At 40.7% G+C, this 142,587-nt stretch overlaps 8 protein-coding genes across 10 annotated transcripts; 5 read left to right on the forward strand and 3 right to left on the reverse strand.

Annotated features, from left to right (window-relative positions):
- Positions 1-11,449: 11,449 nt before the first annotated feature.
- CAPS2 (calcyphosine 2) lies at positions 11,450-43,521 on the reverse strand. Of its 2 annotated transcripts, XM_032196953.1 has the most exons (19): positions 43,458-43,521; positions 42,825-42,934; positions 40,696-40,742; positions 39,556-39,601; positions 39,320-39,439; positions 38,316-38,348; positions 35,372-35,545; positions 31,863-31,985; positions 28,156-28,223; positions 26,025-26,144; positions 24,816-24,890; positions 23,886-23,981; positions 23,683-23,776; positions 21,495-21,610; positions 17,452-17,522; positions 15,747-15,901; positions 15,079-15,198; positions 13,889-13,985; positions 11,450-12,216 (listed from the first exon to the last, which is right to left on the reverse strand). In XM_032196953.1, the coding sequence occupies exons 2-19, from the start codon at positions 42,903-42,905 to the stop codon at positions 12,041-12,043; spliced, it is 1,812 nt and encodes a 603-aa protein (XP_032052844.1). In that variant the 5' UTR covers positions 42,906-42,934; positions 43,458-43,521; the 3' UTR covers positions 11,450-12,040. The 2 variants fall into 2 exon arrangements, with proteins under 2 accessions (XP_032052844.1, XP_032052851.1); XM_032196960.1 differs by lacking the exons at positions 39,556-39,601; positions 43,458-43,521 and having other exon boundaries at positions 42,825-42,836.
- Positions 43,522-44,240: 719 nt separating this feature from the next.
- CCDC107 (coiled-coil domain containing 107) lies at positions 44,241-51,127 on the reverse strand. Its single transcript, XM_032207673.1, has 6 exons — positions 50,944-51,127; positions 49,968-50,173; positions 48,878-48,944; positions 47,546-47,636; positions 45,904-46,013; positions 44,241-45,303 (listed from the first exon to the last, which is right to left on the reverse strand). Exons 1-6 carry the CDS (start codon positions 51,107-51,109, stop codon positions 45,032-45,034), a joined length of 912 nt encoding a protein of 303 aa, XP_032063564.1. The 5' UTR covers positions 51,110-51,127; the 3' UTR covers positions 44,241-45,031.
- Positions 51,128-51,333: 206 nt separating this feature from the next.
- Positions 51,334-58,158, forward strand: LOC116501882 (GLIPR1-like protein 1). Its single transcript, XM_032207504.1, has 6 exons — positions 51,334-51,507; positions 52,840-53,085; positions 55,468-55,571; positions 56,505-56,590; positions 57,318-57,344; positions 57,440-58,158. The coding sequence occupies exons 1-6, from the start codon at positions 51,334-51,336 to the stop codon at positions 57,592-57,594; spliced, it is 792 nt and encodes a 263-aa protein (XP_032063395.1). The 3' UTR covers positions 57,595-58,158.
- A 5,003-nt stretch (positions 58,159-63,161) lies between these two features.
- LOC116501886 (glioma pathogenesis-related protein 1-like) lies at positions 63,162-70,148 on the forward strand. Its single transcript, XM_032207513.1, has 9 exons — positions 63,162-63,222; positions 63,936-64,087; positions 65,996-66,241; positions 66,650-66,762; positions 67,976-68,058; positions 69,316-69,342; positions 69,429-69,461; positions 69,534-69,602; positions 70,135-70,148. Exons 1-9 carry the CDS (start codon positions 63,162-63,164, stop codon positions 70,146-70,148), a joined length of 798 nt encoding a protein of 265 aa, XP_032063404.1.
- Positions 70,149-71,792: 1,644 nt separating this feature from the next.
- LOC116498721 (glioma pathogenesis-related protein 1-like) lies at positions 71,793-78,647 on the forward strand. The gene is made up of 6 exons (XM_032203087.1): positions 71,793-72,036; positions 75,439-75,684; positions 76,477-76,586; positions 77,623-77,705; positions 78,320-78,346; positions 78,430-78,647. The coding sequence occupies exons 1-6, from the start codon at positions 71,857-71,859 to the stop codon at positions 78,579-78,581; spliced, it is 798 nt and encodes a 265-aa protein (XP_032058978.1). The 5' UTR covers positions 71,793-71,856; the 3' UTR covers positions 78,582-78,647.
- An 827-nt stretch (positions 78,648-79,474) lies between these two features.
- On the forward strand, positions 79,475-87,137 carry LOC116501889 (glioma pathogenesis-related protein 1-like). Its single transcript, XM_032207519.1, has 7 exons — positions 79,475-79,535; positions 80,250-80,401; positions 83,831-84,076; positions 84,869-84,978; positions 86,015-86,097; positions 86,810-86,836; positions 86,920-87,137. The coding sequence occupies exons 1-7, from the start codon at positions 79,475-79,477 to the stop codon at positions 87,069-87,071; spliced, it is 831 nt and encodes a 276-aa protein (XP_032063410.1). The 3' UTR covers positions 87,072-87,137.
- An 827-nt stretch (positions 87,138-87,964) lies between these two features.
- Positions 87,965-95,676, forward strand: LOC116501896 (glioma pathogenesis-related protein 1-like). The gene is made up of 7 exons (XM_032207527.1): positions 87,965-88,025; positions 88,739-88,890; positions 92,365-92,610; positions 93,403-93,512; positions 94,549-94,631; positions 95,349-95,375; positions 95,459-95,676. Exons 1-7 carry the CDS (start codon positions 87,965-87,967, stop codon positions 95,608-95,610), a joined length of 831 nt encoding a protein of 276 aa, XP_032063418.1. The 3' UTR covers positions 95,611-95,676.
- A 5,551-nt stretch (positions 95,677-101,227) lies between these two features.
- KRR1 (KRR1 small subunit processome component homolog) lies at positions 101,228-106,851 on the reverse strand. 2 transcript variants are annotated; one of them, XM_032207902.1, is made up of 10 exons: positions 106,774-106,851; positions 106,294-106,469; positions 105,652-105,786; positions 105,299-105,424; positions 105,120-105,203; positions 104,326-104,382; positions 103,826-103,996; positions 103,582-103,659; positions 103,372-103,465; positions 101,228-101,862 (listed from the first exon to the last, which is right to left on the reverse strand). In XM_032207902.1, exons 1-10 carry the CDS (start codon positions 106,835-106,837, stop codon positions 101,720-101,722), a joined length of 1,128 nt encoding a protein of 375 aa, XP_032063793.1. In that variant the 5' UTR covers positions 106,838-106,851; the 3' UTR covers positions 101,228-101,719. The 2 variants fall into 2 exon arrangements, with proteins under 2 accessions (XP_032063793.1, XP_032063792.1); XM_032207901.1 differs by having other exon boundaries at positions 106,294-106,472.
- Positions 106,852-142,587: the final 35,736 nt, after the last annotated feature.

The raw sequence follows: 142,587 nt of genomic DNA on the forward strand, positions 1-142,587 counted from the left end.
AACTGTGCCAGGACTTCCCCCTGAACTACCACTGTCTGCCCAAATCCCACATCCATGGTCACGTTACAGGACACGCACTCCCCTCCACGAATAAACAACCAACCACCACAAACCAAAGACTAGCAAGGATGGCATCTCATAATCAAAACTTTACAGTCATACCCCATAATGCATATGTCATGAAAAGGCCTGTAAGTTTATGCTTCAGACTTCTTAAACGCAGGGTAGTTTTGTGGATTTTTTGTTTCAATGTTTTTATATTATTATTATTATTATTATTATTATTATTCCACAGAGAAGAAGAAGCTACAAAAATCATTTTTCTGATTGGTAAGAAAAAGAGTGGTCTCTCCGGTAATGTAATAGTCCCTCAGTCAAGTCAAAATGTCCATATTCTACAGCATGTCTGTTTCTAAACATAACACTATTAATTTCTCTGTTGCTCTTCCTTGTATTTTCAGCATGTGGCAGATTTCTCAATGAAGGATGAAATTATGTCAGACACTGACTTTTCAGAGCCAAAATTTTCTAGACTGATATAATGGAATAAGAAGATAATATTCTACATCGGCAATAATAGTAACATTTATGAATTAATTTCACACCCCACAAGACACTGACCTGAATTTTGGCACCTCTCAGTTTCCAATAAAAGTGGAAATGTATGAAACATATGTAAGAAAGAAATGTGCCTCCTGAGTTAGGTGTACCATGAAATATATCTGCAAATAGGGGGACAATAAGTATAAACTCTCAAATATTTTCATGTAAAAGTTCAGTGGAAACATTTCTGTAGCTCAGAATTCGGAATTTCATTTGAAGAACAGAGTGACGCTAAGTAATATACAACCAATTTTCCCTGCTTGATAGGTGTTATGAAAGGAAAGGTCCTATGTTATTGTTTTAACTGACAAAGCAATAAAATTAGCTGTGAAGACTGCCATCCCAAAGCCAAATGAGCATTTTAGTTACTAGTAGTGATCGTCATTCATGCAAGCTTGAGTGCTGCAAAGCAAAGTCATTGAATTACCAGCTGTCTAACAATAAAAGAGTAAATGGAAGGAAGGCAAAGGCAGGGAAAAAAGAAAAAAAAAAAAAAAAAGACACATGGAAAAGAAAAACAGATTTGAGGGCAAATAGAGCGTACCCCTGTTACAGCTATGCTCTGAACCACCTTCTGGAGGAGCTCTGGTGCCCAAGAAGGTCAACCTGCCCAGCTACCTTCTGGAGGAGGACGTGAGGTAGAAGCCACCACTTCCTATTTTTCATACGATGTTGTAATTGGGAAACAAAGAAATCAATTTTATAATTGAGAGTTATAATGAAGACAGTGCAACACAGCCAAAATACAATCAATTTATATCCGTTTAGTTGATGATTAAATAAATGAACTAATTATTTTAAATATTCACCATCATTAACATTTTATTAAGCTTCTCCTTGTTTCTTTTACTTATTTTTCTATTTTCCCTTATTATTTATAATCATCTCTACTATTTGCAATTACATATACTAATTCATTCCAGATCTTGCAGAATGTGACAGCCGTGTTATACTCGAGTATACTGCTGATAAGTCAGAATCACTATTCAGAATTTAGGGGGAGGAAGAGGGACAAGCTTAGGTTAAGTGAATGTCTGTGAAACAACAATTAGAAAGCCATGAGGTAATTAAAGTCCACAAGGAAACAAAGCCAACAGGAAGTTGTCATCATTTTTACATTATGTTTATTAAGGAAAGAAAAAGCTAGAGGACCCAGGCTGGGGTCTGCTGAGAAGCCACGTGACACATTGGAAAAATGGGTGAGCACTAATTGCATTGCCTAGTTAGCAATGCACAGCACAGCCTATGCTCCCTGGAGGTGGGGAGTAATGTCTACAGTTTTCCATACATTAAGGTAGGCTTCAGATTTCTCCTATCAGAAGAAAGGGGTGTTGGGAAGCAATGTGGTCTTGCGCAGTTCCAGCTGCAGCCGCATGTTTCTCATGGGGCTCCTGGCACAGCTCTGAGCCACATGGCTGTGTTGTCCCTCAGAAGTACTCCTCTTCTCTTCTGATGTAGTTTGAGACCCTGGAGCACACCAGCCTGCACGTCCTCATCCTCTTCTCAGTTCTGCAGTCCTTCCACAGGAGATCCAAGGATTTCAAAGCCACATCCCTCTTTGTAAGCAAGTGATACCACAAAGCTGCACCATTTCTTTGACCCTTAGAAACCATGACCCTTCACTTTTGATGACAGAGTGGGCACCATTCCTTCAAAGCAGAAGTGGATCCCACATGCCCTTTGCCCAAACGTCACTCATGCCAGAATTCTCTGAAACCCGCTGGCTTTTTCATTCATGCCCTTTGGCTCCCCTTGATTACAAATGTCAGAGATATTAGTAATGCAAGATGGTGGAAAGAAGTATTACTCACCTGTTTCTGCTGTAACTCAAGTAGCTTTGTCAGTGCTGATTCATATTTGTGGGATGCACGTTTTTCTCTGGCAGCATGGGATATTACATTCTGCTCATGAAGGAGGCATTGCCTGAGGCTCTGTCCATATTTACATCTTTTGGTGACCAAAAGCCGAAATAGCAAGAATGAATTTTTGATCTATCCTGAAATTTTGCTTCAATTCCAGCTAACGGTCAGTGATTTCTCTCATCCATAATCTGTCAGAACACAGTGCCACTTCTGAGGGACTGTCATGGGGCAGGGGGGGGAGGTTGTCTTAGAATGATCTAGTCAAGCATGTAGAGTCCAGAGGGACAAGGAAATGAATACAGCAACTCCAAACTAGTTTCAGCTCTTGGGTACAAGCTTCCATCATTCAAAGGGGGTTTATGATCTCTCCATTTGGAACCAGAAAGCCCAGAGAGACAGGGAAATGCCCAAGCCATGCATCTTCTCCTGCAGTATTGCTAAATGAGCCAACAGAGATATAGTGGCCTCCACTGGGTTTCACTTTTGTTTTCTGGTATGAATGCAAGCTTCATGAAAGATCTGGGAAATGTAAGCATTTCTGCAATTTTCTGTTCTTTACACATCTCATTCTTCTTGACTGAAGCTTTTGAAGAACAGAACAGTAATAAAACTCTGTTATTACGCTTGCATTCAGCATAATGATGGTCTCATCTTGTTGCACATTTTAAGCAGTGCTATGATATAAATAATAATAAAATCACAGTCCCTGGAAGATACAGGCCAGAGAGCTTTCTTCAGCTACAGAAAAGCATGGCCTGAAAGATCTAAATCTGTCTAAACAGAAGAGATACCTTATTATCTATTTTAGTACATCCTCCACAGGAAGGAAAAGAAAAAAAAAATCTATAACATAGTTTGCTCAGCAACATCTGTCATTTTGGTTTCATTGGCAAAGACTGTATGAAGAAACAGCCTATTTGCAGGGATACTCCAGAAGGACCTTCGAGCAACCTAATGAAGAACTTAGAACAATCTTTAGTTTTTAGGTCTGATTTGGATATAATTTGACTCAGACACACACACACACATAACGCCTTAACATAATTTACAAAAATAAACGTATATCTATCATCCAGCACACATACTGCTTACCATCTATCAATACAGAACAGCTATTCTATATTTTTAAAAGAATAGAAACACTTACTAAAATTCTCTAGGAACAGTTTTGTTTCACTGGAAGTTAGCTTTGAGGGAGTCAAACAACCTTCCTTCAGATGCCATCAAAATCACTGGAAACACACTAAAGATCCACCGACATTTTCAGATGTGGCCAGTATTGCTCCACCTAGTTTGTGTGTTCCTTCACAGCTCAACTTGAAACCTACCTCATCTATCATTTTCCTCCTTTCTGACAAACTCCGTTACTTTCATCAATTTTTAGAAAGAGATCATAGTATATCTGTCCCAACAAGGCAAGCGATCCACTTTAACAAGTTGTCTTCCAAAGCTGTGTGCACTGATGATGTTTGAGACATCCCTGAAGAAACAGCCATTTCATTGACCATTTTATCCTGTAGGGATTTTGTAACAATAGCTATCTCATTCTCTACTGTTGATTCAAGAATTAATAATTATATTTTGCAACTTTTTTTTTTCTTCTCATTGCAAGTAGTTATAGTTTACCTGTCAGAAGACAACCCCCTAGAGTGCAAGTGGCAGAAGTCTCATGCAGAATCTCACTGAAATTGATTTTAAATCAGATACCTTAGCTATGCAGGAAGAAAATAGGTTTCTTCCTAGTCTCTGCAGTCTCATAGAGCAGACACAACCTCAGTGTATGCAAGCTTGATTAATTTTGACTGCCTCCATTCAGTTGCAGTCAAGTTTTTCTCTCTGATTTTTTTTTCCATACCACTTTGCAGACAAGATTGCCCAAATCTGGACTGAGCCGTCTACTGCCATGGAAACAGAACAGTATTCTCAAGAGATAAACACTGCATCTCCTCTGCTAGTGCTTCAGCCGTGCTCACAAAAGTTAGAGGTGCCGGCAGAGATTTCTGCTGCAACCTGTAAGCTCGGCCATTACCCTATCTGGCAGGGGAGAGCCAGATGGGAAATGCCACATCCATCATGGGCAGCATCAGCAGCGCTTCCTCCTCAGAGGCAAGGTGCCAGTGAGTCCTGAAGAGCCAGGCAGGGTCGTGCTTGGGCAGAGAAGTCTCGGCAGAAACAGCTAGCTCTCAGTTAGTAGCCCATCCCAGTATGAGGAAAATCGAAGGAAGTTGTGAAGCTGCAGGTTTTCTTGGTCTCTGCCTGTCTTTAAAGAAGTTGCCTTATGTACTTAAGTGCAGAGCAAATTGGTACATTGACTGTTATACTTGGTTGCCAAAGAACGTGCCCCATCCGTGCTGATCTCACAAGTGTTACTGCAGCGTTTGATATCCTTGACAGCTTTTCCCAATCTGTTTTGACCTGCAGAGCTCTCTTTGCTCTATGCCTTCCTTACAGGAAAAAAAGGGGTTGACTTGGAGCCACAGAAGGAAGGTATGGGGCCAGGGGCTGCTGCAGATTCTGGTACCAAGCGGCTCTCCACACCTGATTAGGGCAAAACTGTCACAATAAAGCCAATAGGACACCAGCGCCTTGCCATGAACCTGTCCTGTGCACACATGGGGTGAGTGGAGCACTGATGAGACATCTCCAAACCAGAGGAAAGGGAGCAGCAGGGGCATCAGCGTTCTTGTCCGAGGCCCTGAGTACCTCTTGCAGTAGAAACCAAGAACAGAGACAGTTGCTGGGCCCTGGACTGATGTGACCTGCAAACTACAGGTAGCAGCACCTTCAAAGGTAGGAATACCTTTGCTGCAGTGCCTTAACCCCCCTCCTCCCTGCCCCCAACCTTTAACACATGCAAGCAAAACTGAGCTGAGTGTTATACCCCTCTTAATTTCCCCTCAAGGACACAAGGCCTGCAGCAGCATCGGCTCCCTGGCAGTCTCCGTGCAAGACCTAAGGTGTCAGGTTTACAACCTGCACCATTCTACTTAGCTTGCAGTTTGACAGCCAGCAACACTGGCAAAGAGACAGAAGTCAGCTTGCCATTGCTGTACTGAGCAAAGCTGTTTAGGTATGCAAGGCAGCTAATGGCAAGGCATGCATGAGGAAGTCCCTTACTGCCACTTTGTTCCGCTCATGTTCTCATCTGCTCCTTTTTCCCTCAAGATGGAGGCTGACAAAAACAAACACACACACAATCAACATCTTCTCTACTATACTTATTAGTAAATGTTTACTATCAAAAATGGAAGAAGTGCTCCCGTATCATGTAATAATTCCCCTTTAAAAAGTCAGAAATGTCACATGGAAGAAGATTAAAAGTATCCTACCAAAATAAATAAATTAATAAATTCTAAAGATCATCTCTTTGGGAGTTGCCTAAACAAAGAAAATCATCATCAACATTGTATTTTAAACCCTAGCTGTCTAGAGATTTAGTTTAGTGTTCTGGCTAACCTATGCAGAGAAGATTTGATCTGACTTTAAAATTCTTTTCATTCTACAAAGTATCATTGATATTTGTTAAGCTAGAGGCAAGATAAGATGTTTGTGCTTACATTACACTTCAGCTGCTTCAATCATTAACTTAATATTCCCTGTCTCCAATCTTTTTTCCTCTCCTTTCCCTTCTCCCCTTTTCCAATACAAATGTTACACTTTCTGAGGCAAGGATTGTATCCTGAAGTAATTGTTTGCACAGTGCCCAGCTCAGCTTGTGGCTCAGTTTGTTTTTAGGGGCTTCAAAGCTAGAAAATGTATTAATGAAATAGTAACTGACACATGACGCACCTCAACAAGCTTCCTCATCAAAAGGAGAAGTATGGTGGAAGCCCAAACACAGAGAAATGCTCTAAAAGCAGAGCTGCCATCCTGAGCGTACTTTTAAGCTCCTCCAATGCTGTGATTGAAAGATTGCTACCCTGCTCCGGAAAGGGCAGCTCTGGTTTAAAAGCTAGGAGAATCAGAAAAAGTGAATATTATGCTCATCTGGAGAAAAAAAAATGCCACCAGTTATCAGGCTCATTTACATTTTTTAATAACTCTTTGACTTTGACTTTTAACGTTAATTAATGTTAATTTTGAGAATTGCTTAGGATGTTTCCTGTGTCATCTCCCATCCTACAGCCATCCAGCCCCTTCTTTATGCAAAATGTGTTCAAGAACTCAGATGCATGAAAAGGTCTACAGGCATAGGCTTTCTTAAAGGAAGAGCATCATTGTGCCCTGATTCATCAAAAGCACATCCAGCTTCACAGTGCAGAACTGACAGAGCACACTTCCAGGAGTGCAGAGGCATGTCACCAGCCTCCCTTTACATTTTTGTTAATTTAGGTTACCGAACTGACACGTACCATGCTGATTTTTGTCTGATGCTTCTCAACATTTTGTATCAGGATATTAGGAATTAGCAATTAAAATGGTCTATTTCCCTATGGTTACTTAAAACAACAGTAATATCTAGAAGCTTATTTCTCAAAAGTACATTACACCCACAAAAGCAGAATATTATAACTTGGTTTGAACCGTGCTGTTGTATCAGACACTTCCAAAATGCTGATTTAAAAATAAATAATTAAGTGAAATTGTAGCATTGGTTTGACCTCTGCTACTGTTCCCTTTGGTCTTGAAATACTGAAAAAGGAGAAGAATTCAAGAACATCTATTGCATGAAAACAATGGCAATACTCACAAATGAAACGTGCGGTTAATCACTAACATCTGCAAAGCAAATACTATTGTCAAAGGAAATGACTTCGGGGGAGTAATTTTACCAGCGTGAGTACAGGATCTAATTCATGCCAAGACAAATCATAGGATCTCAGAATTAGTCATAGGAGTCATTAAACGTTCACTCACTTAACACAGGTTGTAAGAAAAGGGAGTATTGCTTAAGATAGATCACCAAACCTGCTATTTTAGCTTCCCCTCATTTTAACTTGCACATTCCAATAATGGCCTGGGATTTCCCCACATGAAGTGTAACTCAGGGTAAAGTAGGTATCACCCACAGCATTCTGATTCCAAATAAAATCCTGTGAGGGCCTGAGTCAAACCTCATAATAACAGCATAAACAGAATTATCAAAATTGGAATGATTAAAAAAAAAAAAAAAAAAAAAGGACACCAGAACAGCAAAAGGTACCCTTGGAACAGAGACATTTGGAACCTAAATTAATCCGTTCCTGCTGAGCTTCACTCCCATCTTACAACTGAAGGGAAGAAGCCGTAACATCCCTGCTTCCTTCCTGCAAGGAGCTCTTTGCTATTCCCTGTTGTTACTCCTACTCCATTGCCCCTAAAAGTGCTAACATTTTATGGTCTTTTGCCTAACTCTTTTCCAAAGTCTCTCAGATTCCCTTCTTCTTCCAGAACCAGGGGTGGAGAGGAATGACAGAAAGAGGTCAAGAGACACAGCCAGCAAAAGATCCAAAAATACTAAACCTCTTTCACGTGAATCCAACTAACCCCATGCAACGATAACATGAATGAGGAGAAATAAGGCCACAAAATATGTACTGGATACTGTAAATTCTGAGTAAATGCAACAGATAACATGTCAATAAGGAATCTGTAATAAAAAGATGGCTTTTTTTTTTTTCTTGAAGGGTATTTTTCCTCTAATATCCATCTTTAAGCCTCTACTTCTCCAGAGTCATAAAGGTATGTAAGAGAAGTGTGAGAGTCACACAACAAAACAACTCCTGGGGTCAACAACTGGCACCTTCTTGCCACATTTCCTTCCTAAGTACTTTCCAGTCCAGGTAATATTTTGAAAAGGTGTCTGTAGAAAGAAATCAAACCTGACTCAGCTTCTCAAAGACGAGAACATTAACAACATGAGAAGCCAGCACAGACCTGTCTCAGACTCTGAATTCATTACTATAAAGGAGAGGAAGGATAGATTATCAGGTGCTAGAGTAATATGTAGAAAAAAAATATTTTCTACTATCTTTTTTTCTGCCACAGAAGGATGCTTGGCTTGTTTTTCTATGGACTTAACTAGACCAACCCACAAGAAATCAGCTCTAGGCTCTCTCTTTTACACTAGATGCAGCATGCTTAAAAACAAGAACTAAGCAGCACCTCTCTACACACATATTTTAGTATTTATTTTTTCCTGTCTCCTAAGACCCATAAAATTTGAGCAGGTGGCAGTGGCTTTTACAGAAGAAAAATGAATTTGTGCATCTGAATCAGTAGCAATACCACCAAGACCATCCCAGGTGAGGATGTCACATACTATATTTCCATTAAGTGACAAAGTGCAGCTTCTGAATATTTGTACCCGTACTTGTGTTTTGATTCTTAAAAATGTTCTTAAACATTCCAGCTAGCATTGCCAGTGCACATTCATTTGATGAAGTGGCCATAGCCCTCAAAAATGAGGAGTTGCACCACTTCATTCATTTCCACTTGTCTTCTGGGAGTACATACATTTATCAGGGCAAAATATTGGCAGTGTAATGCACTTCTGCAGTCCTCAATTACAGCTGATTGCTCAGACTTTTTAGCATAAGTTTAAATTAGGGCTGTCATGAAGACCACTAGTTATATTAAGCACTAACTTTCAGGAAAGAAGGCAGACAACTTCTGTGACTGAGAAAACCCCATCTAAGAACACCCACCCTCTAATTCAGAAAACATAAGCAATTATGAGAAAGGTACTAAATACAGAAAACATTTTGTTTGAACACATTTAAAGGCAGCAAGCCCCAGCAGATACCTCCAGCAAGTTTTAAAGCTACAAAATGTTGATCAAAGAAAAGGCTTTGGGGTTCATCAAATGATTTACAAGTAAATATAAGCAAATCAGAATGCAAACTGAGCATTGAGACCACTGTTACTGAAAAAGAGTCTTTTGACAGCTTTTCTGAATACAGGAACACAGAAATATAGATCACAACAGTTGATTATGGTCATCTCAGAGTACAACCATACAAGCAGATTTCCAGTATATTCAAACAAAAAATTTTACATGTACTAGGTACTCAGAGAAACAACCCATTGGGGTTTAGAGATTTGCATTGATTACTTCCTTACCAAGATTGTCTGCTATGGTGTTTGATTTCCAAAGAGGAACTGTCCAGGCTATGATCTCCAGCATTGTCAGATGCTGGTTTTCACTACTGATAATAAAAAGAATCCCACACCACAGACCCTGGTCTGAATACAGTTTCTGTACTCCTAGTTTTTTCTGCTAACTGCAAGCATGGCATGCCAGCCTTGGTGGAAGTTTGTGTCAGTTCTTTGTCACCATTTTAAGTTTAGAGAACAAATACCATCAGGCAGATAGAAAGTGACTTTTTTAAAGGAACTTTCATGAACTCCATTATAAATTCACCAGAGACATCATAGCTGATGTTTTGAGGCAGCCACTGATGTATAACTGACCTTGTATTTAATAGAAATTTAATACCTACCAGGTTTTAGAGAATTACCAAAGTATGGGCTTGTATTTTTTAGGTAATTTCTGACCTTTAGAATTTATTGTAGATTACCCTATTAAGGATCTATCTTCAGATGAAGAAAAAACTGCATTATTACCAAAGTTATGGAAATATCATTCATGTCTATCCTTCACCTAACCTTAGTGATAAGAACAATAATAACCACTTAATTTGCAGCAGGTATGACCTTTGCAGCTTGTGCTGATAAGAAGACTTACTAAGGAAGCATCCAGTTGTGATCAGTTTTTCTGCTCCATAGGATAATGTGGAATAACCTTCCTAAAAGCATCACCAGGGAGGTTTTCTCGCAAAAAAAAAAATTACATTAATACGTCATTTCCCAATCACTGTCACACTTATGAAGTCGTAACTCAATTTGGTACACTGATAAGTGAACAAGTCTAATAACAGAGTAGGTGATTCTTTAAAAGACTGACAAAAATGCCACTTGATATTTTTCAGTTATTTGAACAGACACATTAACAAAGAGACCATTGTAAAATCTGAGGACACCTTTCTCAGAATCACCAATTCCACAAACACTAATCGACAAAATCTTACCAGAAAGAGACATTCCAGTAGCAACTGGGAATTAAAAAATAAAAAATAATAAAATTTTATGTGCCACATCAGAATTCTTGCTTTAGAATAAGCATTGACAGAATCTGTCTTTCCCTGTAAACCAACACAGACAGACTTCTGCAGCCCCAAACTGAACTGAAAAAAAAAAATCCTCATTTGAGGGTTTAGAGGAGAAATTGCAATTCTAGATACACATGTAGACATGGTACAAACAAAAGATAACAAAGCAATTAGAACAAGAAAGTGCTATATCTAGAATAAACCAGTCAGCCACAGAGGGACCAAAGGCCCTCATTTTAGCATTCATTTTCAGCACTGCACTTAAATTCCTATGAAGCGCAAATTCTGTCCCAGAGGAAGGTTTTAACAATCATGGACTAAATTCAAAACTAGTCAGACATGCATGGAGAAAACTAATATACTTTAATTGCATAGGCTTAAAAAAATCCTGTTCAACATACAGTTAATTTTGAAAGGTATATTGAAACCAAAGGCTATCTACATATATATGTATATATAAAACTAATTAATAATAGATTTTTTATTTCTTAACACAATTAACCTTATAGAATTAACAGGATGTATTACACTGAAAAGTGTAATGGTTGAATATTTGAAGTAGCAAGGCATATTTTAATTTGAAGTTTAATTTTTGTTGAAAAATGTGTTTTTGTAATATATACTTTTCTGTTTCCTACTTTCAGAAAAGACATAAAATTATGTATATCAATGTGACAGACAATATAATTGATTAGTTTAAAAAAAAAAAAATCACAGCAATAGAAAGTAGAGAAGCCAGATATTTAAATATAAATTTGTTTTGAAAACAATTTAGCAAAATAGAGAAAAAGAAGGACACTGAAAAATATATTTGTGCTTGTTAAAGCTGTTGGGATTCAATGCTCATCTGAAAATCCCTGAATAAAAAAAAAAAAAAAAAAGTCAGCAGAGATGGTCTGGATACTAGTTTAAAGGTTAATTGGTGTGACTTTCTCTGCATTTTCAGTACTGCGGTCTTCCTCCAAATTTGATGAGGATGGCCTGCTCTCTCTCAGGCTGACCACCAGCATAAAACATGAGAAACAAAGCAAAGAACGTTATAAGAAAAAGTATGGCATTTTTATAAAAAGAAAAATGAAGAAAAGCTACCACAGATATTTACACCATTTACATCATATCTAAAGCTTTACAAAATCATAAAACTAAAATTTATCTTGCACATAATCTCACACATTTTAGTATTTTAAAATAAGACGGAATTCGAAAAAGACACTTCATTCTAGTATCAAGTTAATGCTGCCTTCTGGTATGGTGAACAGCCAATGAAAATGCATGGACACCATTTATATGGAAAAAGTGCTTAGTACTGCTCAACAGACTGTAAGAAACTTAACTTTTATTATTCTGAAAGCATCTACAATTTTCAGTCCTTTAAATTGATTTAAGACACTAATCGTGAAGTAATGCATGTCACAACTAAACTCTTCCTTGTTTAGTTCACTTCTTGTTCAGAAGGTCTTTCTTTTTCATTTGTCTTCTTCCACTCTAAATTCCCCAAGGGTTCCTTAAGATGTTAACAAAATCATCATCATCCATGATTCCAATACTTAATCCTTCATAGTAATCTTCGAACTCAGAATAGGACACTTCATTGGGATTGCTGCAGGACTCTCCTAATGTTTCTAGAAATGATGCTGTAATTTCTTCTTCTGTAGCTTTGCCTGTGAGTGCATTTTTTTTCCATTAATTACATTTTCAAGACCAGTGAATATATGACAGTTAATATATTTTAGGAAAGAAAATCTAAGATTTTGGCTTGCAAATATTTTTCTTGAACAAATTCAATATTTCACAGGCGGCAATGAAGTCATTTGTTCACTTAACATCAGCTGCAGAAATTACCTTCCTTTAATAGCAAACTATAGCATTAAATATCATTGGAAACATGAGGCCAAAGTCAATTTTAATAGATTATAAGATCAGGAAGATTTTTCTTCAAATGACTGCTAAAACTGAATGGCACATTCCTTAATTAAAATTCTGGTAAATCAGAAGTAAACTTGTGATAAATCATGTGTTTAATGTAATATGAGTTCAAAGCTCTAGGAACAATTTAAGATGCAAGTTTACATTCAAAAATGTTCTGGAATTGACACGTGTGTTCTAGCAACTTAATAAAGATTATACTTTAGTTTACTTTTATTGCATTGAGGAAAAAAATGGAGAAAATATAGCATTACAGCAATGGAAAAAAAATGGAATGTCCAACATCCTTAATCCACAAAATATCCTCACATATATTACTATTAAGGTCACTGGCAAAACAGAAAACATCTTTTCTTCAACTGGTAAAATAGAAAGGTTCGGGACACTAAGGAGACTCACATTAACTAGTTTGGTATCTGGAGATATTATTTTAGAAACAAAGATTTAAACTCTTATCTTTCCAATGGTGGTATTCAAACATTTCTGTGAAGCCTGAAAAATAACGAAGATACCAACATTTTCTCTGTAAAGAATGACAATCCATGTCCCAGAAATAAATTAATAATTTATTCAGAAGGATCCCCAAGTGATGAGTACATCTAGTGTCACTTGAAAGCCTTATAGAAGTTGAGGAAAAACAGTAATATGAAAAGGAGAGTATTCTCTTAATTTAAAATTACTGATATCATAGGGGTTAGTGATTTCTTGCACATAAGAGCCGATATATAACTACTTAAATGTAGTCCTACACAGGTAAGGAAAGGAATCTAACCTATATATATGAAGCATTTGCAGCATGATAGAAAGCAAGCATTAATTTTCAGCCTGGAGAAAAGGAGGCTCAGGGGCAACCTTATCACTCTCTACAGGTACCTCAAAGGAGGCTGTAGAGAGGTGGGGGTTGGTCTGTTCTCCCACGTGCCTGGTGACAGGACGAGGGGGAATGGGCTAAAGTTGCGCCAGTGGAGTTTTAGGTTGGATCTTAGGAAGAACTTCTTTACTGAAAGGGTTGTTAGACATTGGAACAGGCTGCCCAGGGAAGCGGTGGAGTCACCATCCCTGGAGGTCCTTAAAAGACGTTTAGATGTAGAGCTTAGGGATATGGTTTAGTGGGGACTGTTAGCGTTAGGTCAGAGGTTGGACACGATGATCTTGAGGTCTCTTCCAACCTAGAAATTCTGTGATTCTGTAATATTGTGAATAGTAATGAATTCCATTACTATTTATAGCCAAGTTCCAGATAAGGTACATCATAGGTAATCAGAGGGAAAAAAGTTCATGTTAACAGCTGAAATGAAAACAGTTTATATTAGTTTCAGTTTCTGGATCTCATATCTCTACTAACAAGTTCATTGCTTTAATTGTGGATTTTTATTTTTGGTTGTTGTTGTTGTTAATGGTAATTACCTGCCAATACTAGTGGATGTTTCTTTGCACAGTAACATTTTCTGATGTCTACCATAGGAACACTTCCAGTTTTGTTGAAGTCTAGTTTCATGTAAGCCTAAACAAAGAGGAAAAAAAGGCAGAAAAAAATAAAGTCCAAACACACTTAGCTACCTAACACATATTTTCAGATCTCGTTCGATGGATTATTCTGATTTACCTATTTTATTTAAGTAATTTGAATCTACTATCATAGTCGCCAGATACTAGTAAAGGATTCAACATTATGGAATTTCACAATTGTTTTATCTTGACAACTTTTACTTCAAATGTGGTCCACTCACAAACTCAAAAAAAGTAAAAATAAAAAATTGTCTTCTCTCCAAAATTTCTAGCTCATCCTTAGAATCAGCAGTTAAGCTGCTTCCTTTCTGTCTCCTCCAATTACTAAGATTCCGGCATCATTCCAATGTGCCTCTACAGCACTACTAAGAGCAGCTTCACTTTAATTTCAACAGCTTACTCTAATACACATACCACTACATAAGGCTGGGACAGTCAGGTCATCCATGATTAAGAGAACAAAAGCATGTCCCATTTCTTGATCTTTATGATATCCCATCACTATGATACTGGCTGGTTTGTTTCCAGCATGAAATACTGGTTACAGTCACAATACATTGCCAATCCCTTTGTCTTTCCAGTTTCTATATAGACAAATAACAAAGTGACATTTCAAATGTAAAAAACTCTTGCAAATGTAATGCCTCTAATTGTATGTCTCAAAGAGGAGAAGTATTATTGCCTCTATTTTAGACATTGAGAAAAAAAAAAAAAAAACACACACAGTGCATATGGATAACAAATATAGTCATCTGCCAAAATACAGGAAGAGATTTCTGGAAGACAGAGCTTTGCAGTGCCAGATGCCTTACACACTGGAGTAAGCTGTAAGAATAGCATGCATACTCAAACCTAAAATAATAAAGGACTTGTTTCTAGGTTGCTGTTCAAAATTAACTAATTCAACAATGGAACAGCATGCTGTCTTCTAATTTACATTTATTTTAACACACTAATCTGACAGTTTAAAAAGTCAATTACCAGATACAAAATTTAAGAAAAAAAAAATTCAAAATGTAATAAATAACCAACTCCAACCAACAGAAGTTAGACTGCAAAATATCTACACTATCTGCAGTGAAACTTACTTTTCTTACAAATGCTTTCCGATATTCATTCATTTCTCCAACTATGGCACGAACAAATTCTCCATAATCAACTTTATCACTCTTGCTGTCATCAAGAATAAGCCACAAGGATTCAAAGTCCTGTAATTTTAAAATATTTTGCCAAAGTTTTTCACTATGTCATAGAAATAAAAAACAATTGCTACAACAGGAAATTACAATACTGTCACAAAGAACAATGTCCCCATCCAAGCTGACTCAAACACTTCTCAAAATAACCTAAGTCATCATTGGTCACTGATGACCATAATTCACATTATTAACCATTTTGATAACTGTGTGCTTTCCTTGTAACATAATATTTAAAAAGAAGAGCAATTAGTAAATAGTATCCTATAGAATATCTTCAAAAGGTTGAAAAAGAAAACTGGATTGCAATTCCACTTGCCCCTCTTCATAAGACAAGAAGATTGCACTCTTATTTGTTTCTTCATTCAAGAATTTAAATAGGCCTGAATGCAGAAATGCCAATATAACAACACAAGGAAAAAAAATGCAAAAATAGGTATTAAGATGTAGCTTTAAGCAAAGGGGTGATACCATAAATTAAAGTGAGATAAGTATTCACTTACCTAAGTATTAGTATATGAGTATAACCTTATAATTTCAGCCTTATAATTTCAACTTACCCCTTCAGGCACTTCCAGATGGAATACTTTCAGAGCTTCTTTAAAGTCTGCCTGAGAGAGAAAACCATTTCTGTTCTTGTCTATACGTCGGAAATATTTTCCTAGGCCTGTTACAACACGAACTCCTCTTTTACTTAGTGTTTCTCTGAGCATACCTGAGGATTTACAGAAGGAAAGGGCATAACGATTAACTGAAGTTAACCGTATGCTATAGGGCTGTTACAAAAGTAAACAAGACCACAACTGTTTTTCACACTGCTGGTTAAAAGACACATCATCACATCCAGACTCTCATACCTTTGATGACCAGATGAGAGTTCAAAAGAAAATTATCGTTTACTTAACATGTGAATAGAAATCACATAAAGCAGCAGCAACATTTAATAAAACATTAAAAAGATCACAGAAGGAAAGAATGTCTGTTGTGTTCAGATTATGAAACTGCTAACTTCCACTGGAATCAAATACATACACACTATTATTCAATGCCCAAAGCAATTCAGCAACACTACTTTGGTAATACAAACATCCCATTATGGGACACACAGTTACTTTTTTTCAGTACAAACATGTTAAATACACGTGGAAACAAGAACAAATATCAATAATTCTGTAAAATCATTCCAAAATGTTAGGCAAAGAACTGTTTCTATGGTAAAAATGATGGCTTTACCAAAATCTCTGTGCAGCAGTTTCTCTTTAGGGCTGGGAGGGGAGGATGAGGGATGATTTTTTTCCAGTAAAGATCAAACTCAGAAGTACATTGAAATACATCTTGAAGTATATACACTACGCTTTCTTCCAGGGCACACCAGCAAGTCTTAGATATGGTCAGATAATTGAGAAATCAGCTTGTGTGCATTACAGCAGGACCAAAAAAAAAAAAAAAAAAAAAAAAAGAGGTGGAGAACTAGAATATAAAAAAATATATCCCTAATGTGTTATTCCAACAATCTTTCTAAAAGTAAGTGCTCAACTACATTATAGTGATCAGAAAGTGCCTACTGGAAGTGGGTTCAGCTATTAAAAGTTATGCTGGAGATTCTACAAACTAAAAACTGTTCACTTCAACAGTTTTTGTGGTCTACAAGTTGCACAGCAAGTACATAAACATCCTTCTACAGTTTTAAACACAAAGCTATGCTCTTGTCCAAAAGACTACAGGTAGGAAATTGGCAAAATACAATTACATATTCTAGAATATACTATTAAATCGTACTCACATATTTAGTACAGATAACATTGAAGAATATGAAAAAACTACTTTTTAATGGGTAGAAATAATGGCCAAAGAACTATCTAAAGCAGAATTAACTGAATAAATAAGATTGTTTGAATATTTCACCAGTATTTTTTTTTTAATTTGATGGTAATTTAACATAGGATCAGTGTTATGATTTAGCATTCTTTTTTAAGATTTTGTCATCACAGTGATATTTTATCTGTTACATTCACAATTATTGCGTACTGTTTCCATGATCTTTAGCCAGACTGTTTATTTAAAGAAGCAAAGTTAAGAGTAGAAAGTATTCTTATGAACAGTTTATCCCAGTATCAGATTTTAGGAATATTCTGATAAATATCTAACTCTTGGTTAGCTTCATTTATTCAAATAAAATCTTTGAAATGCCACCACTCTTCTTTGTGCTGAGCTATAAAGTCAGATACAGAAATTAAAAATAAGTGTGTTCTGGTAGACACAAACCTTGAATCTTTTTGAAAACTCTGCTGTTATCTTGCTCAGAACATTCTTGCTTGAATTCCTCAGAGGGAGCTCTAAAATAGCAACAATTTAAAGTTGATTAGTGAAAATTATTATTAGTGAAAATGTAATATTACTGAATTCAAAATAGTTGTAGTAAAAAATAAATAAATTTGAACTTTGTATTTAATTCTTATACTACCCTGATAAGCATTGCATCCAAGTTCTTGAGTTTGACGTGGCATACAAAAAATTCCTTGTTGAATAGTTGCAGATATAGAGAAACTCTTGTCTGACACTATTCCATTCGCAGCTCCTCTACCAATTTATAACTCATGCATAATTCCTCCTGTTTGTACAGTCTCCAGAAGCATATCTGGACAGTCCTAATCTTCAGCTCAGACCAGTGGAAAAGTTTGTTAAAGCAGCAACACTTAGTTACCAGGAAAATAACATGAAGTAGCTATAAATCTCTCTTTAAGAGAAAAAAAAAGAAAAGAAAAGAAAAGAAAAGAAAAAAGACTATACAAGTAATGTCTTGAATCTTTATTTTCCTAGCAAAATGTCTAAATTGTAAGACCAACAACTAAATGATTAAAGAAAAATAGTCAGCAAATTTCCACCTGTTTTATGTCTTGCCTCATTTATGATTAATGGAACACATGGGCAAAAAGACTAACATTGTTATTAAGGGCAGAAGAGATTATCTTCCACGATGCAGATCAAGAACAGTATCACTTAGGGAGGCACTGGGGACCAACACAGCAACAAAGGAATACTTCTGCAGAGAAATGGAATTATTTGAAAGATTTCCATCTGACAGTATTCACGTATTTCACACACTATGACCGAGTTCCTTACAGTAAGAACAGGTTCCATATTCTTTCAACCAACAGTATACGACAGTGTATGTCCTGAACCGAGGAAGAATTGCCATGGACATGGTCCATCAAAGGCACCTGAGAGCAGTAAGAGAGAATTCCAGATCTTGTAACTGCAGTGACCGTGCATTCTCCATGCAACCTACAAGCAGCTCCAAAGAGCAATGGCCATAATTTACTAAACAAGGAGATAATGAGAAATTTGCAAGCTAATGGATGGACATTTTTCATAGAAGAAATGGACATAGTATTGATAGAAACTTTGAAGAACCTGAAAAGTTTTCCACCAAAGATTTTAAGGAAGACAAATATGCATGTATGCTAATTATTGTTTAAAAACCTGCTTTCTTTGCTTAGTTCTTGCAGCACTACATAATGTAATCCATTTAAGAGGGCTCTAATAAATAAGTCATGGATTTCTAAAAATGCTCCACAAAAATGCTTGGGGAAAAAAAAAAAAAAAAAAGCAAATGAACAGGACACAATACATGGGAATCACACAAAAAGAGAATTTGTCCCAGTATTCTGATCAGCCTTCTTAAAAGAACACCAGCAAAGTTCAAATCTCCAGGAAAACATGTTTATGGATATTGATGCATTTTTATTTGAATGTTGAATAGATAAACATATACCCTCAGGGAAAATAAAATCTCCCTCAAATCAAGGAATCAATTTCTTGTAATATGTCCAGATAATTAAAAATCTGTAATGACAGATATTAATGACGGAAATGTTAACACCATTCCGAATTACTTTTATATTTTTTTTTCTGTGCTTACACTGCTAACTGTAGGTTATACACATCCAGAAGAAAGAAATGCTTCTAGTTCAGATATGAGTGATAAATTATGAACGGAGGAGCCACCTTGTACTGGGACCAAATAGGAGTCTTAACTACCAAGGTTAAAGCACATAAAGCAAGGTAAAGCACGTAAGTTTTCTGTTGGCAAATGCATAAGCCTTCTCATTTCAAATACAAGCTAACCATTAATAAACACCTTATTGAAAGCACCTTATCTTTCAACAATGTGCTGTTTTGCATCCTCTTCTGAAGAAAACATGATTAGCTACAGGTATTTGACATGGAATCTGACTTAATAAATACTGAGTTTCTGAGGTCATTTGTTTCTATTCTCATTCCTACATGCTAACTATATGTCTGCCAAATGAAAACAATGTAAACTCACAGTAGTTAAAGAAGTTAACTACTAAGAGAACAAACTATGGCAAGGGTTTAGCCCAAAAGCTGGATCAGTGCATCTCAGGTTCCTTCACTAAAACTTATGGTGAAATTCTGTATTGTGTGTTCTCAGAAGGGCTTCCCAGTAATCCCAATCAGAAGTAAGTATGAAGCTTGATAGAAAAAATACTGTGGAAGAACCTACTGGAAGATTTAAAAAAAAAAAAAAAAAAAAAAAAAAAAGTGCTGTAGTTATCTTTTAATTACAGTAGGAAAACAGATGTAAAAACTACTGCCAACTTCAAACTACTTGTTCACCAGTGCCTTGCCATGAAGGACTACTCCTTATTTTGGAGGCCGAAGACTTACCTCTCTGCTATTAAGAATTTTCACTCCAGTTTGGTTACCTCCCATTATGAAGTCCGTATGAACTTGTCCATATCAAACTACCTAAACTGTAAAGGCAACCATCTACAGAAGACAACATACATGTACTCTCACTAAAACAAACATAAAACACAAAAGATTCATAGCTTGTGGCAGAAGGGCATAGCTGCTCCTGAAAATCTGCAACAGACCTTTTTGACTCTACCCACCTGAGTGGGTACATTAATCTGGATAAAAGGACTCAGATCATGAGTTTTCCACCAGAGAAGACCGAGTTACAGTTCAATAACACCCCCACCCAGACACAGCGTTCAGAAGAATTAGACAGACTTCGATTTACTACCTGAAAAAAAAGGCACACCTCAGGTTAAGAGTGTATAAAAAAGAAGTAGCAAAAAAGAAGTACCAGAAAAAAAGTAGCAGAAAATATGAATTTAAAACCCAATGAACAGGTCTTCATTCTCAGCCTTTCAGAAACAACACTGGATCGCCTCCAAATTCCATAGGTAGAAAATTATCAACAAATGAAAAAAAAAAAAATACCAAAATGATATGCTTCTAAGATGTAAAATATCCTACATAAGCCAACCAATATTAAACTATTTTATTTCATGAAGACCCTGCAGAGGGAACAGTTAGCATCATACAGCTATATGTTTCTACAACCAACTAAATTTGAATTTACAGTTTTATGGACTGTTAGCTCACTAGGGCCTCTTTGCAGAGCTTTCAGTGTAAAGGGACCTTAAAGTGAATATTACCGTAACTGAGAATAAGCTTCATATATCTCAACACTTGCAAAAAGAAAAATAATGGTTAGTTAAGATGTTCTGACGAAAGTAGTTTTTAGATACTAAATATATTTGAGTCTGTTACTGTTGGTCGTAGTCAAGAAGAGATTGTAGTACCAATCTTTTATAGATTGTAGATTTACAAGGAGAGGCTGTGAGAACTGAGAATATTTAGCCTGGAGAATGCTCAGGGTGATCTTACTGATGTGTATCAATACCTGACTGGAGGGAATACAGCAAGTGGATGAGAAAATAAACGTGTTGAGAAATAAGATGCCCAAATGCCTGCAGTCTACAATGTGTAGCAGTATCTCAAAGACTGAAGAAAGAGCGCATACAAAAAGGAAGTAAGGAAGATGGGGAAAAAAAAAAAAAAAAAGAAACCATCAATCCCTCTCCTGACTGTGTTCAAACACTTGTATTGGCATAACTGATATAAGCAGTTAATATAAGCTTCACAAAAGATTCAATAATAATGTTGATCACAAAAAAATTATTTTTCCTCTGAACATAGTACATTAGTTCATCGCATCAGAAAAGTTTCAGAATATGGTTTGTGTTAAAAAGACTTCAAACAAAGCAAGTAAGATAGCTTCGTATTTAATTAATTCTTTTTTTTTTCAAGTTACTCCTTATCATTCTAGGAAGTTATTGAATTATAGAACATCCACTCAAATCTATTACTAATTTCTCCTAACAACAGCCTAAATACAGATTTTTTAACAGTATAAATAACATGTTAGAAGCTCTTATAAAAAATATTTTTTGCTTAAGGAAGACTAATTTGAAAAAGTTAGCTGCACTTACTTGAGAAAATCCATAGCTGTTTCATCAATATTTATCACACGAAGGGTGAGGACTGGGTTCTGCTTAACACTTTCTGGAAGATTATGATCAACACTTCGGAAAGTTAGGTTAGCTCCCTGTTGGCAAAACATAGAATGGTTTACAAACAGGTCACATAGTTTGTAGCATATGTTCTGCAAGACTTTCAGAAGTATGATCATTAAAGTCTTGCTATGAAGCGATGGAAAAAGTGTAACTAAGGTCAGTTAACCTTATTAACGGAGCTTTTCTAATACTAAATAAAAACAAACAGACTTCAAAATAAAACTTTATCTTCTACGTGGAGGTTTGTCTAGTAAGAGCATCTACTCTACCCTAATTCACAATTGAGTAATGTGATACTATAGATTGTTGTTCCCTCAGCCAGGCTCTACTTTTGTATTTTTCTTATCCCTTCATTCTTATGGAATCCCAAACTCACTGGACCACAGAACAGAGGATCACAGAAGGTGCCACAATGATTCTCTGAGAGCCAGGTTTTCAGACTATAAGAAACCCTCTACAGTTACACTCAATAACCTACGATCATATTTAATATAAACAAACAACCAAAAGGTAGACATCCCAAAGTTCAAATAATCCTTGCAATGCTTAAATATGTAGTTATTCTTTAAAATTATTGTATTTCAGTAATAAATATTGAATAAAAACACACTAACAGTAGTAAAAAGTTCTATTCAGTACTGTCCCTTCTGAGTATTAAAATTCCTCTTCCCTCCAAGCTAGGGACAGGGGACATAGCTTCTTTAACTTTGGAAAATATGTGAGGTAACTGGTTTGTGAGACAGAGAGGAAGGAAAAAAAAAAAAAGAAGAAAAAAAAAAAAAAAAAGAACATTGTGAAGAATCAAAAAAGCAGTAGCTCTAACTATAATATCCATGCAGGCTTGGATTCTAAAGATTCCAACACCCAAAGTAGGAAGATATTGCTGCTGTGCAAGTGTGTCAATCACTTGGACTTTGTGAAAGATTTGTGTATCTTAATGTCATCCGAGAAACTGAGCTTGAAGATATGGATATTCACAAATATGACATCATTCCAAAGAGATAATGGACTCCGGGACAGTATATTTTGTGGATGTCTTTAAGACACACCTTTATTTAATACACATTCCCATAATTCCATTTGCAGGTTGCAAAGATACAAATGACAACCAAAAAAAAATTTCTAAAAAAAAAAAAAAAAAAAAAAAAAAGCTTCAATCTCCATACCACAAACAAAGTCATCTATTTCATTTTGGAAACTCCTATATGGCAGCTACATGTAAACTGCTAGGGTTAATCAAGTACTTACAAAAGGGTTACAAAATGCTAAAAGCTGATGTTGCCTTTATTTACCTTCATTCAAATGCATGTTGCCTTCATTCAAATGCATTGGTTGCTCTAAACTTAAGATTTACAGGAGTATGCAGCAAAAACATCCTGTATTTCAAAATTTATGAATATTTATGAAAATGCCTATATTTAAAAACAATGAACACTTCACCAAGTACAGATGTACAGCAGCACAGAAGACACAATATGATCCATAGTCAACAATCAGGTTATCTGGTGTATCAAGTCTACCATAGTTTCAAATGTTCGGTTAAGTAGAAACTTGACTATACATGCTACTTATTCAAATGATGTTTCAAACAATCACCTTTTTAAAGAAAAGAAACAAAACAAAACAAAACAAAAAATTGTAACAAAAGCTCTCTCTATAAAGCTGGTGGTAAATATTTTCAAACTTTTAAGTTAAAACCAATTCCCTCATGCTTAAAAAAATATTCAGTCAATGCCTTCATCAAAATCATCAGCAAACCTCACAAAGATCATTACTTTTTTAAGAAGTACTGAGGTCTTCTACTTCAGAGCTCTCCTTCCCAAATAGTTCATTTTAGCTACAAAAAGGTCTACATTGTCTGCAGTCTCGTGCCCTCTAGTGGAAAATCTACAAACTGAAGCCAAAAGTGGAATCCCTAAATCATGGGACAGCAAAATAGTCCAGACTCCTGAAAAACTTAGTTTAACAACATTACTGAAGGGAAGACCAGAAGTCTTCCCCTAAATGCTAGATAACAATTTTCAGTTTGAATATCTAAATATTATATCTAAATATTATTTTCAAATCACCAATAAAACTGCCTTGCATTCAGTAGAATACTTACAATATAGAAGTCACTAAGATCATAAGCTTTTCCCTTCTTTTGTCCTCGCTGATGATGATAAATTCCCTTCTGAATGAAAGGCAAGGCATTTGTTCTGTGAAATAATTCAAAACTAATCTTAAAACAATTACACTTATTTATGTTTGATAAGTACAGTGAAAGATGTTTTACAATTTATTTTTTTTTAAAGTAACTTAACCTACCTGTTTTTTCCAAACTGCCGGAATTCATACACAGTAAGGGATTGGTCATATGCAAAAAAGAATCCAATCAACTCTCTACAGGCATCACGACCATTTCTAAAAGGAAAATTGAAAAGCACCTTTATGTTTTTGCATCTACACAAACCTTATTCAACCTAAACACAAATAACACTTCTATTTTGAAATATGCATTTTATATCCAATCTTGCGTATTGCACAATCTTTATCTTTGAAAGAGCCATCTATTTTCACTAAACCATTCTGGAATCCATCTTCTGGATTTGGGAACACATCTTAATGCAATATTCTGTTCCATAACATTAAGAACGTCTTTCAAAGCTTCATGTTTTAGTATGCCAATATAATTTTCATTCGCTAAAGGATGATGTAAATCTGGACTACTGCATTCTTTATGGTAGATGAAGCTATGGGGCTGAATCCTTGACTATGTCTATACAGCCCGCTGCTCCAGAGCTGAAGAATATGTTTATGTCACCACTACTCAATTCAGAACAAAGATGCCCTCAGCTTGTAAGCTTAGTATGTAAGGAGCTACAAAAAAGACAAAGCCATCCTTTCAATCCACAATGGTTGCCACACACTAAGAAAAGGCTAAAAGAATTTACAACTAAGTGACACGTAATGGTGAAGAGCACTCTTTTACATCCCTGTGCCAATTGTCCTGCACAGAGCTATGACTGACATGATGGTAACATTACTTATGTATCTTAATGCTGTATAACGGGACAGTAAACCCACTGTATCAGCCATGTCAGGTGTATTATATGCTCTCTACCTGCATAGCATATACTTTTTTTCTACACATGTAACAGAGAAGGAAAAATTCAGTGCAATTAAATATTTCAACGAGGTAACAACTATCATTCATAAATTCATAGAATTAAAAAGCTTTACAGAATGTGTGATTACCTTGATATAATCCTACTATCAAAGCGTAGCTTGTTAGAGAGAACGCTTTCAGTCAATCCTGATTTGGTCCTTATTCTGTGAAAATAATGCAGCATATTAATGATATCTATATGCTCACAAAGCAATGGTGCATATGAAAATAACCATTTCAAAACAGAAAAAAAATGTAAAATACGGTATCCTTGGCAACTGGCTGAGGATATGGTTCTTGTAGTTGAATTAGAAAGCAACTCTGAGTTGCAATGTGGAAAGCACACTGTAATTACATCATATGAGATTACATCTACAGAAAGCATAGACATGAATGGGATATTTTGTTTATATGCACTTATGTCAAGAATTAAACCTCTACCAACCATCATGCTTACACCACTCAATCAATTTTCTTGCAAAATACCCATGTGGGGGCTTCTTTCCTCACTTAGATACTTTATATTGATTATAACTAGTTCCCAAAACAGAGATTTGTTCATGTGATGAGTATAGCAGATTGAGACTGAAAGATTGTTCTTGAAACAGTTTTTTTTTTTTGCCATTTTTTTCTTTTAAATAAAATGATGATGTTTGTTGAAAAAGACTTCAGAAGATCATGTTAAAACATACAAAGCAGGGATATTTGCCTGCATGTTGAGAAAGATTAACATAATAAAAACAGGAACTGCAGAATCATGTTGTTTTCAGCATGCATTGCTGAAAATCAAAATATTTTCTCATTTTTTCTTAAGCTGTTGGAGTTACTGTTTTAACGCTCACAGTTCAGAAATTACATTTAAATGCCAATTTTTCAGCAGAAATCAAAACATGAAGGAAAAGTATGATTATATTGTTAAGATCTACATAAGCATTTATAGATGTATATTTATGTAATTTTAAGCACCTCAGGATGAGAATCTCTAAAAGCATACATCAGCATTGCAAGGATTCAACCAACTCAGACTGAGAAAATCCTGTGATAAACAGTATCAGTATGAGCTTAAGATGGTTCTTCCATGTTTTATAAATACTATGAATCATTATACACAGAGAATCCACAAATAGGTCCCACTAGGCAATTATAGAAACGGGGGAGGCAAACAATAAGACCCCAGATGAAGTTGTTTGTTCCAAGTGAGGAATAAAACACCTGGAAAGGCAAAGAGAGACTGCAGAGCCCAAAATAACAACAACAAAAAAAATATTTCTAAAGAATGACCACTAGAGAAAACTTACTTTGTTTCATGCAGTGTTCTTTTTCTAAAACGCATGGGTGTGTTCCCAAGTCCCAGAAGTCCATGAGCTTCCTTGGAAACATCAGCACGTGTGGATTGTTCTGGGTCACTTAAAACAGCTCTGACCAAAAAGAACAGGGAGAAGCTCCCTGACTAACACTAAGTTTAAATTTCAGTTCTAACATATTCTTACTCAAGGAAGAAAAACAAACAAAATAAATAAATAAAAATGCCATGTGAATAATGCAATAATAACACGTTGAAGTTAGCCATTACACCTGCATAAATTTGAGGGAGGGTTTCTTGTTTATTTGGTTGGTTGTTCTTTTAGGTTTTGTTTGTGGTTTTTTTTTGTTTGTTTTTTTTTTTTTGTTTTGTTTTGTTTTGTTTTGTTTTGTTTTTGTTTTTTGTTTTTACAAGTTCTGAAATCCATTACTCTAAATCAAATACATGAAAGAACAGTCTGGTAGTGCACTACTATGTAATAACTTTGCAGATAGGCAAATTATTTTAAGTATATTTTCTTACAGTTATGGAAGTGATATTAAAATATCAAGATATTAAACTGATTATTAAGATAATCAGCTGATTAACTGTATCAGTTTAATCTTAGTATCTTCGTATCAGTTTAACAAATAAACAAAAGAGAAGACCCCTTAAAATACATGCTATTGAAATAATTAATAATCAGAAGGAAAAAACAATTCTGCATAGCTAATGTAAATTTATAAACTTTCTCTCTGATCTGTGCAGATCCAACTTTGCACACATTAGTTATAATAATTTAACTGCAAGATTGGTTCTATTAAAACAATCAAAAAACCTTTTGTGTTTCCATTAATAGATTTTCCATGTGACAGTTTCGAACTAATCTTTCCCGATTAACATCCTGCTATCTGATACCAATTTGTTTGGCAGTACTGGCACAGTTATATTTGGAAAATAAACAGAGAAATTTTTGCAATTAAAAGTTCTTCTTGATGCAGCTGCAGCACTACTGGATATTGTTTTGACTTTGTCAACAGAGCAGGAGATGCATGGATACATGCAAAAATAAGGAGAAGCAGCTGAAGAAGGTTAAGAATGGAATGACCATCTATGATCCAAGATGCATAAAACCAATCCAACACCAGCAGCACTGAAACACTTCAACACAACTAGCATCATTTTAACACAATCTCTGTAATCATCAGCTCTAACTACATCATTGTAAAGATATGATATGGGACAAGCATTTCTTAGTTGTTGTTTGCTTTGTTTTAATCGGTGATTTCTGTACTTAAAGATACATTTGGCTTTCTGGGCTGCAATCACACATCGCTGGCTCATGTCGAGCTTCTCATCAACCGACACCCCCAGGTCCTTCTCCTCAGGGCTGCTCTCAATTCGTTCTCTGCCCAGCCTACATTTATGCTTGGGATTGCCCTGACCCAGATGCAGGACCTTGCACTTGGCTTTGTTCAGAACAAGTTTATGGGAACAATAATAAGAAAAATAATTTTAATATACTCATCTTTACCTATTAATTACTTTTTTTTTTCTCCTCCTTAACCTACGATGGGATCTTTGTACATAGAAACAATGCTATCTTGGAGGTAAAGGCATAGCAATGAAGTTAGGAGAGCTTTCCTGTACAACCTAGATCAACTTGATTAATCTGCTCCTTTTTTTTTCCTTCCTGATTAACACTCATATAATAACTCCTTTACTTCAGAGAGATGTTGTGTCAATATGTGTCAATATAAAGGAATTTTAGTAAAGGTGACAGCCTTAGAACAGGAAATAAATACTAAAGATACGTAATTTGTAACAACAGGTATCCATATATTTTGCAGATGTAAAAGAAGGTTATTTCTGAAAAGTACTGTTACTGTAAAACCCACAAATTAGATTCAGATGTAAAATCAACACTTCTTGTCAGATGAAAAATGAAATTAAACATAGCACTTGAAAGTGATTTTAGATTAAAAAGGTTTTTCACTTAAAGGGATTTTAGAAATAGCACTATTTAAGACTACATAAGAGTTACAATGAGGTCATCAAAACATCTTCCAAGCAAGAGAAGTCAAACACTCTCTGACCTAAATTCTTCTGTAGGGAACACTGTAGTTTAACATTGTAAATTCACTTACCTGGATAACTGATCCACCATCACTTGTTCTACCACAGCCTGTTTTCTCCGCTCTGCAGCAACATCCTCCTGTAAAGAAAAACTGACTGAGAGAAAATGAAATTTAACAAGCACATCAAATACTAAAAGAGCTCTTAGGACAGTGTACAGAGATCACAATCTTACAAATGTCACAATTAATTTGGAATTTTCAAGGGTTTTCTTCATCTTTTCAATTAGAGTCCTATTTGCATGACAAATAATATTCTCTGCTACACACTCAACTTGTCTATGCATATTAGATGTCAATAAATATGAGATTTCTAATATTTCTGCTGACAGATTTCCTTATCTTTTATTTCCAATAAATTTTCTAAGTACGTTAGAGCCTGAGGAATTTCACACTATTCCAAGTACCATGGTTGACACAGATTCCCATTGAAAGAATGAGACTCCAGCAATAGTTGGTAAAAAATAAATAAATAAATAAATAAATAAATAAATAAATAAAAGGAAAAGTTTATTAATGTTAAAAGTTTAGTCTCGGCTCTCAGTTTCTATTTGCTGCATGCCAGAATAATGTTCTACTGAAACAGACCAACCGGAAAACCCTTTCCTTATAAAAGAGAGATCATCCTAAGGGGGCAGGAGATTTAACAGGATCTTACTGCCATTTTTGCTTTAGAGTAACAGCCAAGCATAACTTTGTGCCGTTCACTGTAAAGTGCTTGGTATCATTGGGATCATCATTGGTTTCATAGACAGAAAACCCAAGGCACAAGAGGATGCCGAAGGTCAGAACAGAGGCCACTGGCAACCATTATGCCCCACCATCTCACTTCATCTTCCAAATCTCCAAACTTTTTCACCACACTTACATTTCCGTTTTCTTCCCCCAACTTTATTTTTGAGAAAATAGAGGTTGTTTCCGAGGGGTTTAGACAACCTCTTTGATGACTTGTTAGCTATTCTGAATCTGAAGAATTAAGATATTTTTATGGTTATTTTTTTCCCCCACATAGATTATCACACACCAACCAAATTCTAGATACACCAAGTCTTCCCATGGCTGAAGAAGAATTAAAAGTTGGTTCCGAAACAGAAGGTAACTAATGGATAATCCATAAATCCCCAGAGATGCTATGGGTATTGTTCACAAATCTTCAGGTAAATACTGATTAGCATTAGCCCAAAACAATGAAAAATTTAACATCAGACCAAATGGTGTTTACACTGATTTTAAGCCTTAAAAGATTTCTAAATTGTAGCAGATTGGGGACTTTTTATTTTGCTTTCATATTTCATTTTTGCATCTAACTAACAGATCTACTGGTATTCCAAACTACTGAGTCTCTGACATTAAGAAGCATTATGTAAAGGAAGACACACTGATAATGCACAGCAGTGTTTCTTAAAACTCAACGTATTCCAAGGATTGCTCTTATAGATCTAAAACAGCTAGCATGATAAAAAACTGATTTTGAAAATTCAACTTTATACTTTGTATTTCAGTTGAATACTAGAAGGTCACTAAATGTACTCTCAGAAGAAAATCTTCCATTCACCTCTTGGACAAAATCTCTACTATGAATTTATATAACTGCTGAGGTAGACATTGAGCTTACAGCAACTCTCGATGGTTAATAAGATGCAACTCTTGTCCACAAAAGAATTATTTATAGAAAACAAACCTTCCAAAAAAATATTTTTTATCATATATAGTGTTCTTTAGCTATCATACATTTACTGCAATCCATCTTGGATAAGACAATTCTCAACCCAAGCTAAAGAAAATTTAAAAGAAAATCTGTTTTAATGTTAGAGGTTTTAGCAATGATTATGGTAAAAGGAAATGTTAAAAATATTGTCATCTTAAGCAAAATTTTAAAGCAATTTAAAATCAAATGCACATAATTGAGACAACATATATCCATTTGCATTATTATAATAAGGAGTAGTTACGTCTGATTTTTCCATTATTCCTACTTTTGTCAGAATCTTGAACCTGAGAGAACCCTAGAGAGGCTCCTAGAAAGAGAGAGACAGCCTGTGCAACTATGAGTGCTCATCAGTAACAGAAGGATTTCTAAAGGTCCCTGTGACATGTTGCTGAGACACCTGCTGGCTTCCTTTTAAAACATGCCAGCTGCAGTGTACCTGTCATTTGTGGTTGGGCACTGCTCCTTTTCTCAGTCTTTTCACAGTATTTGATTTAGCATTAAGTAGTTACTCTAATGATACTTCAAAACAGTTTGCCCCACTAGCCTCACCCAACAATACAGATCTTTAAAATAATTCTAAAAATAATGAACAGGAAGCTCTTCATAAGACTACTTTCCAAAAAAGATTTTCTGATCGTGAAAACGATCAGTAGCCTCAATAGTGCAACATTCACTTATTAAGCAAATAATTAGATTTTATATGAGACAAGTCCCACTTTAACGAGATTAGAAATCAAATAGATGTTTGCAAGGTGAACTTCAGTGCATAATGATGAGCAAACAAAATAAATGAAAACTTATTTACTTTTATAGTCTCATAAAATTTGTTATGGCTTAGTATTCCATCAGAATGTTAGAATGCTAACTCTGCTCAGCAATACGTACAAAATTCACTTATGAAAGACATCACTCTGCATATGCAAATAGTGAAACACAGAGTACCAAGTCTCAAGGTTCTTCATCACTGTAAATAATCCCAAAATCAAGATTTAGCCTTAAATGTACAATACTCCTTTTGCACAGTCCTAAAGAGAGTAAAAATCTGTCTGTATGTAAGAAATTAAAGAAACTTACTGGGTATAAGTAAGTTTATTATAGTGAAGCCATGCCTGTTTCCACTCTGGGGGCCTCTCTCTCCCCCAGAATCAATAGGATAAGAGGAAACCGGAGGGGAACTAACAGAGCATTGGAGATGAAGCAATTGAAAGGAGAGGCTAAAGGAGTTTGGCTTTGTTTACTTTGCAGAGGAAGCAGCTATAAAGTGTTCTAAAAGCTTCCTAAAACCAAAAGACAGTTACAAAGGGTTTTTTGTTGTTGTTTATTTTTTACTTTTGCAACAGTGGCCAACATTATAAAAGGAGGTCAATGTCACAAATGGAGCCATGGGAGGCTTGGTAAGGGTAATAGGAAGAACATCTTCACAAGGAGAGTAACACAGCAAAGGAATATGTTGCTTAGAAAAGCTGTAGAACTCCATCCTTGGATCTTGAAGATTCAGCCAAAGCCATAGCTGACCTGACCTAATACTAGCAGCAGAGCCCATATTGCTTATGAAGCGGGGTCTCATCACATACTCCATTTCAAGAGATAATGACGGAAAACAGCTTATTTACGCTAGAAACTAGTCAGAGTAAAAGCTGATGCAATCATGAAATCCATGAATTGTGGAATGCAGGCTCAGGTACGAGCTACAGACAAGAAGAAATAGAACAGGATGGTCAGGTTCACATGAGTCACTCAGTTGATCTGCTTAACTGTATTTATTTATATTTAATTTGCATTCTTATTTATACATATTACTGCATAAAATACAAGCATTGCAAATAAGATTAAAAAATTGCTCACTGGATTGCTCAGTTCAACTCCCACTAAAATAGATGTTCAAACCCCCATGGTTGCAATTACAGACTAGGACCAAATCATCAAAAGTCTAACTTCCATTGAACATCTGGGAAGTCATTCTGCAAGTCTAGACAGTTAACAGCCTAATACCAGCTAAAACACTTACAGCTTCTGATTTTCTCACACCATGCTGCATATTGTAGGGCTTGCTTGTGTAGCATTGTTGCAGAAGAGCTTTCTCATCAAGAGCTGTAAGATCGTCCTTGTGCCCAACTTTGAGCTGTGTACCCTATACAAAAACACATTATTTTCAGAAATCAAGTTTAATTATTAAAAACAATTTTCCTCAATGATTTATTAAAAAGGGTTTTTTATTTGAAAAAGTCTTTCTCCTTCTTCATGCTAATTAGAAAAAGTAAAGACATTTTAAGCCAAGATTTCTATGAAAATTGAACTTATAAATCTTGCTCTCAAGTCTTGCCTTAAAGCTTTTGAGCCCTTAACAACAACTATCAACCATATTAAAAAATAAATAAATAAATAATCAGAAGTACCTTGGTCCAAAGTACCAATGCTTTGTGAAAAACCATTAGCCAGTCATAGATGGTAGACTGTTAGTCCCTCACTCAAGAAAAGAGCTCATTCTTTCTCTGTTGCATTCAAGAACAGCCAAGAGAAAGCAGCAGATTTGCCATCACATGCAAAGTTCACCATCACAAAAGTGCCATTTCTTGACCAGCAAAGAAGTTAAATAAAGGCTGGATAAGGAACAGCTGAAGTATATTGCTGAACTGGGTCTAAGAGACTTGTAAATCAGTCTGAATATATTACAGAAGTATTTCCCACATGGGGGATATGAAGCAAGGAGACTGTATGAACAAAGGAGACTGCATTTACAGAAGCTGGGAAGGAGGAAACATGGGACACAAATCAGTAATGTAGGTTTCATTACCTATTCTGCTCTAGGAGCAGCTTCTTTTCAGAGAAGTTATTGTAAGTCCCACAAATCAGATGATAAATATCTTGAAATCTATTGAAATTTATTATTTAATCAGATAGTGATAATGTCAAGCAGAATAGTCTTTGTTAGATATATTAAAATCTGTCACAAAAACTGACATACACAGCTTCTAGCACTTAGCATGCATCTTTCTGGAAACCAAAAGCACTAGGAATGCACCAATTCTGCCTTTTCTCTCGCAGTTTATGCTTGTGTTGTGGTTTTACCCTGCTGGGCAGCTGAACTCTACCACAACCATTCTCTCACTCACCCTCCCCAAAGGAAAAGGGAGAGAAAATATGATGGATAGGGATGAGATGTTAGGGCTGATAAATTAGGCTGATAAATTAGGCTGAAGGGTTGAGAAGAGGTCAGAATATTACTCAACAATTATCATCATGAGCAAAACAAGACTCGGCACAGGGAGACAAACATAATTTATTGTTTACCACTAGCAGGCTAGCACAGTGAGAAACTAAAAGCAAACTAAAAATCCCTTCCTGCCATTCACCCTCTTCTAACCCCTCCCCCTGAACAGTGCAGGGGAACAGGGACTAGGGGCTGTGGTCAGTCCGTAACACTGTCTCCGCTGCTTCTTCATGGTCGCTCTTCAAGCACTGTTTCCACACAACTCCATCCCACGGGGTCCATCTCCCAGGAGCAAACTGTTCCAGCACAGGTCCCCCATGGGTGGGCGGCAGCTCCCCCCAGACCCCCTGCTCCTGCGTGGGCTCCTCTCCACGGGCTGCAGCTCCGGCCCGGGGCCTGCTCCTGTGGGGGCTCTCCATGGGCCGCAGCCTCCTCCAGGCCACATCCACCTGCTCCACCGGGGGCTCCTCCACCCATGGGGGGGCTGCAGTGTGGAGATCTGCTCCCTGTGGGACCCATGGGCTGCAGGGGGGACAGCATGCTCCACCAGGGGCCTCTCCCTGCACAGGCTGCAGGGGAAATGCTGCTGCGTGCTTGGAGCACCTCCTGCCCTCCTGCTGCACTGACCGTGGAGGCTGCAGGGCTGCTTCTCACTCCTCTCTCCCCAAGGCTGTTGTGCAGTTGTTTGTTTTTTTTTTTTTTTACCCCTTTCTTAACTGTGCTCTCCCAGAGGCCCAACCAGCATCACTCCATGGCTTGGCTCTGGCCAGTGGCGGGACCCTTTTGGAGCTGGCTCTGATCTGACATGGGGCAGCTCCTGGGATGTGCTCACAGAGGCCACTCCTGCAGCCCCCTACTATGTAAATCCAATACAGTTTGCTACCTATTTATTCAGTTTCAGACTAACTTGACTACTCCTGTAAATACCCTTCTGATGGGCTTGCAGTACAACACATAAAGGATTCACATCTTGGAAAACATGGCATGATTGTGTCAGATCAGTGCATAAGAGTGAAAACATTAAAAGCAAAAGTAAAACTACAACAAAACACCAAAAATGGCATTCTTCACTGCCATGAAACAAACATAAACTTAAGAAGACAACAGAATTGTTTCCTTCACTCAGTTCTTTTACCTGTAGAATCTTATACTTCTACATTCTCCAAATTTTATCCAAGTTTTAGAAGAGTGGCTCTAATGGGACAACATCCCTTTAGAAGTATAAATAATATGTGCAAAAGAGACCTCAGCCCACACAGCCATAAATCTTTGTCTTCTGTAAAAGTGTCCCTCTTTATTACACTGAGCATTAAGCAAGTAAATAAGTAATCTTGTTGCCATTTATCATAAACCTTTTATCTGAAAAGCAATATATACAGTATGTGCTTAAGGAAGCTCAGCATCTGCATATTTTGCCTTTCATTAAGATCCCTAAGTGGTCATCCACCCTCAGCACAGTCTAGCATTTGACCAGTCCTCACAGATGTTGCTCACTTTTGTTTCCTGTTCCTTGCTAGAAACCTTTTCTCTTTGACCTCTTTATACCTGAAATGACATTTTGCTCCGTGCAGACAATTTTCTCTACTCTCTCTTCCAGAACAGGTCAGTTTTTCCCATCTTTGTTTTCACATTTTTCCTCCACTGATATTCCCTTGTTTGCACCTTAGTCTTAATTTAAAAATAAACAAAAAAAAAATGGAAGAATCAATACAGCTTGCAGTCCAACTTTGCAGACTAGCTGTACTGGATCTTAAGAAAGGCCAAAGCAAAAAGTACAGATATTATCTTCCATTATTTTAAAAATTCTTTCAATTTTCAGTGCTAGTAGCTTTCAAAGGTACAGACCACATATTTCACCCCTTCTTTTCTAAATCTTAGGTACAATCATAATTTAACATAATATTAAAAAATAAATAAGATGGAACGCATCTCTGTATTTGGAAATAACATTTTATCAAGTGCTTTTTACTCTCATCGTCTTCAGCAGAAAACTTATTCCTATCAATTACGCTAATATTGACACTTATGATAGATGTACACTATAAGGGCAAATGTTACATCTCTTACCAGAAAACAAAAGCATACTTTTGTTTCTCAGAGCACCAGTTTCATGTTCTAGAGGAACTGAAGCAAACTTTCTTATTTTATATCCTACTCAACATTAAATGTTGAAACCATACAGGGTTCTTTACAATAAATGCATGAAAGGAGTTATTTACACGCACATGCAAGTCACTCTACACACTGTAATGAAACACCCACTCAAATTTACTACTTAAAAATGCAATTTTTACTTTGCCAGCTACCTTTATTGAAGTTTCTGGACACTGTTGGGGGCCTTTTTTCTTTTCTGCAATTCTCTCAGAATACTGCTTATATTCTTCCTTCACATCTGCTTCATACTGACGATACTTCAATTTATATTTGTCTGTTGGGGATGGCAGATCTTCCGGTATTATCTTCTGCTCTAAAACAGAATGCTAGAGCAAAGAACAATCGATATAAATGCCTTAGTTGATACACTGAAGGAGAACACCATTTTTATAATTCATATACACTAAAACTTATGAAACTACTTGACAACTATGCTTCATATTAAGGAAAAAATGCAAATATGACGGCACATTCAGGCTTCATTTTCATGGAGTTCTTCATGTTCTTTTTTTTTTTTTTTTTTTTTGGGGGGGGGTGTAATCTAAGTAGTACACAGCCAAATAACTTTACACAAGGTCAAGACCCTGTGGTGCTGTCCTACCAGACAATGTTACAGATGACTAAAACAGGAATTCTGACATTTGATTTTGGATGGCTGAAAATGGGCTGATGAGTTTTTTTTTCCAGTCACAGTTTCTAATAAGTTTGGATGGCAGATGAGTATTAGTCCCTACATTACCTTCCTTACAACACCAGTCAGAAAGGCTGTGAAGCCAACTAAGTACCTTCCTAACTTTATGTTCCTTCCAGTGCTCTATGCAGTGGAGGCTGATCAGTAGGAACAACAGCAATGTGAGAAGCCCAGAACTCCATTCTTCTTTCTCTCCCCAGATAACACTTTCAATGTTTACGTGACATCCCTTCAATGCTAACAAAAATAAGATGGCCTTATCTAGCATCTCTGCTTGGCACATCTCATCTTGAAGCAGCAGTGAACAGTCCTGTACTAGAAAATCATTTTTCAAAAAAAAAAAACAGAAGATCTATATTCTTGAAAGGGCAGCCTTCTCTTTCAAAAGAGGATCTACATCCCTTCACTGGTTAATTCCTGAATGATAAGACAATATTCAAATTATTCCTCCAAAAGTGACCTATTTTGGGAAGATTTACTTACGTAGTCTGTTATCAAGGAAGTCGGAATATATCTTACTAAAGAAAACTCACTCAGGGCCCAGAAGCAAGCAACGCAGAAATAAAGACCACTCAGAGGAATATATTAAAACATTTCAGAAAATCTTCTCCCCAAAAGTAAAAGTCAAGTCAAGTCAAAAAAAAAAAAAAAGAGAGACAAGAGAGATGGCAAAAAGAGGGTAAATGAACAGAAGATGCATTACTGCAAATTTAGCACTAAAGTATTTAAAACATAATGAAGGCAGGAAGGAAGTAGACGAGTTAAAGGAAAGCAGAGAACAGAAGACCTTGAAACAGTCAAAGCCTTAACAACCTTTTGTTAACACTCCTGCATCTAGACAGATTTATATGTATGAACTTAATATTTAAAAAAAAAAAAAAAAAGGTATAACAAGATGTGAAATTATAGGCATCCAGAGCTGAGAAGAGTATACCTACTCAAATACATACACACTGCACTTATAATGCCATGCAGAGGAAAATTAGCCATCTGTGGTTAAACATCTACAGTTGCATCTTAAGATGTGTATAAATACCTACATTGGGTATGTAGATATTCTGAGAACTACTGCACTACTAGTCCAGTACTCTGAGGTTGTACAATCCATACAGACAGCCTAAATTAATGAACGTGAGTTGGTATGTTCTCATTATGTTGGAACTCTAAGAAACAATAAAACTGTTATGCTTCTGGTAGTATGAAGAAGTTTAAACAATACAAATGAACAGGTGAGAAGCTGCAGCAAAGTGATTATTTATGTTCAAATCACCTTTTCAGAAAACTACTTCTATTTGTCCTTGTGATGGATGTTTTGTACTTTTCTGGTTTTATTCACAATTTTACTAATTACTTTTTGTAACACTGGAAGAAGTGAAGCAACCTGAAGGAGGGAAAGAAAAAAAAAAAAAGAGGACACCATGCCTTCCCTGGAGGAGATACCAAGACTGATCAGGAAGGAGACTCTTAGGAGACACTTCTACAGAGTACAAGGTGTGGAGGACAGGGATGCATGGCAGCACACATTCAGATCAGAGGCTATAGCTCATACAGAGAAACTGCAAGGATCAGGTCGTTTGCATTCAGCAGGGGTAAGGAAACCTCTTTCCCCCCACCTCTGAGTATGCAGCAACTCAGAAAGTCTTTGACTTTACAGCATCCATGTGTAGATGCAAGACACAATGTGCAGGGATTAAGCACATTAAGCACAAAAACTTAATTCTTCGCTATTCTACCTCATTGCTCTACGTTTTCTCTATTTAAAAAAAAAATAAATACTTCAGTTTTTATTTAAATACATTTTATTCTGTTTCAAGCTGAGAAAACATTTGGGCTTATAGGGAAACATATAAAAGTTTGATCCTGTCACGTTCACCTTAATAGCTCTAGCTGGTTCGTAGTCCTGCCATAAAGGTCAATATATTATTTGCTTCAAGGGGTACAGATGATATGTAATTGTATTTATAATTGTTTTCCCTCTGGCAACACTACTGTTCTAGACAAACTCATTCAGTATTTCTTAGGTTTACTTAATTATTTTTTTTTGAAATAATGTAATCCTAAGCATTGTATTTTCCAATTCTTCCATCAATTAGAAACATTGATAAATTAGGATATTTCCTGCATCCTAACCAAATAAAAATGTATGGTAACATGTTAAAAATATTATGACTATGACAGAAAATTATGTTGGCAGTACTATCTAAAATTTTTAAACTAATTCAGGAATATCTGATCTCTCAAATTAAAAAGTCAGATTAAAACAGACAGATTAAAAAGTCTCTTAAATGAACTAGTTCCTCTTACACAAAAGAAGATAAAACATATTTCACTTTGAGACCATATACCACCGTACTCTGCTATTCAGTTGCTAATTTTGTCAGTGTATATTTTTTCAGCTACTTTACCTCTGTTTTCTTCTGACAAGGCCTTCTAGAAATCTGTTTAAAAGAGCAATTAAATAGTAATTAGCAAAATCTCCTCTGTGTGAATAGACAAATAAAAAATTGTCAAATTCCTTTTTTCCAAACTTAATTCAGACATAAAAGTTCAAAGGAAAACTCTTCTTACATTCAGGGAACAATTGTAATAACCAAGTAATTAAATTTATTCTTAAATTTATTATACTGGATACTGAATCCTGAACAGTGCTATAAATCTATAAATCAGAATATTAATATCTGGACTACTGATTTCCCTTACAAAGTATCTAAGCCTGGTGGCAATTAAGTTTCTTAGTCATCCAGGAAAAAAAATGTTGGTATGCGTTCAAGAAATTTTAACAATAAAACTCTTAATATGTTGTATTAACATAAATATGTTAAACATAATTCCAAACATAATTCCGAAGTCAAAATCACAGTTGTGTTTTAAGGACAAGAGACTAAACAAAACTCTGAAGTTAAATGCAACCATTCTTAGAGTTTCCTTTTCATCAAAAGTAACTATTCTTCTACAAAATTGATACTCACTTAGTATCTTAGCAAACTTAGTTTTATTTTCTTCAATTGTATGTTTAATGACCACGATTGATCTTTATTATTTTTGTAAGTTACACTTTGTTTAGAAAGTGGGGAACTTTTGTTTACCTATCTTAAAAGTATTAAGTTTTTCAGTTGCTTTGACAAATAGTAAATAAAGTTAGTTATTAAAATATTCCTTAAAATTGAGTACAATGCAAAGAATGAATGCATCTACCAATGAAGAAGAGTAAAGAAACTGAACTTTTGAAATATTCTAGAGGCTTCTCAGTAAAAAGTATTTTGCCAAAACCATTTTGAACCAATAGCATTAGATGAGAATTTAATCAAAAAAAAAAAAAAAGAGGAACTTTTATGATAACGCTAAGGATACTTTTCTAAATTACTACTAAAGGGAAAAATTTTGAAAAGATTTGTAGTGACAGACCTACCTGTTGAGATGGGAGATGCTGCGCAGGTGGCATTTGTAATGATGTTCTCCAATCTGGAGATGAATCTAGAGGGCAAGTATGAGGATAATCCCTACTGTACGGTATGTAAGAGTTCCCATCCTAAAATTAAAAAGGATAGTAATCATAATTGTTTTATATTCAGTGTCATATTTTTATAAACTCCTGCAACACATGAACTCTGAAAACTATTCAAGACAAAACTGATTTATAATTACCTCTTCATCAGAATCTCCCAGCCTCCTTAGATCTAGGCATGGCACCCTGCAGGAAGTTAAAATCATTTTAAGAGCTGTATGTTCTCTTATTTTTCAATTACAGTAAAAGCAAGTAAAAGCTTGCTTTTACTGTAATTGAAAAATAAGAGAAGCTGCCTACTAGTTATTATATCATGTACATTATTATAGTTGTTATATTATATATATGTATTAGCTCCTTCACAAAAGTTTCCCTACTCTGAACAGGGTTTCATTACAACTGGAAACAGCCTACTTTGGAAATGCCTATTAGTCCCTCTTACAACACCTCAGGAACTGGACACTGAGCTTTTCCTTTTTCCCAGCTGCTGAGTACACCAGCAGCATGACCCTTCTTCACTCGCAGCCTCAGACAGTCCTGCAAAGCCATCCTGGCTCCTCTTCACTCCCCACCAGGAGCTGCTGCAACAAAATCATAAATCAAGAAATCCTTATCCCTGTCTTCCACGGCAGGTCTGTGGCAACATCCCTCTATAATTAGTCACCAGAGAGCCAACAGCGAAGAAATAGCTCCTTGGGATGCAAACCTTTCAAATTATTTGGACAAGATTAATACAGTGGAAGCCAACTATGCAGTGAAGTAAACTATACTTCAGTATTTCATTTTGCTTAAAGAAATGAAAACATCTCCAAATTATTAATGCATCTCTGAGCCTTATGTCTTCACTTTAGCTATACTCTGGAGCACCACAACTACATTTATTTTTGCATTTTACTGCCAGTATTTCCAAACAAACCTTTTATAACAAGATTGCTTCTTCAAATAAAAGAGCTCTTTAATTCCCAGTCATTTTTTTTATTACAGAATGACTGACAATGTGTAGAAATTGAACTTCTTTGAGGAAGATATGAACAATCCAAGGTCACGGTGACACATACTTGCAAAATAATGTAGAAAGATATACTGGCTTTAAGGCACTTCACTAACATAAATGCATAATCAAGAACTTTAAATAATAATTAATAGAGAACAAACATAAGATGATAAATTTCATGCAACAGTAATTTACACACCAATACATGCATATGCAGGATGCTAATAATGCAATTAAAAAAGTCAGATGAAAACTAGAGGCGGACTTAAACTAGAAGCAGACTTACTCTGGTGGGCGAGGACCACGAGAAGCCCGTGTATCTGGTCTCCACCCCTAAAATGACGCAGTATTATTACATGCTGACAAGGATCAGGATTAAAATACATAGCTCTCTCTTTCAGCTTCCCTTGGAATATTCAGAAACATTGCCTCAAAATATCTATCCTTGATGCCACTGAGATGCCACTAAGGAAAGTGCAAAACAAAAAATTTACAATGAAAGTTGATTGTTACAGATCATGAGACAAGAAGACTCAATATTCATCAAGACAAAAATTTCTAGTCATTAAGAATCCAGATACTGTCTGTGCCAGCTATCAACAATACATTAAAAATAATTCGTGTTCTTGGGATTTTGATTGTATAATCACTTTTCACCAGGTCATGTGGTCCTAATTGGTTTATGGGCTGGCTGAGGGGTTGTTTAAGAAATGTCCCAACCAAAACCACAATACAGACGATCAGCTGGCTCACACGGTGGTAGCGCAGACCCCAAAACTGCACAGGTATTTGGTATAGCTCTATCTTCTCAGCTTTAGTGCAACAGCACATGATGGTGCCTAGGCAGCTTCTGTACTCACACTGCTAATTTTGCATGACTGACATGGATCTTCAAACTCAACTAGGCAAGAACATGGGGAGAGGAAGACTCGAGTCAAAGCTTCATCTCCCTCACTATTGCATTTCTGAAAACAGCCAACAGCAAATCCCTAGAGATGACTGTATGACCTATGACCGGAGTTAGCATATTATAACCATTCCCCCAACTAGCTTTCCAGTCAGGAAAGAAACTGTGCTTTGTGCATGTCCTGCTAGCATCTTGGTTTTTAACTTTTTTTTTTTTTTTTAACAGCACAGAGATCTCAAGATGACAGTCTGAACTGCGCAGACATCCTGTTTCCAGCTGCGGCCTAATACCTTTCATGATTTGAGAGCTGCCAGAGTACTCTAACTGCTTTCTTCCCCACAAATCCTTGTAGCATATTCCTGAAAAGAAACAGGTTCAGAGCTGAGCAACACCACCCCCTTGTGCCTTCAGAGAAGGGTATTCAGAAGAAGCATCTCTTCAGGCAGGTTGCAAATAATAAGCAGCACCACCATGTGGTCAAATATGTGAAAAGCTTTTAAGAGATAAGTGCAATTTACTCTTATTCCTTAGACTAAACTAACCAAAGTCTTGCTTTCTATGCATACACAGCGCACCAAGTCACATGTATTTTTTCAATGCATTAAATCACAAGTACACATTTTTCTTAATTTTTTTTCAACTGCCTTAAGGAAAAGAACACACTATATTCTCGATTTTAATGTTAATATTTTAGTCTTTGTAAATTCCTCTCCTGGAAGTCATCAAATCAGGAAGAAAGCAAACAAAATCATCCTGAAGACTGTCCATATTTACTAGGTGAAGGACATAGTGCTTGCAGGCTGAGGGAATATTACAGAAGTTTATTTCATGGGCATAAACAATTCAGTGTCTGTGGGAAAAAAACAATTGTTATAAAAATATTAATATTTACCTTAGCTATAATAAAACCAATGGCTCTCATAATCCAAGGTCATATTTGCACTAACCAGGCTTTCAAAAGGTAGTCTGAGTTTTTGCTACAGTAATCTTGTGGGTGTTGTCTGCCTATCTTATCTCAAAATGTTGGCTGTTACCTGAAAAAAGAATCCCTTTCGTAATGAGTGATGAGCACTGCAATTTATTTCACACCGTGACAGTTTGAAATGATGCCTTCTGAAATTATGTTTTGGGGGTTGCTTTACTTTGTTACGTTTTTGTTTTCCAAAAAAGCAATCACACCTGTTGCTAGTTTCAGCACAAAAAGTCTCTATTGAAAACCCTAGTTTGTTCTTGAGTTACCTGCATCCTACCTATGTATGCAGAAGATTGGTTATTTTAGGACGTCTGTTTCTTTTTGCAATCCTTTCCTTTATTTGAGAAACTGTCATACTGATTTGTCATACTAAACTATCACCTTCTGACAAAAGTAATTTTTCTAAAAGTTTCCTTCTTTACAGAATTTCTTAAAAAGCCTTGAACTAGAAACACATGACTGTAACCACGATTAAAGTTTTGTAAAAGATTCAAAGTAGGGATGGAGAACAACCACAAGCCTTCCATTAACATACTTGACTATGTTTTTTTCCCCTCGATGACAGCTGAGCCTGCCGTCGAGGGGATGCAGCAACTCCTTCAACTTTCAGCTCCATTCAAACTGAATAGCAGCCTTCAGAATAAACTAGAAAACAGAAAAGAGTATTAGAAATTTGCATGCTTTCAATGGGAGTACTTCTGTAAATAAAAAATTGTTTTAGAAAGAACGTTTCCATCGCTGATAATTTGGGTATTTTCATCAGCAAGCTCCCAAACGTTGCTAGGTTCCCTTTTTCACTACTCCTTAAGTTCAGTTTTTCCTTGCAAACGCTTTACCAGATTCCTCGTCCAATTTACCTCTTTGTCTCAAGTCCTACCCCCTTTCCCATGTGCTTCTTTGGGCACCTCCCGTTGCAGCGTTAGGGTTTGTTACCCCTCGGGAAGGCGAAGCCGTGTTACCGCCCTGCCCCAGGTGCTGCGGGCAGGCCCCGCTGGCACCCAGCCACCCCACACCGACATTTTTCCCCGGTGCTCTCCCCAGCAGGGCTGCGTTTCCCTCCACCCCGCCGGCTGAGGCACCCAAAGCCCGTCGTTTTCCAATCGCCATTAACAAAGGCTGGCCCCGTTGCTACCCACTGCGGGGCACTCAGCTCCCCAGCACCCGTTACCAGGCAGGCAGGCAGCCGAGCCGAGGGGAGGGGAGGGCAGCCCGGCCGGGCGCACGGCCCCTCTCCTCCCGCACCCCCCGGGCTGAGGGCGGCCCCGCTCCCGGCCGTTCCCCTGCGGGCGGAGGGCGGCCCCGCGCCTGCGCCCCGACCGGCGGCGAAGCTCGGTGCCGGCCGCCCGGCCCGGAGGGCTGTTTGCCTGGGGTGCTTCCAAACCGAGGCAAAAGCTGTCGTTTATTGCAAAGCTAGTGACTGCGGTGGAGATGTATGGCTGGAGGCTATTAATTTCAAACCCCTGGTTTGTTTTCAGAAGCAAAGATACTCTGTTTCTACGCAGAAATGAACAATTCCGTCAGTTTCAGTGAGTGGAACACCAGCAGTGTTGGTCCCTTTCACTAAAGCGGGCTTCCTCCACAGAAACAAATCCATTTTATTTTCCTTAAAAAAAAAGTGGAAAAAGTTAAGGAATTATACCGTAGTACTTAAAAGCTACGCATTTAAAAACAAACAACAACAACAAAACAGCATTCCACAGTCAAGCCTACCTCTTTAGTAATTCCTGGCATTGAAGGGTGGCAGTTTCATAGGCACATGGGCTAAGTGAACACAAAAATAATAGAAAATAACTAAGGTCTGGACAGAACTGACTGTTGCAAAGGAAAAAAAAATGCTTTTCTAAACACTGACCTAAAAATGCCACCATCAAGCTAACATAACTCCACCCCCCCCCCCCCCAAAAAAAAAAAAAAAAAAAAAAAAAAACACCCAAGCCCGAAAGTTCTTGAATGGTATGTAGTAATACATCTATTGGTACTGTCATAACAAAAATGTATTACAATGAAGCAGAAGGCCAGATTCTACAGTGTTAAAACAAATATGAATCAGGGACACTAGTGCTAATGGGTATCAGCAATTACTAGGCAGCTGCCAAGTTTTACCACCGATGGCTGGGGAATAAAGAAAATTATCCAGTGTAATGCTGTAATGTAAGGTTTCAATTGACGTACAAAACTATACATCATTCCTGAGGAGACAGACAAATGAGAATTATTTTAACAGTATTTGTGGCTGAATTTCTCTCTGAAGAAAGAAACTTCTCTATGAACACATTAAGTCTTAATGTGTACTGGTTTTCATTCCTCCCCACCCCCAGAAGTTTTCCAAAAAGAGCTGAATTCAACAGTGCATGCTCTTTAATAAACTCAAGTCACAGTTCAAGTGGTACTAAACTCACTAGTTATAAAACATTTACGAAGCACCTATTCTTTCGTCTAAATTACAAGATATTCCAACATTTTAGTGAAGCATCAGATATAATTACAGTGCATTATATACAGAGTACAGAAATATTTTCATAGGAAAAAATAAATAGAAAAAATACGTAAACATCCTCAGTGAAACTTTGCTGCCATTGATGACACTTAGAGAACCATCACAGACAAGAATACAGGCAGCTTTCACCCCTCTTTTTAAAGCATATAGCAGTGCATGGAGCTTCATTGGAAACAGTTTAAAGTGCATACAACATTGTGGAAAAACAAAATCATTAGCTTTTGTAAATTTTATACATGCAGATTTCATTCATATCTATTACGTCTCCTCAATCCCATCTCTGATTCTATGACGTTTTTGTTGATCATTTCTTGGTCTTCTACCACATCTGGCTCAAACCGGTGTACTTCACACTCATCATATAATTCATGCTCTTCTATTTTGTAATCATCATCAACATCCTCCTGAAAATCTTCATTACCATCATCTTCTCTGTCATCTAGTTCTTTCTCTTGAGGATGTTCCGCAAATGACTGAATGAGATCTTCAAGTTTCTCATTACAAATGTGGTTGACATCTTAAAATGCACAAAAAAAGGTTTCAATTACTGGACAGATTCCAAGTTTCAGAGGCAGCTTAGAAGCAGCATATACGTTTTCTGTTTTTCTCTCTTTTTTAATAACTCAGCTAATGCAGAAATTCCCCAAATTTCTAACGAACCATTCTTAACATTGAAGATTTCTCTTGGACTCTATTCATCTTTTGGAAGCCTCCAGAGGAAACAAATAGACAATTTACTGTTCAACGCAATCATGCAAGTATTGCCCACAGCCCCAGAGGTCCCCATTTGGGAATCCTCAGAGTGGAGTTAGACCAGTAGTAACAGACTGCTCAGGAACTCACATTCAAGAAGCATGTTTTAACAAAATGTGACTGCTATTTGACCTAGTTCAATGTACTTTAGCGCTTATTCTTACAAAACAAACAAACAAAAACAATACATCAGGACGTGGTATCAGATATACTTCAATCAGGAAGAAAGATATACCTCAGGAATAAATTAATTCCATGCACACTTAACCAAAGATACAGGAGCTGAACATTATTACAGAAAGATCTGTTTATTCTTTTAAAATATAAACTACTTGGGTACCTATACTACTGAAAATTCAAGTACCTGTCATCTTGTTTTCTGATTTATCCAATCCACTTTCTTTCATCAGTCGTCTAATTGATTGGATCTGTGTCATTATTTCATCTTTCTGCTCGCAAGCTAAAGCATTGACACTGGAAAAGAGAGATGTCAACAGCTGAAAGATTACCTTGGAAGTGAGTGTTTTATAACAATATGTAGGATTGCAGTATTTCTTTTAGTAGATATATGCCATACTTAGCAAACACTTTTAGGTCAACAAGAATGTCTCCCATGAAGTTGAGAGATCTTGACATATTAGAGGGCAGGGCAATCACCAACTGTGTGAAGTTTAACAGGAGAATGTGCCAGAATCTGCCCTGGGACAGGGCAATTCTGTATATACATGTATGTACAGTCTGGGAGATGAGAGGCTGAAAAGCAGCCTCGTGGAAGCGATCTGGTGGCCAGTGATAGGGTCCTAAGGAACGGCATGAATCTGCATCAGGAGAGGTTCAGTTTGGATGTCAGGGAAAGGTTTTTTACTGAGAGGGTTGTCGGGCACTGGGACAGGTTCCCCAGGGAAGTGGTCATGGCACTGGGCCTGCCAGAGTCCAAGCAGCATTTGGACAACGCTCTCAGACACATGGTATTGATTTATAGGTAGTCCTGTGTAGAACAAGGAGTTGGGCTCAAAGACCCTTGTGCGTCCCTTCCAACTCAGAATATTCTGTGATTCTATGATCACACACACCTACTGAGTAATTTAGTTGCTGAATTCAAATGCTGAAGCTCCAATGGCTACTAAGGTGTAGCAATGACTACAGAAAGCAACAACCACCCAAGTGATTCTATTTTTAGGATGACAATGCCTAACATAGAGCTACTGAGTTCACAGGCTTTTCTCACTTTGTTTACTCTCTCTCCTCTCCTCCCCATCACTGCTAGAAATTTCTTAAGCAAATTGGCCAGTGAGTTTACTGTTTAATAGTCGCAGCACATAGTGAGTTCAGAAGTACACTTAAGGAACAATCATGAAATTCTGCATGTTTTAAACTAGGCTTCATGAAAGCTGTCAGTCTACGCCAAATATACAGCATGGATACTTTTATTTGTGGTACATGTGTAAGGCCCTACCTTCTTAAGCAAAGAACATCTTTAAAACTACAAGGAGGTAATATTACTTATTCCCTTGTTTTTATACTACTACAGACTAGTTATAGTTCCCTAAAGCACACACACTCATTTATCAGGTTCCTTTCAAAACACAGAAATAAGCAGCTATACACTGATAACCAGTTTCATCTTCTAATATTGAAGACATTCATTTTGCTACCAGAAATCTAATCCTCACAAGGCTTTTCAAATGATGCTGAGCTTATTTTTCCAGTATTATTCTCCTCAGTCCACATTAAAGTTTAACTTGTTAAGCCACAGTAACTTGATCGTCGTAAGTCTGAGCTTTTGCATTTATGTTGGTAAACAAGAGAGGAGATGTCTCTAGAAAACGCCCTAAATGGCAGACGAGGTACCACCTGTAAAAGGCTACAGAAATAGTAAGCAATTAAATGGTTGCTAAACAATGTTCTCTATCTATAAGAAACTTTTTTTGAACTTTTTGTTAACATTTTGGAAAATTTCAATTTACAGACAACAATACTAACTAAAATGTTTTCAAATCACTCACCAGTTTGACAGTGGATCCAACTGAGTCAATAAAGAATTTAACATTTTCTCTGTCTGTGCTAGGTGCTGCTCCAGTTCTAAAAGCTGATGTTCTAGCAAAAGAAAAAAAAAAAAAGGAGGGAGGGAGGGGCAAGGCGAATGCTCTATGTTATGAAATTTATTTACAATACTGAAAGGATATTACTTTATAACAATGGTTGGACAGATTCAAAATACAGGATTTTTTTTTTCCTCTATAGAAGTCTAGAATGTGGAAAGGAGGTTGTAGCTTTAAAAACAGAAGCTTTACAATGTATAACTGAAATACTTCTCATCTGGTAATGCCTCTAGTAGTGTCTAACAGTATATGCTGGTAGACACTGAGACTGTGACTGTCACCTTCCCAGCCTCTGAAACTGTGCAGCTCCAAGACTTCCTGAGCCAACAGTAGTGCCTTCATACACTGTCATTAATTTGCTTACTCACACCTTGCAACTACATTCAATGCTTCAGGCACTACAGTTGAGAGGAGTAACTCTTTCTAAAATACTATTAAACTTGGGAAGAAACAAAAATGCAATACATAAGAGTGGTAAGTAAGCAGTGTAACAGACCACTGCTGAAACCAATTACAGATCTGATGTACAGGGACACCAAAAGAGGCTGATACATTGTTTAATTAACTGTCTATAAGAGGGCCAAAAAGAAGTATGAGAATAACAGAACTTCTGTGTGCCCTAACTTTTTCTCCAAAGGAAAGCCCACTTCTTGGCACGTCCAAAATAGTCTAAATCTGACAGCCAAGAGTACTCTGTATCATGAAGAAAAAGATACCATCATTTATTTATTTTCTTACTTTGACACCTCTATAAACCTCTCATGGTTTTGACAAGTCTCTAATTTGGCCCAGAAATACAACAGTCTGTATCAAATTGTCTATACTGTTCTGTTATCAATACAGTTCAATTCTAAAGCTATTTAATGTATTCTAGGTCAATATCCTATTAATTTTAAAGAATATTATATCCTATTTAAACAACCTATTCTATTGAAGAAAAATTCAATCAGGTCTCAAGTGACAAAAACGCCACACATTACAAGGTAGAGAACCTTTACAAGGTTACAAGGTATTACTGTATCTCTTCTAAAGAATACTACCATCTGGAGTTTGCAAACAAACCTAATGAGCGTTTGAAATATACAGAATAAAGTGGATTTTTTAGGTTCCTAATAGCACTTAAGTAACTGTAAAGACTGTTCCTGTTCAGATACACTGCATTAATTAAAATACGTAGCTTTGTTTCAGTATGATATACACATCTGGTGAATGTTTCCATACTAAATGGTATCTTACCGGTTTCCTTTGCTTTGTCTTCCGTGCTTTTTTCCTTCTTAGCGAGATTTTCTTCATGTGCCTTCATCTTCAATAAATAAAATTGTGTTAAAGGCTGCATTAACTATTCTGATATTAAAAATAAAAATACATTTACAAATTCAGTGACAGCAAATAGCAACCATAAACATTTGCACTCGATTAATGAAACTATTTCTGCTATGCCTTCTTGCAATAGTAAAGTAACACTTCTGATTTCAAACAACAACAATATAACAAAGAAAAGTTATAAAGGAAGCAGTTGCTTCTTCATCTCCAGTTTTCAAAAATGAACTGAAGGAACCTTCTAGGTTATTGGATCTAATCTCCTACCATTAATTAGGAGATAAAACTCTTCTTCTTAAACTAATAAAGCCGTTATTATAAAAATACTTATTTTTCTGTTCCACAAGCATAAGTGTACAGAGTTTTAATATACAAAATACAGTTTTTAATGATGTTAAATTTTATATACAACCTAATTACATTGATTATTAAAACCAAACTATTCAACCTTTATCTTCATCTTACTAAGCAGCTGTATTCCTCTTGCACAGGAGATGATATAAAACTGACTATGGACATGAAGATACTGTCTCTCCTGCTTCTCATGTTTAACCTTGACTTTTATTTATTCCCCTCTTTCCTCCCTTAAAAGAGGGGCTGGCAGTGTGTGTGTGTGCCTAGGCTGCTCATTATTCTACCCAATTGCTACCCTAAGGCTATTATTCTACAGGAATCACCTCCTTCCCGTACTTGAGGTCATTCTCAAATACAAAAAAGAAGTGAAACACTAATGAGACTTCAGTTACAGCCTCGGGTAACAGCACTGTTTGCATTCTCAGATTCTTATTTGAGACTGGGGGAGAAGCATAAGATTCTCATTAAGTGTCTGAAAATATGTAAGTCAGAAGCCTTCTTCAGCAGGAAGAATCATATATGCTACAATTTTAACTGTGGTTTACATTCAAATTCAAACCGAGCACAAAATGTCATTCAGACAGCCATGCTTGGCGGGGAGCAAGTATTACATTTCCTTCTAATTTCAATAACTGAATGCTTTAAGGCTTACCTTTAGGAATTTGTATGCTGCAAACACTCCCACTCCAAGAGCATACAAAGGCATAAGGGTGAACGCTAAGTCTCTACCATTTCCTCTTGTCCTCTCACTCTTTATCTGTTTTTCCATTGCATTTCTCATCTGCTGAATACTCTGGTAGTTATGACCCTCGGAATTTCCTGGATTCAGGTGAACTTGATGAACTGCCTGAGGGCTACCTTAAAAATTGAAATGAGAGAAAGAAGACAAAATAAAAAAGTGAAATCGAAGGTGTAATTAGTTTCACAACTGGAATTTCCCCTCCCACTTTGTTCTTCGCTCCTCTAAATGGTGTGGTCAGCCCTACATCAAAATAAAGTTACCTACAGTACTCTTCTGTATACAGAATGTAAAGTTAAGTCTAGGTAGAAAAGACTCTCAAATTAAGTTTCTATCTTACTTTAACATACAATTTTTCAATAAATAAATAAGTAAACAGTTGAAATACACATGCTGTGTTGTTGCTTTGGTTGTTTGAGCAATAAATTCAGTGTTATGCACCTACCCCCACAGTCTGTACTTCTGCAAATCAAACATTCAGCCAGATAATTATGCAACAGCAAACAGCAGCCCGGCCCATTCAGTGATACTTTTCCTAAAGAAAGGATCCTGGGCTCCTCTCAATACCTTACTTGACAGATTTGGTAAGAGCCGGTGCCAGCGCGTCCCACCTGGTGTCCTGGCTGAAGTTCCAACCCAGTCCCTAACCTGTCAGCGCCGCAGCCACCGGCAACACCACGCCACCTACCCACTCACTGCAGCTGCCATACATATATCCAATATATATATGTATTCCAGTGACTGAGCAACATCAATAAATCGATGCTCTAAGACCCAAGAGCCGCCTCACGACCACCCCCCCCCACCCACCCACCCTCCGCCCGCCATTTCGCGGCGGCTCCCTCCGGGCTTCCCCGGGCAGAGCCGGCCAGGCGGCTGCCCGCGGTACCTCCGTGCTGCGCCCGGGGATCGTGAGGGCCGGGGCCGGCCCTGGGGCCCCGCGGAGCCCTGCCGGCCCTGCCGCCGCCTCCCCCGAGCATCCTGGGCGCGGCGAGGAGCGCGCAGAGCACCAGCACCGCCGACACCACCGCCTGCTGCAGCACCGACAGCGCCATGGCCGCGGCCGCGCCGCCTCCCTGGCGCCGGAGGAGCTGCGAGCCGCCGGCCGGCCCCACACCGCCCCCCGGCGGGCTCGGAGCGGCTGCCGGCTCCCCGCACCGCCCCGAGGGAGCGGGGGCAGCTGCGGGGCTCGGCGAGGCTCCGGAGGGATTGGGCGGGTGAGGTCGTGAAGGTTCTGGAAAGGGCTCGGGGCGCGGAGCGTTGGGGCGGCTGCGGAGCCATGGGGCCGGGGCTGTGGGCGGCGGTGCTGGCCCTGGGGCTGGTGCTGGAGGCGGCGTGGGCTCAGCCCATCTTCCCCAGCATCAGCAACAGGGCTTTCATCAGGGAGTGCGTGAGGGTCCACAACGAGTTCCGCCGCCAGGTCGTGCCCGCCGCCAGCAACATGCGGCAAATGGTAGGGAAGGGCCCCGGGCAGGCGGGGCTGGCGTTCAGCCGCCGCCTCGCTTCGTCGGGGAGAAGGGTTTGGAGGAGGCTGGAGTAGGGTGGGAGCTGCATGGGCAGTGCCTGGCGGCGAGGGAGAGCCTCGGCCTCTCCTACTGGAGCGCGTTGCGCTGGGGCAGGGTGAAGCAGAACCGAAGGTGCTGGAAGTGGGAGGGTTTGGTGGTTAGGGCAGTTCTGTGCAGCAAGAAGAGGTAAATGTGGTAAACTGTGTGACAGCTCGAGGGGTACTGTTCGAGGAAGGCTTGGGAAGAGGTGCTGGTGGCAGATAATATCTTTGCAGGCATGGGTGTGAAGCCAGAATGGCAGCTAGGGAGGATATAACCCTGGAGGTCAAGAGGCTGGTTAAAGACACTGTGCTTAGTGTTCAGGAATAGGAAAACCAGAAAAAAAAAAGATGAAAAAATAAATAAATAAGGATTTGGAAACATTGTTAGAAAAAGCAACAGACCTTAGGAAGAAAACCATATTGGCAACCACGTGGAGATGAAGAGTGAACCAAAACGTATGTATAAAGCCCAGCCTAGGCATTGAAACCCAAGATCTTTTATATAAGACATAAAACTATGTACTTTAAGGATAGAGGAAACCTGCTGAAAAACGGTCATGAGTGGAGCACAAATAAAAAGGGTGTTTGTTAAATAATCAGAAGTTATGTTATAGACTGGTGATAGACTGCAAAGAAATAATAACTAGCAGAAAGAATTATTGGCCAAACAAGCATTTATTTTATGACACTAACTTTGTAAAGTGCTCTTATGTGTATTTAAAACATTACTGTAGGATAGGTAAGTATTTGTTGCTGAAGAATCTCTTAAAAATACATCTAATATTTTTTCCATCTGAATCTAGAGGAGGTGTCCATTTTTTACTTTAACTTTTATGTAAATAATGGAAATCCTGAATGACCTGTTCAATAGGAAAAAATACCCCAAAAGTTTCATGCTTACTGACTAATTTCTTACCTGAAGATAAAAGTGCATTCCAAACATCTTTTTTGGTGCTAGCAAGTGCATGTACAAAGTTAATTTTCAACAGTGAAGGGAAAAAAATCCTAATGTAATACATTCCTATTTCTCTGCTGCCATAGGAAACATCAAAATAAAACATGGGTATATGCCTTAAACAAGCAAAAGCGTTGTTGATGTAACTCCAATATATAATGTCTGTCATTGGTATATCATGATCTGTATGTGCCTACTTTATCACCTGACTGGTTTTATCTGACTGTTTGAGATTCTCCTGTAACTTGACATTGCACAACTATTTCTACTTTAATGTTTTGCAGAGCTGGGATGCAGCTTTGGCAAGGACGGCCAGGGCATGGGCAAATAAATGCGTTTTTAAAAGTAACACGTATTTAAGTAAGAGATATCAGTGTCATCCTACTTTTGAATCTGTTGGAGAGAATATTTGGATTGGAAGTTATCAAATATTTGATGTTCAGACTGCCGTTAGCGCATGGTATAAGCATAACATATTCTACAATTTCTCACTGCACACATGTATTAAGAAATGCAATCATTACATTCAGGTAAGAATCATTTTCAGTAAAATGCTATGAGCAGTTCTTGTATAGTACCTACCGGATAAATCAGAGACACTAACTAATACAGAATTGTGTATGGGGTTTATAGTGACTGGCAGCTTACTGTCTTCTTTGCCAATCTCAAGGAGTGGCAATAGTGCAAGCTACCCCTACACTGGTCTACTCTCTTTTATATAAAATCCTGTAATAATAATCTATAATTCTTTCCTGTAGGATTGTTGTCACTGAAAGCCTCACTACTCATTTAATTGTATCAGTACTATGTGAACTCTATAAAATAATTGCTCCAAGTTCTCCAACTGCATACCCGCACGCTTCTTAATTCTGTACATTTGGAGTTGCTGTTAGAAGTAAATACAGTAATTGCAGAATGCTTTTGAGAATTCTCTAACAGAAAAGTTAACATGAGAAAATTGTATCCTCTACACATCTAGTAAGAAAGGAAGACCAAAAAACAGAGCATCCGCAACAAAAGAGGCAATTTGCAATACATTTCTGTCAGTGGTAATTCCAACAAACTTAATTCTGTTAAGAAAATAGTGCTTTTCTTTGAACACTTAATATTTTAAATGGATTTATTTATTGCTGTATTTTAAAAAACAAGCATTTGAAAACAAACTAGTATAAGTTATGACCAAACATAGAATAAAATAGTTCAGTTAGAAGATCCCTTCAAAGATCATTTAGTACAATTGCATAACCTCTTCAGGGCTGTGAAAAAGTTACTGAAAACATTATCCAAATGCCTCTGGAACACCAACAGGCATGGGGCATCAACCATCTCACTAGGAAGCCTGTTCCAGTGTTGGATCACCCTCACAGTAAAGAAGTTTTTCCTTGTCCAATCTGAACCTCCCCTGCTGCAGCTTCGTGCCGTTCCGACATGCTCTGCCATCAGTTACAAGGGAGAATAGACTGGCAGTTCCCTCCCTCATTAAGAAGTTGTAGGGAGTTGTAATGTGAGAGTTTAGATGTTTTGTTCTGCCTTCTACATTCTTCTACATATTCAAAAGCGAGGCTGGAGAACTTGCATTTTGCTTTCTGTTGAGCAGTAAATCTCTAGAAGATTACAACTACCATTTAAAAATCTGTTGTTTGATCTTTTCCTACAGAGAATTTTGGAGGCTTTTGCATGTTTTTCTTGGAGTGATACTGGACTCTAAGCTTTCTTTCCCCCAATTCAGGTTGTTTGCTTCTTGCTTGTTCTACATGGTTAAGTCCAAACAAAATAGTCATGCCTTTCAGGCAGGAATATGAAGGAAACTAATCACTGGGAAAAAAAAAAAAAAAAAAGCAAATTACATGGGTAAAACACCAGTGAATGTGTAAAAGTACACATTTCTTAAAAGTCAATGAGCAAAGACCCTGCATGATCCAGGGGCCACCATGGTCTTGGAAGGTTTGGACAAAGAATTGAAAATGGATACAATTTACAAATCATAAACAGATAGGCTTTGTAGACGTGCTGAGAGAACCATGATCCAGAAATCTCAAAGCAGCAGAAATGTGCAAAATGCAGACTGTTACACCAAGGGCCCTGAAACGCTGTCCGTAATCTTGGACTCAGGTAGTTTCACATTAAACACTTAAGTCCTTTTCTGAGAAAGATTAGGTCTTCTTAACATAACCACTTCTAGCCGTTAACACTGACAAGATGGAACTTCAGGGGACATTCATTTTGGGGGATGTTCATTTTGTCAGTCTGAGGCCTGCACTATCAGAAAGTGATAGTAAACCACTCTGTCTTTGCTTTCCAGAAGTAAAAACAAAGATTATCCAGATGTTCTAGGTATATAGTTAAAAGTTCTTCACTGAATTCAGTGCAGTTTGGTTAGTCATATGCAGGAAGAATCTCCCAAGAAAAGGCAGAGGATGCTCAAATTGGAAGTGACAGTAAACCATCTTCACTTCAGTAGGGCAGATAACGCTGTTTAGTCTGAATTGTGCAGTGCTAAAGCTTTCAGACTTGTAGTTACCATTTACTTGTAGACCATTTCCAGCACACATGAGAAGCCCTTCTTGCAGTCCCAAGTTATGAGTGCTTAAAGCTCCTATGTAAAGGAGCTATCAGGAAGTTGCCCCCTAATTTCTTTGGAACACAGGGACCGTGAAGTCAGTGATGCTTACTGAGATCGTTCTATAGAAGATTCTGGAAACTTGCAGCATAGATCACATAATCTTGAGGTGTGAAAATTTTAAAGTTCATCTTAAGATGCTTTCCTACCAGCATTTTTTTTTTATGAGAAAACAGATGTTGCAAAATGAGGGTAATATGTATGGTCTCTTAAAACAACTTGATATTTCCTAGATATTCAACTAGGTTGCTATCGAGTGTAGTTTTTAATTTATTTTTAAACTTTTTTTTAGGTTGTTTGGGACAAGTCATACAAACTAGGCTGTGCTGTTGTTTTTTGTGAGGAAGTTGGAGGAATAAGAAATGCAGCAAATTTTATTTGCAACTATGGACCAGCGTGAGTCTCTGTTTTAAATATTGAGAAAATGAAAGTAATTGTAAAAAAGTTCACTGAAAGTAAAATGGGGTTTTCATTTATTGTTACCCTCGTAAATACCATCAGAGAGAGTGATGGTTGTCTGATTTAGTTATGAAGAGAGCCATGACTGCTAGAACATGTATTTGCTTGTTTTTTCTAATCTGTTAACTTTACTGATAAAGTCATTCTGTGCTGATCTTAAGCAAATCCCAAACACTGGCTTGTGCTCCACTTCATTGATTTTTTTTTTTTTTACTACGAACCAGAAGGAATGAGAAAGTTGCTGCAAGCAACTGGAATTGGAGCTGAAATTACCTCTTGCAGTTCTGTACTCTTTTTATGCAGTTGGCTTTTTATGCTGTTTCAGCTTTTTTTTTTTTTTGTATCTTCAGAAATGAGTTGATAACAGCCCAGTTGTTAGATCTGTTGCTTTTTCTTTCTGTGTAAATGAGAAAAATAAAATTATACTACCATTTCTTTCAAATTTAATAGCTGTAATTGTACCAAGTATTGTTTAGGCATTAGAAAACACTAAAAGATCAATGAAAGAAATTGCTGACTGAAACTGAAACACTAACTCATTTTACAGTTAAATCAATACTCTGAGGAAAAAAAAAAAAAAAAATCCAGCCAGTACTGTTCCTAAAGCAGTAGGAGCTTGAAAATACAGATTTCAGTATTTCAATAAATTTCAGTAAAAAGTCTGAAAGAAAAATAGTATCTTTTTAAGACTCTCTTCTTCTACATGGACAGAACAATGACAATGAAAAGAAAGATTTCAAAATTATTCCAAGGTTTTTAATGAATTGTGAGCAGCATATTGTGTTTTCAGTGTATTTACTTCAACACATGATTTACTTAAAAATATATGAGGCAACCCGTCGCATAGAAACTTTTATTTTTCTTTTGTAGTGGTAATTTTCTAAGAAGACCATATAAAGAAGGAGTACCATGTAGTCGATGTTCAAAAGGGGACATCTGTAGATATAAATTGTGTAGTAAGTAAAAGCAAATGCAAAATATAATATGTAAAGGAAAAAATAGAACCACCTACTTAATAAAGACTTGCAAACTGTGGTTTGCTCCTTGCTGGTGCTCTGGCAGGTCCAATTTGCAGGTAATTGTAAACAACTCCTAAGGCCATTTATATTCAGGGAACAAATACATTGTTCACGATACTGAATTTGAATAATTATTAGTGATAATTATCAAGTGTCCATTTGATTATAGACAGGCATAACTCATGATTGCAGTTAAGTGTATTACTTTGCACTCTGATACTTTGCTGACTTCATTAGCCATACCAAAGAAATCAGCATCTACATACTTTTTCAAGTAGTATTTAGCAGATACTCTTGAACAGTCTAATGGGTTTCAGAGACTGCAAAGTTACTAATCAGTTGTATTAAAACTAAAATATGGAGATTGCAGTTAAAGGGACTGTATGGGGCTTTATTTTCATTTTTATATGGGGCTTTTACCTATCAATGTTATTATTACAAGCAATAATATCTTTATGAAGTATTTCAAAGTATTGCTGTTTCAGTTTTATCAAAACATTTTGGCTCTTTTATTTTTAAGGTTTATTGGTGCAAATTCTCAGGTTTGTCAAATTCTCTTTATTGTAAATCTGATTGGTTAGTTTTAACTAACTAGTAAAAATTTAAGGAGAGAAATACTGGCTGTCTGGTACAACTGTTTCTTTTTTTTTTCTCCTTTTCCCAGAAAATGCAGAACGTGATAAAATTATCTGTACGTATTACAATTTCACACGACTGTATATATTCCTTATTTGCTATAAATGTATGTATTCCCAACAAAACTTACATTTATATGTTTATTTATAGATTACTCAAGATGGCATCCGCCTTGGGAGTTCAGAATTGTATGTGATGAGGCTTGTATCACGCTTATAGTTTCAAGAGCATTGTTGGTGTTTCTTGGTTTATTAATTGCTTTTTTAATCAAAAAGCATTTTCCAGACATGGATATGTCCATATAACTGTATTTGAAATACATACTATGTTCTGAAGATAATCTCTAATGAATTAAGCAAAAACCTTTTTGCCATAACTTTAAAGACAACTTCCTTTTCAAGTAATTTTGTTACTACTTTATGCTGTTTATAAAAAGATAACATGCTATAAAACTGAACATACTTGTAGGTAAGACCCGTGCTGGGAAAACATTAAGCTAAAGATGGCATCTGATAAGATCTGAAGTATTGTTTTTAATTACCAAATTTACATATTCAACTGAATTTAATTACCACATTTGCATAGTATATTCCTGGAATTCAAGGAGAAAATTACTTATCAGTTAAATAACTGTTACGATTCATCCTAAGCCAATATTTGAAGTGACAATTGCTGAATTTGGATGCTGACAGGAAGTACATCATATTATGTACTCAGTCCTATTTACTAGAGTGACAGAATGTTCCAACTAAAATATATAAAGTAAAAAGGTTCTGTAGAAGCAGTTCTTTAGAAATCTTGATGTTTAACAAGTTAGTACAATTTGGTTTTTATTCAGTAATGTATTTATTGTTCCTCCTTCAAAATAAAATGCCAAACCTTGTGTTTCATTTGTAAACTTTTTATTTTCTTTGTTTTAACCTGTACTGTTATTTATGCATAAAGTATTTCCTGTTCTGTAAGTGTTCTAAAATTTTAATAATAAATTTTCTGTTATTTTTTTCTGGAAACCTGCTTAAGTCCTTTTATTCAACACAGATTTTATTCTTCTATATCTAAGAGAGCAAGTCTTTAATTCATATGCTTTAATTTCACTTTCTCTTAAAAACAAATTATATTTACACAAGGATCCAAAGCTGGTTTTGTTACCAGTTTAATAAAGTAGATTTTCTTAATTGTATCAGTTTTATCTAATAAATGCTAAAATAACTGTTAAAATACATTATTATTGGGTAATGTTTCACCGTTATTATAAAACAACAAAAAAAAAAAAAGTCAAATTCTGCTATTTTCTTACTGTTCGGAACTCAATCTGAACTTAAAGGAATCTTCCATGAGTTTGTCTTTTGGAACAAATTTGTTTTATATTTCCTTTCTTTGTGTCTATGATAGACAACTCAGATCTAAAACATTACAGATTTAAATCATCAACTGCACTGGTATTTTCCACTGATTGCATAAAAAAATAAAATATTATAAAAGAGTCTCAAAGAAAATAAGCTAGACTTCTGTTGTAGATTAATTTAATCAGACATGATAGCTTTTTCTTCAGTTGGTTTTCTATTCTAAAATTACTCAAACACAGAGCAGACTTTAAATATATTAGCCTTTTATTTAAAATTTGGATTACATTCTCAAATCTAGGAGTCTAATACCTAAGACCATAAATAGGCAACTCCTTCATACAAAATTGCACAGTATGAAAGTTCCTGAGCAGCAGCTCTTCCCAGTGCTTTAGCTGAAAGTTAGGTCTCTGAAGACAAAATCTTCATTTAGATGGCTTCTTATGGTTGTAAAGCTTAATTTCGAACGTTGTAAGGAAAAAGATTGCTTAGTACCTGCAATATAAAATTTTGTGCATGGATGACCTAATTTTCTATTATACTTTGCTACCGAGAAGAGTTAGAATAACTATAGTCTCAGTATTGTGAGGCACTGGAATGATATATCTACACACTGACAGGCTGTTACCATCCTCAGTGATGGTTCTTGTGTCCACACAAAAAATACTTTGCTCCGTTCCCTAATTTGCCTAATACCCTAATGTCTTTGGGAGGAAGTCTAGGTGTGGCTGAGAAGGTAGTTCATTCCAAATAACATTTTTCTAAAAACAGCGTGGAGGTGGACTGTAATGGCTTTCTGTATCCTCTGTCAGGAGATTCCTGAGTATTTTTCAGTAATATTCCAATAGTATTATAGTGGTTCTTGAATATACACATTTTCATGCTACTGCCATGCACCAACTATTTCAGGTGTTATCCTAAGAAAATGGATGTACAATGGACAGCAGAAAAGCCTTATTTTTTTGAATCTTCTCATTTAGCACCTTGAAATTAAAAATAAAGAGATAACCAGAGATGCAGCACAGCTAGGCATACACATGTACTCTGCAACAAGCTTCCTGTATCTATGTTGTTGAGATCATTCAAAATCCCTCATTGTGCACAACCCAGTGGAGCTTCAGCTCCATGAAGGAATGACAGGAGCACAGAGAGGTTGAGGTTAGAAGGCACCTCTGGAGGCCACCTTGTCCATGCCCTTGCTCAAGCAGGGATACCTAGGTTGCCCAGAACCATGCCCAGATGACTTTTGATATCTCCAAGGAGGAAGACTTCACAACTGCTTTCAGCAGCCTGTGACAATGCTCAGGCAACCTCACAAGACAAAAGTCCATCCTGATGTTTAGGTGTAGTCTCCAGTGTTTCAATTTCTGTCCATTGCCCCTTGTCCTGTCACTGGGCACCACTTGTCACTCAATACTTGTCACTCAGGAGACCACTGTCTTCCCCAGCATTATCACTGCCTATTTGTCGTGACTTTGGTTTTCAGCAGGCCTATCACCAAAGGGAGGAGACAGCCTTTGGCGGATGTATCACACATCCCTTATTCTTTGGTTGGAAGGAGGGTGTGAAACAGGCTGGGCTTGAAGACCAAAGAAGATGTGATAAAGGGCCATCTTTACTGGCAGGAGGTAGGCACCACAAGGTTAAGAACAACTAGCAACCTCTTGTACTTTGGTCCATATGGCATCCCCGTAGACTGTTCAGAGAGGTCAGCAAGCTGCGCATTACAGTTCTGCTCAGTTAGGCTATGGGGCGTAGTTGCAGTAAGCAGCACTGTACAAAGTGGCCTAACCAAAACAACAGTAAAACAGCCTGCAGTCCAACCACACTCATGGCCTCCCTTGTTAATTCTAAGATTGTTTATACCCTCATTACTACCAAAATAATTGCATAAATACATAAATAAATAATGTTTATATCCATTATGTTTCTACTTCTTACTATGTTTCTATTCTTCTATTTTTGTTTCTATTCTTATGTTTCTAGCCATTTTAAAATGAAAGGTGCAAAGTGAGAAAGGGGAACCTAACCATGGGATCTTTTTTTTCAAATAATTGGGCTGTACAGCTTCCTGCCCATGCCACACTCATTGTGCTAAATCTCACTTGAGATTTATGCAGGGACAGGCAATGTTTGTATTGTCCAGACAAATACTGTGTGGATATCCAAATCACAAGGCTTCATTTTCATCTGGTTTATGAGAAAGGCTGATTAATGCTGGTGAAAGATTATAATTCTTTTTATGAAAACATCACTTCTAGATGCTTATGGGCAGACAGCACTTCTACTTTAATTAGATGTAATCACTAGATGGAGCCAGAGTCATCTTCTCCAAGAAAGCATCTTCCAGGAGTTTATACTCGATGATCCTTCCAACTCAGGATATTTTATGATTCTGTGATCTTACAACCCGGACTATCCTGCATATATCAAATTTTTCTGCTTCAAAAAAGTCTCAGTTTTCAGTCTCCAAGCAGAACATTTCTGCTGCACAAATATAAAACTGCTAGATCACTGGATTGCTAAATTAATGGCGCAGTTTTACTACATTGCTAATAATTTTTGTATGAATTGCTTGTCAATGTAATATAGTCATGTTTTTACATAAAGTCCATCTGAGCAAAAGCTTCAGATTCTTACAGATTTCCTGTGCCTTTTCAGATAATAACTGTCAGTAAACTGAAGTCAGTTGGGCCTGGCTTAGCAAAGAGGCAAGATAACTTCTAAGGGACAAGTAGGTGATGAGCCTTCATCGATGTTCAGTTTAGAAGGAGGGGAGGGGAGCACTGACCATAATGGTGAGGCCCCATCACTCTTGCCAATGCCTACACCCCATTTCTGGGACAGAGCAAGACAGCAGATGAGAATAGAAACTCTGCTAGATAAGTGACCTTGGCACTGGTAGCGGTACACCAGGTGCCAATTGCAACAGGCTGCAGGGGAACTGCTGCTGCCTGCCTGGAGCACCTCCTGCCCTCCTGCTGCACTGACCCTGGGGGCTGCAGGGCTGCTTCTCACACCTCTCTCCCAGCTTTGTTGTTGTTGTTTTTGTTTTTGTTGTTTTTTCCTTTCTTCAATCTGCCCTCACAGAGGCACAAACAACATCACGTATTGGCTCGTCTCTGGCCAGCATCGGGCCCCTTATCTAGTATGGGGCAGCTTCTGGATTCTTCTCACAGAAGCCACCCCTACGGACCCTTGCTACCAAAACCTTGCCACATAAACCCACTACACTGTGATCTTTCTGGGAGAGTTTCAAAGCACTGGAAACTATTGTAAAACAAAATGGGAAGCAAGGACAAATCTTGTCCTGATCCCGCTCTGTCCAAGTCTATTGTGCCTCTGAGGGCTGCAACCATCCCCTACCACCAATGTCACCCACTAAACCATGTCCCTAAGCACCACATCCAACCTTTCCTTGAACACCCCCAGGGACGGTGACTCCACCACCTCCCTGGGCAACCTGTCCCAATGCCTGACTGCTCTTTCTGAGCAGAAATGTCTCCTCATTTCCAACCTGAACCTCCCCTGGTGCACCTTGAGGCCATTCCCTCTAGTCCTATCACTAGTTATCTGTGAGAAGACGAAGACCCCCAGCTCCCAACACCTTCTTCTCAGGTAGATGTAGAGAGCAATAAGGCCTCCCCTGAGCATCCTCTTTTCCAGACAAAACAACCCCAGTTCCCTCAGCCGCTCCTCACAGGACTTGTGTTCACCAGCTTCATAGCCCTTCTCTGGACATGCTCCAGGGCCTCGACATCCTTCTTGTATTGAGGGGTCCAAAACTGAGCACAGTACTCGAGGTGTGGCCTCATCAGAGCTGAGTACATGTACAAGGGGATGATCATTTCCCTGATCCTGCTGTTTACACTATTGCTGATACAAGCCAAGATGCCATTGGCCTTCTTGGCTACCTGGGCACACTGCTCGCTCCGGTTCAGGTAAGTATCGACCAACACCCCAGATTCTTTTCCTATGCACAGCTTTCAAGCAACTCTGCCCCAAGCCTGTAGTGCTACATGGGGTTGTTGTGACCAAAGTGCAGGACCCAGCACTTAGTGGTGCTGAACCTCATCCCATTGGTCTCTGCTGTGAGGGCCCCTCTGTAAGGGCTGTGGTAAGCCTGTCAAACAAAAATAATTGTAGGTCCCCTTTTTGTTTCTCTCCCAAAAGATCCAAAACCTCAGAAGGTGCCCACACTGTTGCCTCTTGCAGCTGGTCCTACCTTCATGAAATCGGACAAATCATGGCAGGCATAAGGGGAGGAGGCTGCAGAGAATTAGTAATGCATTAACATCCATACACATTCACAGAGATAAATATTTAATTGCATGACTCCCATTAAGGGGATAGATAGATATAAATGTTGGGGGGCTACAGGTTTGAAAAAAAAATAAAATTAAATTAACCAGCTTGTAGAACAGCTGGTGAGAATACAAATCCCAGCACTGCCCATCCTACTGCCCCAGAAAGGGGTCAGGCTTGGAACTTTACCTCAGGAGTGGTAATCCTACAGCTTCTCTCCTCACATGAGCACAGAAAGCTCTTCCAAGAACTTCAGCCTATTAGATAAACAGGTGGCTAGTGAAGGTGAGAATCAACACCCTCATTTATGCTTGGGATTTCAATGTCATACTTTTGCTAAACACCAAATTAGAAGCTTAGAAGGTTCCACAGCAAGCTGCTGCTTAGGAACAATTTTTATTGATTGATTGTTTGTTTGTTTTTGTCCTGGCGGGGACACAAAATTTAATATATGCAGTTCTGCTAATTCCATTTATTCCTAGAGTAACTCTGAAATGGAAGAAAGATTCTACAAAATAATTGCAGTTGACTTGGCACAACTAAGCTGCACAGTAGGAAAAGCACCTGAACAGCAGATCTGTATTGTGTCACAGCTACAATTTTTATGGTTGACAGAGGTTGTAGCAAAGTTGCTGCGCAGCACCTCTTCAGATAAGACCTGCAGCCACAGAATGGCTTGGCATTCAACCAGGATGGAAGGCATTCAAAGAAAAGGCAGACATTTAAGTGTGGCAGTACCCCTTGGCAATATGCGTGGCAGATGCGTGTTCCTCAGCTTACCCTCAGACAGCCAGCGGTGATGTCAGATGGTTCTGTACCTTGTGAAGCAATTCCACTTCCTGTTGCTCTGACACTTTGAAGAGCTTCCACACCCAGAGGACTACAGAGAAACTGCTTAGCAGCATTATCTCCACCTAAGGGATATTTCTTTTAAAAACTTAAGAAAAAATACCGAGAGCATTGAAGAATTATGAAAATCACATCTTTTTTTTCTGCAGTGCTCTTACTGGATCTCTTTGCCTGCTGTCGTGTGTATGCACAAAATCCCTTGCTTGACATTGAAGATGCAGAGTTCATTAAAGACTGTGTGAGTGCTCACAACAACTTTCGATCCAAAACGAATCCACCAGCCAGCAATATGTTTCGCATGGTAAGGAGGAGTTTGTGATTGCTTTGAAAATTAACATAGATGGTGCTGCTGAGTTAGCCCACCTTACTCTCCAGTTGCTCTGTGTTTTCCTTTCTGTTTCTGTCAATGATTTTGGTACTATATCTGATAGTTCTTTGTAGGAAATAAAAAAGCAATTAATTTTCACAGTACTGTTCTGTCTTATTAATTGGAAGAGGATTCATTGTCTGGGGACAGGTTGCAGCTCTAAACTTCAGCCATAGCAAAGGACTGTGTTACAAAAAAATATACGTAATGTTCAGTTCTCAGCGTTTCAATTATCCTTTTCAAAGAGGGACAGTAATCTTCCTTATGTTAGTCCAGCTTTCATACAGGGAAGCTGCTTGGCATTAGAAAGCTCCTGAAAGGCAACATGGCTTATTGAAAATCTAGCACCTCACCTTGTGTCTTCCAATCTAGAATCCGTATTGAAGAAAGGGGGTTGCCCCTTTAGACACCCGTATAGACACCTCATCTTCCTTTGCTGTGCTGTTTGGAGAGTAGGGATACCAGTAGCTGGGCTGGAAAACAGATCTTCCCATAAACATAATGGATACCAGAGCAGGCCATGGATAGGTCTCAGCTTGCTCAATGGAGTACATAAGGAATAGGTAGAGAGATAGCTGGGGGAGGCAAACCCAGTCACTTTACAACATTACTTTGAACCCTCCAGCAGTGCCGCTTAGCTGAAAAGGAAGTTAGATGCACAACTGCAGCCTGATATAAGTTCTGTGAAAGGAAGTTCAGATAACGATGTAAAAGTCAGACTACTCAAAATGTTAATTTATTGGCATTTTGTTAAAAAATAAAATAAAATAAAATAAAATAAAATGTTTGCGTTAGAATGCTAGAAAACAGGAGTGAATTTAGCTGCTCAGACCAAAGATCGTGCAGTCCTGGAAGGAAAAATATACAGAAACTCTTGAATGAGAGGTGCTACGTTTTATTTAAAGGCTTGTGATGGGTTTTTCTTGCATGACTTTTTTTCAGCCTATGCAAGCTTCTATCACCCTTAATATCTTGTAGCAAAATTGCAGTCTTAACTACATGATATGTAAAAATCTCCTTGCATTTGATTTGGTCTTGCTAATTGCTAGCTTCCTTTGATAGTCTCTGATCCTTGTGCTGGAAAGAGCAAGTAATCATTGCTTATTTGCATACTTCACAAGACATTCAGCTGTCTCCGCAGAAAGCTACAGAGCATCCGTAGTATTTGACAATCCCCCATATTCTCTGTGCCCTTGCCAGTTCTAGTGTCCCTTTTTAAGACGAGGCACTGCACACAGTATTTAACAGGACTTCTTCAGTGGTGAACTTATATATTTGGGTTCATTCTCCAGTCCCTCTTGAGGAATTTCTAATACTTTATTTGCCTTTTATACTACTGCTAAGCATAGATTTACAAGCAGTAAGAGTCAGCTCCAAATCTGTCATGAATACTAAGTCAAAATTATTTTTCCTCCTCATGTGCCTTTACTTGTAATTTTGTATACTGAATTTGACCTGCTATTTTATTGCCGAGTTATCCAGCAGCATAAAATCTTTCTGTAAGTCTCACAAACCAGTCTCTTCATGGACCAGGCAGCTTAAACACTGCTGTCCGGCTCTAAGTATTGTAAAAAGTCAGATACCACAGGAGAGGGATAGATACTACATGTCTAGCAATATCTGAGGGAGAAAGACGAAGAAAAAATTTGTTGTGGGAGTTGAAAAGACAGGGAAAGAAACTGAATGCAGTTCAGTGGAGTCAGGGGAAAAGAAATCTTTGCAATCTTCTGTTTAAAACTGTTTGAATCCAACTAAGTCACTGCAATGCAGTGTTATTATGTTTTTTTTGTGTGTTTGTTTTCAGAGTTATTATGCCTAGTATGTTTTCTTTCCTTTGTACAGTCCTGGGACCCTGCTTTAGCTAAGTCTGCCAAAGCATGGGCAAAGAAGTGCAAGTTTCGGCACAACAGCTACCTTAAAATACCACAGCAGATGCACCCCACCTTTACTTTTGTAGGAGAAAACATCTGGACTGGCACAGCCTCCATCTTTTCTGTGCATGCAGCTCTGAATGACTGGTTTAATGAATTCAAAAGCTACGATTTCAACACCCGTAGCTGTACTAGAATATGTGGTCACTATACACAGGTGAGTTTTTTCTCTGTCTAGTTGTTTATAAGTGTAATGGTTTCGGAGAAAAAATACAGGCTTAGCCCTGCAGTTTACTGCTGGATGAGATTGGAACTATATTCTGAGCTGCAGGGGAGTCTGAGCCCTCTGTTCACTAATGGTTGAAAAGGATTATCCCCCTAACAATGTCATGTTTCCAAGGGAGCCAGGTAATAAGTGCAAAACCACCTAATGGTCTCAAGTCAGACTCTGCTCAAGTCAGGTCTCTGCTGTACTTTGAGCAGTTGATGTTGCTCCTGTATTGTCTGTTTTAAGCTGCCACAAGATCCTTCAGTTCAGCCACTAGTTCCTTCTGATTCAATACTGTGAATTCTGGTTGTTTTTTGAGTCCTTCAGGTGCATCACATATTTCACTTTGCCTTTCAGGTTGTTTGGGCAACAAGTTACAAAGTTGGCTGTGCAGTTCACTTCTGTGATACAGTAGAAAATTTTCAAGGACTCTATAGTGCAGCGCATTTTGTTTGTAACTATGGGCCAGCGTAAGTCAATTATGGCATTTGGGGTTTCATTTTTCTGCTTTTTAACTAACCTATAACTGACCTGGTATCAGATGTTACTAATGGCAGGAGCAGTTGTAACAAATTTCTGAAGAAGCTATGTCCACATGTTAGTGGGTCCCCTGTCTGTTTATAAGGTGCTGGGCAGAGTCTGGGCTGCAGAAAATCCCTTTCTAACAAAGCAGGTGAGCAGGCTCAGGCTGAGGGCACTCACCATCAGCAAGATAAAATTGCCAGATAAAATTGCCAGATAAAATTGCCAGATAAAATCTGTTTTGAGTTCAGTCTCTGCAGGAATAGTAGGAACGGTGCAATTGAATTAATTGCAGAAGTAATTGCACGTCAAGTACTGTGTTCAGTTTTGGCCCTTCACTACAAGTAAGATACTGAGTTTCTGGAATGTGTTTGGGGAAGAGCTGGTGAAGGGGCTGGAGAACAAGACTCATGAGGAGCAGCTGAGGGAGCTGGCATTTTTAGTTTGGAGAAGAGGAGGCTGAGGGGAGACCTTATCTCTCCCTACAACTACCTGGAAGGAGGCTGCAGCAAGGAGCGTCAGTCTCATTTCTCAGGTGACAAGTGACAGGATGTGAGGAAATGATCTTAAGTTGCACCATGGGGAGGTTTAGACTAAGGACCAGGAATACTTTCTTCATGGAAAGGATGGCTAGGTACTGAAACACGCTCCCTAGGGGAGTATCCCTGGTAGAATCCCTGTCCATGGAGGTGTTTAAGAGAAATGTGGATGTGGTGGCACTAAAGCACAAGATTTAGTAGTGGACTTGGTAGTGTTAGGTTGATGGTTGGAGTAGACGGGTTTAAGGGACTCTTCCAACCTAAGTGATACTATGAAAAAAAGAAGACAATCCTCTAGTTTATTCCATGCCCTGTGATTTCTGGACATACATTTTACAGATTAATTTAAAGTATGTGTGGGTAAAGAGGGGCTAGAGGCAGATTCCTGTATAGTTAGTCTGAATAGTACAGTATTACCCAAGAAGCCTCCCCATGTCAGTGAAAGATTTAGTCTGATCCAAGAGGAATTTCAAATAATGATAATGATCATTTATTTGCATAAAATTATTTTTCCCTGATAATAGGTTACAATGGCAAATTATTCTAGCAATATGATGAAACCATGTATTTAAATTATTTTCCAAAGACAGAGTTAACAAAGTATTGCTCTTCTGCTCTGCAGGGGGAATTACCCAACAAAACCTTATGAAGAGGGACCACCATGCAGTAGATGCAGTAATGACAAGTGTATGGACAAGCTCTGTGGTAAGACTGAAGTGATCTGCTGTGACGAGCTAAAAGCATCACAATTATCAGTGGAAATACAGCAGAGGAGAAATGTGCTAAATGCATAGCGAGTCTGTAGCCCACCACAGACCAACGGGACTAAGCCCTGGTTAAAATAGTATAAGAAGGAATTGATTGGGATATTTTGTTATTTAAAGCTCCCAGGGATAGAAAACAGAGTTTCCAAAGAAGAGAAATATCAGACTATTTTTTGTCTTTTAACTGACCAAGAAATCAAATCTAAAATATCCCTCACAAATATTCCCATCTGTTTTTGTTTTGTTTTGTTTTTCTACAAGAAATAGTGTGTTTAACTTCTGCTTTCCTGCTTGTTTAATATTTTATATCACATTTTGCAAAAAAATATATAGTTTGGAACCAATCAGGCTGTATTGAAAAACACACTTACTTCTACAGTTTTCTGAAATACCACAGTGAAAGCTTGTTTTTCCACGTTTGCACCTGTGGACTTTTGTTCTTACACCTAGTTCCAGATTTGTCAGAAACAGTGTTTTAAATAATCAGAGAGTAAAAAGCATGCAACGATGTCTTAAATATGACTTTTGTACAGAGGTTTAATAGAGATGTTCTCTACCAGCCAGGCACTAGATAGCTTCAGCTGTAGAAATAATTGAGCATTTGGTATTCTTATTTCCTTCTGTGACATCCTGGCTGACTCATCTCGAAGTCACAAGTTGATGAACCACAGAAAAACTAGAAGCATCACAATGACTAGGGGGAGGGAGAGGAGGAAGAGAGCTTTTTAAGAGCTAGATCCTAGAACCAGTTTTACCATATTCTCCTATAGGACAAATCACAATGTCAGTAGGGGCACATGTGCAATCCTGCAAATGCATCAAAGCTCTTAGTAAAGATCTGTTTTTTTCTGACAAATTCTGTAGTTAGATTTGTCTGTCTCTAACTATATAAATTTGATTTGTGTATCAATTTAAAATAAATTTCAAGTCTCATTTTTATTTACTTCCCTCCTCCCCGTGCCACCAATACTTCCCATTGCAGCTGCTTCTCTTCTGCTTCTCCTCCTGCTCAACAAAAAGCACTAACCCCACCTCAGTGGGGAGCCCCCTTGCTGACTGAGTTGCCCCCTGCCAGACGCTTGCAACACCGACAGCACTGCTGCCATCAGCCAGGCAGCAGCACTGGCATGCCTTTTTATGCTAAGAAACATCACTGAGTGACGGTCACATTTATGTCCTTTTTCTCATCTCTCCACAGTAAATGCAGAACGTGAGAAGCTGATAAGTACGTATCCAATTCTCTTCGTTGCTTTCCTATGAGTGTGGCTAAGCTGGACAGGTTCTAACACCTCTTTCTTTGCTGTTTTTAAGGTTATGACAACTGGTATCCAGACTGGGACACGCAGCCCCGGCCACCACCGCGACCCCGTCCCCCCGGGCCTCCAGCCCACACCCCCCCAGCTGGGCAGCCACGTTCCTCTTGCGACAGCTACTGTCTTAGTGTCTTGATTTTAAGGCTGCTGTTTTTGGTACTGAGCGCTGCAGGTACTCTTTTAATACAGCAGAGGTTTCCACACACATTTATATATGAGTAATGATCATTTAAGATACTGATAGTGATCACACCACTATATCTTTGTCAGAGAATTGCACACATTTAAAAAAAAAAAAAACACTCCATTATTTCTCCATTATATTTCTGATGTTTACCCACCATAGAAAGATCTTCCTCTGCATTCAGGGAAAGAATTAAGTGGCAGCGCATAGAGTTATTGTAATTTATTATCATGGCTTCTATTTCTGTAAGAGCTTCTTAACTGTGGCTCAGGTATAGATTGCGGGAGGCACCATGCTGCCTCCAGCATATACAACACACTGTTGTATATATCAACAAGCCTTCTGGAAACCTGGAGCATCACAAAGACTTGTCTGAAGGGGCACTCTGGATCCAAAAGAAGCAATAACTCATTTCCATTAACTTTGAATTATCCATATACGACACTACATAAGTCTCCACTATCTACGACATAATTTGTCGTAGATAGTGGAGACTTAACTGTATGCATTCCTTTTTAAGAGCAGGAAGAATAAAGCTCGTCCTTTATTACACTTAGCCTGTGTGTGTTACTCTCCATTAAAGCTGTGCTATTGGTGGTTGTACTATTCTGTACTATCCAAGTGCTTGTCATATTTCTTGTCATATTTCCTGCACAATGTGCTCTAGGTGATCCTGTTTGGGGGGAGGGCAGACTAGATGATCTCTGTGATTCTATGATACACAGCAAAATTTCACAATGCAAGAAAACTCATAGTTAATTTCACCACTGTCAGTTCTTGTCTGCCGCCATCTGTTATACTAAGAGATAAGTAATGTTTTAAATTAATGGCTTTAAATAAAGATCTGAAGAATAAACATATATACATCTAGTTACTAAGGAATAAATAGTTTGATTAACAAAATAGTGTTCTCAAAATTATGCATCAAGACCTTAAAAAACAACAGAAGCAACAAACATCAGCAACAACACAATTATTGTGTTTGCCTTTAACAGACAGGACCTGAACTGTCAGAAGGGATATTGGACATCACATAACAACATGCTCAGCAATAAAAGCAGTAGAGGAAGAAGGGGGCAGAAGTGGCTTCCAAAGTGGCCACTGCTTTTCCCCCTTCCTTCCACACCTGCTGAGCTGTCTTTATCCTGACCCATGAGTTTTTTCACTTTTGTTCTTCCTGCTTTCTCCTCCTGTCCTGCTGGGGACAGGGAGTGAGCAAGTGGCTACCTGGGTGCTTGGCTGCTGGCCGGGGTCAACCCACCTCTCACCTCAACCCACCTTCTGCTGTCAGACGTGGTCTGCAGGGGAGCTCTGAGCACCATGTTTCATTCACATGATTCCCTCAGGAGGCCTTTTTGCCTGTAAGCAGCCTTGGGACCACAGGAGAAAGCCTGAACTTGATGGAGAGGCAATAGTTAAAGGCAACGTGAGGAAAGGGTGGTGAGTCTGGGCAGGGAGTGTTGGGCAGATGTGCCTGGGACTTCAACTCCTTCCTCCTGGCTGTGAAGCCTGGTGTGGGTGCTGGGCACCAGGCACGAGGCAGCATCAAGCTTCATGGCACCCAACTCTGCCTGGTGCTCAGGTCACGGGGAGTGATTAAAGAATTACTAATGCCTGGAAAGAAAAATGGGTAGCAACATGTACCACGAATGTGTGGTCACAGGAGAATCCCATCAGCAAGTGCAGCATGTTTAGGTTGTTGTTCTCAACCAAACTTACCCCTCCAACAAATCAATGTACAACCACAATGATTGCTCACGCTAGAGTAAAACTCACAGTTCACATCAATTATTTTTCATTGCATTTTGGCTCAGAGGAGCAGCCTTAACAGCAGTGCTGTTTTAATGAAAAACAGAAAAATTATCCAAAACTTTACTGCAACATGTTTTGATTGCTGTGGGTGGGAGGAAAGGGCCAAAACCCCAAACAATGAAAAACCAAAAGTTAGGAGAGAAGAAGCTTGCTCAACACAATTAAAGAAAAAGAAATTGAAAAGGAAAAAGAGAGAGAGAGACAAAGCCTCTACAGCTCTGATGCGAACTTGCAGCTTAATTTCCTTATTCTCTTAGCAACGCTCTGAAATATGACTCATTTCCTGTGACAAATGCCATATTCAATTACCATGGCTAAGATAAGTCCAGCCCACAAGCCTTCGAAGCAAAACGCTGCCAGTGGAGCCAAACCCACTTTATTCAGCTGAACTATTCTGCTCTTAAAGCTGGAAGACCAGAGGCTGAGAATCATGATGAGCAGATTTTTCACTTGCGTGCTGGCTTTACTGCGTTTCTGCCTTTCTGCTGGCTCCTATACACCACAGACATTGCCTGATATTGGAGATGCTGAGTTTATTGAGAAATGTGTGACAGAGCATAACAAATTCCGGTCTGAAGTGAGCCCACCAGCCAGCGACATGCTGTACATGGTAAGGGGATCTTCACTGCTTACATGCAAGCGGGCAGCACTGATCATTGTGGTTTTTGCAGTTCTTAAAGATGATTTCTGTAATCAAATGTTAAAAAAAAAAAAAAAAAAAAAAAAAAAAAAAAGGGGGAGAGCGGGTGAAAATTTATCCTGGAGTCATAGTAGCAATTCCTTTTTACAGCAGATAAGGCTCTGATTATCAGATGGCTTTATACGGTTGGGTACGTGTATAGTTTTGCCTGGCTCAGTTTCTTTATCTGAAACTCGAGATTTCAACCCCCAACCTGGTGCTGTAGCTGGTGCTGTGAAAAGCCTCCTCATTCCAAGGCATCGCAGCCCGGGGTGTGATTTATGTGCAGACCTCAGCACAACCTTTCATACTAGAGTTGGCGAGGGTGGAGAACATTGCCAAAAGGCTTTGAAGAGCTCTGATTTAGCTTTCTCTGCAAATCTCTCACGGCCTGAGCCAGCAGAGAGCTATTAGCAGTGGTTCCTAGGCACCGGGCTGTAGAGGAAGCCAAAACAAATGCAACAAGTGCGGCAGCACTGGGGGCTGAAGGCATCAGGTCCTGCACCACAGTGCCTGTCTCTGCAGTCATCAATGCAAAAGATAATCTGTCATGATTCAAAACATAGCCCAGCCTCTGCAAGTAGCCACCTCATGTTTAAGATGGTCTGTGGCACTTGGGAAGCTGTAAATGCATGCACAAGGTTGGCTTATGGGTTGTGAAGCTCATCTCTGCCTGATCTGGGAGGGATTGTTCAATTCCAGAAGCTTGGGAGCTGCCTCTTGTAACAGCCACCTCCTTTTGTGCTTTGGTTGGGTAATGCTTGAAACCTTTAATGCTAAAGGTTTCTTCTTGGGATAACGTGCAGAGGTCTTTCACCTGGACCATAATGATTGCCCTAATGCTGGCCTTTCCTCTTGCTTCCTTCTCATCATCCCACATGGCCACCACCAGAAGAGGACATAACCCCATTCACAGTCAGCAACACCTAAAACAAAGTTCAAAACCAGCTCCATTTACATTTCTAGCTCTCAAACACCAGAAAAGAAGTGCCTGTTAGGGGGGTGTAGGCAAGCAGCTAGCAAGCTGCTGACAGGAAACAATTTAGTTTCTCTTCTGCTGTGTTTTTTATTTCAGATTTCTTTAGTGGGGCATTAGGAAACCTCTCCAGTGTTGGCCCCAGATTTCCAGTGAACATTGCTTTATCTTTTTGAAAAGTAGATCTGAAATTTGTGGAAAAAAAGAGCGAATAAACAAATAAGAGTCATTACAAATAAAAGAAGAAGTAAAATCATGGTAGCTTTCATTTAAAGCACTGAAAAAAAAATCCAAAACACCACCACCAACAAAAACAGTCTTGAGTATGACCTCTCACAGGAATAATTTTACGTGGAGAAAGCAGTAAAATGTATGATCAAATCTTTTATGAAATTAAAAGTATTGAAAACCATATGTATATTAATTTTTTAACCAACTAAAGCACTTCAAAAAAGAGGAAAAGAAGATGACTTGTTTTCAAGATAACGAGAAAAAAGAAACTTCTGTTTCCTGTAGATAACTGTTCACCTAGATACGTAAAAGTGAAGAATATGAACTCAAGGCATTTCCACCTTCTAGAAAAAATATTTTTTAAAAAGAAAATACTAGACAGAAACTCCTTTAAGTACAAGTGACAAAGCCCCAACAGCTACAGTAGTAACACAGCTGTTAAAAATAATGATCTACTTTTTTTATTTTTTTTTCAACCAGACAAATGTGAACCCTTCTTCCCATTCACCCTTCACAGTCCCCCAAAGTACTGTCTAGGTCTGTTCCAAACTAGCAGAAAGATCCTCACTGCTTTTATCAAGGCTTTCACAGCAGTGACTGCTCCTGAATCACTTTTCACCAGTCATACAATCAGTTTTCCTTCCCTAAATCAATGAAAAACTCATCTGAGTTACAAAACTAAAACTGAAAAATGGTTCCTGAAAAAACACCCACCTCCAATTACTATTTTCCCAAACAGCAGAGATATTTATAGGCAAACCTCCCTTTCCTGTGCTTTTTTACTCATGCACTTGATTGCAATCTTTTTGGGTAAATGTGGTTTTGTAAGCAAACTATGATTAAAACTACACTTAAACTAAAGACCATTCCAGATTATAAATCTCTGCCCATTGCTTTTTCAGCCAGATGAAGCATTTGTACAAAAAAGGAAAAGTACCTTTACACTGAGCTGTTATTATTAACACTGCTACAGGATGAAGGAGAAAATAAGGGTGCAGACTCTTAAGCAGAATCTGAAAAACAAGACTGCAGAGCACTAAGATCCACCAATCACTGTCACACAGCTTTCATTGTGGTCTTCTTCTTGTGAGCTCACAGCACTGCCAGAATGTAAACTGCAGCCTCTGTCTTGACTTGCAGAAATGCTAGGAGTGGAAGACAACTTGTGAACAACACCAGATTTTGTTCATCCTATTTAAAAGCTATCATCTAAGGAATTATCAGCTATTCACTTCAATTAAGACCCTCTGCCCCCAGCCTTACCTTTCATATTCCATATCCTGTGTTTCTAGGCAAATTACTTGTGTGTTAGTTTTGTAGGAAAACTCCCACCCCAAATGCTTGCCACAGGGAGAAATGGAAGACATGGGTTAGAAAATAATTGCAAATCTCTGCAGATCTGTTTTCATGTGATCTTACAAATTTTTATTACTTACTAAGAGCATAAACTTTACACATATTATTTCAGTACATATATATCATCAATACCAAAAAGCTATATTATGTAAAACAGACAAAAAATCTAAGAACCTCCAAGTCCTTTTCCTCTATCACCATTAATGATACATTCAAAACAGCTTCTCTAGTGGTTCTGTAATTTGCAGAAGTAACTGAGAGATTTTAATCCATACATAGAAGGACAAATTAGGAATTTTCAGTACAAAAAAAAGCTACAGGCACACAGAGGTGGCACTGCGTTTCTAGCAGGCACAGCACTGTGTTTGCTTAATCAGGTTGAGTGCACAAGAAAACCCAGAGGAATCTGGCTACACCTCCGATGCAAACAAAAGATATTTATATAATCCAATGGTTTAAATAACAGCTCTCTGTAGGATTGAATAGCAAGCGCATGAGTGACTCCACAAATACAAATTCAGCGCTAACATTTGAAGCATCAACTATGATTGCCCACTACCCCAAAATCTTCCCTACATTTAACAAGTGACAAAATTCCCAGTAGACACAAACCTACAAGCCAATTTATCATGCAGAATTGTCTCAGCAGAAGCAAAAACCAGACTAGCCCAGGGCATATACACTTCTGAGTCCCAGCTGCTTCAGAAGCTGCTCCGCATTACCGCATTGCTTAAGTACCCAAGCCATTTTCTCTTGTCTTTATCTTGCAGACTTGGGATCCAGATTTGGCAAAGACTGCGAAAGCTTGGGCGAAGAGATGCCAGTTTAAACATAACACGTACCTCAGAGAGCCAGGGCAGACTCACCCCAGGTTTACCTCAGTTGGAGAAAACATCTGGACTGGCTCGCTCTCATTATTTTCTGTGAACAGAGCCATCATCTCCTGGTACAATGAGGTCAAAGACTACAGTTATACTGCCAATAGTTGTAGAAGAGTGTGCGGCCATTACACACAGGTAGGCATGGAACTTCTCCACCTGAACCAAGAACCAGCCTTGCCACTGGGACACAGGAATTCTAGATTTCTGTCCAAGATTCAACAAACCAAGTGCGGTAGTGATTTTTTGTGCCTGTATGCATGAGATGTTCTTACATCCCCACTTTATAAAGGAAAAGAGTCCTTTTTTTTTTACATCCCCCAGTTGTGTTTTGTTTCCAGGAAGAAAGCCGGACAGCCATCAAATGACCGGGTTTAGCCAAGCAGTAGCCTAAAATCAGGAAGCGGCAGTGGCTGTGGGCTGCAGTATGTGGTGGGATGAGGTCCCCCCTCTGTCAGACAGCCTCTGTGTGGCACTACGAGCTGTGCCAAAGGCTGATGAAATGCCCCCGCATCAGGCTGGGACACATGGGGCACTTCTGCTACAGCTGAGTGCTGCCAACACGTACGGAGATGGCTGCAGCTCCTGCAAGCATCACTTTTCCTAACCTTCTTTTTCCTAACCAGTATTCCCAAGGAGAAAGGACAAAGAGAGGAACGGGAGGGCTACTGCCACGCAACCCTGCAATTGTTAACCTTGGTTATCAGACAGCAGGGCTGCTCACAAACGGGCCTCTAGGGGTTGGATTTTGATCTGAGGCTGCTCAATACTTTCCAGGGAGATAAACTACTGCTCTCCTCTGCAAAGTTTGCCCAAGGAGCACTCCTCAGCCCACTTGCTGTACGACACAGAGGAGGGCAGGGCTTTTCCCTCATGCTTCAGGTGTTAAAGCAGATATTCGTTCACTGGCGTTCATGTTTGTCTTTTCAGATCGTTTGGGCTCGAAGCTACAAGGTTGGCTGTGCTGTCCACTTCTGTCCCACGGTGCAGTACTTCTCGGGAACCAATGCAGCACACTTCATCTGCAACTACGGGCCGGCGTAAGCTTTTCCATGACAAATATTTCACAGGGATTGGGTCCTGCCCCTTCTTCCTTCCCACAATGTGCAGCTTGATCAGATCAGCCCGTTTTTCACGTGTTTATGGGTCCCCGAAACAGAGAAAGATCCACACCTCTATCCAAGCAGCCTTTTTTCACTAAACAGGGGCTGTGTGTTGTAGCCAAAAAGCAGTGGCACTGATAGAAAGGGTAAAATGTAAGATACTGAAATGAGCATACTTAAGCGATCAATTGAAAACTATTTCCTTGCTCCTCAGTGCCAACGTGGCCGCAGACAGTTGCCAAGGTACAGACCCAGAGTCTAAAAATATTTACACATTTGCCTGCAGAATTAAACTTTCAGGTCAATGGTTTGGGTAAAAGTTTGCAGTGCTTGCAGCTGCAGCCTGAGCTTTATCAGACTTGGATTCACATAGCTGGGGCTGCTCAAGGCAAAAGTTTATCCAGAGGTCCTTCATATGCGTATTGGCTACAAACGGGATGGATGCTTTCTACCTTTTCCCAGCTAATCAATGCCAGCATCTAATTTCCACTAGAGATGGCTTTGGAGCTGGGTGAGCACACTGCAAATAGGCTAAGAAATGGGCCTGCTAAGGCCTGCTAAGAAATGGGGCCGTGTCACATCCAGCACTGCCTGCATCCTGCACATCCTGCCCTGGGCACACAGGGACATGGAGGCTCTGAAAATGCCTGCCGAGCCTCAGCTCCCAGCATGTGAAGACAGGATCCTGCCTAGGTCCTGAGCTGCCCAGCCCTACTGGGTCAGAGCATGAAGGTCACTGCCAGAGCACGAAGGCCCTGCCATGGGTGCTGGCAGCCTGGCCACATCTGCAGGGAATTTGGGTACATCTAGGGGTGGGGGGGAGTGGGGTGGTCAGGGAGGGCAGCCCAAAAAACTGTTCCCCATCAACGCAGGTGAAGCAAAACCCATGCTCAAAGGCAAATGAGCAGGAGGAATTGGCATCCTGCTAATGGCAGGTTCAGAGCAGTGTTACTAGTGTTACTTTCCTTCACAGAGGGAATTATGGCTGGCACCCCTACGAGACGGGAGCAGCATGCAGCAAATGCAAGGGCGATCAGTGTGCCAACAACCTGTGTCGTAAGTAGAAAACCCACCCTCCTCCACAGGCACACGCAGAAAGAGCACACAAGACTCTGGCAGAAGGCATACTGTTGTCCCAAACACAGTATGAAAAAAAAAAAAAAGTGCAATCAGAAGCCACCATAGCAGTGATGCTTAGGGATATTAAAGGTGTTAAAACACCAGCATCGCAAGAAGGAGAGGGGATTCCTGATGGATGGGATAGTTTGACATCAGCTACAGACTGCGGTTCTTAAATACTGGGGAAAATAAATAAATAAATAAATAAATAAATAAATAAAATAAACAGTAAGGACAACAACAGGCATATTGGCAGCAGGACGTACCCCACACATGTGATATAATTGTACCTGAGAGGTGAGTCCTCTCTATGCCAGCCACTATCAGGGGGCAGTCAGTAAGATGTGACCAAGCTCTCTGCAGCAAATCCCCAAGAGCCGCTGCAGGGCTCTCCTGAAGTCAACAGGTTCATGTTTCTGGTAAGAAATGTAGCTCCCATTGCTGTATTTCTTCTCTGCCCATTGTCAGGCTCATAGTTAATTCTCTTTTGTTTAGATCAAATTATTCACAATGTCTAAGCCTGCTTATATTCACTTCTTTTCTCTCTCCAGGAAACCCAGAGCGTGACAAAGTCATTAGTAAGTACCACAGATGTTTCTGCTTCAATGTGTTGCCCTCAGCGCAGTTACACCTAAAACCCGGTGATCTGTTTTCTTTCCAGGTGATTCCAAGTGGTATCCAGCCTGGGACAGACCTGCCTGTGATGAGTACTGCATTTCTGTGGTTGTTTTGAGGCTGCTCTTCTTTATTCTGACAATCCCAGCTGCCTGGATCCTGCCCAAGTACTGGTCTATAGCACCTGCCAGCGAGTAACGCACAGGAGACTGTGAGAACATTTGGGTTGATTTTTTCCTTTCCTGTTTGTAAACTACTAGAAGCACACACACACACACACAAATAAATTTAAAGAAAAATGGGTGGAGACATTGTTTGCATCCACGGCTGATTTAGAAATACAGAAATACTGTCTTCAATTCATGGAGGAGCCAGGAGAGCTGACAAGGAGCCTTCACATCGTTCAGAAGCAATAAAGTGGGTTTTAAACTACGCACTTATTTTTACAAAGCAGAGCAGTGTGGGAGGGATGGGGGGCATGGAGCAGCTGCCCACGCCACCTCCCCAGGGAGGGCTGCAGGGTGGCCAAGGAGGGGGCAGAGCAAACATCTCTCATGCCTATCACACTCTGTGAACCCTCCTCCAGCAAGATGCAGCAGCATGGTGTTGAGTAGCCTGGAGAGATTTTTTTTCCATTTAAACCTTTTTCTCTAATAATTTTTGGACCTACCATGCTCACTTCATCCAGTGGCAGGCAGTGTGTTGCCCCATCTCACAGTGCTCTGGGGCCACCGGTATTTCTCTTTGCTTAGGACCCTGTGCCAGGACACAGAGCTTCACGTGTGTGTAAATGTGACTATGTACCACTCAATCTTTTTTTTTTTTTTTTTTCCCCAAGCATGGGGTTTTTGACTGCTGCTTCAATCAATAAACCTTTATTTCCTGCTCCCCATGCATGGCAATCATGTATCTGCAACATGATCTAAAGCTTAACTCTTTCTGCACAAAACAAAACACATTCAGCTCCAACCAGCTTGTAGAACAGCTGGTGAGAATACAAATCCCAGCACTGCCCATCCTACTGCCCCAGAAAGGGATCAGGCTTGGAACTTTACCTCAGGAGTAAGGTATCCTACAGCTTCTCTCCTCACATGAGCACAGAAAGCTCTTCCAAGAATTTCAGCCTATTAGATAAACAGGTGGCTAGGGAAGGTGAGAATCAACACCCTCATTTATGCTTGGGATTTCAATGTCATACTTTTGCTAAACACCAAATTAGAAGCTTAGAAGGTTCCACAGCAAGCTGCTGCTTAGGAACAATTTTTATTGATTGATTGTTTGTTTGTTTTTGTCCTGGCGGGGACACAAAATTTAATATATGCAGTTTCGCTAATTCCATTTATTCCTAGAGTAACTCTGAAATGGAAGAAAGATTCTACAAAATAATTGCAGTTGACTTGGCACAACTAAGCTGCACAGTAGGAAAAGCACCTGAACAGCAGATCTGTATTGTGTCACAGCTACAATTTTTATGATTGACGGAGGTTGTAGCAAAGTTGCTGCGCAGCACCTCTTCAGATAAGACCTGCAGCCACAAAATGGCTTGGCATTCAACCAGGATGGAAGGCATTCAAAGAAAAGGCAGACATTTAAGTGTGGCAGTACCCCTTGGCAATATGCGTGGCAGATGCTTGTTCCACAGCTTACCCTCAGACAGCCAGCGGTGATGTCAGATGGTTCTGTACCTTGTGAAGCAATTCCACTTCCTGTTGCTCTGACACTTTGAAGAGCTTCCACATCCCAGAGGACTACAGAGAAACTGCTTAGCAGCATTATCTCCACCTAAGGGATATTTCTTTTAAAAACTTAAGAAAAAATACCGAGAGCATTGAAGAATTATGAAAATCACATCTTTTTTTTCTGCAGTGCTCTTACTGGATCTCTTTGCCTGCTGTCGTGCGTATGCACAATATCCCTTGCCTGACATTAAAGATCCAAAGTTCATTGAAGACTGTGTGAGTGCTCACAACAACTTTCGATCCAAAACGAATCCACCAGCCAGCAATATGTTTCGCATGGTAAGGAGGCGTTTGTGATTGCTTTGAAAATTAACATAGATGGTGCTGCTGAGTTAGCCCACCTTACTCTCCAGTTGCTCTGTGTTTTCCTTTCTGTTCCTGTCAATGATTTTGGTACATTTTGGAATATGGTCTGTTCTGATAGTAGTAGGACTGGCTTTTTACTAGGCGAACGTGCGGACGAGAGGCGGTCTGCCTGCGCTGGATCGGTGGAGGGGGATATTGGGAACGCTGGGAAAAATCGGCAGTCAGCTGTCGGCCGTTGAAGAGAGCAGGTCACTTGTACTGTGAACAGCTGTCGAAACGCCTCATCATGGAGAATCATGGAGCGTTTACTGGAGCAGTGATACGTGATCAAATTTTTTGTAAAACTTGGTAAAAAGGGCAAAGAGACTCACGACATGATTAAGGAGGCCTACGGTGATGCTGCCATGGGCAGATTGTGTGTTTTTGAGTGGCACAAGCTGTTCTGAGAAGGTAGGGAAAGAGTGGAAGATGATGACCGCTCCGGACGCCCTTTGACCAGCAAGACCAACAAAAATGTGTCGCGAGTGAAAAATTTACGTGGAAGTCCTCAGAAGACTGCAAAAACGCATTGCTCGTGTCCGCCCAGCCATCGTCAACAATTGGCGGCTGCACCATGACAACGCGCCGAGCCACACAGCGTTCCGCGTAGTGGAGTATCTTGCCCAGCACAAGGTGGCAATGCTACCTCAGCCCCCCTACAGACCCGACTTGGCCCCACCAGACTTTTTCCTCTTCCCGAGAATAAAATCGTCGCTCAAGGGGAAGCATCACGCATCGGTAGAAGCACTTCAAGATGCCGTGAAGAGGGAGCTAAACAGCATTCCGGTCCAGGCGTTCCTGGAGGTGTACGAAAACTGGAAAACTCGTTGGCAGCAGTGTGTAGATGTGGAAGGGTGCTACCTTGAAAAACTCTAATCGTTTGTTCTATTCTCACGAATAAATTTAAAAAAAAAAAAATGAGTCCTACTACTTTCAGAACAGACCATGTATATCTGATAGTTCTTTGTAGGAAATAAAAAAGCAATTAATTTTCACAGTACTGTTCTGTCTTATTAATTGGAAGAGGATTCATTGTCTGGGGACAGGTTGCAGCTCTAAACTTCAGCCATAGCAAAGGACTGTGTTACAAAAAAATATACGTAAGATTCAGTTCTCAGCGTTTCATTTATCTTTTTCCAAGAGGGACAGTAATCTTCCTTATGTTAGTCCAGCTTTCATACAGGGAAGCTGCTTGGCATTAGAAAGCTCCTGAAAGGCAACATGGCTTATTGAAAATCTAGCACCTCACCTTGTGTCTTCCAATCTAGAATCCGTATTGAAGAAAGGGGGTTGCCCCTTTAGACACCCGTATAGACACCTCATCTTCCTTTGCTGTGCTGTTTGGAGAGTAGGGATACCAGTAGCTGGGCTGGAAAACAGATCTTCCCATAAACATAATGGATACCAGAGCAGGCCATGGATAGGTCTCAGCTTGCTCAATGGAGTACGTAAGGAATAGGTAGAGAGATAGCTGGGGGAGGCAAACCCAGTCAGTTTACATCATTACTTTGAACCCTCCAGCAGTGCCGCTTAGCTGAAAAGGAAGTTAGATGCACAACTGCAGCCTGATATAAGTTCTGTGAAAGGAAGTTCAGATAACGATGTAAAAGTCAGACTACTCAAAATGTTAATTTATTGGCATTTTGTTAAAAAATAAAATAAAATAAAATAAAATAAAATAAAATAAAATAAAATAAAATAAAATAAAATAAAATAAAATAAAATAAAATAAAATAAAATGTTTGCGTTAGAATGCTAGAAAACAGGAGTAAATTTAGCTGCTCAGACCAAAGATCGTGCAGTCCTGGAAGGAAAAATATACAGAAACTCTTGAATGAGAGGTGCTACGTTTTATTTAAAGGCTTGTGATGGGTTTTTCTTGCATGACTTTTTTTCAGCCTTAATATCTCGAAGCAAAATTGCAGTCTTAACTACATGATATGTAAAAATCTCCTTGCATTTGATTTGGTCTTGCTAATTGCTAGCTTCCTTTGATAGTCTCTGATCCTTGTGCTGGAAAGAGCAAGTAATCATTGCTTATTTGCATACTTCACAAGACATTCAGCTGTCTCCGCAGAAAGCTACAGAGCATCCGTAGTATTTGACAATCCCCCATATTCTCTGTGCCCTTGCCAGTTCTAGTGTCCCTTTTTAAGACGAGGCACTGCACACAGTATTTAACAGGACTTCTTCAGTGGTGAACTTATATATTTGGGTTCATTCTCCAGTCCCTCTTGAGGAATTTCTAATACTTTATTTGCCTTTTATACTACTGCTAAGCATAGATTTACAAGCAGTAAGAGTCAGCTCCAAATCTGTCATGAATACTAAGTCAAAATTATTTTTCCTCCTCATGTGCCTTTACTTGTAATTTTGTATACTGAATTTGACCTGCTATTTTATTGCCTAGTTATCCAGCAGCATAAAATCTTTCTGTAAGTCTCACAAACCAGTCTCCTCATGGACCAGGCAGGTGGCCAGTGTCTGCCCCCAACCTTACCTTTCATATTCCATATCCTGTGTTTCTAGGCAAATTACGTGTGTGTTAGTTTTGTAGGAAAACTCCCACCCCAAATGCTTGCCACAGGGAGAAATGGAAGACATGGGTTAGAAAATAATTGCAAATCTCTGCAGATCTGTTTTCATGTGATCTTACAAATTTTTATTACTTACTAAGAGCATAAACTTTACACATATTATTTCAGTACATATATATCATCAATACCAAAAAGCTATATTATGTAAAACAGACAAAAAATCTAAGAACCTCCAAGTCCTTTTCCTCTATCACCATTAATGATACATTCAAAACAGCTTCTCTAGTGGTTCTGTAATTTGCAGAAGTAACTGAGAGATTTTAATCCATACATAGAAGGACAAATTAGGAATTTTCAGTACAAAAAAAAGCTACAGGCACACAGAGGTGGCACTGCGTTTCTAGCAGGCACAGCACTGTGTTTGCTTAATCAGGTTGAGTGCACAAGAAAACCCAGAGGAATCTGGCTACACCTCCGATGCAAACAAAAGATATTTATATAATCCAATGGTTTAAATAACAGCTCTCTGTAGGATTGAATAGCAAGCGCATGAGTGACTCCACAAATACAAATTCAGCGCTAACATTTGAAGCATCAACTATGATTGCCCACTACCCCAAAATCTTCCCTACATTTAACAAGTGACAAAATTCCCAGTAGACACAAACCTACAAGCCAATTTATCATGCAGAATTGTCTCAGCAGAAGCAAAAACCAGACTAGCCCAGGGCATATACACTTCTGAGTCCCAGCTGCTTCAGAAGCTGCTCCGCATTACCGCATTGCTTAAGTACCCAAGCCATTTTCTCTTGTCTTTATCTTGCAGACTTGGGATCCAGATTTGGCAAAGACTGCGAAAGCTTGGGCGAAGAGATGCCAGTTTAAACATAACACGTACCTCAGAGAGCCAGGGCAGACTCACCCCAGGTTTACCTCAGTTGGAGAAAACATCTGGACTGGCTCGCTCTCATTATTTTCTGTGAACAGAGCCATCATCTCCTGGTACAATGAGGTCAAAGACTACAGTTATACTGCCAATAGTTGTAGAAGAGTGTGCGGCCATTACACACAGGTAGGCATGGAACTTCTCCACCTGAACCAAGAACCAGCCTTGCCACTGGGACACAGGAATTCTAGATTTCTGTCCAAGATTCAACAAACCAAGTGCGGTAGTGATTTTTTGTGCCTGTATGCATGAGATGTTCTTACATCCCCACTTTATAAAGGAAAAGAGTCCTTTTTTTTTTACATCCCCCAGTTGTGTTTTGTTTCCAGGAAGAAAGCCGGACAGCCATCAAATGACCGGGTTTAGCCAAGCAGTAGCCTAAAATCAGGAAGCGGCAGTGGCTGTGGGCTGCAGTATGTGGTGGGATGAGGTCCCCCCTCTGTCAGACAGCCTCTGTGTGGCACTACGAGCTGTGCCAAAGGCTGATGAAATGCCCCCGCATCAGGCTGGGACACATGGGGCACTTCTGCTACAGCTGAGTGCTGCCAACACGTACGGAGATGGCTGCAGCTCCTGCAAGCATCACTTTTCCTAACCTTCTTTTTCCTAACCAGTATTCCCAAGGAGAAAGGACAAAGAGAGGAACGGGAGGGCTACTGCCACACAACCCTGCAATTGTTAACCTTGGTTATCAGACAGCAGGGCTGCTCACAAACGGGCCTCTAGGGGTTGGATTTTGATCTGAGGCTGCTCAATACTTTCCAGGGAGATAAACTACTGCTCTCCTCTGCAAAGTTTGCCCAAGGAGCACTCCTCAGCCCACTTGCTGTACGACACAGAGGAGGGCAGGGCTTTTCCCTCATGCTTCAGGTGTTAAAGCAGATATTCGTTCACTGGCGTTCATGTTTGTCTTTTCAGATCGTTTGGGCTCGAAGCTACAAGGTTGGCTGTGCTGTCCACTTCTGTCCCACGGTGCAGTACTTCTCGGGAACCAATGCAGCACACTTCATCTGCAACTACGGGCCGGCGTAAGCTTTTCCATGACAAATATTTCACAGGGATTGGGTCCTGCCCCTTCTTCCTTCCCACAATGTGCAGCTTGATCAGATCAGCCCGTTTTTCACGTGTTTATGGGTCCCCGAAACAGAGAAAGATCCACACCTCTATCCAAGCAGCCTTTTTTCACTAAACAGGGGCTGTGTGTTGTAGCCAAAAAGCAGTGGCACTGATAGAAAGGGTAAAATGTAAGATACAGAAATGAGCATACTTAAGCGATCATTTGAAAACTATTCCCTTGCTCCTCAGTGCCAACGTGGCTGCAGACAGTTGCCAAGGTACAGACCCAGAGTCTAAAAATATTTACACATTTGCCTGCAGAATTAAACTTTCAGGTCAATGGTTTGGGTAAAAGTGTACAGTGCTTGCAGCTGCAGCCTGAGCTTTATCAGACTTGGATTCACAAAGCTGGGGCTGCTCAAGGCAAAAGTTTATCCAGAGGTCCTTCATATGCGTATTGGCTGCAAACGGGATGGATGCTTTCTACCTTTTTGCAGCTAATCAATGCCAGCATCTCATTTCCACTAGAGATGGCTTTGGAGCTGGGTGAGCACACTGCAAACAGGCTAAGAAATGGGCCTGCTAAGACCTGCTAAGAAATGGGGCCGTGTCACATCCAGCACTGCCTGCATCCTGCACATCCTGCCCTGGGCACACAGGGACATGGAGGCTCTGAAAATGCCTGCCGAGCCTCAGCTCCCAGCATGTGAAGACAGGATCCTGCCTAGGTCCTGAGCTGCCCAGCCCTACTGGGTCAGAGCATGAAGGTCACTGCCAGAGCACGAAGGCCCTGCCATGGGTGCTGGCAGCCTGGCCACATCTGCAGGGAATTTGGGTACATCTAGGGGTGGGGGGGAGTGGGGTGGTCAGGGAGGGCAGCCCAAAAAACTGTTCCCCATCAACACAGGTGAAGCAAAACCCATGCTCAAAGGCAAATGAGCAGGAGGAATTGGCATCCTGCTAATGGCAGGTTCAGAGCAGTGTTACTAGTGTTACTTTCCTTCACAGAGGGAATTATGGCTGGCACCCCTACGAGACGGGAGCAGCATGCAGCAAATGCAAGGGCGATCAGTGTGCCAACAACCTGTGTCGTAAGTAGAAAACCCACCCTCCTCCACAGGCACACGCAGAAAGAGCACACAAGACTCTGGCAGAAGGCATACTGTTGTCCCAAACACAGTATGAAAAAAAAAAAAAAGTGCAATCAGAAGCCACCATAGCAGTGATGCTTAGGGATATTAAAGGTGTTAAAACACCAGCATCGCAAGAAGGAGAGGGGATTCCTGATGGATGGGATAGTTTGACATCAGCTACAGACTGCGGTTCTTAAATATAAGTACTGGGGAAAAAATAAAATAAAATAAAATAAAATAAAATAAAATAAAATAAAATAAAATAAAATAAAATAAAATAAAATAAAATAAAATAAAATAAAATAAAATAAAATAAAATAAAATAAAATAAAATAAACAGTAAGGACAACAACAGGCATATTAGCAGCAGGACGTACCCCACACATGCCCTCTTGTGATATAATTGTACCTGAGAGGTGAGTCCTCTCTATGCCAGCCACTATCAGGGGGCAGTCAGTAAGATGTGACCAAGCTCTCTGCAGCAAATTCCCAAGAGCAGCTGCAGGGCTCTCCTGAAGTCAACAGGTTCATGTTTCTGGTAAGAAATGTAGCTCCCATTGCTGTATTTCTTCTCTGCCCATTGTCAGGCTCATAGTTAATTCTCTTTTGTTTAGATCAAATTATTCACAATGTCTAAGCCTGCTTATATTCACTTCTTTTCTCTCTCCAGGAAACCCAGAGCGTGACAAAGTCATTAGTAAGTACCACAGATGTTTCTGCTTCAATGTGTTGCCCTCAGCGCAGTTACACCTAAAACCCGGTGATCTGTTTTCTTTCCAGGTGATTCCAAGTGGTATCCAGCCTGGGACAGACCTGCCTGTGATGAGTACTGCATTTCTGTGGTTGTTTTGAGGCTGCTCTTCTTTATTCTGACAATCCCAGCTGCCTGGATCCTGCCCAAGTACTGGTCTATAGCACCTGCCAGCGAGTAACGCACAGGAGACTGTGAGAACATTTGGGTTGATTTTTTCCTTTCCTGTTTGTAAACTACTAGAAGCACACACACACACACACAAATAAATTTAAAGAAAAATGGGTGGAGACATTGTTTGCATCCACGGCTGATTTAGAAATACAGAAATACTGTCTTCAATTCATGGAGGAGCCAGGAGAGCTGACAAGGAGCCTTCACATCGTTCAGAAGCAATAAAGTGGGTTTTAAACTACGCACTTATTTTTACAAAGCAGAGCAGTGTGGGAGGGATGGGGGGCATGGAGCAGCTGCCCACGCCACCTCCCCAGGGAGGGCTGCAGGGTGGCCAAGGAGGGGGCAGAGCAAACATCTCTCATGCCTATCACACTCTGTGAACCCTCCTCCAGCAAGATGCAGCAGCATGGTGTTGAGTAGCCTGGAGAGATTTTTTTTCCATTTAAACCTTTTTCTCTAATAATTTTTGGACCTACCATGCTCACTTCATCCAGTGGCAGGCAGTGTGTTGCCCCATCTCACAGTGCTCTGGGGCCACCGGTATTTCTCTTTGCTTAGGACCCTGTGCCAGGACACAGAGCTTCACGTGTGTGTAAATGTGACTATGTACCACTCAATCTTTTTTTTTTTTTTTTTTCCCCAAGCATGGGGTTTTTGACTGCTGCTTCAATCAATAAACCTTTATTTCCTGCTCCCCATGCATGGCAATCATGTATCTGCAACATGATCTAAAGCTTAACTCTTTCTGCACAAAACAAAACACATTCAGCTCCAACCAGCTTGTAGAACAGCTGGTGAGAATACAAATCCCAGCACTGCCCATCCTACTGCCCCAGAAAGGGATCAGGCTTGGAACTTTACCTCAGGAGTAAGGTATCCTACAGCTTCTCTCCTCACATGAGCACAGAAAGCTCTTCCAAGAATTTCAGCCTATTAGATAAACAGGTGGCTAGGGAAGGTGAGAATCAACACCCTCATTTATGCTTGGGATTTCAATGTCATACTTTTGCTAAACACCAAATTAGAAGCTTAGAAGGTTCCACAGCAAGCTGCTGCTTAGGAACAATTTTTATTGATTGATTGTTTGTTTGTTTTTGTCCTGGCGGGGACACAAAATTTAATATATGCAGTTTCGCTAATTCCATTTATTCCTAGAGTAACTCTGAAATGGAAGAAAGATTCTACAAAATAATTGCAGTTGACTTGGCACAACTAAGCTGCACAGTAGGAAAAGCACCTGAACAGCAGATCTGTATTGTGTCACAGCTACAATTTTATGATTGACGGAGGTTGTAGCAAAGTTGCTGCGCAGCACCTCTTCAGATAAGACCTGCAGCCACAAAATGGCTTGGCATTCAACCAGGATGGAAGGCATTCAAAGAAAAGGCAGACATTTAAGTGTGGCAGTACCCCTTGGCAATATGCGTGGCAGATGCTTGTTCCACAGCTTACCCTCAGACAGCCAGCGGTGATGTCAGATGGTTCTGTACCTTGTGAAGCAATTCCACTTCCTGTTGCTCTGACACTTTGAAGAGCTTCCACATCCCAGAGGACTACAGAGAAACTGCTTAGCAGCATTATCTCCACCTAAGGGATATTTCTTTTAAAAACTTAAGAAAAAATACCGAGAGCATTGAAGAATTATGAAAATCACATCTTTTTTTTCTGCAGTGCTCTTACTGGATCTCTTTGCCTGCTGTCGTGCGTATGCACAATATCCCTTGCCTGACATTAAAGATCCAAAGTTCATTGAAGACTGTGTGAGTGCTCACAACAACTTTCGATCCAAAACGAATCCACCAGCCAGCAATATGTTTCGCATGGTAAGGAGGCGTTTGTGATTGCTTTGAAAATTAACATAGATGGTGCTGCTGAGTTAGCCCACCTTACTCTCCAGTTGCTCTGTGTTTTCCTTTCTGTTCCTGTCAATGATTTTGGTACATTTTGGAATATGGTCTGTTCTGATAGTAGTAGGACTGGCTTTTTACTAGGCGAACGTGCGGACGAGAGGCGGTCTGCCCGCGCTGGATCGGTGGAGGGGGATATTGGGAACGCTGGGAAAAATCGGCAGTCAGCTGTCGGCCGTTGAAGAGAGCAGGTCACTTGTACTGTGAACAGCTGTCGAAACGCCTCATCATGGAGAATCATGGAGCGTTTACTGGAGCAGTGATACGTGATCAAATTTTTTGTAAAACTTGGTAAAAAGGGCAAAGAGACTCACGACATGATTAAGGAGGCCTACGGTGATGCTGCCATGGGCAGATTGTGTGTTTTTGAGTGGCACAAGCTGTTCTGAGAAGGTAGGGAAAGAGTGGAAGATGATGACCGCTCCGGACGCCCTTTGACCAGCAAGACCAACAAAAATGTGTCGCGAGTGAAAAATTTACGTGGAAGTCCTCAGAAGACTGCAAAAACGCATTGCTCGTGTCCGCCCAGCCATCGTCAACAATTGGCGGCTGCACCATGACAACGCGCCGAGCCACACAGCGTTCCGCGTAGTGGAGTATCTTGCCCAGCACAAGGTGGCAATGCTACCTCAGCCCCCCTACAGACCCGACTTGGCCCCACCAGACTTTTTCCTCTTCCCGAGAATAAAATCGTCGCTCAAGGGGAAGCATCACGCATCGGTAGAAGCACTTCAAGATGCCGTGAAGAGGGAGCTAAACAGCATTCCGGTCCAGGCGTTCCTGGAGGTGTACGAAAACTGGAAAACTCGTTGGCAGCAGTGTGTAGATGTGGAAGGGTGCTACCTTGAAAAACTCTAATCGTTTGTTCTATTCTCACGAATAAATTTAAAAAAAAAAAAATGAGTCCTACTACTTTCAGAACAGACCATGTATATCTGATAGTTCTTTGTAGGAAATAAAAAAGCAATTAATTTTCACAGTACTGTTCTGTCTTATTAATTGGAAGAGGATTCATTGTCTGGGGACAGGTTGCAGCTCTAAACTTCAGCCATAGCAAAGGACTGTGTTACAAAAAAATATACGTAAGATTCAGTTCTCAGCGTTTCATTTATCTTTTTCCAAGAGGGACAGTAATCTTCCTTATGTTAGTCCAGCTTTCATACAGGGAAGCTGCTTGGCATTAGAAAGCTCCTGAAAGGCAACATGGCTTATTGAAAATCTAGCACCTCACCTTGTGTCTTCCAATCTAGAATCCGTATTGAAGAAAGGGGGTTGCCCCTTTAGACACCCGTATAGACACCTCATCTTCCTTTGCTGTGCTGTTTGGAGAGTAGGGATACCAGTAGCTGGGCTGGAAAACAGATCTTCCCATAAACATAATGGATACCAGAGCAGGCCATGGATAGGTCTCAGCTTGCTCAATGGAGTACGTAAGGAATAGGTAGAGAGATAGCTGGGGGAGGCAAACCCAGTCAGTTTACATCATTACTTTGAACCCTCCAGCAGTGCCGCTTAGCTGAAAAGGAAGTTAGATGCACAACTGCAGCCTGATATAAGTTCTGTGAAAGGAAGTTCAGATAACGATGTAAAAGTCAGACTACTCAAAATGTTAATTTATTGGCATTTTGTTAAAAAATAAAATAAAATAAAATAAAATAAAATAAAATAAAATAAAATAAAATAAAATAAAATAAAATAAAATAAAATAAAATAAAATAAAATAAAATAAAATAAAATAAAATAAAATAAAATAAAATAAAATAAAATGTTTGCGTTAGAATGCTAGAAAACAGGAGTAAATTTAGCTGCTCAGACCAAAGATCGTGCAGTCCTGGAAGGAAAAATATACAGAAACTCTTGAATGAGAGGTGCTACGTTTTATTTAAAGGCTTGTGATGGGTTTTTCTTGCATGACTTTTTTTCAGCCTTAATATCTCGAAGCAAAATTGCAGTCTTAACTACATGATATGTAAAAATCTCCTTGCATTTGATTTGGTCTTGCTAATTGCTAGCTTCCTTTGATAGTCTCTGATCCTTGTGCTGGAAAGAGCAAGTAATCATTGCTTATTTGCATACTTCACAAGACATTCAGCTGTCTCCGCAGAAAGCTACAGAGCATCCGTAGTATTTGACAATCCCCCATATTCTCTGTGCCCTTGCCAGTTCTAGTGTCCCTTTTTAAGACGAGGCACTGCACACAGTATTTAACAGGACTTCTTCAGTGGTGAACTTATATATTTGGGTTCATTCTCCAGTCCCTCTTGAGGAATTTCTAATACTTTATTTGCCTTTTATACTACTGCTAAGCATAGATTTACAAGCAGTAAGAGTCAGCTCCAAATCTGTCATGAATACTAAGTCAAAATTATTTTTCCTCCTCATGTGCCTTTACTTGTAATTTTGTATACTGAATTTGACCTGCTATTTTATTGCCTAGTTATCCAGCAGCATAAAATCTTTCTGTAAGTCTCACAAACCAGTCTCCTCATGGACCAGGCAGGTGGCCAGTGTCTGCCCCCAACCTTACCTTTCATATTCCATATCCTGTGTTTCTAGGCAAATTACGTGTGTGTTAGTTTTGTAGGAAAACTCCCACCCCAAATGCTTGCCACAGGGAGAAATGGAAGACATGGGTTAGAAAATAATTGCAAATCTCTGCAGATCTGTTTTCATGTGATCTTACAAATTTTTATTACTTACTAAGAGCATAAACTTTACACATATTATTTCAGTACATATATATCATCAATACCAAAAAGCTATATTATGTAAAACAGACAAAAAATCTAAGAACCTCCAAGTCCTTTTCCTCTATCACCATTAATGATACATTCAAAACAGCTTCTCTAGTGGTTCTGTAATTTGCAGAAGTAACTGAGAGATTTTAATCCATACATAGAAGGACAAATTAGGAATTTTCAGTACAAAAAAAAGCTACAGGCACACAGAGGTGGCACTGCGTTTCTAGCAGGCACAGCACTGTGTTTGCTTAATCAGGTTGAGTGCACAAGAAAACCCAGAGGAATCTGGCTACACCTCCGATGCAAACAAAAGATATTTATATAATCCAATGGTTTAAATAACAGCTCTCTGTAGGATTGAATAGCAAGCGCATGAGTGACTCCACAAATACAAATTCAGCGCTAACATTTGAAGCATCAACTATGATTGCCCACTACCCCAAAATCTTCCCTACATTTAACAAGTGACAAAATTCCCAGTAGACACAAACCTACAAGCCAATTTATCATGCAGAATTGTCTCAGCAGAAGCAAAAACCAGACTAGCCCAGGGCATATACACTTCTGAGTCCCAGCTGCTTCAGAAGCTGCTCCGCATTACCGCATTGCTTAAGTACCCAAGCCATTTTCTCTTGTCTTTATCTTGCAGACTTGGGATCCAGATTTGGCAAAGACTGCGAAAGCTTGGGCGAAGAGATGCCAGTTTAAACATAACACGTACCTCAGAGAGCCAGGGCAGACTCACCCCAGGTTTACCTCAGTTGGAGAAAACATCTGGACTGGCTCGCTCTCATTATTTTCTGTGAACAGAGCCATCATCTCCTGGTACAATGAGGTCAAAGACTACAGTTATACTGCCAATAGTTGTAGAAGAGTGTGCGGCCATTACACACAGGTAGGCATGGAACTTCTCCACCTGAACCAAGAACCAGCCTTGCCACTGGGACACAGGAATTCTAGATTTCTGTCCAAGATTCAACAAACCAAGTGCGGTAGTGATTTTTTGTGCCTGTATGCATGAGATGTTCTTACATCCCCACTTTATAAAGGAAAAGAGTCCTTTTTTTTTTACATCCCCCAGTTGTGTTTTGTTTCCAGGAAGAAAGCCGGACAGCCATCAAATGACCGGGTTTAGCCAAGCAGTAGCCTAAAATCAGGAAGCGGCAGTGGCTGTGGGCTGCAGTATGTGGTGGGATGAGGTCCCCCCTCTGTCAGACAGCCTCTGTGTGGCACTACGAGCTGTGCCAAAGGCTGATGAAATGCCCCCGCATCAGGCTGGGACACATGGGGCACTTCTGCTACAGCTGAGTGCTGCCAACACGTACGGAGATGGCTGCAGCTCCTGCAAGCATCACTTTTCCTAACCTTCTTTTTCCTAACCAGTATTCCCAAGGAGAAAGGACAAAGAGAGGAACGGGAGGGCTACTGCCACGCAACCCTGCAATTGTTAACCTTGGTTATCAGACAGCAGGGCTGCTCACAAACGGGCCTCTAGGGGTTGGATTTTGATCTGAGGCTGCTCAATACTTTCCAGGGAGATAAACTACTGCTCTCCTCTGCAAAGTTTGCCCAAGGAGCACTCCTCAGCCCACTTGCTGTACGACACAGAGGAGGGCAGGGCTTTTCCCTCATGCTTCAGGTGTTAAAGCAGATATTCGTTCACTGGCGTTCATGTTTGTCTTTTCAGATCGTTTGGGCTCGAAGCTACAAGGTTGGCTGTGCTGTCCACTTCTGTCCCACGGTGCAGTACTTCTCGGGAACCAATGCAGCACACTTCATCTGCAACTACGGGCCGGCGTAAGCTTTTCCATGACAAATATTTCACAGGGATTGGGTCCTGCCCCTTCTTCCTTCCCACAATGTGCAGCTTGATCAGATCAGCCCGTTTTTCACGTGTTTATGGGTCCCCGAAACAGAGAAAGATCCACACCTCTATCCAAGCAGCCTTTTTTCACTAAACAGGGGCTGTGTGTTGTAGCCAAAAAGCAGTGGCACTGATAGAAAGGGTAAAATGTAAGATACAGAAATGAGCATACTTAAGCGATCATTTGAAAACTATTCCCTTGCTCCTCAGTGCCAACGTGGCTGCAGACAGTTGCCAAGGTACAGACCCAGAGTCTAAAAATATTTACACATTTGCCTGCAGAATTAAACTTTCAGGTCAATGGTTTGGGTAAAAGTGTACAGTGCTTGCAGCTGCAGCCTGAGCTTTATCAGACTTGGATTCACAAAGCTGGGGCTGCTCAAGGCAAAAGTTTATCCAGAGGTCCTTCATATGCGTATTGGCTGCAAACGGGATGGATGCTTTCTACCTTTTTGCAGCTAATCAATGCCAGCATCTCATTTCCACTAGAGATGGCTTTGGAGCTGGGTGAGCACACTGCAAACAGGCTAAGAAATGGGCCTGCTAAGACCTGCTAAGAAATGGGGCCGTGTCACATCCAGCACTGCCTGCATCCTGCACATCCTGCCCTGGGCACACAGGGACATGGAGGCTCTGAAAATGCCTGCCGAGCCTCAGCTCCCAGCATGTGAAGACAGGATCCTGCCTAGGTCCTGAGCTGCCCAGCCCTACTGGGTCAGAGCATGAAGGTCACTGCCAGAGCACGAAGGCCCTGCCATGGGTGCTGGCAGCCTGGCCACATCTGCAGGGAATTTGGGTACATCTAGGGGTGGGGGGGAGTGGGGTGGTCAGGGAGGGCAGCCCAAAAAACTGTTCCCCATCAACACAGGTGAAGCAAAACCCATGCTCAAAGGCAAATGAGCAGGAGGAATTGGCATCCTGCTAATGGCAGGTTCAGAGCAGTGTTACTAGTGTTACTTTCCTTCACAGAGGGAATTATGGCTGGCACCCCTACGAGACGGGAGCAGCATGCAGCAAATGCAAGGGCGATCAGTGTGCCAACAACCTGTGTCGTAAGTAGAAAACCCACCCTCCTCCACAGGCACACGCAGAAAGAGCACACAAGACTCTGGCAGAAGGCATACTGTTGTCCCAAACACAGTATGAAAAAAAAAAAAAAGTGCAATCAGAAGCCACCATAGCAGTGATGCTTAGGGATATTAAAGGTGTTAAAACACCAGCATCGCAAGAAGGAGAGGGGATTCCTGATGGATGGGATAGTTTGACATCAGCTACAGACTGCGGTTCTTAAATATAAGTACTGGGGAAAAAATAAAATAAAATAAAATAAAATAAAATAAAATAAAATAAAATAAAATAAAATAAAATAAAATAAAATAAAATAAAATAAAATAAAATAAAATAAAATAAAATAAAATAAAATAAAATAAAATAAACAGTAAGGACAACAACAGGCATATTAGCAGCAGGACGTACCCCACACATGCCCTCTTGTGATATAATTGTACCTGAGAGGTGAGTCCTCTCTATGCCAGCCACTATCAGGGGGCAGTCAGTAAGATGTGACCAAGCTCTCTGCAGCAAATTCCCAAGAGCAGCTGCAGGGCTCTCCTGAAGTCAACAGGTTCATGTTTCTGGTAAGAAATGTAGCTCCCATTGCTGTATTTCTTCTCTGCCCATTGTCAGGCTCATAGTTAATTCTCTTTTGTTTAGATCAAATTATTCACAATGTCTAAGCCTGCTTATATTCACTTCTTTTCTCTCTCCAGGAAACCCAGAGCGTGACAAAGTCATTAGTAAGTACCACAGATGTTTCTGCTTCAATGTGTTGCCCTCAGCGCAGTTACACCTAAAACCCGGTGATCTGTTTTCTTTCCAGGTGATTCCAAGTGGTATCCAGCCTGGGACAGACCTGCCTGTGATGAGTACTGCATTTCTGTGGTTGTTTTGAGGCTGCTCTTCTTTATTCTGACAATCCCAGCTGCCTGGATCCTGCCCAAGTACTGGTCTATAGCACCTGCCAGCGAGTAACGCACAGGAGACTGTGAGAACATTTGGGTTGATTTTTTCCTTTCCTGTTTGTAAACTACTAGAAGCACACACACAAATAAAAATATATATATATATATATATATAGAATAAAATATGGGTAGAAATATTTTTTGCATCCACGGCTGATTTAGAAATACAGAAATACTGTCTTCAATTCATGGAGGAGCCAGGAGAGCTGACAAGGAGCCTTCACATCATTCAGAAGCAATAAAGTGGGTTTTAAACTACGCACTTATTTTTACAAAGCAGAGCAGTGTGGGAGGGATGGGGGGCATGGAGCAGCTGCCCACGCCACCTCCCCAGGGAGGGCTGCAGGGTGGCCAAGGAGGGGGCAGAGCAAACATCTCTCATGCCTATCACACTCCGTGAACCCTCCTCCAGCAAGATGCAGCAGCATGGTGTTGAGTAGCCTGGAGAGATTTTTTTTTCCATTTAAACCTTTTTCTCTAATAATTTTTGGACCTACCACGCTCACTTCATCCAGTGGCAGGCAGTGTGTTGCCCCATCTCACAGTGCTCTGGGGCTGCTGGTATTTCTCTTTGCTTAGGACCCTGTGCCAGGACACAGAGCTTCACGTGTGTGTAAATGTGACAATGTACCACCTCAATCTTTTTTTATTATTATTTTTTTTATTTTTATTTTTTTCCCTATGTATGGGGTTTTTGACTGCTGCTTCAATCAATAAACCATTATTTCCTGCTCCCCATGCATGGCAATCATGTATCTGCAACATGATCTAAAGCTTAACTCTTTCTGCACAAAACAAAACACACTCAGCTCCAGCCCGCGCAGTGCTGAGAAACATAATGCTGGGAAAGACAGCACAAAGCTCCAGATAAAATCATGCCATGCCCATAGTGTCTGCCAAGGGAAGAGTCTCCTGGAAGCTGTGCCTCTGGAGCAGGCCGAAAGCAGCGTTCAGCCGGGCACCACTGCTGCCAACCACTGAAGTTGAGGTTTCAGCTGAGGTTGCAGCAGAGCAGAGCCGCAGGAGCACAGACCCGAGCCTTAGTGATCTGTATCTCTTCTGAGGCAGGTTTAGACACTTGTGTATCATGCCACTCTGCAGGGCACAGGCACACGTTTCCAGGAAGCCCCCACTTGCTGTTTCCTTTCTGTGGTCCTGCCCTTGCAGTTTCTGTCAATGTGGCTGCACACCTGCTCCCAGTGCCACTGCTGGAAGCACTGCGACAGGGACCCAAAGTTTCTCTCGTTATTCTTGCAGGCAGTTAGTAGTTAGCACTTGAATCATCTCAGCATCAGAGCATTTCCTGAATAAATCATTTTTCAAAATGCAAATATGGCTGGGAACAGAATTCCTAATTCTCTTCCTTGCCCTTGATTTGTCTTCACATTTAGTTTGCGTCAGAGCATCTGCAGCTGAGATGTCACCGTCACAGACAGGCAGGGAACAGTTTCTTCTCCACAGCCGGTGACCAGTGACCCAGTACTCCTGCTGGCCTACCTGTGAGGGAGCCAAGCAACTCTGATTTCCAATCTAGGCAGATCAGGGTGTTCAGAATAAATAAATAAAATAAAACAACAACAACAAAAACTGCAAAATCAAGGCTGTGGGTGTACCTGTTAAAAAGGGCAGGTACTTTCCTTCACACTTATCTTTTTGCCACTTTCTTTTGAGCAATACCCAAACTTCAAGTTTCATGTACTCCAAAGTCCCATCTGAAAAAAAATAAAATAAAAAATCAAGGACAACAACAGGCATATTGGCAGCAGGACATACCCCACGCATGCCCTCTTGCACAGAAGGGCTCCCACACCACAAGGTCTGCCCCACTGAAGCCACATGCAGTGAGATCTTACTACTGCAAAGAGAAATGCAGGAGAAGAAAGAACACACACTGCTGTGTCCAGGGAGCAAAATGAGCTCAGCAGGAATTCTCCCCTGCTAAGTTTAATCTATGTTTGGTCTCCAGGAGAGTAAACAGAATGAACACAGAGACCTTAAAGATCAAAATATTCACAGCGCTGTCACTGAACTACATACCTTAGCAGCTCTAAGGGAATTCCATAGAAAAGTCTTCATTAAAAAACAAAACAAAACAGAACAAAACCTGTAAATCACCAGGTCTCAGGAAAACAAACAAACAAACAAAAGTGGTAACTTAAAAAAACAAACAAACAAACAAAAAACTTTAAATTCAAGAACCCAAAGCTAAGCAAGTATTGCATCTCATTTTTAATGGTATACAAAAATGCAGGTGTTTTAACTCCTGATAATCTAACCCCTTAGAGTCATTCATGCTTTTCTTATGGTATATACCCATGGCTTCCATAAGATAAATGCAAAATACCGACGTACATTCATCCATCAAGAAGGTTTTTGTTACTCTGTAAGCTCTAAAATCAGTTTAAGGTGATAATTTGCAAAATTCAAGCTGTTTCTGAAAATACTAAAACCACTTCAACCTTCCAAACCCATTTTATTTTCTATTCTTTATTTTTTATAAAATTGTTAGAACTCTACAGCCATATTCTCTCTGAAAACAGGTGTGAAACACACTAACAGTAAGCCCATGCAGGCAGTTACAATTAAAATGTAGATAAATCCTTTAGTTTAATTTGCCTACAAGAATGAAGGCTCTTTCTTGATTTTGCAGGTTAAGTAAATAAACGTCTAACCAACAATCCTTGGATCCTGTCAACCATAACAAGATTAAACACAATGTGCAACACTTTCATCCCGTGACAACAGTAAGGCAAGACTCACAGAAATCTGTTAAGTTTTACTGTAGTTTTACTGAGACTTGATGCAAAATCCACATAGATGCCTGAGCTGTGGGTCCAAGATTCAAGAAGCACACTTTCATGGAAGTACACATACGTATTTTAAGGTCAGGCTGCCACCAAGCTGTAATACTTTTTCCTGCACTGCTATTCAGGTAGCCATGCAGTTAGCTGACTCAGTTGGAAAACAAACACTCTTCTTGTCAGGTATTTTAAGCCAAATCAGGTTCATATAATCATGGAAGAATGGAGTATCTGAGTTAGAAGGGACCCACAAGGATCACTGAGTCCAACTCCTGGGTCCCCGAAGGACCACACCAAAAAAATAAACAAATAAAATCAGACCATGTGTCTGAGAGAGTTGTCCAAATGCTTCTTGAATTCTGGCAGACTCAGTGCCATGACCACCACCCTGAGGAACCTGCCCCAGTGCCCAACCATCCTCCAGGTGCAGATCCTTTTCCTAACACCCAGCCTGAACCAGGCCTGTCACAGCTTCAAGTCATTCCCTCAGGTCCTAAAAAGGTTATTTCAGGTTTCTGAAATGAAATGCCAACCTGCAAGGCCAGACAGCCATTAGTATCATGGAATCAGCCCTAAAGTTGCTAATTTTAACCTTTTAAACAGCAAACAGGGAGCTGCTATCTGCATAGGCTGTCTGCAGTGAAAAGGGGCCTCATTCAGTCCAGCTTGTAACTGAGGACTCTCCCTCCCCTAGTACGTTCAGGCTTCTTCCCTGGCTATCACCCAACTCTTCCTTACAGGCTTCTGGCTCTGAAGATTGATCTCTTGAAGCACTTATTTGTGGGATCACAGTGTGAGAACAGCCATTTAAACTGAAGCATTGCAATGCCTCCTGGGGTAGCCCATGCCTTGCTGAAGTTGGTCCTTTTGCTGCATGAGAGGTCTGAACTACCTGACTGAGACTGAACTCGGGTCTCCCCTTTACACTGTTAACTGCTACACACCCATTAGCTTTCCTAAAAGCTTTTCATACTGCTGGTATCACTAAACATATCAGCTTCCTATAATTTCTGAGATAGGTGTATGTGATTGAATTACCATTTTCTCACTGAAGCATCTGCTGAACTAGCATTTTCCTGACTGATTTTCTAAGCAATTAAACTGCCATTTGTGAATGATGGGTTACCTTAAAGGATTGAGAGTCTTCCCCAAGAAATAAGTTTCAAGAAGTGATCACACAACTGAAAGGCTGTATTGGGCTTATGTGGTAAGGGGTAAGGGTGTGGTAGCATGGGACTGCAGGAATGGCCTCTGTGAGCAGAGCCCAGCAGCTGCCCCATGTCAGATCAGAGACAGCTCCAGACAGTTCCAAAAGGGACCCACTGCTGGCCAGAGCTGAGTCAGTGAGCAACGCTGGTTGTGCCTCTGGGAGAGCAGAGTTAAGAAATGGAAAAAACCCTGTGCATCAGCAGCTGGGAGAGAGGAGTGAGAATCAACCCTGCAGGCCCCCAGGTGAGTGCAGCAGGAGGGCAGGAGGTGCTCCAGGCATGCAGCAGCAGTTCCCTTGCAGCCTGTGCAGGGAGAGGCCCCTGGAGGAGCAGGCTGTCCCCCTGCAGCCCACGGGTCCCACACGGAGCAGATCTCCACGCTGCAGCCCGTGGAGAGGAGGCCACGCAGGAGCAAGGGGTCTGGGGGGAGCTGTCGCCCACCCATGGTAGACCCGTGCTGGAACAGTTTGCTCTTGGGGGATGGACCCCACGGTACGGAGCCATGTGGGAGCAGTTCTTGGAGAGCTGCTGCCTGTAGGCAGCCCATGTGGGATCAGTTTGGGAAGGACGGCATCCCATGGGAGGGACCCCATGTGGAGCAGGGGCAGAAAGCGACCATGAAGAAGCAGCGGAGACAGTGTTAGGGACTGACCACAGCCTCCATTCCCTTGTTCTGCTTGTGGGGAGGAGGTAGCAGATGGTGGATGGGTAGGGAAGGTGTTTTTTGTTTTGTTTTTAGTTTCTCACTGCTACTGATAAATAAAAGTTATTAGTTTCCCAACACTGAGTCTGTTTTGCCCATGACAATAATTGTTGAGTGATGTCGCTGTCCTTATCTCAATCTCTGAGTCTTTTCTGTTGCATTTTCTCCCTGTTTTCCATTGAGGAAGGGAAAAGTTGAGGTGCCATTCAGTAAGGCTAACGTCCACTACCTTAAAGAGATCATGCTAGATCTTTCTCAGTGCACATGCATACTGACTTTTTAGCATGTATTCTAAATTCTTATTTATTCATGCAGCAAAGGAAATCCCTATGCTCTCACTTCCTAATTTCAAATAAAAGGTCACTAACCTAAAGGCAGTGAGTTGCAATGTTCTAGCATAACCATCTCTACCAAACATACTGACCGATTTCACAGGCATGAAAGTGGTCTGGCACTACCACTGACTGCTACATTTGCTTCTTTAATCTCAGATGTATCAACTAAGGAACATCTGCTCTTCTGGTGAACTTTGTTTCATCACACTTTGCATTTCTAGGTAACAAAAAACCTCTACACTTCCTTCAAAAAAGGGAAGGAGCTAAACAAAAAAAAAAAAAAAACAAACAAACAAACAAAAAAAAAGGAACTAAATTTCTCACTTTCTTGTAAGAAATAAATAATATATTTAAAGAAAGGTAACAACACTCTATGCTTTCTCTGCAGCATATTTTATGTGGAAAGTCACTTGCTTTGTATCACAGTCTGTCTAAAACACTCTTCAGGATAATGCTAGTAAGTCGCAATTTATTAATGGCATTCAACTATATTTAGGATTGTCTAATCTTCATATGAAGCTGTGAGCTTGCTTCCTGGAAAACAAGACCTAGACTTTGCCATAGATGAACAACTAAATGATTTAAGAACAAAAGGATTTAAGAACAAGTTTATTACCACCAAGACAAGACATAAAAAAAATAGCTTTTACAGAAACAAAAGCATAATATTGTAATAAATTCTGTCATTTTCCTAATCTTATCTGGTAGTCTTTCACAGAAGTATTACCTTAAACTCCTACTGAGTTCTCTCAATGTTTAACATTCTGCATCATACTCCTAAATGTTTCTATTATGAAACATCCTCTTTCGGCAGATGGATATTACCCAAACACTGTCTTACTTCCTCAAACAATACAGCAGAGAAAATTTTCTACACCAACCCTGACAATTTTGCACAGCCGCATTAGGTCCATTAGTTAAAATGTGCTTATGAAAAGAGAATGATCTTTTTATCTTGTATTTTCTTGTCCATGCAAGAAATGGCGAGAAATGGTTTACTCCAAGTCTCGGGTCTTCCAAGTGTGAAAACGTTCATTAATGTAGGAGAAAAGTGAGCATCTCAAGTGGTGAATTACTTCTTTTTCTTTTTTTTCTTTTCATCTGCTGCCATTTTTAATTTGACTTCTTCCATAGGAAGTGCTCCTAATTTCTTCTTCTTTGCATTCTTTACTTTTTCCTTGATGGCTTCAATATCAATTTTTTTCTCAGTGGAAGCTACACGGTAAAAAACACAAGGATAACAGATGTGAATTTTACTTTTCTAACTTCTAACAGTCTATGAGATGACTTTATACGTATCCACGGTAAACTGCATCACGTGGCATTGGTTAGGACTCATTTTATACTCACTAATGACTATAAACTATTGTAATTTTTGTTGAAATTAGCATTATACACAATCCTCTTTCAGTGGAATTCAAAGGAAAACAGTCATATAAAAAATCCTACACATCTGCATTTGAACACAGATACCATACACTGCATACATACAAATTATTATCGCTCACTCATCAGACCACAACTGTACTCCACCAAAATTAAAATGGACATGCTCTCTTGGACATATGTCTATGGCCTAGTTAGTCTCGCATAAAAAGAAGTTTTTGATTATTCAGTTCTTGGCTGCATAATTATTCATGGCATTTTATCTTTCTGCATGTAACTGTACCATCCTCATACTCCTCCCCCGGTCATCCATTAACGACCACTGTTGGAAACAGGATGTGGAAGTGCTGGTTGGTGGGGATATGACAAAGCCTTTTGATTTGACCCCCTCATGAAAACCTTCCTAAGACACTTCTACAGACAGTGTCAGAGTACTTAAGAATCTTAATAGTGAGCAACACGAATAAACTAGTCTCCGTTCATCTAGGTCACCGCATTTTCTCTTTTGGGCAGCAGTCACGAGTTTGGGTCTAATTATCCTGTCTCACATAGTTAATTCCTACACCCAGCTGTGATTATCAGGTGTCCTTTTTGAATCTCAGTTTTTCTCTGTGTACAAACTACTGCTGTCGTTTATCCTTGGAAGACTGAAGGATTTCAGTTCAAAACACACATCAGCTGAAAGAGCACAGTATGTGAGATACAGTGCAGTCAGTCACAAGATTACTGAAAATTTACTGCCATCACAAAAAAGTGTTGTATGTACATAGTGCATCTAATACAGTGAATAAATATATGCTACAAGCAATGAATCCAGGAAACTAAAGACTTTTTTCTCTACTGTGTAAAAAACAATCTCAGACAAGTTCTCACTCTGCCTATGTTACAGCTTTAATTTTTGATAACACTATTTGTCCTATCTTATACCAATACTTACTCGTGGCATAGGTTTTAAGATACATATTGCTTATGGGTCTCTTTTTCTTAAAAAATAGCTAGCATTCAACTGCAAAAGTTATGGCAGCTTCACTACAAGTCTGAAAGATTTATACAGTTGAAAGAATCAATTGAGACGGCTACCCCAGTATTTTCACCTGGACAATGCTCTAGAGAGAACTGTCTTTTAACAGATACAGAGTTACAGGCTGAATAATCTTTGTACTGTCTCTAGCAACTCTACCCATGGATTTAGCTGCTAGAATTATTTTTTTTCCAGCACGACCTTTCTCATTTCCTATGGCTGTAACTCCACATAATTACTTAGGCTAGGAATGAACAGTAACAGGTTTTAGAATACGGAAAAAAAAAAAAAAAAAGAAAAAAGAAAAAACAGGTTACCTTTCTTTGCTTTCACAACTGGCTTTTCCTTTGGTGGGATAAAAGCTTTATTTCTTTCTTCTTGTCTTTTCTTGACTGCTTCTGCTTGCTTTGCCTAAAGTTAACGAAAAAAAAAAGTCAGGTGTCAGTGCAGAGCAGGGCAAAAGGGACAGAAAGCAGAAAGTGACTGATTTCTGGCTTTAACTTAATAGTGGGTTGTAACAACTTTACCTTTATCTCTTCCACTCGCTTTCGTTTCTTCTGGCTTTCTTTCAAGAAGTATTCGCCACTTGCCAATTCCTTATCAATCTGCACAAGAAAAGTACTGACAAGCATTAGAAAGTTATGTATTATAAGCTAGATATATACTACCAGATAATCAGAACTTGACAGAAACGGCCTGCCAACTTCTTATCAAGAACAGGATTTCAAATCATGCTTTACTCCTACATAATCAAATAAAGTTTCAGCTGACCTTGCTTTCTGGCTGTGGAGGTGGGAATGGTGTGTACTCCTTCTTAATATTTTTCTTCTTTGGCTCCTTGCGTTTCTTCAAGTTCTTCCGCTTGAACTTCGGCAAAAATCTTTCCCAATTTTGTGACCTCAGTTCAGGATCTTTTGATAATTCCCGTTTGATCATCAAAGTCTTTGGTAGATTTAGAATATCACAAAGAAGTTATTAAAACAATAGAATCACAGTAGCACCCAAGAGCTTCAAACTACAGGCTTTACCAAACTTTCTTACATTGAATACCCTACACCTCAACGTTCAATTTCTCCCTGCATTGAGAGTTGAGAGATTTAATTATGACCAGAGAAAATGGAGAGATAAATATGTCTCAAGATGGGGAGAGTTTAAGGGAGCAGATATCAAGCAAACAATCAAAGGGAAGACATGTAATTACTCGCATACAGCTCTATGAGAAAGACATAGTACTTCTTTGTAAACAAAGGTGCACATTGGAGCATACTAACCTTAATGTTATAGATTGGATGTATGTTTTTCATCGTATCCAGAACAACTTTTCTAACCTGTATTTAATAGAAAAGAAAACAAACAGAAGACTCAGCATATGTTTCGTAGTCTGATCAATTAGAATACACGGTACACTAAGTTTCTTCAAAATGAATCACAGAAAATCCTCTCCCTCACTCCCCAAACAAAACAAAACAAAAGCAGATAGACTGAAAAAGCTAACAACTGGAAGGCACAGCACTTCACAAGTATCATCAGCTATACTGTCAGGTTTCCAGGACACTTCAGTATGACCTCCAAGCACTACTTTCTTGCTACCATGGATGTTAGGGTGTTCTTTGCTTTTAACAAGCATTCCTTCCCTACATAATTACTAAAAATATATTAGATGTTCCTCCAAGTTATGTATCATTAACAGTGCAGTATTTTCACTTACACCTCTTAACTATGAAAATTCTGTATTGTAGGCAATGGGAGCAAAAGCCAAACACACAGAAGTAGACATGTGTTACTCATATGCGAAGTCATCCCTTCCACACCTTTGCTAAACCTTGCTTTAAAACAACAACAAAAAATATTTTATAAATACTTCCTTTTTTCCAAGACAGAAAGGTCCCACACAGCAACAAAATTCATGAGCTGAGACTATGAGCACTCATGTAAATGTACCTTACTAACGCATAGCTGACAAGTCAGGGGGCTAACTCTTGAGGTTGCCAAATTCTGCCTGTAGTCCACCCCAGAGCTGGGCACAGAAGTGTGCTACACAAACTGCACTTTGGCCTCTCCTTACCTCTTTCAGCCCACTAAAAGGTCCAAGTGCTGAGACAGTGTTGCCTTGGACCATAATATAACAGTTGGTTAACAGCTCCAGGGCCTACAACAACAGATAGAATGGAGTCAGTGTAAGATGAAGATCTGACACAAATTTGGATCTAAGATTTTTACGGTTACTACGCCTATCAGAAATACCTTCAGAGTAGATCCTTTTGGCCCAAGAAGTCGTCCTCTTCTTTTTATAAAACTTTCTCTTTTTCTCACCAGCGATCCTATTTTAATGATGTCACACGCAACATCATCCTGAAGGATGCGAACTGCCTGAAGATACAAGCAGAAGGTAGTAACATCTGAATACGAAGGTATTATTCATGGGAATCAAGAGAATACTGTTGTTTATTTTTCCTGTCTTCACTGGCAGATATATTTACTTTTAAAATACATTTCATTTTCCTTGATGCCACTTGAAAATCCCACATTCTGAAAATGTACTATTTTATAAGTATTACTATGTGACCTGATACGATCTTCCTGGATTTAATACATACCTGTTCAAACGGAACACTTCTGGCTAGAAGTTTTATTAAATCTCGAGCCCTGATGATTGCATACGGATCAAAAGTCTTCTTAGTAGTAGTGACAGTCATGCTTCCTTCAATTAGATCCAGTGTTGCATTCACATACTGCAACATTTGGGAGGAAAAAAACAAAACAAAAAAAAAAAAAAAAACAAACAGTAAATTGATCTCTAAATAAGAATCTCATAATAGTATGAAGTTAAGAAACATAACACTAGACACTTCTTCAAAACTCTTAGACTGACTCTCAGCTTAAGAAAATTCGGAAAGGAAAGGGAAAGGGAAATAGACTGATAGATGATGTGGAGCACAAGGTTTGAAACACCACCTCTCTCATCTTGTTCCACCCAGGTGCAACAAAGTTGTCAGCTTATGGATGGTGATGACACTTGCTGCTGCAGTAGGCTTTACTGACATCTATAAAGAATTATGTATCTGGCTACAGGGACCTCTGTAAATTTTAATTCCAATGCAAGAACGACACCAGAAGTCCTAAGTGCAAGTGTATAGAAGCATACACACGCAACATCAGAAAAGCAAGGTGGGCTATTTTGATCAACATAACACCTACATATCCTAAATAACAAAATGTTATTACAAAAGCATTCATACATGCTCACTCAAAGCTTTCTGCACCAGCGGCCAGCACTCCTTCAGGTAGGCCTCTCTGTACTTGGGGAACAACGTTGCAAAACTGCTCTCCTCCAGCAGCCCTCTGGGGTTGTCTTCCCTTGTAAAAGCCGGCTCCTTCCACCCATCTGGCACGGTGAGGAGCTCAGATTCATCAACTGCTATAGATTAATGAAAGGAAAAAAAAAAAAAAAAAAAAAAGATGTTTTTGTTTCTCCTCTTTCACCAATGCTTATTACACCCCCTCCGCGTTTAACTACACAAATAACCGAGCGCAGGGACGCGGCTGCTGCTCAGCACCGTGCTGCGCACCGCTCCTGGCCTCACCGGAGTTACCGGATTAACCCGCTTAGGCAAAAATAAATGCAAAATGTTCCCCAGGCGAGCCAGGCCCGGCAGAGGAGACACTACAGCAGCAGCCGCCCGTGCCGCCTCCACCTTCGCCCCCCGCTCCTCGCCCACCTTCGGCCGCCTTCTTCTTGCCGGGGCGCCGCGGCCTCGTCCCGGCCGCCTCGGGAGCCGCCATGCCGGGCTGCCCGCCGCCACCTTCCGCTCTGCGACGGAACCGCGGCCGCACTGTGTGCCGGGAGCTGTAGTCCCCTGCCCGCCTCTAAATCCTTTTTTTTTTTTTTTTTTTTTTTTAACGTCCCCGCTAGGTGGCACTGGGGCGCTGCACAAAGCCCCATGTGGTGTGGTGGAGAAGCGGAGGAGGCGAATCGGTTCTCTCATGTCCCTATGTCACAGCACCACGAGGGTGGAAGAGACCTCCCAGTTCACCCCGTCCCACCGCCCCCTACCCCCAGGATCACCCACCCCAAAGTGCAGCCCACCCCAAAAAATGGCAGGTGTGGGTTGTGCAAGGGCTGTGCTGGCCGTGGGCATTGGCTTCTTGAACTGGGAAGACCACGGAAGGGCAGGAAGGTGGCGAGCCATGGGCAGGGGGAACACAAAGGCAAATTGAGGCAATGGGGAGCCCAATGTTGAGGTGTGGGGAGGAGGCAGCACCCCCAAGGCTGTGGGATCTCTGCCACATTGCTCTGACTGGCCAAGAACAGGAATGAGTGCAATTTCGAGGCTCTCTGGTGAAATACACCTTATTTTCCCCCAACTCACAGGCCTCTTGGGCAGCATGCCTGCTGCGGGTACATCTGTCTCCAAGGAAATGGGAACAGAGCATCCCTGTTGCTCGCCGGCTGGAAATATAAAACAATAATACTGCTTGCTCAGCCCAGGCTCAATGGGAGGATGAAAGGATGTCACAGTACGGGGAAGAAAACCCAGCCTTTTGAGGGCTTGCCCACTGTGAGAGGAAACTTTCCCTTGGCTCTGCCACGGAAGGGGACAAGGGACTGGTGCCTGGTGGGACCCAGCTTCTCCCACACAAAGGGCGGACGTGGTGCAGCACTGCACTGAAGCGTGGCTTTGCCCAGTTGAGACAGGTCTGCTAAAAATAATAGGAATCGCAGGCAGTTGCGCTAACAGACTTGGAAGCTGTGACTCAGGAAGGTCCCTCAGGTCCCCTCCTGTCTGATTCTTTGAAGGAGACAGTAATTTCTCAGCCTGCCTCGTACCTCGGGGTCTGTAGTCTGGTCGGATATGGGGAAGCCACTTCCCTAATTCCTGACACAGATGGGATGCTCCCGCAGACCCCTCTGCTGCTCCGGGCTGCCTGCTCGGGCTCCAGATGACAACATATTTATAGCATTTTTATTAGTCACTGCTCAGATGCAATAACCAGCCACAGCGTGTCTGGCGGGGTGAGAAGCTGGGGACAGCTGCCTGGGGACCGGGGCTGCTGCAGGGAGCTCCGGCTGTGCTGCGGTGGGACAACACGTTTCCTGAGAGTAGCTTTCACTGGCAGCATGGAGCTTGTACCACGTTCCCCATGTGTGAAGCAGAGACCTGGGTGCAAAAAGCTCTGAAAGGCTCTTTTGAGTTCAGAGGTCTCAGTCAAGCAAGACCCCTACGCCTGCTGAATGGTTGCTGGGCTTTGGGGGCACCCGGGCCAGCTCTGTACATGTATATATGTGTATGTGCACACATTGTTTCCCTGATAAAAGCAAAGCAAACGAATGAAACAGCACAGCCGCACAGCCTCCCTTAAATGCACTTCAGGCTGTATGATAAAAAGGGCAGAGCGCTGCCGTTAGGCTGAAGGTGCCTCTTTATTATGCAGCAAAGTAATTATTTCCCTGTCAGTAGATAGGACTCCAGCCACTTGGCACTTTCTTACATGCCATTTTCAAATCCAAAAGAGCAACTTGGGATTTTGTGATAATTCAAGCAATCAGATGAGCTCATGCACATGGCATTCATTCACTAGAAACGCCACACAGATCCCATTCAGCCTCAGCACTCGTAAATCCATGTGACACTTTTATCTATTTATAAACTTTTAACAGCAGGTTATGATTGTTATGCAAGCCATTTTCCAGGGATTAATAAGCAGCTTGTGTTGATGGCAGCGAGAAGGGCCATTAACTGCTCTGGGATGGTCATTAATCTGTAGTAAATGCTCAGTATCTGGATCGTTTCTGCGTAATTAAATAATCAATACTGCCTTTTGATTCAAATAACTGGAGAATTGTATTTCAAATTTATCTTGGCTAAGGGTGTTCTTAATTCTTTTAGTTCACAGCAGGGCAGGAAACAGCCACATGGGTAAATGAGAGCTACTCTGGGTGTGACCGGGTCTTAAATCATCAGCTTTTCCATACAAAACATCCCAACTGATCAAAACATTGTTCAAACCAACTACCAAAACATATTAACTGGACTAGATGCTGAAAAAAAGGTCTCAAATTTGTTGTCCTTTTTGCGTTAGTATCAAGGTCTTTCATTATTTGAATAAAATTATGACTCCAAGTGACCCAATGCTCAGAGGTAGACTGGCAGAACAAAAATAGTCAAACAGAAACCTCCCTGCCCAGCCATCTCTAGAAAAGTCCCTTGGATTCACTCCTTATCCTGCTGCCATGACCTCTGCACCCTCGGACTGGCGTGGCTGTGCTCCTTGGTTCTCTTTCCTCTCCTCACTTTCTCTCACTGGGGTGTAAGTCACTTCTCTGGTTTTGTTTAATTCTCGTCTTTGCTGCTGAATGCAGTGATCTGCAGAGGTGCTGACAGATAAAAGTGACAGTGCCCACTGCAAACCACGCTGCCACCGTGCTGCTGCCAGCTCTGTGGAGAGCTGGGGAAATGCCTGGGGAGGTAGAGGTCATCACAGCTGGCAGGCTGTAAGTGGGAGAGGAAAACATGACTTTCAGAAGAGAGAAGGAGACTTAGTGTATCATCTCGGGATCATATGCTAATTCCCATTCTTCTGAGCTATCTTTTCACCAATCCGCACCTTGGCATAAGGACACAGTGAACAAATAACAGCTCACCTTCACTGCTGGTGGGGTTGAAGCTGAGAAAAAAGCAAGCACTCACACAGTCAGATATCTATTCATATTTTGAGGCTGGGAAGACAAGAGGAAGATTTTGCAAGAAATGGAGAGGAATATCACTGACTCAGTAACAGAGCTTTCAGATGTAGCTAGCACTTGCAAAGTTAGGCATGAAGAGATAAGGAAAAGGGGACGGTGGTCATCATAAATTCAGCTCAGCTAAGAGCTAGCTGAGTTTACAAGAGCAGGGGCTTCCCTTTAAAAGAGAGAGAGCAGAAATAGAACACATGCTGAACCCTGAAGAGGAACAAGGAGGGAGAAGATGAGAGGACTGCACACCATAAGAGCATCTGAAAGGGTTAGCTGGAAAACCACAGCAAAGACAATTTGGTGCAGAAGGAAGAACCCAGGACAAGAAGGAAGAAACGGCAGATAAAAAATAAAGTCGACAGATTTGTCTGTGGAAAACCTTGCTGCAATAAAATTGCTGTCACCAAGAAAGGGATAAGAGCCAAATGGGGAAGGAATTCAGTGTCATTATGAAATCAAAGCAGCAGGTTTAGATCAAAAGGTCTCTGGCGCAGGGGACATGTCTGATCATGCATCACACAATGATGGACAGGATGGGGCTTTTGTCTTGACTTTAGCCTCTGGGTGTTGTCAGAAAGCAAACAACACGCCACAGAAACCGTGCCAGGGCCTGAGTGTGCAGCTGAGCGTGGTCGGGATGGATGTGTCAGGAGGCAGGCAGGGGGAAGGCAGGGGTGAGGAAGAAGGTGGAAGGGAATGCCTAAATCAGAGTACTCGTCGAAAGCCTCAGAGGGGAAGAGAGTCAAGTGGGGATTGGAAAATGATCACTTGTCTGCTTTAGGTCTCCCACGTAGTGCAGGGAGCAATCACACATCCCCAAAGGCGCAGCAGGGGCTGTTAACAGAGGTTTCCCCTGTGTCTCACCATCTACCCCATTCAGGTCACACCTAACATCATGCCAGAGCTGGTCTAAGGGCTCCAGGCTCCCCATGGTGTCCCTGTCACTGTGGCCAGCCCGTGGGAGAGTGGTGCAGGGGACACAGCACTGAGGGCACAGGGCTGGGGCTGCTGCTCCCCAGGTCAGGGCAGCAGAAGCACCCTCAGTCCCCATCCTCCCTGAATTTCCCCCCGAAAGGTTTTTGAAATTATTTTAACCTCGTACCTGAGCAGCCAGGCTTGGAGCGCTGAGGTTTTTTAGGAATTCACACCAGTGCCGGTGTGTTTTATTCTGCAAAGCACAGATAAAATGCTCCCTCGGTCTATTTTTCTCTTGTACTAGAATCCAGGCATTATTATGCAAATTTCCACTATAGCAAAATTACAGCAGAATAAATAGCTCTGCTATACACGAAGGGGAATCCTATTACATCTTCAGTAACTCTCAGTAAGCATCATCGCTATTATACCAATTGAAGAGACAGAAAACAATTTTTAATTAAAAATATTTATAGCAGGCATAATACCAACTGCCAGTTTCACTACCCAGTGAATGCATTTTGCAGCTGGTACTAATTCTCTCTTATTTCTACGAGGTTAGCCAATATCAGCTGTTCATTAAGCGGAGGACATTTCAGGAGTGTCCATATTATATGCTGTAACTAACTGCAAAGTTCTTCCTTTGACAGATTTCAGGAAATCAAGATTGCTTTGCTAAGTTATTCTGGGACTTCATAATAAGGAGGTCATTTCCCAGTGATCTGAGTGGGCTGCATCATCAGTTTTATTCAAATAAATCCTACAAACTGCTTTCCAGCAGATAAGAACATTTTAATTAGCAATATATCTTTTGTCTTCTATCTGCAGTGGAGTAGGGGGCGGGAAATTGATTGCAGCACACCCTTTATTTCACTGGGATAGCAGCATAATCAGAAGGTGTCAGCAGAAGCACGGGTGAATTAATTTCTATACAGAGCTTCAAGTAGCCGAATGCACGGCTGCCCCTGCGATGTGTTTCAGAGTGGTCTCACCCCGAAACACTCATATTTTCTGTGCCAGAAAGCAGGTAAGACCTCAATTCTTGCCCTGGTTAAATGGACGTATCCCTGAGTGTGCTTGTATGCAGATATACGCCGCAGGAGCAGCCAAAAGCAGGCAGAGGACTAGACCCAGGGGAGCCCTGTTCCCACACACCTCCATCCCTCCTGCCCCTCTGTGCCAAGGGCTGCGCGTCTGAAATCCCCAGCCGGGGTGGTGGCCCCACCAGCCTGGTGTCCCTGAGGAGCCCTCTCCCCATAAAATCTGTGATTCAGTGGCTCAGTTTGTCCTTGGTTCATGTTCACATGAGTCTGAGGGAACTCAGCGTGCTGAAGGATCCAGCCCATAAAGTCTGATACAAAACTTTGTGTTTGCTGCATTCACCCCTGGGACAGCCAGTGAGAAATTCCCCTGTGATTTATCAACGTAGCAGCTGGGACCTGACAAACAAAGCTACTTATCATAACCTGCCTCGTGACTCATTCAATCCCGTATGGTTATTGTTTTTTGAGTTTAGAATATTAACAGGCTGTTTCAAACCCCAGAATTTAGCAAGCTTTATTTCATAATTGGAAAGATCAACCCCCTCATGAATCCATGAAGTCATTTACGACACACATATCCTTCCACCCACAACTGATTTCACAGCAATTTCCCCTGGCCAGATCCCCAGTGACAACCGTGGAGCCCAGGGGACAGGGCTGGGGGCATGAGGTGTGAAATAGGTGAGAGGTGCAACCACAGGGCAGCATCTTGGAGGCAAGGGCTTTGGGAGCTCCTCAGAGCCCCTCCCAAGGACCTTCCCCCTGTACAGCCTGCAAACAGAGCTGAGAAGAGCAGCTGCTGTCGCTTAATTAGCCCTTGTAAGGGGTAGTTTGCTAAAGCAAACACACCTTTGAAGCGTGTGAAAGCCCTAGCACGTCCATGACCTGGTCTCGCTCTGGGCAAGCCTTGAGCCAGTCGCCAACAGCTTTGAGGAGCTGACCTGCACCAGCTCCATGTAGGAACACCCAAGGTGTTAAGTCCTTTTTTTTTTTTTTTTTTTTTTACCTACAGGGTAGCAAGTCCTTCAGGCAACCGAGGAGCAAGACCCTTCTTCTTTCTGAAGTGGCAGTAAGGGCTTTCAGAGCACCTTGGGCTGAGTGTGTGAAACAAAATCACTGCAGTAGCCCAAGATCTGACTCTCTGAGCAGTCGTGATGTCCTAGTGTACCTCTTATTTTAGCTGTTACCCTCAGTGTTTTGTGTAGGTGAGCAGTGTGCACTTGGGTGCTGTGCTGTTTGTTTCCTCATGGTAGCAAACAAAGCTTCAGTGAAAGAAATTCTAACAAGCAACCCTCAGGCAGTCTCTTAGCAAGTGGAAAAACATCTGAGAAACCTTCCTCCTCCTGCTGCTCATCCCCTGGTCAGCCTTTCATTAAATAACACATGGAAAAGCAACCCCTTCTTTCCCCCAGAGGTTTTGTCTGGGTTTAAGTGCAGTTCCTAGGCTGCACTGAACTCCACAGTGAGCGAATGACCTGGGAACCCATCACCTGCTCTGTTGATAAGCTTGGCAGCCCCCTTTCCTTGCTGAAGACGTAAAGATCCAAAGGCAGGAGCTTTTTTAAGCACGTGTTTGTACAGGAGGACAATTTGAGATTACCTTGTTCAAGGTACAGCTCTAACGCAGACTGCTAGCTGCTGGACACCAGGTTTGTCATAAAGTCACATCCGATGCAGAAGGAAATGCAATGGAGCTGTCGGGTTGCAGAGTAGCTGTTAAAACAACCATTTCAGATGAAATTTTGCAGACTGAAGTTTGAATGATAAAATTTCACTTTTGCACGCCACCGGGAGGAAGAAAAGCACCCATCTGTTCCCCAAGCACTGCACATTGTTCAGCAAACCACTCACAGCTTGGCAGATCAGCACATTAGAAGAAAGAAAAAAAAAATGCCGACCATAGATGAGCTAGAATACGAGATGAGTCATTGAAGTTTACCCAAAAGCGACGTAAAAAAGATGGTCCTTGCCAGGATGTGATGCCAGGGTGCTCTCCCAGCCACGGCATTGGGCCTAGCGCCGTGCTTCCACCACAGAGCCTGGCAGGGCTGCTTGGCTCTTGGTGAGGGGAGCAGACAAGGGGCACCATTATCACGTACCTCAGCGGGGCTGCCCGTGTCAACCAGCGAGCTGGTTTTATTCAGCATGTGATGTCTGACTGGTGAATAAGGCATTTCGGGTCTCCTGGAAAGATTTTATATCCAAACCAGCTGGAATCCCATTGACAGGAACAGTCTCTTCCTTCCCCTGCCCGGTACTCCCAGTCAGACTGAGCTGGAAATGTCTGAGGGGAAACCTCACAAATCTTTGAGCGAAATCTGCTGGTGCTAAACGTCTGACAGTTGTTCATTAAGTGAGACCCGAGCAAGCGTTTCATCGCTGAGATGAGCTTTTAATACATGAATAGGGGGTGAGAAAACATATTTGTGGGCATTTCAAAAGGCTGTCATACAAGGAGACGCTGAGTCTGAGCAGGTTGGAAAAGCTGCCGAGCGCTTTGGAAACCTCTCAAATGGACTCAAGCTTTTACAGCACAAAGTTGCTGTTGAGCCTCCAAACAAAAGCGAGAAGCAGACCCAGCAGGCAGGCGGAGGGTGCTGAGCCCCGGCCTTCCCTCAGCACATTACTGGGTTATAAGGCGGGGAGCTTACACAGCCCTGCGGCTCCCCATGCACAGCATCGCACCCAGCCACCCCAAAACAAGGACACCGTAGTCCCACCACCTCCCAGTGGCGTGTGTGACGTGCTGGGACTTTCCAGATACTCTGGGAAGGCCAGCAGGGCCTGGTAACTCTACTACAGATCACGGTCAGTGCAGGAAAGATGTATTTTCTAGCCATGAGTCTACCACCATATGTTCAAGGACAATTATTACATTGTTTTCGAATGTATTGTAAATGTGTTTTGAATATAATGTAAATTCATTAAAAATAAAAGCTAAAAGAGGACCTTCAATAACTGGAGATGGAAGAGTGTTTAAGATGATATATATATAAAGGGCAGAAACATTCAGTAAAATGTTTTTTCTCTGCTTTTGGAAAATGGTACTGCCTCCTGTTGCAGGTACCAAGTGCATCTGGTGCATCCCAAGTGTCTGAAAAGAACTGGCTGAGAAGGGAATGATTTTTCAGTAGCTTCTTAAAGACTAGGAGAACTACAGAAATTTTAAAGCAAGATGGTGATGTGCTGATTGAAGAGGACAGGTAAGATGTCACTGGTTGACATCTATGGACTGGCTGGTTGATTTCCATCCTAGGTGAAACTACGGGTAAGCTAGATGTGAGTGGTGTACATTTAATTTCTGACATGAGTGCCTTATAAGAACAAACCTGCATTATTTAACATGTCTCACTTTCCCAGTTTACAAGGTTGGCTGATGAAAGGCAGCTGTGGACACTCTTACCTATACAGATTATAACAGTATCTGGGTGTTATCTCAAAAAGCCTCACCAACATCAAGCAAACAAAACCCTCACACAGCCAGTGGATTAAGACCTACCTGATTAACAATGAGAGCAGCCCTGAAATGAACTGCCAGATTTGTGATTCACTCTGTGTAGGACCAAGGCAGGGTTTCTTTGTTGAGCACCTGAAAGCAATTACAAAAACAATGCGAAGTCAATGAGTGGAAAACGAAGAAGTTGTGACAGAGAAGGAGGCTATGATATGACAGTCACGCAGAGTGAGCTGGGGCACTCAGTCAGCTCGAGTCAGAGTCATCCAAACAAGAAGTATCTGAACACGAGACAAAGGAAAAACACGGACCTGAGAAGGAGTGCTGGCTGGACCCACACAGTGGGCAAAGAAATCTTGGAAAGAAGTGGTTGTGTGTAGCACTTGGGAATTAAAAGAGCACAAGCAGTACTGCTGAAGTGACCAGAACAATGCTGTGACAGCAGCAATCTCCACACACACAGATATATATATGGATATATGGACAAGAAAATAACATCACTGTGACACAAATATTTATATGAAGCACTGGGGAGGTGATCCTGCAAAACTGTATCTAGTTAACAACTACATTTCTTACAGAATTAAACTTAATGTTCCATATAATTAGAAGACAGCAAAATTGCCAAAAGCTCCAGGAGAAAATGTCATTTGCTTGTCAAAATCTGTAGAGAATGTCTCTATAAGGTCTCAAAATACCTAGTATTAAGAAAGCATTAATTCAGATAGAGGAGTCAGTGATAATATTCAAACTATCAATGGATAAATAAGTATCAATTTTATGTAGCAATAATAGGAAAAGCAATTTTTATGTGAAAGCGTTTTTCAGAAAGAAAAAAGAAAGGACGATTATCAAATGCTTCTGATAGAAATGTTTTTTCCACTTCTCAAAGGCTTCAGTGAAAGATTTTATGCCTTACTAGATGAAGGGTTTTAGTTTAACACAAGTTCTTTAATTCAATATGTGGACACTCAAACTAAATGTAACTCTCTGTTCACAGCAGGCATTTGTGCTACATCTCATGGTACTTTCCTGCCCTGAGATCTGTGACCCTCCCAGTTCTCTCCCCACATTGCTCCGCGTATTAAGGCTTGCACCGTGGAAACCACAAGTAGGCTAGAAAATATCCTCATAAATCTCTGTGGTTAAGCAGCACTTCTTATTTAGGGTTTGAGGCTATCTCTAAATGAGGATAGAGGAAATAAAGAGAATTAGCAGAAAGACAAGAAATGCCTATATCAATAGTATTAGATCTGTAGGCACCCAGCAAGCTCACTGGCAAGAGCACTGCCCTGACACAGGTCACACAACCCCACTCCAGTATGTGCTAGGCTGACGCATCCTGCCTGCTTGGTCTCAAAGCTTTTGGCTGTAGGTTTGGGCTGTGTGCTGATCCTTTTATCACATTTAAGAGCAGGAACTGTGGTCCTGCCAAAATTAGATAAGGGTTAAAAAAAAAAAAAAAGACAAGGGCACCAGCACACGCTGCTATCAGAGAGCTTGATAGTGCTCTACACAGTTGGAAATCATCAGCAAATTAGGTATAAAAGGAACAGGCAGCGTGTTCCCAGCTGAACTGCTGTAAATGTCACAGCATTTGTATTGATACCACTGGCTTCTTCATAAAAAAAAAAAAAAAAAAAAAAAAGAGAGAGAGAGAAAGATAATATTGCAAAGAGGATTGTTTTTTCAAATGAGAAGAGTCAAACATTTAGCAAAATCTGCCCTGCAGGCATCTAATAATAAGACTATAATTGGGTGATGGTTAAATGATAATTGGAGCTGAATGGCTAAGTAGTAACTCTTCTACATCACAGATAAAAATACTTAAAATGTGTAAAATATTTTATACCAAAGAGCAAATGGGAAATGGGATAAAGTTGTGAAAGTGTTTGAAGCATTTATTTGGATCAGAAAATACTTAGAACAGCATGAAGCCTGGGCAAAAATAATTGTAGCTTTGGGGAAGGTACAAAAATGATGAGATGAATCCACGGGTCCTGAGGGAACAGGCAAATGTAATTGCTAAGGCACTGTCCATCATATGTGAGAAGTCATGGCAGTCTGTTGAAGTTCCCACTGACTGGAAGAGGGGAAACGTAACTCACTTTTAAAAAGCTGTGGATTCTCCATCCCTAGAGGTGCACAAGGCCAGGCTGGATGGGGCTTTGGGCAACCTGGTCTAGTGGGAGGTGTCCCTGCCCTTGGCAGGGGGTTGGAACTGGGTGGTCTTTAAGGTCCCTTCCCATCCAAGCTATTCTGTGATTGTGTACAGTATTGATTTAGGGTTAATGCTCTGCCATTATCTTAAGAATCTCATTCATTGTTAGAAAACAAGATGCACTTCCCACTAGGTCACAAGACGCAACACTTTCTCCATTGCTGCTTCCTCAATATCCAAAGGAACTGTTCTGCAGGAACTGTAATTGACGACCATTTCAGCTCATCATTTTTTAAAGGGAAAATTATGTTTGAAAAAAATATTATGAAAAAAAAAAAAAAAAAAAACACAAAAAAAAAAAACAGAATAATTTGGCATCTCTTGGTCTTTTGGTGAAGAAAGAAGCAGGATAAGGCAGGTTTCTGTGTACAGTACGTGAGCCAGAGAGGGGATCCCAAGTTGCTGAAGGGATTTTATGAAATCTCAGTGAGGTAACATCTGCCCATTCAACACAGCTCTACACGGATGTGTTAGAAAGACTCCTACAATGTTCTGAGTGCCACAGTGCGTCACTTTTTCCTTTTCATCCAGGAGGAAACTACTCCCATTGTAATTTATGAGTCTGTGTTTTGTATCAAACAGGCTGTGACCTCCCTGATGGGAATGAGGAACCTTAGAGCAGATACTGCCTCGTGATTAATTCCTGTGGCACACAGGAAAGAGCAGCAAGGACATTTCACATAACCCTTCAACCTCCCCTTCCGGGGGGACCACAGCTCTTATCTGCCTTGGAGAAGCAAAGTCAGGGCCTACAATGCAGCTGAACAATATTTTGACACAGGAACCTATATACCAGGCTCATAAGCTAGGAAAAGAGAGCATGACCATGGCCACCCACTCCTACAGCAAGAACATTTCCTCTCATGAAGCCCAGTTTTGCCTCCCTGCCTAGCCAGCAGCTTATGCTTCAGGTTTGTCCCACAGATTTATTCCATTTTCAGCACAGCACTCAAGGGCAATCGCTTTTTCCTTGAAGTTTCTTCCCACCCAGATCTGTGGCTACCAGCTGCTGGAGACAGTGAGAGGTGTCCCCAGGGGGCAGGGCATATGAATAGATTCATTTTGGCAAAGTAGTTACAATCAGTGGCTTTAACAGTAATAAAATTTAGCAGCAGGACACCTTCATTTGAATAATTGATTTGAATTTTGTTCTGGATTTCCTCTCTTTGATTCTTTCACAAGACAAAGTTAGACATCCTTGACTGCTAGCTGTGAAGGTGGGTTGGTATGAAGTTGTATATGGTCTTTGCAAAGAATTTGGCATTTGTTTCTGCTAACCAGGAGGACACACAATTAATATATTTAAGCCACTGTACAACTTAGCATACCCTGCTTAGGTTCTTCGTTTTGTCTGATAAAGAACAGCAAATGAAATCTAAAAAACAAGCAAACAAACAAAAACAAAACAAACAAACAAAAAACCTTGTTTTTCACCCTCCTGTTTCTGGATGAAAGCAGGATTTAATAAAAGTGCAGAAATTGTAAAACTACTAATTTTTTTCATGTGTATAATATACTCTTGAAATTCCATTTTGCACCAGAAACAATGGCTTTTAGCCTTATCTATAGTCAAAGATTTTAAACTCTTTTTGCTTGCCTGATAAATTTAAAAGCCTCTTCTCTTATGTATTGTTTTTATACCTAAACCAGAAAAGAAAAAACATGGCTTTTCTGCATACGTGTAAAAACCTGATTCAGTTCCCCAAATGCAATCGAGCCTATTATTGTGCTGAAGCCAACTAAAGCAAAACAAAGCAGATTTTCCTTCTGTACTGGAGAACGGGGGGCTTTAGCCAAAAGCTGGTGCATCTCCTCAGACTTTAAAGGCAAGCAGCTATTGTTTGAACATTATCTGTCAGTGTTTATTCGATTCATACTTCTTAGTTCCATGGTAACCTGAAAATAGGCCATCATGATTTTGAACTAACTTTCAATTATTAGTTATTTTAAGAAAAAAGTGAGATGGCAGGGCCCATGTGCAGAATGCTGAATGGGTACGATGTGGGTGTTTATCCCCCTGGGGCGGGCAGCAGCCTCCCCAGCTGTCCCACATCTGGAGCTGGGTACATCATAAGGAGCAGAGACGTGCTCCTGCCTCCACCACCGGGCAGCAGGCCACTCACTCTCTACGAGGTGCATCCAAGGCTACGGCTACCCGCCGAGAAGCCTGATGGCCCAGGATTTTTCTGAATTACCCTGCCAGACAATAGCAATTCATATGTTTAAGAAATCCGGGGAGGATTTGCAGCTTTAGTGCTGAGAAATCGTATTATGTTCTCTGAATAGCCCCTTTTGGTCTTGACATTTACAGCCTCTTTTCACACGGACGTTAGGTTACAACTGTGCTGTAGCTGCATACGGGGTCGTGTAATCGCCGTGCCATAACAACATTTTGTTCTGACAGTCATTTACTCTCTGCTGTAACCACTTCCCCGGCTGGAAGCAAGGCTTAGATGAATGCATTGTAGATGTCCTTCTTTCAAGCAGTTTCTGAGAAAATGCTTGAAATGGGCCACCACGCTTTGTACACGTGGTTAATATAATCTTTAATTTCTGCTTAAAAAGCAATTTCTGCTTAAGAAGTCATTTTCCTGCTTCTAAGCTTCACATCCAAATGCAAAGGTAAAATCATATTTCACAATGACACAAACCTCAGTGGCAGAGTCGCTCTGTCAAACAGTGCCTGCAGAGATGAAAGCCCTGTGCAGGACACTTTACATACGTCGTGATTCCATTTGAGAAGGTTTCTTGGTGTCCCTACTTGTAAAGCTGTCAGTGAGCTTTATTGCTGCTCACACTTAACCTTCCCCTGAGCACCAGCCTCAAAGCCTCAGTGCTTTGTGGGCGCCATCGGTCTTTCAGATACAAAAAATATTGCTTTTTTTGCTAAAAGATGTGCTTTGTTCCTTTCCTTGGATAAGCAGAGTGTCCCGGCAGTCTTAGCACTTCATCATTAACTGAAAAACACAGCTCATGCACAGCTTAGGAAGGAACTGGAGCAAAAAGAAAAACGCTTTTGCCTCCCTGCCCCTGACCCCATGCCACCTGTTATTTTTCACAAAATCTCTAGGACATTTGTGAACATAAATCAGTACCATTCGAAACCCAAGAGTCTTGGGGGCGGCAAAGGTAACAATGAAACCTCAGGGTTTTATGAATGAGGGGGATTGTCTGGCGCTGCCAGCCTGGGATCAGTGCAGGGCTGGCAGAGGACCCCACAGCAATGCCGTAAACGCTGCCATCTGTCACTTCGAGGCTCCCAGAGCATGGCAGGCAGTGGGGACAGCAGCCATGCCCCGGTGTGAGGTGTTTGAGCAGCTCCTGCCTCGATGGGTGCTGCTAGTGGGGCTGGGAGAGCCTTGGGTGCTTGGGGGCATCCCCATGGTGGCGGGCATCCAGCAGCTTCCCACCTCAACCCCTGCTGCCTGATTGCCCTCACTTTATTTTGTAGGGTCCACAGCTTGATAGCTTCTGCAGGCATGGGTGTGGTGCACTGGGGAAAATGTATAGCCAAGATACCTGCAGCTGGGCTCCTAAACGTGCAGAAACCCTGGAAGATAAACGGCTGTTGTTCTCTGTGATGCTGAGAAACCCAGCGTCATAATGACAGAAACAGAAACGAAGAGCAGACACCCATGTATGAAAGCAGTCAACTCAGAAACTACCCTGTTATTATTAGGGTGTAGTACTGCTCATGTTTGCAGGCTTTTTTTTTTCCACCCTGAGTCAATGCAGGGCATGGGATAAATCTCCTTAATCGCTCACCATTTCCATATTCTTTACATTCAGGTAATGCATTTTCAGGTTGAAGGACTCAGCAGACAACATGAAACACGGTTAGAAATGGGGCTTATCTCTGAAATCCCATCCCCCGGGGGATGTGATAATTTCTCTCATTATTCTAGCTCTTCCTCCTGAATGCCCTTCCCCTCCCCAGCACGTCACTGCTTCAAGCTGCAGCCAAATCCCCCACGAATCGCTGGGAACTTCTGACCGTGCCACCATCCTTCTGTGGGGCGTCAGGGGTGGCCAACTGTGCGCAATTACGGGTGGTGAAACTCCATCCCCAAAGCAGGGACAAGCATGCAGATGAACCTCTCAAAAGATTTAATTATGTAGAAGTGATTTCTATTTTGAAATCCCATAGGATTTCTGTTTTGAAAATTAACTACTAGAAAAATGCTTTTTTTTTTTTTTTTTTTTTTTTTTTTTTTCCTGCCTATTTGTGTCAAAACATTTGTGCCCCTCCTACCCTCTCCCTGGGTTTGCCTTATATTTATGGAAAACAGTGCATGCACCACGATAGTATGTATTCAGAGCAGCCTTCTTCCTGAAAAGCAGATTCAATGATTGTGGTTAAACTGAGATGCATTTGAGTTTTCACTGGATAAGAAAAAAAGGCATTTAGGTCCTAAAAAACAGACCCACAAACAACCTTTTAGATAATTAGGTCTTGAAAAACTGTTATCAGGTACCTGTAGCCTATGTAGCTACTGTAAGTGATTAGTCATACAATGTTGTGGTCCAGCAATTTTTTGCTACACCGGCAGATAAATATGTTTGATCAGAGCTATTTACTAATTCCAGTACCTCATGAACAATCATCACCCTATGTAAAAGAGGGAACAGACTTACAGTGCTCGTGACAGCCTGGGAACACGGCAGTTCAAAACCCCAGTGTGAAATATAGGTGTTGTAGACTACTGGCCATACCACCTGTGATGGTTTTGGGTTGTATCTGAAGTGAGGTTAATTCTCCTGACCTAAAAAGCTCTGTCTTTGTGTGCACAATCAGAAGAGGGATGGGAGAGGGGCAGTTTTGTCACAAGGTGCTGATATAGATGCAAAGGTGTGGCCGAAATCCAAGGTTGGATGTGGGCCAGAGAGCCAAATACTTGACTCAGGCAAACGGGTGAGGTGACCTGTGATCCTGACTGGTGCTGGCTGGGATTGGAGGTTTTTAGGTAATTCAGGTAGGAAGGGACTTCAGCAGGTCCTCGCGGCTGCCCAGCCCCCTGCTGAGAGCAGGATCAGCCCGTTTGCCATCTGCTCGCTCGCAGCTAACCCCGAGGAGCAGATTGTCTCACAGCAGAGGCAGCAGGTCTTGCAGCGGCCTAACCCCAGGCCATGAGCACTGCTGCCACGCTGAGGTGAGCACATTGCTCGAGGGGTCAGGATCACCCTCAGCACGTGCCTCGAGGACTCTGTGTGACCTGAAACTTCAACACTGAGAGGCAAAAGGTATTAAAAATGGAAAACACTGTCCTAAATATACTTGAATATGACATGATCTACTATTCTTATTGATTTGATTGGAATATATGTATATTTACACACAGCACACTGCAGAGCTTTGTAGACACGTTATTTCTGTAAGCCTGCACGCAGATGTCAGCAGGGGGACCAAGAGATCGGACAAGCAGACAGGAAGCAAAATGCAGCCCTTGATTTGGATGTGGGAATCATCCAAAGCTGACAAAGGGCTTGGCTCTGCATTAGTAACGGTGAACTGCTGCTACAGGAACCTGTTTGTTCCTGAGACGCGTTGCAAGTCAGCAGACAGCCACATTTTTCTGACTCATCAGCTGATATTAATGAATGACTTGGGAACGCACCAGAAATTCCCTCTGGACTTCCTCCCTTGAAAGGCTGTGGTTGTTTCTCTCCCTCTTCCCCCGGCTTTAGAACAAAAATCCCATCACAAAGCTATCAGTTTGGAGTGTGAGAGATGCCCAAAATAGCTCAGCCCCTGATTCCCTGCAGTTCAGCACTGTGCCTGCAGCAGGGGCCAGTTCCAGCTCCCCCTGAAGAAGGCACAGGACCCCAAGGGGTAGACGCAAGACAAATGGGGACAAGAACAGAGGACACCTAACATTTGCCCACTCTCCTTCTTTTGTACAAAAACCTGCCTTGCATTGGACCAAAACTGCCTTGACAAAGTGAATGCCCATCCTTGTGGGCTGCTGATGCCCCCTGCCAGTGGGGCAGTAATCCTGAACACCAGCATCCCAGGTATGAGCACTCACAGTGCCTTCATTTCTGTCAGATAAAGGACTGGGGCAGCTCCACCCTATTCACAACTGAAAAATAAACAAAAATAAACAATAAATAAATAAATAAATAAACAGTATCATCCCCTCTCAATGAAGGCAGCCATGTCCCTGGTCTGCCAGGCTCCTTTGCCACACCTGCATCCTCAGCGGGGCCAGGACTGGTCAAAACTCTGTCCCCAGGAATCAGGTCTGGGGGCTGAGTCACAGCACCTGCATCTGTTTGTCCTAGGAAACAGGGATGCTCATCTTATGTTTGTTTTCTGGATCTTGTATCCCTTACGGTAATGTCCAGTTTCTTGGTTACATATCTGCATGGGTATGAAATGAATTTTTCCAAAATCCTCTGTAAATATTAATCCTCAGAGGAACATACGTAGAAAAAAAAAATGTAAATAGTTTTATTTACATAATTTTTTTTTGGACAAAACAACTGCCACCAAGATATCATGCAGTCTCCAGTGTATCATGAATCGTGCTTTCATGCTTTGCTGTCACTGGGGTGTAATTAAAAGATCCTTTTTTGTCTTGAGTCATTACTGGAAAAATAAAGCCTCCTTGTGAATGACCTCAGCCTCCTTCAACATGAGCGCTAAAACAGAGCAAAGCCATGCTTCCAAACTCTGTCCCTACTTAACAGACATAACACTCTTAGTGACAGCTTAGCCATGGCTTTGCAGGCACAGATGCTCAACCAGGTCTGTACTTTGGTTCTTGTATTCCTGGAGCTCCAAGGGGAATGAAATGCCCTTTCCACAGTGTGTAGAGGGAGCTTTTGTGTGTGGGAGTCCTTCTGATGAAATAGTCCTACTTTTATCATGTGCATCAGGCTCCCAATGAACTATTAACAAGTCTTAGGAAGCAATGGGTGAGTAAAAGCAGCTGAAATACTTACCTGCCCCAGATATTTTCATGATAAATGGTAATGCCTCCAAGACGAAGTTAGATAAGAGAAAAGTTAATTCTGAGATGTACCCTGGCTCATCCAAAGCCTAGCCTTAATTTAATCTTAAAAACCCCAAAAGTTTAAGTAATTAGATCTAGAAGAAGTTTTATAGTAAGATGGCTTGCTCATGAAGTTGTAAGAGAAAAAAATTGTTTGTTTTAGTCATTGTATCTGAAGTTCATGGCAGGTCAGTCATCTGAAAGAGGCATTTAGTTAAAACTCCACATTGCTGTCTGTCTTCCTCACAAGACAGTAACAACTTTTAGAAAAAGGGAATACAAATTAAAAAAAAAAAAAAAAAAAAAAGGAAAATAAGAAAATGAAAGTAATAACAAAATGTCATATGCCTGCATATGACAGGACAGAGAAACACAGACTTGTTGATGTGAAAAAACAATTTGATTTGTCTTTTTTTTTTTTTTTTTTTTTTTTTTTTTTTTTTTTTTTTCTGGCAGAAGGCTCAGTCTCAGCCCCCAGGTGTCTTTATATCAAGGAGAAATAATTTTCCTCGCATTTTGATTTTGAAGAGTATGTGTTTTGGCCACTGGAGGCTCTGGACTCCTCAGAGGAACAGAAATGTAAGTCAGAGCCAGGGCTTTTAGGTAATTTCTAAAGCAAGCATGGAAAGAAGTGTCTAAAGTTTTTTCAATAGAATTTGTCTGTTGCTTACTGGTGCCTAAAATTATTGTTATTTAAACCCAGAGGGCATCTGTTAACTACATGTTTGTACATTGTAAATCCAAAAAAGGAAAACCAACAAAGTTAGACATTAATAATTGAGTTGATAGAACTGAAACACTGTGTATAAAACCCTGAGAATATCAAATCCTTTTGTGGGTGCCTTCAAAGTCCAGGACACAATCCATGGTGTGTGTATTGGATTTTTCCCTCTGCTTCCTTTAATTTGTCTGAAAAAAATTACAAAGTTAGCTGGCCAAACAAGCATGCCCATGCAGACCAATTTCATGGAGTAAAAATGCGTTCATTTAGTGACTGAATTCATCAGCCTCACATAGGATACCCATGAGTGTTGCACAAAGTAGGCTATTTAAAAACAGAAAGTAGGAGAACTTCTGTCTGCTCCATGTCAGGAGTTGAAAAGTGAGTTGTACCAGGCATCCAGACAGACATCTTAAACCAACTGAGCATCTTGAACTAACCCTAATAAAAATGTTCTTTCCTGAAATTTTCCATGCAGCGTTTGCCAACATTATGTCCTCAAACATACTCAGACAGCTGCTTTTTTATTATTCCTGCAGCATGTGCATATGGTCAATTTATAAATTAATAGTGATATAAATTCTATTTGTTATGTGTCGATGTACCACGGCACTGTAAACTTTTGGGGTAATATCAACAATAATATTTATTAAAATGTCATTGTAATGAAACAGTGGCAATGATATACTAGAAGTAGTGAATGGTCTAACCCAGAAATCCCTCCACAGGTTTGGATCCTGCAGCTTCTGAAAGCTGCCTTGAACTTCCAGTGTTGTAACAAAGTAGCTACTGGAAGAAAAGGAGTTGAAAGCTTTGAAAAATTAAAATCTCACACAAACTATCAATGAAAGATTTTTTAAAGTTTATTTTTATTTTTTTAATTAGGTACACCTGCATGCACATCTGCAATGTACAACTACAATAAAACATGGTTATGGGTGCACTTTGCAAGCCCTTCATATAAGGCCTGGCCATTCTTTTTAGAAAAGGGTGGGATTTCACCTGAAATTCCCCCTGGACACAGAATCAGATTCATAATCTAATCATTTATTGCCATAATTGCCTGCGATGTTATGGAGTGCTCCTATGAAGCTTTGCATATTGCAGGCTGGTTGTGAGACATCTTATATATTATCTGCTGTGCTAGCAATGTTTATGCACACGGAGCTAGAGACCAGCCAGAATTTCATTACAGGAAATCAAAACCACTGCAAGATGAATGCAAAATGCATTTGGTAGAAATTAAAGATACTGAAATGAAACCTCTTTCCCATATTGCATTAGGAATGAAATATGTTACAAGATTCAAAAACAGAGCTAGAAGAGATCACTGAGATCATTCGATTTGACATTTTGCAGAGCACAGAGCTCAGACTTCCATGTTAGCCCCTGACAGAGCCAGAGCACCTCTTTCATCAGGAAAAAAAAAATGTAATCTCCCATAGCCACTAATGAGGTTAATCGTCAATTAATGTTACTGTTAGACATTTGCACCTTATTTTTATTCTAAGGTGCTATTGTCTTCTGCTCTTCCTGATGGATGATGCTATGTATTTATCTGTTAGCTGAAGAATTATCTGCTAATAAACTTATGCTTCCTCTGTAGGAAGCCGCAGGCTGCATTATCCTGTTTTCAATAAGATAAACAGATTCCTCTTTTTGGTCTTCCTCATGTTTTCCATTTTTTCTCATCCTAATCGTTCTTCCTTGAGCACCCTCCAGCTCCTCAATGACCTTTTTAAATCACTGGCACCAGAAGAGGACTCACTTGGCCAGCATGCTGCTGCCAGAGGTGGAGGTAATGTATCCTGCTCACTCCCACACAATATTCCCCTGTCTTTAATCACTCGGAAGAAGGGCTGGGCTAGCAGCTCATATTCAGTGTGGCCTCCACCTCTTTTCCAGTCTGCTGCAGCTTCCTGGGAGGAAGGGCTGCCCTTCCCCCAGAAGGATGCTCTGAGCCCCATCTCCTCAGACGTCTGGATTTGAGCTTGGCTGCAGCAAGTCCTTGTTCAACAGCAACCAGAGCAGCAGTGATGCAGGCTGCTGCGTGCCACTGCACTGCTTTCTCCTGTCTGTACATCACTGTCAACCTTCAGGAGGATGACAAGGCTTTAAGACCTCTTGTGCTGAAGCAAAGGATCATATTTCTGTCACAGGCACAAGCACAGGCTCTTTGTTCCAGGATCTTTTACCTCTTACTTTCTCTTCTGCTTAACTGCAAGCACATTGCCATTAAGCTATATCCTATCAAGCAATCACATTGGGCTATGTCCAAATTAGGTTTAGTTCTGCAAAGGGTTGATTCCAGTTACTTAATGCTTAATCACCAAGAAGTGTCTAGCAATCACTGGCCGGGAGGTTAAGGCGTAAAACCACTGCATTGCTTTTCCCCCAAGGGATGTTGACCACTTATTTGTATTTCACAGGAAAGCACTGTTACAATGTGAATGCAGCAAATGAGAATGTTTAAGCTCATTAATAATTACTTTCTTCTAGTTACTTCTTATCCTTCTGGCACTCTTCTGTGGGCCCTATAATTTGGGCTTTCCAAACTGCAAAGAGCAGTTTTAAACTTATAATTTGCTTCTGGATGCTGTAATTGTGCCTGTTCATGCCTGAGTGCATCCAGTTCACTGCAGACCTGCACAGCATCTCCGTGCTGACACCAAGCTACAGGAACCTGCTGAATCCCACGAGAGATGCCCCAGTCAGCCTGATGTTACCCTGTGCCATGCCACTGCATGCCAGCAGTCCCCGGAGCCCCATACTGGGTTCCCCCAAACTGGGATGCACAACTGGGATGCAAACTGGGTCACAGGGAGGCTGACTCCATGTGGCCATGCCGCAAGCAGGGCGAAGGGCAGCACCAAGCAACTGCGCCGACATTCACGTGTTGCTTTCTCATTTAGCTTACTGACAGCGAACAGAAGGGCTGCTTGGTGTTGGGGCAGTGCCTTCACATATTTAGGCAGCAGTGGTGCACCACACCCTGGTGAGCCACCGCCGTGCCTCGGCTCTCCCCTCCCTGCCACAGGGCTGCAATGTGCTCAGCACCCCGCATTGCTGGGCAGGCTGCTCCAGGGCGAGGTTTCTCCAGCTGGTGCTGCTGTAAAAGCTTTAGCCGATCCCATTAGCTGTCTTTTCAGAAACCCACCTTGCAGCCTGGATGAGATCACAACATCCCAGAGGCCTCTGGAGGCCAGGCGTTTCATGAGGGGATGACTAATGGAGTAAAAGGCTTTTCTTCTTCGCGCAGGCAGACAACATCCACGTCCCTGCAGACCACCCTTCCTGCCCCACCTCCCCATCATTTTGCTCTGTATTTTAAACTACCAGTCTTAGGGAAAAAAACACATCTGGTCTCAAGCTTTAGTGGAAACTTGGTCTCGTCCCACCCTAGTGCAGAGGGACGAGGTGCACAGCCAGCACTGGCTGCTCTGCATGGCACACTGTGGCCAAAGGTCTGGTTTACTGAAGCACCCAGATAAAGGCCATCTCTAGCAGATCTCAAGTTGAGGAGGAGGCTGGAGTGGCATAAATGCAATGTATGGCCTTCTCTGTGGATGTCTGAAGCCAAGCAGAGCTTGGCTGGGCTTCAGCAGCCCACAGCCACAGCACCCAAGAGCACCAGGGCTCAGCTCCACAGGCCAGGACTTCTGCACCTTTCTCATGTTTCTGGGCTTGCCTGCTCTGGTCCAACCTGCAGCGACACACCACAACTGCAGCATTTCAACCAGGATTCACAGCTGTGCATCTCAGATCACACAAGAAAATAAAAATTAAAACAAAAAAAAAAAAAAAAAAAAGGAAAGGAAAAGATGAACTCGGCAGGGTGCAGCAGGACTGAAGTCCCTGACATAAAACTGGGCTGAGCAAAATGCTGGAGAACGTGCTGTAGGGAGCAGCCCTAGCTGAGGGTGGAGGAGACAAGTGCACACACTGAGCCCATCTCTAACCTTAAAGCACAGCCTCTTACACTTCATGTTCCCTGCAGGGTTGGGCTAATAATACATGTGCTTTCCCCTTCTTTTTGCCAACCCTGCTTAATGCACATGTAGTTCCAGTTCCAATGTTTAAAAGTGACCCCCACTCTTAAGTAGCAGTAAATATAATGCAGATTTATTCTTATTATTGTGATATTGTTGTGATTCTCTGTGATACTGTTTTAACTGCTGGCCTGCACATGCTAGAGAGCCATAGTTCCCCCTGATAAACCTCCATTCAAGGCTTGAAAATGCTATTGAGTGTTTTAATGTATTTATTCTCATCTTAAACCAAATAAACAAAACAAAACAAAAAATCCAACCCTTCCCACAAGAAAGCAAGCAGCTTTCTGCCATCCTCTCACTCCCCCTATGTCCAGTTCCTCTCCTTGCCTGGAGAGAGGTTTAACTCCCTGGCTCAATTATGGGAGAAAGCAGCAGGTCAAGCCAAAAGAAGTGACCTGAAATCCTCTAGACCTACAGCAATTCACTTTTTTTTTTTCTTTTTTTTTTTTTTTTTTTCTTTTCATTTCTTCTCCTTTGCCACTGTCCTTTATTAAAGCCGGTATTGATTGCTGTTATCTGTCCCTCTGCCTGCTCTCCTCCAGCTGCTGAGATGCTCCCAGGAATTTAAATGTACTTTCAGAATCAGCACGCTCCATTCTGAAGGTTGTTTAAAAGGACGTCACCAGGACACCACCTTAATTTGTATTTTAAAAACTCGCTACCTTAAAAATGGAAGATATTTTATTTTATATTGGAAGATACTTGATTTTTAGCCAAGCATAGGCCAGATTCCAACTTCACTTACTACCTGGGCTATAACTGAACTAATATTTTTCCCTCAGCAAAGAACTGCTACTAATAAAAATATTCCTCACACTATGACATAATAAAGCCAGGTCTTCTGCAGTGAAAAAAAAAAAAAAAAGACTGTGGCATTAAATTGCTGTTTTATGTAGTGACAGGAATTGGTGTTGGAATCTCATTTCTTTTTATTCCTTTGATATGAAGATACATGGAGAGAAAGGAAAAATCAACAGGAATGTCAAGCTTTTGTTTCCAGTGCTTACTTTAAAAAATACCATTTTCTGTGAACATTTGTTTGGAAATCACATGACGTAACAAGTCTCACTGCAAGGTACCTTCTCATTCCTTACTGCAGTCTGAAAATTGATCTAAAAAAAATAATAATCAAGAATTGTCTTTGAAACAGCCACATTAAATTATTCATCTTTTTCCTTTTTCATTTGTTTTTATTTTGTTACCAGGGTAATACTGCTCACAAAGAATAGCTCCTGACCAGCAGCAGCATATGGTAATGAGATAAGAGCCATCAATGCCTACAACAATGTAGAAGGAGATTTAGGAGGTGATAACTGGATGAATTGCTTTTATACAACTGAATGATGTGTGAAGGAAATGAAATTGGACTACAAAGCTTGCAGTATGTGACCCCATTATTCAAGTTTATCTACAATGTGCAAGACCAATTCCCTTTTTCTCTATACTCACCATATATTTCCACAGCATCTTATTTATTTCCTCGGTGATCCATTTGCTACTGCAAATCTCCACTGTTCTGTTGAGTCCTAAAGAAACAGCAGCAACAACAAAACAATAGTAGCATTATTTCTTCCCTCTCCTCTCTTTTCCATCCCAATATCCAGCCTCTGAGCAGCACCTGGACATCTGTGATAACCAAAGTCAGGGAGGAGCAGGAAGATGGACCAGGCTCAGGAGAATAAAGGGCACTCCTTGCAGGTTACAGACATGGAACTGCTACTGGAAGCAAAACTGGTAACAAATCTGACTACATACAGTCACCTCTCCAAAAGGATAAAATCCTTCAAAAGTGGTTGCTCTGATGAAGCAGTAAAATACCATGGGGATGTGCTTGGAAGGGAGCTTCCCCAGGCAGATATTTGCGCTGGGCAGAGGACATGCACTTTTGCTGCAGACATGCAACTACAGCAAGTGTCTTGCCTTTGGACCAGCAGTAATCCTCTCCACCTTCTCTGCCTCCAACCTCTCCAAAGAAAAGAACTTAAATTGCTTACTGCTCAAAACCATGCAGGAATTGTCCCAAAGAACTTTGTATTGATTTATAATTTTCAGACAGCAACAGAAAGTAGAAGATAATTCAGTAAGGATCTGACCTAATAAGGCTGCAAAGAAACACAGGGGTATTTTGGATGAATCCACAATTTTGGTCATGGCCAGGAAAGACAAAGATGAATTTTATTGCAAGTAGTTGTGGATCCACTCAGTTGTTTGTCCTGGAAAAATAAATTTAACAACATTTAAGAACAGATAAAAGTCAAGTCAGTAAAAGGAACTGGGGGAGAGAAAGGAAGGAGAACATCAAAAAATCTAATTTGCTCAGGTTGGCAGGTTAGTTTCCTTGTGGATGGCTTCAAAGGGACACCAAGGGTCTGTCACTGCATTTCTCCCTCCTACTGATGGGCTTATTTAAGGTTTGTAACTTTCATGCCTGTTACCAGGGTGTAAGGCACAAAGAACGTCACTGGGATGCTAACATTCGAGCAGCATGATCAAATAAGGTATTTTTGTTATTAAGGACTTCAATTAGAGATGAAGCGGGGATGCTTCGTACAAATACCACTCCTGCACAGACAGGAGATCATGCTGATATCTCCTTGCTGCTGCAGCTTGGCACAGAAACACTGCCACCATCAAGAGCATTTTCAAAGTTATCCTTTTAAAGAGAACTGACTGCAAAGACTTGATAAAACCTGTTCTGCAGATAAATCAAAAACATTGCTGCAGCTCTTGCTTTCATACAGCCCAATTATTTCCCTTTAGACCCTAGTCCATCTGAACTAAATTCACTTCAGTTACAGCCCTTCTTGCCTCACAGTTTCAAGTGACCACAAAGATAATCTTCAAAATCACTCCTCTGCAGCTGGGAGACACTGCATCCCCTGCTCCTGGCCACAACAGCCTCACCCTACGTGACGGGAAATTAAAGCTGCTCCACTGCCTCAACAGAGGTATTTTACAACCCACATATTCCCTTCTCAGGCACCCAAAAACAACAATAGCTACAAATATATCAGGGCAAATCACTGTTAAGGCAAAGCAAAATTTTATAGAGTTACCTGTTCATTTCCATGTATTCCCAACATAATGTCTAGCAGGCCCGTAGAAATGATGGATGGACAGCAAGATTCAGGAGGACTGCTTGGGCTCCAGGTCAGGCCCGGGCTTTCTGTTTAAAATGATTCATTTTCTCAACTGTGAAAAGGAGACAATACTATCTCCTTGACTCATCCCAGTCCCAGTTTATAACCTGTACTGGGAGAACAGTCCCTGACACTATGTGCAATGCCAAGGACCAGGGGTCTTCCAAGACTGGGAACCCACAGACACTGAGCTACTATAAATAAGAGTTTATCATTGCAATGACTAACTTTCTATTAATTCATTTGAAAGATTACTCAGGCTACTAAAGGCAGCTATTCTGTTAGATGTTCAGTGCTTTTTTTTTTTTTTTTTTTTTTTTTTTTTTGATGTTATCAATAAAAATTGTTGTGGTCTGCAGTGCGTTTGATTGCAAAAAACATTATTTACTTCAATTCTTACCAGTCAACCAAAGTCAACTGAGCAAACCTTTTCATTCTCTCACTTACTTTTTGAAAGAAGTTTGCCTGGAGTGAACTCTAAATTAGGCCCACATGGGATTTCCAAGAGAAAAGATACCACCAAGTGTTGATAGCTTCTAACACAGAATGTCTTCCAGAAAGAGCTTTCAGCTTCATTTCCACCTAAGGTAGAGTTGAAGGAGCTACTGGGGATTTTAACCAGGGTAGGTCAAACAGACAGATGGAAAATTGGAGATTACTTAAAAGTAAACAAAGGCAACATGCAAAATCTTGAGATGCCTTAGAAATACAAATGCTTATGTAGCTGCTGCAGAACTGGCTCTGAAAAGCTGTTTCCTTGAGCTACAACAAAGAAAGCTTTTATGCTTGTGAAGAAGTGTAATCAAACAGATATTTTCCTCACTTTTCTTTTGTAAGACATTCTCTCTTATAAGCTTTTGAATTACAGCCATGTAGAAAGCAAAAAAAGAAAAAAAAAATCACCACCACCACCACAACAACAAGAAGGAAATAATATGCAATTTTTAGCAATATTGGAACTAAAAGCCATGCAGAGCTCTTTTAGCAGAGACTGGTCCTGTACGGTTTTGAACACCTCCAGTAAAGATCCAAGGGAAGAATTTTCTCTGTTCCTTCTTTTGTTCTGCAGCACAAAGCAGTACAGGCAGATGACATACCCAAAGAGGCTCACATTTATAATTTTGGATCCATTCATCATCTTCCTGATAGGCCATTTACTCCATGCCTGCACCCGTTTCAACAGAGGTGTGTGCAGTAGCTCTCTGTGTAGGAAAAGCAGAGGGGCCTGGCAGCCAGGCTGAAACCTTGGGGCATTCCCAGTGGGTGACTTTAAGAGGAATTTATGCTGCTCAAAGAACTAGGGTCACACCACGGGCTTGTGTACCTAGGATCATCCACACTAAGAGAAAATGAAGAGACTGTCCTCTTCAGTTGACTTTTGCAGATATTTTCCTGATGTTATGTTTGCTGCCAGGGTCATTTCTACCAAGAATCTGGGGAAGAAGCAAGAGCAGTTCAAATGCTGCCTGCTGCACATTTCTAGCACATCAAACCAACATAAATGTTCCTCGGGGAGAGAAAGGTCCTCATGAGCACAGGGGGCTGCAGATATGGGATGCAGTCTGCCCAGCACCCGAAGTCACAGCATCCTTAGGAAAGGGCTCAGAGAGCCAGCAACAAACTTTTTTCTGGAAGACATTTGTACTTCCACAAACTGGTAAATTCTGATTTCAGTCTTCTGTGTCGTTTTAACATCTCTGAATGGCAGCTGAAATGTAGGGCTTTTAGCTCTGGTAAGCAGATATTGTTTTGGCTAGCTCAGGAGACTGTTCTGTAACTTCATCTTCTCTACTGAACTGGATGTTCCCTGAGTGGGAGGAACTGATATCTGAATTTCAAAGCAGTTAATAGCCTTACTCGCACTTTTGCAATATTTGGAAAATTGTAATTAACCAGCTTAGCTAATTTACGTTTTTAATATTTAAATGTTGCTTGTTACACAGAAGCTGATTGCTGTAGTAGCTTCATTCTGAAAGCTCATTAGAACTGCTAAAAGGTCTAAATACACACAGCTGAAGAAATACATGCATTTTTATAAGGCAGGTATTATGGCGATATTTTGAATATCATGGGCCTGGACAAATATGCCAGCCTTCTGCAGGAGGTTTTAATCAAGCTTTTTTGCATTTGCCTGGGAAGTTGCATTGCTGTTTTTTTTCTGTGCTAAATGCTTAGATGACATTAGCTAGCAGGATTTTCAGCTTTCACTGATTTTCACGAAGGTTTTCATTAACCTTCTATTACGACAGAGCCAAGGAAAAAGAGACAGGGGCCCTTTTGTGCTGTTTATGAATCATGCAGGATGTAGATAACACGTGGACAGGAGGAATGAGACTGGAATTCTGAATTTTCTTTTCAAACACACCAGTGTCATTTAAGTACAATATCTCTTCACTTTGCCATGCGTACTGCTTTTCCTAAGCTGGGATGAAAGGAATTCCTGTGGGCTGAGGAGCCCAAGTATCACCTGCCTGTTGCAGAAGGTAGTGTAGATGGCAGGCCAGGGAGGAAGGATGTGGCAGGGACATGCTGCTGTGCTGGGTGACATGGCATGGCATGGCCCATGGCATGGCATGGCATGGCCCGACACAGGCCGTGAGGACAAGACAGATGTCTGGGACAAAACCTATTGCTATTTCCAGTTCCTTATCCCAGCCCCCTCCAAGACAAACTGGGGGATTGGGTCTCCCTGGCATCTGGGCTCTTCTCCTTTCTAAACATTTAGCAGCAAGTGTGATAAAGCTGTCAGTTACTGTGGAAATGCAGTTTGCATTTCCATCTATTTTTTCCCCTCTGTCATGTTCCCCCCTCTCATTTTTTTTCCTGCTCTGGTACTCCCTTTTCCCACAGTGTAGCAGATTCCCATCCAGAAATATCACACGAATGTGCAGAGTGCTGGGCTAATGATTAGGAAAGCATCGCTGGACCCATCTGAATGTGTAAATACCCTTTTGTAGTTAGAGTTTTTCTGTCTGTTCAGCTATTTGGGAAAAACACCCCAGAAGCCAAAAGCTATATCTGTATCTATATATATATATGCATATATGTGTATATATATACATGCAGAATCCCCCAGTCAGCAGATGTTACAAATGAGCTGGCATCACCCCACCAGCAGAAAGTGTGGCGTGCTCAGTTCAGCACAGGGAGATCCCTGCTGTCGTGGGCTGCCCACCCTCTCCTCCTTGCCCTGGCGATTCCAGGGAAAGAAGGAAAATTTCTCTTAACTTACCATAAGGACCTGCTAAGAGCAGAAAGAACTGAGAGGAAGCACCAAACTCAGGAGCATTTAGTGGAGAGAGCAGTGATGCTGAGAGAGGCAGTGCCATGGACCCCAGAGACTTCTCGTGTGCTGGCACACAGCAAGAAATGGGCAATCCCAGAGGGGCTGTGAACAGCCTAGGCTATCAGACTGTCCATCACAGGAAAGCCACACTGAAAAGCAGATAGGGCTGCAAAAGGCCAAGGTCTGCCCTCACCATATTTAATTTTTATTTATTTGTTTATTTTTGGTGGTGTGTACATACACAAAGTCAATTCCTAAATATTAGGAAGGCACCAACAGAAGTACAAGCCAACCATAAGGAAATATCTCCTTCCTTGTGACATAACATTACAGGAAAAGAAGCCTTCATCTTAAGTAACTGGAAAAGGCCAAGAAAAAAGGGGATTTTCACTAAAAGCTGCATGGTAGCATGACTACAGTCTAAAATATGTGCAAATACCAGAATGCAGTAATCAAAAGCATGGTGGTCTGGAGGGAAATCTCTTTCACAGTCTCAATCTCAGTAACTGAATAAAGAATCAAATTTAAAAACAGTATTCACTGCATCTGCTCACTGTCACATGCCCTCCGCAGACAGCCTTTTCTAAATTACAGCCATAGTTAATCTATTAAGCATAAGAAGAGAGAAACAGTAAGAGCATCGTATTTTCTCTCCTCATTTTTTCCTCATTATAAAGGTCATTTGATTGTGTGTCTACTTGGGGGTGGGGGAATCGTAATAACATAAAATCACAAACCAGAAGCAAGCAAAATGCTCTGCTTCGAGTTTTGTGAAGAGGTCCTGACATCTATGAGAGACGGTGTGTGTGCCCATGTCTCTGGAGAGCATCACTGTTCACGTGCGATCTGCTGCAGCTTGGCAGGCTGCAGGCACAGCCCGTGCTCCTTCTGCGCGCATGGTGTTAATTCCTGCAGGCAGCCCTCACCCGTATGAGCATGGCAGCTGATAAGCAGCAGCTTTTGCAGGAGATAACCCACAGTAATGTTTTCAAAATGAACTCTAGGAAATGACTGGCACCGAGAGCAGAGTGATTCTGTGCTTGGAGGTGGGAAGGGAAAGGTCCAACGCTACACAAGAAAGTACTCAGGTGGCTGTTGGGTCACACCGGCCACTAGTTTTATTTTATCATCTCCAATGTGGAAGTAAAATTGGTTAGGAGAGCCTAGCATAGCAGGAGAAAAAAAAAAAAAGAAAAAAAGAAAAAAAAAAAAAAAAAGAAGGAGAAGGAGAAGGAGAAGGTGAAAGGCAGGAGAAAGGAGAGCAGGGACAGGCAGGTTGGAGTGATGCTGAGGTGAGAGGAGGGGAGGGAGAGGCTATGCGGCCCTGGGGATGCTGCCCACCTCCACAAGGAAAGCAGGGCAGCTTGTTTGTGAGGATGTCACCAAGAGGAGGGGCTGAGAACGTAATTTATGAACTCATTTTTCTAGAGGTCACTCTTTGTCATTTGCTCCTTAGTGTGCTATGTATTAGCACACTAAGTGCTAATACATAGTGCTCCCCCAAGCCCAAGGTTGAAGAGCTTTAATGCTGCAGAGGTCAAGATAGCACATCTTCCTCTTCATCTCTGCCACTTTGAAAAGTAAACTAGGAAATGTTTAGGCATCATTTTAGTCATCTTCATTTTAAAATCCTGTCTAAACAAGTAACCATGTTTCAATAGGAAGGACAAAATCAGACACCTTAAAAAGAGGGTATGAGTGCTTCTTCCCAACATACCTAATAAAATTGCCATGCCATCAGCTGTAACTACACAGAGTCTGAGATAAAATTTCACATCCCTTTAACCAATTGTCATTTAACATGGTGGTTATAGCCAATTAATAACTTATTCAATAAATATTTTAATTGATGTCTAATTAACCTGCTGTGGAATACAAGTGTATTTATAGTTACTGCTAAGGGCACATTTCTAAACAGTAAAATAATGGTATTTTACAGAAGTCAGATGCATAATAGCAGTGCAATTACACTCCTAGCTGAAATGGGCATAATTTGTGATCTCGTAGGTTAATTCTGCCCGGGCTGCACTCCAGTATTCAGCAGTAGCAGGCAATTAGCAGCAGCATCTCCCTGAGATAGCAGCTCCCTCTTGCCTCTATACACGCTGCTTCAGTCAAGGACACGTACAGCAAAGCATATATATGCCTGAAAGAATGGTCCCTAGATGCTAAATTGTTAGAGAACAACCAAAAATGTGATGCCAGAGTGCAGCTGCAGCCCTGTGCATGTGGCTGGTGAAGGAAGGGGTCATCTGGGGCTCAGGACACAGCAGGATTTCCGCACAGCCTGTGTTCAGCATTGTGCAGGTTTGCCAATGATGTCTGGAGATATTTACCTGCAGCACAGCTGCCTGCTGAACGCTGAAGTGTGCGTGTGAAGAGGGAGAAGGGGGGGTGCTGCTCTTTTTGATGAGGCAGAGGATGAGAGAGAAGAATCAGCCCTCGGACAAAAGGCAAGCTTTCAGAAAGCTTGGTAATTGTGCACCAGCATTTATTATGGAGGAGCATGCCTTGCCCTAAATTGTAATATCTGGGGATGGCCAGTTAAACACTGCAACAAAGACAATTCCCGTTTATTGTCTGTAGCAAGACTGCCCATCTGCGTGGCAAGCTCAGTAATGACCCCTAAAGCTGCATGCCCGAGCAGTGAAGATCATCTCACGTCGCTTGGCTTAGGCAAAATCATATGGGATTCTCATTTGCAAAGGCAAGATTTTTCAAATATATTATCACATTTCGGGCAAACACGAACTGGGGAACAAAGCAGATGCACAACTGTACTCACAGCATTGTTGTTTCATTTTTCCCTGGTATTCTATCTGGTGATATTTGTATATGTTTTGGGACTTTAAACACTGCATTTCTGCCTCATTAAAACAATTCTCAGCAGTGACTTGTGATGTAGCTGTCAACGGTTCCCCAACCTCCCAAGCTGCTGCCAGCTATGAAATACCAGCTGCACTGCCCGTGAACCAGAAAACTCAGAGTGATAGCCTTTTGTGATTCCGCGGCCATGAGAGGGGATAACACACTTCCTGACATCTATTACACGCTGTGACTGGGAAATAAATAAAAGAGAGGGACAGAGAGAGCTCCATTAACATTGAGACTGGTGTTGGAAGCAGGAAATAATAAAATCTGATTGAACATCTTGGTTTGTCTGCAACAGCTCCTGAGGCTGCGTTCAAGGAAGTGTGTGGGTAACGAAGGAGGCAGGGGGTCTTCACGATGCAAGGCACAGGATGGCTGCAGAAAACAGGACTTCCCTTCCATCTGCCTGAATTTCCATGTGATGTTTAGCAGCTCCTGGCTCAGGCTGGTCCAAGAGACATGTGGGCACTTGTGGGGTGGGGGTGCCATGGGGAAGATGCCCTCAGGGTCCCAGGAGCATCCCTCCCTGCTGCAGTGGGTGCTGCAGAGTGGCACGAGGGTGGTCACCAAGCCAGTATCACACCCACCCTGCAGCAGTAATCTGGATGTAAAGAGAAGACTGGCCTGAAATAATGGCCCAAAGAAGAAGAAACTCCGCTGACTCCAATGTGCTTAACGTGGGGCTGAATTTCTCCCATTGTCCGCCATGCATGAGGTACAGACAGGCTTTTCTTGAGCATCCACGACTTCTTACAACGCTGAATGAAAAATATGTTTATTGTGGGCAACGGCAAGAATACAAGCCTCCATTTATAACTGAATTTCCTCCTATCCCACTTACAGTAACAACCTAAGGTATTCATGGGCTGGGGAAAGTACAGTGCACGCTCACATCTTTGTTCTCAGCAGGCACCAGGGCCACGCCACAGCTGGTGGGACTCGTGCTAAGTCGTGCCAGTAATTGTGCCTCCCAGGAAAGTGTCTCCCACTGCCCACCAGCCACGGGAAGGAGCCAGTACAACAATCACTTGTCATTTTCTTATCTGTTATAAAGTGCTTTAAACAAAAAGCTCCTTTCCTGTACTTAAACAGGGCGGATAGGCATGATATGTGTTCCTTAACAGAGGAGCTATGAGTACTTGTGGTTAAGATAGAGACAGTAAAAGATTGGGAAAGCATAAACGCTCTCAGCATTGAAAGAAAAAGAAAAGATAACTGGGGAACAAGAGGAAGTCTGAATAGAGGGATGAAAAATTAAAACTTCAGTTGACTGAAGGACATATACCACCCAGGGAGAAAAAATAAGTAAATTAAGATTTAATCATATAAATGTTTTGTCCTTGTGGACAACAAAGGAGTTCCTGCTCTGCACAGAGCTTTTTAGTTTGGGGTTTATTAGTTTACGTTGTAATTCCATTCTTTAACCTACCTAGAGAATATAAAACCTGAAATTTAAGGCGAATAACACAATTTTTTCTGAAAGGCAGCAGGCAATACTTTAACCTTGTCTTCGTCAATTTTCTGCTGTGTGTACCTCTAATTAGATTCACAGTTCACATTAATATTGTGGTACCAACTGCTCAGCAGCCACATCAATATTTCTCAAACTTTCCAGCTGAAAACTATTCATAATTCAGTGTTACCTATTGATTTTTAAGACTGATGACATTTGAGCTGCTAAGAAAATTAATGGGGTCTATTTGGGGTCATGTCCTTAATCCCTGCACGTAGCTGATATCTGGCTTCTGTAGCTCCTTCCCTCTACTGAGAGATAAGTAATGTAACTCAGTATGGCCTAATTGCTATCGCAGCCCAAGGAACCAGAGCAATAGCACCTTTGCTTTGATGCATATTCTCCAGAGCCTCGTCTTGCGTAAACTGCAGTAGGAAAGTTTCTGGAGGCGTTACATCTCCCTGCTGGATTGAGAACAATATTTGCTATGCTTCCTTGCTCCACATTGCCTACAGCCAAAAAATGTATGGGGCAGTTGGACTTCCCCTTGCTTCCCGGTGTGCTCCATTTCCAGCCAGCTCTCACTTTGCTTGGTCCCAGGAAGCAGCTTAATAAACCACAGCAAGGAAGAGAAGAGCACATTTCTAAGGCATGGAGACTCCCGCCAGTTCCCTAAACAATATTTCTGAGCCCAAAGTTGACTTCACATACGGCAAGGCCTGTCTAACACTGTCTACATTTACTCTGAGCAGCAGGTGACCAGCAGCCTTGAAGATCACACATTTATTTAGGTTCCTAACGTTGTTCTCCAAAGATGTCCTTTTCCTTGAGCTGCACTGAACCTCACCTTAACAAACCACAATTGTGCTCAGCAATGTGAAGTTGGTGGCCTGAGCTTGTTGTTCCCAGGGACCAGCTGCTTCTCCAAAACCTGGAGGACCTTCTCCAGCAGAAGAGTGGCAGGAAGAGCAGACTGAGTGCCCTCCTGCCCAAATGGTGGATCAGCTACAGAGAGCTAAACCCTTCTGCTTCTTCACATAGTTATCTTCATAGGGAAAAAAAATCATTTCTGAGCACTCTTAGTATCTAACTAGTGCTTCTTTAAAATAAATAAATAAATAAATAATTGTGCTACAATAGTCCTAGAGACTACATGCATTGTACAATTGATTACTGTACTGCCTCTGTACAAGAGGCAGTAGGTGTTAAAGGTAGTCACCTGCCCACAAGATTAGAATTTTAGCTTAAAATGAGAAATGACAGATGAGAAAGCACAGCTGAGATAAAGGAAGAGGCAGAGAGAGGCTGGCGTGGTTTCCACAGAGTGGCTGTGTACACAGTTTCACGTATGTTTATGAGTATCTAAACAAATACTTAATAGCACATTTCCTGTGTTCAACAAGAAGGGTGACAAATCTGATTTAACTGTGTAAATACTCAGCCATATCCTGTGCCTAGAGAAGCAAGTGGTTTCTGATGTAAACATTCATACACAGATTTTGACTAACCACTGATTTTCATGTTACCTAAGCCTGATCCTCCACCCATTACTCTCAGAATAAGATGTGTGATTAAGTTCAATGTCAAAACTTAAATGTGTTCTCAAAGCTTCTGGTCACATAGCTGCTTGCCTAGTGATTTATTATGCTCATGAAGGCATGACTGCTGCTGTTCTGCTGGTTGCTTTGAATGTTCTGGCTACAGAGAAAATTAATATTTCTGAATTGCTAAAATGTTTTACAATTCCTACTTCCAGGGAGTAGCAAGCAGGTAAAATAAAAAGTGCTAGACTCATGCTCATAAAGAGCTTCCATCTCTTGAGCTTTGTTCCCCAGTATTTACAAACTGGCAAAACTATGACAGAGAGCAAGTGTATTAGGAAGTATCCAAAGTGTTTGCAGTCAATGAAAAAGCTCCCTCTGAGTGGTGGATTATGGCCTTACTTTTCCTTTAGTGGTGACAGTCATAACTATTCTCAACATACCTGGTGTGTTGAGAATATCTGAGGAAGGATGAGCATGCAGGTACATTCCTGTCTTATAGCTTGACATAAGGGTGTTACAAGGATGACTTGTAGCTTTAAAAGCAAAATAAAATTAGAATGTGGTCCTGGAAATTTTTATCAGGTAAAGTGCAATTTCACCCCACTGGACATGGCACATATTTGGGGGGGAGGGCGTCAAAGTATTCTTCAAAGGGAAGCTTTGTGAACAACCAACAACTTCTGCACAAGAGAGGCATTTCCAAGTATTTCAGCACCCAGCCACTTTGCCCAGTGTGGTCTGAGTCGCACAAACCCCTCCCAGTGTCAAGACAGTGTGCTGTAAGCTCCATGGAGCTGATGAGGCTGATGCTCAAAATGCTGCATGCAGAGAGGTGCATTGGCTCCTACAAGTTTGGGATTTCCTGAGTATTTGAACAAATAAAATATTCTTTTGATATCAAATCAAAGTCAAATCAGTTGATGCTTTTCTTTTCTAATACTAAAAATGATGTTCACTGTGCTTCAGGGCTCTATGCTTCAGCACGTTATTAAGGTGTATTCCTGCCAGGCTCTTTGTAGGGTTGAATTATTCATGAAAACATACCTTCTAAGTCTGTGGATATGGAAGATGACACATTTTCAAATGAAAAGTCTGCTTTGTA

This window comes from Aythya fuligula, chromosome 1 (genome assembly GCF_009819795.1).
Source record: "Aythya fuligula isolate bAytFul2 chromosome 1, bAytFul2.pri, whole genome shotgun sequence".
NCBI lineage: Eukaryota > Metazoa > Chordata > Aves > Anseriformes > Anatidae > Aythya > Aythya fuligula.

Coding starts and splice junctions, on each gene's coding strand:
- KRR1 (XM_032207901.1), bottom strand. CDS start 106,837: ATGGCGGCTCCCGAGGCGGCCGGGACGAGGCCGCGGCGCCCCGGCAAG. Junction 105,787..106,293: donor AGAAAGCTTTGAGTGAGCAT/GTATGAATGCTT, acceptor CAAATGTTGCAG/TATGTGAATGCAACACTGGA. Junction 104,383..105,119: donor CTTTTAGTGGGCTGAAAGAG/GTAAGGAGAGGC, acceptor TATTAAATACAG/GTTAGAAAAGTTGTTCTGGA.
- LOC116501882 (XM_032207504.1), top strand. CDS start 51,334: ATGGGGCCGGGGCTGTGGGCGGCGGTGCTGGCCCTGGGGCTGGTGCTG. Junction 51,508..52,839: donor CCAGCAACATGCGGCAAATG/GTAGGGAAGGGC, acceptor AATGTTTTGCAG/AGCTGGGATGCAGCTTTGGC. Junction 57,345..57,439: donor AGAACGTGATAAAATTATCT/GTACGTATTACA, acceptor GTTTATTTATAG/ATTACTCAAGATGGCATCCG.
- LOC116501889 (XM_032207519.1), top strand. CDS start 79,475: ATGAGCACAGAAAGCTCTTCCAAGAATTTCAGCCTATTAGATAAACAG. Junction 84,077..84,868: donor TGTGCGGCCATTACACACAG/GTAGGCATGGAA, acceptor TTGTCTTTTCAG/ATCGTTTGGGCTCGAAGCTA. Junction 84,979..86,014: donor ATCTGCAACTACGGGCCGGC/GTAAGCTTTTCC, acceptor TTTCCTTCACAG/AGGGAATTATGGCTGGCACC.
- LOC116501886 (XM_032207513.1), top strand. CDS start 63,162: ATGAGCACAGAAAGCTCTTCCAAGAACTTCAGCCTATTAGATAAACAG. Junction 68,059..69,315: donor GTGTATGGACAAGCTCTGTG/GTAAGACTGAAG, acceptor ATCTCTCCACAG/TAAATGCAGAACGTGAGAAG. Junction 69,462..69,533: donor GTATCCAGACTGGGACACGC/AGCCCCGGCCAC, acceptor GGCAGCCACGTT/CCTCTTGCGACAGCTACTGT.
- LOC116501896 (XM_032207527.1), top strand. CDS start 87,965: ATGAGCACAGAAAGCTCTTCCAAGAATTTCAGCCTATTAGATAAACAG. Junction 92,611..93,402: donor TGTGCGGCCATTACACACAG/GTAGGCATGGAA, acceptor TTGTCTTTTCAG/ATCGTTTGGGCTCGAAGCTA. Junction 94,632..95,348: donor GTGTGCCAACAACCTGTGTC/GTAAGTAGAAAA, acceptor TTCTCTCTCCAG/GAAACCCAGAGCGTGACAAA.
- CAPS2 (XM_032196953.1), bottom strand. CDS start 42,905: ATGGAGCTGAAAGTTGAAGGAGTTGCTGCATCCCCTCGACGGCAGGCT. Junction 23,777..23,885: donor CGGCAGTTTGGAAAAAACAG/GTAGGTTAAGTT, acceptor ATTATTTCACAG/AACAAATGCCTTGCCTTTCA. Junction 15,902..17,451: donor AGTTTTCAAAAAGATTCAAG/GTTTGTGTCTAC, acceptor GTAAATCCTCAG/GTATGCTCAGAGAAACACTA.
- CCDC107 (XM_032207673.1), bottom strand. CDS start 51,109: ATGGCGCTGTCGGTGCTGCAGCAGGCGGTGGTGTCGGCGGTGCTGGTG. Junction 48,945..49,967: donor CAGCATACAAATTCCTAAAG/GTAAGCCTTAAA, acceptor TATTTATTGAAG/ATGAAGGCACATGAAGAAAA. Junction 47,637..48,877: donor AGACAAAGCAAAGGAAACCG/GTAAGATACCAT, acceptor TTCTTTTGCTAG/AACATCAGCTTTTAGAACTG.
- LOC116498721 (XM_032203087.1), top strand. CDS start 71,857: ATGATGAGCAGATTTTTCACTTGCGTGCTGGCTTTACTGCGTTTCTGC. Junction 72,037..75,438: donor CCAGCGACATGCTGTACATG/GTAAGGGGATCT, acceptor TTTATCTTGCAG/ACTTGGGATCCAGATTTGGC. Junction 75,685..76,476: donor TGTGCGGCCATTACACACAG/GTAGGCATGGAA, acceptor TTGTCTTTTCAG/ATCGTTTGGGCTCGAAGCTA.